The 105,416-nt window shown below is 41.0% G+C and overlaps 9 protein-coding genes across 12 annotated transcripts; 6 read left to right on the top strand and 3 right to left on the bottom strand.

The window, feature by feature from the left end:
* Positions 1-7,213: 7,213 nt before the first annotated feature.
* On the bottom strand, positions 7,214-9,393 carry smim10l3 (small integral membrane protein 10 like 3). Its single transcript, XM_083977032.1, has 2 exons — positions 9,036-9,393; positions 7,214-8,151 (listed from the first exon to the last, which is right to left on the bottom strand). The coding sequence occupies exons 1-2, from the start codon at positions 9,213-9,215 to the stop codon at positions 8,131-8,133; spliced, it is 201 nt and encodes a 66-aa protein (XP_083833158.1). The 5' UTR covers positions 9,216-9,393; the 3' UTR covers positions 7,214-8,130.
* A 3,010-nt stretch (positions 9,394-12,403) lies between these two features.
* rac1b (Rac family small GTPase 1b) lies at positions 12,404-19,998 on the top strand. Its single transcript, XM_083977962.1, has 6 exons — positions 12,404-12,754; positions 14,079-14,150; positions 15,067-15,184; positions 15,462-15,524; positions 18,034-18,193; positions 18,300-19,998. The coding sequence occupies exons 1-6, from the start codon at positions 12,720-12,722 to the stop codon at positions 18,428-18,430; spliced, it is 579 nt and encodes a 192-aa protein (XP_083834088.1). The 5' UTR covers positions 12,404-12,719; the 3' UTR covers positions 18,431-19,998.
* Positions 19,999-21,147: 1,149 nt separating this feature from the next.
* Positions 21,148-24,086, bottom strand: LOC310990046 (inactive serine/threonine-protein kinase 19-like). Of its 2 annotated transcripts, none has more exons than XM_083977269.1 (7): positions 24,076-24,086; positions 23,347-23,442; positions 23,109-23,251; positions 22,774-23,012; positions 22,344-22,441; positions 22,063-22,210; positions 21,148-21,402 (listed from the first exon to the last, which is right to left on the bottom strand). In XM_083977269.1, exons 2-7 carry the CDS (start codon positions 23,438-23,440, stop codon positions 21,357-21,359), a joined length of 768 nt encoding a protein of 255 aa, XP_083833395.1. In that variant the 5' UTR covers positions 23,441-23,442; positions 24,076-24,086; the 3' UTR covers positions 21,148-21,356. The 2 variants fall into 2 exon arrangements, with proteins under 2 accessions (XP_083833395.1, XP_083833394.1); XM_083977268.1 differs by lacking the exon at positions 24,076-24,086 and adding an exon at positions 23,817-24,052.
* Positions 24,087-24,476: 390 nt separating this feature from the next.
* On the top strand, positions 24,477-27,167 carry dxo (decapping exoribonuclease). Of its 2 annotated transcripts, none has more exons than XM_083977077.1 (7): positions 24,477-24,689; positions 25,111-25,601; positions 25,713-25,939; positions 26,135-26,354; positions 26,450-26,585; positions 26,800-26,894; positions 26,999-27,167. In XM_083977077.1, the coding sequence occupies exons 2-7, from the start codon at positions 25,117-25,119 to the stop codon at positions 27,126-27,128; spliced, it is 1,293 nt and encodes a 430-aa protein (XP_083833203.1). In that variant the 5' UTR covers positions 24,477-24,689; positions 25,111-25,116; the 3' UTR covers positions 27,129-27,167. The 2 variants fall into 2 exon arrangements, with proteins under 2 accessions (XP_083833203.1, XP_083833202.1); XM_083977076.1 differs by having other exon boundaries at positions 24,477-24,693; positions 25,115-25,601.
* A 183-nt stretch (positions 27,168-27,350) lies between these two features.
* On the bottom strand, positions 27,351-34,552 carry slc25a17l (solute carrier family 25 member 17-like). The gene is made up of 10 exons (XM_083977078.1): positions 34,252-34,552; positions 34,023-34,083; positions 33,158-33,224; positions 32,743-32,897; positions 32,007-32,123; positions 31,753-31,898; positions 30,608-30,703; positions 29,533-29,615; positions 28,969-29,425; positions 27,351-28,887 (listed from the first exon to the last, which is right to left on the bottom strand). The coding sequence occupies exons 1-9, from the start codon at positions 34,324-34,326 to the stop codon at positions 29,278-29,280; spliced, it is 948 nt and encodes a 315-aa protein (XP_083833204.1). The 5' UTR covers positions 34,327-34,552; the 3' UTR covers positions 27,351-28,887; positions 28,969-29,277.
* Positions 34,553-35,685: 1,133 nt separating this feature from the next.
* Positions 35,686-39,338, top strand: anks4b (ankyrin repeat and sterile alpha motif domain containing 4B). The gene is made up of 2 exons (XM_083976658.1): positions 35,686-35,916; positions 37,698-39,338. Exons 1-2 carry the CDS (start codon positions 35,756-35,758, stop codon positions 38,809-38,811), a joined length of 1,275 nt encoding a protein of 424 aa, XP_083832784.1. The 5' UTR covers positions 35,686-35,755; the 3' UTR covers positions 38,812-39,338.
* Positions 39,339-40,373: 1,035 nt separating this feature from the next.
* On the top strand, positions 40,374-48,183 carry LOC310989356 (kelch-like protein 24). Of its 2 annotated transcripts, XM_083976391.1 has the most exons (12): positions 40,374-40,426; positions 40,753-41,043; positions 42,126-42,260; positions 42,360-42,551; positions 43,214-43,357; positions 43,694-43,880; positions 44,455-44,601; positions 44,761-44,889; positions 45,985-46,161; positions 46,499-46,645; positions 46,759-46,924; positions 47,329-48,183. In XM_083976391.1, exons 2-12 carry the CDS (start codon positions 40,792-40,794, stop codon positions 47,480-47,482), a joined length of 1,830 nt encoding a protein of 609 aa, XP_083832517.1. In that variant the 5' UTR covers positions 40,374-40,426; positions 40,753-40,791; the 3' UTR covers positions 47,483-48,183. The 2 variants fall into 2 exon arrangements, with proteins under 2 accessions (XP_083832517.1, XP_083832518.1); XM_083976392.1 differs by having other exon boundaries at positions 40,392-41,043.
* Positions 48,184-49,217: 1,034 nt separating this feature from the next.
* uqcrc2a (ubiquinol-cytochrome c reductase core protein 2a) lies at positions 49,218-55,540 on the top strand. The gene is made up of 14 exons (XM_083977604.1): positions 49,218-49,313; positions 50,733-50,834; positions 50,927-51,076; positions 51,304-51,368; positions 51,454-51,510; positions 51,607-51,731; positions 52,064-52,161; positions 52,352-52,409; positions 53,624-53,719; positions 53,808-54,007; positions 54,088-54,168; positions 54,270-54,346; positions 54,464-54,617; positions 55,192-55,540. The coding sequence occupies exons 1-14, from the start codon at positions 49,281-49,283 to the stop codon at positions 55,273-55,275; spliced, it is 1,380 nt and encodes a 459-aa protein (XP_083833730.1). The 5' UTR covers positions 49,218-49,280; the 3' UTR covers positions 55,276-55,540.
* A 2,164-nt stretch (positions 55,541-57,704) lies between these two features.
* On the top strand, positions 57,705-80,755 carry mosmoa (modulator of smoothened a). The gene is made up of 3 exons (XM_083977261.1): positions 57,705-58,788; positions 70,514-70,726; positions 78,865-80,755. Exons 1-3 carry the CDS (start codon positions 58,683-58,685, stop codon positions 79,047-79,049), a joined length of 504 nt encoding a protein of 167 aa, XP_083833387.1. The 5' UTR covers positions 57,705-58,682; the 3' UTR covers positions 79,050-80,755.
* Positions 80,756-105,416: the final 24,661 nt, after the last annotated feature.

Genomic DNA, 105,416 nt, shown 5'->3' with positions numbered 1-105,416 from the left:
ATCCAGTCCGGCGCAGTCTGGTGCCGAATAACAAGCGCAAGATAAACTGGAGACCTGCAGCGAGGCCCTGAAGTTACACCTGGGTAAACGTGATGCCTGCACTGACCTAAAGTGGTGGTGGTGGTGGTGGTGGGGAGGAGGTAGGTGTGAATATATCAGGTGGGGAATTTGGGCACATGCATCCAGACAGTGTTTGTTTTCTCTGGACTCTAGGTTGAAGCGTCTGCTGTGACGACCTCACCATGTGTTTTAAAGGAAACTTAATTCCCAGAGACATTAAAAAAAAGTTCTCAGAGAGAGCGAAATAAATGTAAGCTTAATTTCTTATAATCTTATATCTTATAATATTGAATTTGTTGGTAAGAAAGAAAATAGAGAGAGAGGGAGTGTTAAGTGGTGGGGGTCTATAGGAAAAGCCACTGCATGCAGCTGGGAGGCCCAAAAAGAGCCTTTTTCACTTCAGTCACACCAGGCACAAGGATTTACATACTAGGTGGATTGATGCAAAGCAGTTAGCACACAGAGCAAACCCTAATTTGAATATTTTCTGTGCTACAAGTGGAAAATAGGTCAAATGCATTACGTTGGTGATCGCTTTCAGAATATGGTTAGACAAATGCAGTGTTACGGTCCATTTCTGCCAGTGGTGGACCTGGTCGAGCAGAGCATCCTGAAAGTCAGAGCAAGTTCCATTAAAAGCAATTAGATTCCTGAATCTATCTCTGACGCACGCACACACACACTGTGCTCTATCTATTCCACATAAATGTCATGGTAATGTGTTTGTGAGTCATACACACGAAACCGCTGAGTGTGGCCCAGATATCCTCAGTAATGAGAGAGAACACGAGCATGCAGATGCAGGTTTTAGAGCTTTGAAATCAATACATCATCAATCTGGTTCAGTCATTTTTAGCGTGTTAGTCGACTAAATGGACATCGCAATGAGTCCATCACTTCCGAACCACAGAACAAAGACCTCTAAGTCATCATAGAGGAAAGGCCCCGGCTGGAAGTGAACATGTGCAGGGTTTGGGGGGGGGGGGGGGCTGTCTGACTCTCTGTCTGTTGTGCTGCTGAGGGTGCGTACCCCCAGGGAGCCACACGTCTGGCAGATTAGGCCGACCATCATGGGAAACGTCTGTGGTGGTACTCCTGACCGACTTCACGTGACCTGATTGGGCAGTCATACCACTTCATATGCTCCACTCGCCACGGCGATGCCCAGAGGGCGATCACCTCCTCCATTTAAAACGGTTGACGTTCACCCTCCCCGACCCCCCCCCCCATCCCAAACCATACCCCCATAATTACACGTACACATACATAGATAAGCACAACCCCCCCACACCCACCCACCCACCCACTTTCCAAACCTTTGCTTCTCTACTCCACCTCCCAAAAAAGTCTCCATCTCTGTTGGGGTCACATTACATTACATTGAATAAACCCTCTCTAAGTATCTGGATCCTATTTCTCTGCGAATATCAAACAGGTTTGAGAAGCATTCCTGAGTTTAAAGCAATGCCACAGTGAATTTCACCGTATGAATACTCTGATTAAGTCATTTCAGCTCCTGTGTGTGAGTGGTATTTTACTGATTGGGACATGACCACACTCAGATATTTTAGGATTGCTATGAAATTAACCAGAGTTCAAAGAAATGTAATCCTTCCGACTCTGGTGACCTTGATTGACCCTGTAGGTCTGCTATCAGGTTAAAAGCTGACACAGAAATACCGTATTAAGTCACTTTCGTGTCACTCTGACGGTTGTTTAGACGATGGAAATTAATGCTGACTGGGAGGTGATTTCTTTTTTCCACTGATGCTGCTCTAATCTTTCTCTAATGTCTTTGTACCTGAAACCCTGAACCAGACTGTCCTGAACTGGTGGATGTGACAGGATTTTTTCACACCTCCTTCCTGTTGTGGAGGTTGTGGAGGTCAACCCTTTGGGTGACGGCGTGTGCGTGCGTGTGTGTGACAAAGGTCACGGGAAGCAGAGTGGAGCAGGATTTCCTCCTTCCTTCACTTTGGTTTAATATCCAACCCCGCATCTCGACCACCTCTTTCCTGCCACCATCTGATCGAAGGGCAAAGTTGAGCTGGTTTTCTGGATCCAAGGACACATATGAGTAGAGTCTTTATTTGGAGTCTTTTTGCTGCACACAAAGGCTGCAGTGTCTGCCGGAGAACCTGAACGTAAAGCTGTATGTGCATGTGTGCGTGTCTGTGTGTGTGTCGTTACGTCTACAGTGCAATCCTCCTGGACCTGCTGTGGTTACGTAACAGCCTGTAAAGGTTAGTCCTCTTACCACTGAGCATATAGTTCATTCTCAACCCTTACAAAACCTTTACCATCCTTTTCTCTCAGTTACGAAGTGAAACAACTCACTAATTGAAGCCGAGCACATCAGCTACCCAAGAAGCCATTCCAGTGATTATCAGTGGAGAGATTATTATGTGATCAGGATGCTGTGTAACAACACATACAGCAGTGCAACAGGGGGGTGCGACAATAACATGAGATAAAAGCAAGGAGCATCAATAGCTGAACTATGATCCCTTAATACCCCTCTGCATAATATCCCCCCCAAAATAAGCTGTTAAGTCAAATGCAGCTCACAGTTTATACAGAGAAACTGAATGTATGAATATACTTGATATACTGATGATGATGGAATGGAAAATAAAGCCAAATTAAGGTAATATTTACTTTTCCTGTCTTTTTCCAACACAAAAATGTTATTGATTTTTAAATGTCACATTAACACCCATTATATTGCAAGGTTAGGGTTAGCACATATTTGAATGCTCTTTTGCTTGTATGGCCTATTTCAGTCCAACAGTGTACAGCAAATAGAACACCAGATATCCCTCCTCCACCCCCTCTTCCTCCTCCTTCTCCTCCTCCTCCACATTTCTCTTCCTCTACCTCTCTCACTCCCTTTGGTTTCCTCCTCTTCTCCTCCCCCACCCCTTTGATTCAGTTTTGAGGTCAGCTCAAAAGCGCGTTTCAGCACCTGATCTGATCCTTTTTAACATTTTGCATATGCCTCTCATCCGCGGTCACAAGCATTTAAATCAAGTGTTAAACTCAGGCCCATTTTAATAACCACAAAGAGGACGTTATACAAAGTAACGCTCTCCAAAGCGCTCCCACCAAAACCTCAAACTGATGGTTTAAAGACTAATGCATCCAAGCTAAAATCGTGTGGATTAATGTTTGATTACATTTAGCATTAGTAATCCATTCTTTATGCACGTGGTGTATTAATCTGTAGCATTTATAAATGCCCTGGTTGTTAAACGAATAAAGAGTTGACACATTATGAGTCTGTTTGCAATAGATCAAGTGTTCAAAATCAAGTTTAACTGTTCAGCCATTTTAGTTTGTAGCGACTTCTGAACAACTAGCACAAGGTTAATGGCAAACACTGAAACCATTGGATATATCTAACAGTTATGTTAGTAAGGTTAAAATGCATAGATATATTACGGTATTATGATTAGTTCAACAAGTACTACACAAAGTAGAATAAAAAACAAATGGAAATCAAAGTCAGATTGGTCAAAATAGATATGAGAATAGATTTGTTTAGAAAAGAGACTGTGGGCTTTTCACAAAAGTGCAGTTAATACAGTTACAGTTTTAGCCTATAAACCATTTGAGTAGAAAAATACATTTTCCTATTGAGGTTTGTAAAGTTTGTTTTGACACTGTTTATGCAGGCATTGGCTGAGCGGACCACCAGACTCAATCTGCTCACCACACATTTTGAAGGAGAGGCAACAGCTCTCAGCTCACATGGAGTGCAAAAGACAACCCTAACAAAATAAGATTCTCAGCTGTGCATGGACAGAGTGGCAAAACACATGCAAATCTGGAATAAGGTGACTTAAATACTGAAATTCAAAACCTAAAGACAACAAATCTCAAGATCCCACAGAGATAAATTCTTTATGAGTAATGTGTATTGAATTGGGTTGTTCATCACTTACTGCATTGCAGCTTTAATTGAATCCCTGCCATTTCCATTTGCAGTATTATCACTGTTCCACACTCAGTCAAATAAAACACATGTGAGCTGCTGCAAATGCCAAAGGCTAAAACTCTATAATCTTTACTCCACAACCCCTTTTTTTTCTCAGGGTACAAATGGTGGTTGGCAAAAACAGGGTAAAGATAACCCGACTTATCTTCCATCTATAGATCTCTCTGGCTCTCTCTGCCAGTCCTCTATGATAACCTTATTAAAATATTTTCCTCTCGCAAATCCCTGAGAAATAAATCCTCTTTTTTTCCAGAAAAAAAGGGTGGGGGTGGGGGTGGGGGTGTGACTGTCACATTGAGAAATACAGTTGCCGTGGCAACCCCTGATGGTTTTACACTGCAGCCTGGCATAAGAGTGACTGGATAAGTTTGCTGGGGACATTTAATGCTGAGCGAGGGTGTCAAACGTTTGGAAATCTACCTGAAAGAAGTGCTATAAATGGGTTTCCTGGCTGAGGTTCATTCATAAGTCTTCACTCTAGAAACACAGAGATATGTCTGAGAGTATTTTGTAGATCAGGGACAGAAGAAGTATTATAGCCCTAGTTGAATGATGTTTTCTTTTAGGAGGTGGACTCATGATTGCTCCTTTTTTTAAGTTTGTAAAACTGATGTCACACAATTGAGCAGCAGCAGATATTCTGTATTTCTGACAGATATGTCTTGTTGTATTACAACTTCATTACCTGCGTATGTCTCCTATGTTTGTAAGCCAGTGTTTTCTTCAAAGAGGCTGACAGCTTATGATGTGTGTTTCCAGCAGATAAGGGAGGCGATCAAGCAGCATGATGAGCTGGTTCCCCCATGTGGACAGATCTGGTACTGCCATACAGTCATACTCAGGAACAGGAAGCAGGTCTGCAGTGTCTGGACTGCCTGACATCTGCCTGTCTGTTATGGAATATTTATGATACCTAAATAAATAAACGGATACCTGTTTATCTTTTTTCTTTACTAAGTGAATTGTTTTTTCCCCCCATTGGCCACACAAAAATCACAGATCACACAGAAAACATTTTCATGTCACGGTTGTTCGGCAGAGAGCAGTGTAAACCTATTGCTAAATGCACTGTCATTAGTTTTTATGAAAAAACAACAAAAACAAATCAGCTTTCCAATCACAGCCTGGGAGTGGGACCAGGGGTGAAGCTTGACCTGATCTGTTTTTATTAATGCATTTTAGACCTTCTGCAGTCTCTCACTGGCTGGATTGAATAATCTAATATTCAGTCCGGTTCGCCCAACTGCTTAAATCAACACACTAATTGATTAATTTAATATTTTACTGATAGAACAAGAGAGTGAGAGTTCACTTCACTTAGATTCATTTTTACAGAAACCTTAGAGCAATACTTAATGTTACAGAAATGAATTTGCAGGAACCTTGTGTTGGACAAAATATAATGTTGTGATGATATTTTGGGTATTTTGAATAGGATAAAATACCTCATGGTAGAAATTGAGTCCTGAACTAGATTGGAAAGCAATAGAAAATAGCAAATTACAGCTTAATTTTGCATCCTGAAATATGTGTATTTGTATCATTGGAAAAGTAATTTATACTATGAGAGGCGAAATAAAGAAAATCTGACATGAGGAAACTTCTCATGCATGAAGAACTGGGTCATGTTTAATTAAAATGGTAATGGTGTACTTTGCAAGAGGTGAAAGTATGCTTTTTATTTATTCATATCTTAATTTGGGTCTCCAGCACTACTTATTTTATTATGAGGACATAGCTGGACTGACAGACTGTTTGACAGAGTACACCAGCCTCTACGTGGACACCTCTGTCCCAGTCAAAACTGTCTTGTTTTCCAACATCAAGCCCTGGGTTACCAAAAACATAAAAGCACCCCTCAATGAGAGGAAGACAGTGTTTGGCTCAGGGGAGAGGGAGGTGATATCGAGGCTGCAGAGACAGCTGTCAGTGAGTATCAGAGAGGGAAAGAAGGCCTAAAGGAGATGGAAACATCGACATAGAGTCAGGATTAATACACTTTCTCAACTTATTAGTGCCACGGGGCTCATGCTCCGAGGCACTGCCTGGTATGAAATAGCTATAGAGACCAGTGCCTCGGGGAAGAACATTCATGAATTAGGGACTCCTCTGATATGTCTGCATTTCCCCCATACATTTATATGAAGTCTTTGTGAAATACAACCAGACACACACGTTGTAAGCCTGAGTTTGAGAGGGACATTTCAACTGACTGTCACTTAGTCAAGACTCACACAGACGCACACAAAAAGGTTGACAGCTCCTTCATGTCAGTGTGTGATCGTGTGTCTGTTTGATTAGCTCTGTCTGTGCAATGTGTGACACCTGGGCCCCGTTTTTAAATCTAAACTCTGGGTTGACTAACCCTGAACTGTCCAATTCAGAGTTTTTGGTTTCAGGAGATAACAGTTCAATCTAGTTCAATCCTCTCTGAGTCAGTGTGTGTTTACTGGATATGTTCAGGTTCGTCTCCATTATAACGTGACGGGTATGTGCGTGTAGTCTATTATGCATCAATCACACCTGGAAATAAATTGATAACTGCATCGAGTCTCTTCATACTACACGTATTATTGACAGACTGATAGCCACCTTATATGAAAAAAAATACAGTATATATATATATATATATATATATATATAGAGAGAGAGAGAGACAGAAAAAAGTGTGTGTCATGTGAGCAATGTGAGGGCTGTTCAGATAAACTGACGGTGCAGAAAAACGAGAACAAATATTGAGGATAAAATATCCAATAGAGATCTAATAATCCTCCTGACAAGAGTATACATGGCCTATCAGCCGCTGCTTTCAGTCTGCAGGCTTCAGATAAAGAGGAGACAAGATTCAGATTAGTTGGAGAAAACCTGAATCAACAGGACTGAATCAACTAACTCAGAGTTTTCACTAAACCTGCTTTCTGAAAATGGTGGCGATGATGGAGGACTGTCCACTTGGTTTTTCCTGTGGAGGCTTTAGTCTCTAAACATCTGTGGCACCTCACTGTGGATGCAGTTGTTTCAAGATAAAGTATGTCATAGAAAAACAATAAAAGACAATAAAATTAAGTATTTTACAAATTTAAATGAAGAATTACAAAAGAGGCTAAGAATAGTAATTTCATTAATTTATTACTTTTCAAATTCAAGCATCCTTATCCTCAATTCTCTGACCTCAAAACTCTGAATACACATTTATCACAGAAGAATGCAGCTACAAAAATAGTTTTGAAGGTAACACCTTTCACAAATGTCACCTTTCAAGTGCCACTGATACACAGAAACACAACAGTGAGTATGACAACCTGTGCACAGACAGAGAAGACATGCAGTGATTCCCTTTGATACTGCACTTACTGACAGACTGTAAATTCCCAACAGAACAGTTGTGGCAGCTGTTGCATTACGCTACAGCAAAACCCCTGTTGAAAGACCATGTACCGTTTATACAGCTAACCCCCTAACCTCCGATCAAGTGACTGAACAACAGAGGACAAAGTAAACATGCTTGTTTGTGTCATGCGGTGGAGATAATTACCTTTTAAATTAAAGTGAAATGGTTCCAGTTTTTTTCTGTGAGATGTTAACATTGATGCCTATAATAAACATACATGTCAGACAAGATAAAGAGAAGCTACAAAGTCCCACAGCAACAATCATCCGTTTTCACGTTCAAACCCACGCCACAGTCCTCGACATCCACAGACACGGCAGTGTCAAAGTCCACCCTTCATCCACAGACATGACGAGCGGCTCCTGAATCTCAGGTGGCAACTTTGAAAAGTGATCGTGCAGGAGCATCTTGTCCTTCCACCCTCGCACATCGCTGCTCACCTCAGCTCCTTTTTGCAGACATCACTGCCGCCCTTCCCCTGCAAAGGCACTGGGCTCATGTAACAAGGGCTGACCGCAACAACCGTTCCTGTCACATTGTTGGGTAGTTGTACCGGTCTGCAGGAGTAAACTGCCTCTCCAAGCTCTGCTGTGCAGCATCAGCCGGTTTTCTTTAGAGGACTGATACATGGCAGTGCTCACAGGTTATTGTTTTGAGTCCAAATGCAGGCATTGAAGATTGATCAGTGGATTTCAATGTGTACCTGTGAAGAGATGAGAGACCTGTCAGACAACATTCTACATACAAAATGAATGGATGAGACACTATTGAAGACAGTCCTAAAACCACCACTGACTTTGATTAGATTAGAATTTTAGTTAGTAGGTAAGAATTAATGATATTAGTGAAAAATTAGTTGACATGTTACTTTTTACAATGACTTTAGATGTTGTTTAATTGTCACCAGAATAGCTAGTTAAAGCCTGTTGCTTCAGATTTTTCCAGAAGGGTTCATACTAGCCACTAAGCTTCAACTTTTTCTGTACTGAAATACCAAATTGGGTTTTCGGTAATTCAGAAACTGTCACCAATTCATAACCTGCTCACTAGAGAGAGCACTGACAAGGCAATGTTTCCCTTGTCGAATAGGGTGTACATGTGGGATAGTGATGCAATACAATATTATTTATATATTGCACATAAATATCCAATTTGAAATACACAATTTGTTGTACGCACTACGCAGCATCAGAAACCCCTGTCAACTTCCTTGTGATTCAGCCACAGCCACCATAGTGAACATGAAGCAATATCAACACTTCACTGGAACAGTTTAAATAAAAGCTGAACACCAGATCATAAAAATGTTCATTGAGGTAAGTTACTGCAACACTGTGGTATTATACTGTATATTCAAGTAGCCTGGCTATGCCTGTAAACTAAAAAATCATCTAGCCTACTATCCATCTGCAAAGAACAAATAGTTACAAACAATATTTCTGCTGACATGCCCAACTCAGCATTAAAGGGCCTTTCCAATCAGCTGTTGGCTTATTGACATTAACCGGCTGGTACACTGGAAACCTAATTAGTAGCGCGACAGCCTGTGCCTTTCACTAAACAAAGGTAAAGAGTTAGGATAATTACCTGTAGCCTGACATTGAACATCATCGAAGCGACGAGGTAGATGTAGGGGAATCTGATTCGCAGTCGCCATGCGAGATCAAAAAATATCAACAAAGTCCTCGTCAAGCCTTTGGAAAACACTCCGTAAGACCGACCAGCGGAGCCCGAGAACCGGAGCACTAAATAAGTCAGACCCGCCATAAAGGCGAAGTCTGCCCCGGCGGTTATCTCCGGTGACTGGGCGAGCTAGAGCGGCGAGCAGGCGAGGAAAGTGGTGAGTGATGTGTGACAGTTCATATTTCTATCGCTGTCTCACTCCGAGCTCCATTTTTGTTTTTTAACACTGGCTGCTTGTGTTGGCAGAGCTGCTCCACCCCGAGAGCTTCTCCACCGATCCCTGTTATGGTCACCAGTCACCGGGAGGACCAGTGACGGTGTGACACACGGAAGTCTGAGTGTTCCTTTAATCAGAGCTACTTTATGCCCCGAGTTCAGACTGTCAGGCAGACTGACGCGCAAAGCCCACAGGTACTGCCAACTAAGGTAGGGCTTTGTGAAATGGTCAGCAGCACACATAATTAAGAAAAAACAAATAATACATTATGTGTTATGATGTTTAAAGCAGAAGTAAGCGGAATATTTGTGTTGATATACGTCTTATAATAATATAATATCTCCTGACAGCAATCACTTATATAGAGTGTTTGGTCTGAACCACGGGTCTGTCAGTCACTCTGCTCTGCTGTAAGCCGAGGAGAAAATGTTCCTTGTATCCTACAACCTTTATCCAATGAGGAACGGTCCTCTCTGTGTGTGCAGCCAAGGGATGCGCGTGAATGTGGTGACGTAGGGACGAGGGCGGGGACTGCTAACTCCATCGGCTGACAAGAAGTTAGCCAAAACGACCGGATCGCTTACTTCTGCTTTAACTCTGACAACAACCCTTTTGTTCAGTTTTTTTAATTGCAGTGCCAAATTCATATTCAAATACGGCACTTCTTGTAATAGTGTACAATAAAACCAAAATTGAACACAGAAATTAGTCCCATAAATGAAATTGACTTTAAATTAGGCTAAAGTCTTAACATTTATCACCATGTCCATATCATGTGTCATTGTAATTATTCATAGGCTAAACTGATGTCCAAACATATCACTATCAACGATAAGCTTGATGCTATTTCTTTTATAGTGAATTAATTTGAACATTTTCCATTCTTTTTATAAATCTCTCTTAAGAATACACATTTGCTTGAAGTATATTTGACAGACACAATCCACAATTTGTATCACATGGTTACTGACAATTTGTGTACCCATATTAACTCATATGGCAAAATGCAATTGTTATCTTGTGTAGGCTTTATTTATAACCAAAATGAGCTTTATTGGCCACGTTTGTTCACCAGGAATTTGCTCTGGATCAATTTACTTACATAGCTACAGGTCATACAGTCATGGGCATTGGGCAACATGTACAGATCAAACTTAGACTGGAAACAGGGATACAAATAGTGTGAGTGTTCATGGGACTGTAAGAAACAAGTATAGATATTGCATGCAAAGTTATTAGATGTACATATAAGACAATAGTTATTTAATTAGTACCCTCAGATATAGGGTGACATCAGGTAAATTGGGCCATCAGGTAAAATGAGCCAGTTAAGGTTTGAGCCTCCTAGCTTTTTAAGTTTTAACAGGCAATGGCTGTAAATGATTTCAAATTGTTGCTACAACTGTACTTGAAAAAAAACAATTGATTTGAGTGGTCTCTGGTTGCTGTTGTGGGTGGGACAATGCTTTATATCCAGCCTGCTGAGGAGAAGTGTGCGAAAAGTGGCCTGGCAAACAAATTTCACTTGAAACTGATAAGGTTGATAACTCCGTAAAAAAACAGATCTACAATAGAAAATGTGATTTATAATACACATTGTGATTCCCCCCATTGGATAGAATGCAAAATTCTTGCTAAGCTTACTTATTTTTAATTTAAATGCATTTTTTGTGGGTGGCTCAATTTACCTTAATGCATCATGGTAAATTGAGCCATGCATTTCAGCTAAAATGGGCCACATACAAAACACAGTCTTACACTGAAGTTACACAGAAATTGAGGGTGCAAAACATGTTCAAAGTTAGATATATATCCAAGGTTGGTCAGTGCCACTCATGGTGCCATTAGCACTGTGGGGGAAAAAATGGCATCTATAATGCCACACACACACATACACACACAGTAAAAGAGCTTATAACATAGTCAGTTAACAAAGAGCATAGCAACAACATGATCATGTAATTTTAAAATGCATTTTAAGATTAAAAAATGTCTTCAACCTCTTATGTATTCACTGTTAATGTTAAGTTTAGTGTTGTAGTTTAGTAGTAGTGTCAATTAATTATTATAATTTAAATGATTTCTGCTAAAATTACTGTGTTGTTCTCTCTTGGCCCAATTTAACTGAACGGGTGGCCCATTTTACCTGAACCTTCATCGTACCTCGAGAGGGAATATCCCGATACTTTAACTCTCATAATTCCAAAATAATTATACTTTTTAATTTTTTTTTCACACAGAAACATTTAAGAGACCTATGTCGATTTTTAAAAATATCAATGGATTTCATGCATAGCGTTTTTGATGGTGTTATTAATCGTTTACCAAAAAGTGGCCCATTTTACCTGACTTCACCCTACGTAGCCTATGTATACTGGAATGTATAATCTTGAAGATAATTTGTGGATGTATTAGATTGATTATGTTCATTTTGTCTTCTCGTGTATATTAGTTATTTTTTTCTTGTGTTCAGACAATGAAATCAAGAATGATGTTACCTGCTTGACAGTTTGGACTGTGACTCCAGTCTTCCCCACTTCTGGGGAAGACTGGAGTCACAGTCCAAACTGTTATGTTTTTGCAGGGCTTTTTTTTTTTTTTTTTTAAATAATGAAAATACAGAATGAGATCAGACTTATCCTTAAAGCCCTTGATTGTATGTTGCTAGGGGATGCTGGTTACTTGGCCTGTAAGGCAACTTTCAGGAAAAACTTCAACATAATCCTACTCCATCGAAATCAGAAGGCATGTCCTGTTGACGTCAGTTCCTCCCTCGGTGTCACACCCTCACTTGTCCGTCTTGTTCTTTATTTTCTATTATTTATTTTAACCAGTCGAGCCCAAATCCTGGTTTTAGCTACTTACCTCCCAATTTATTTTCTCCCAAGATTTTTTTTTTTTTAATATAGAGACAGCAATGGACTGTCAGCTGCCTGTTTTAAGGACGTTTTTTCAGTGGGCGTATCAACCCCTGCGCACAACCACACACCGGATGCAGCATCTGGTGGGTGGTGGCGGTGGCGGTGTCTAGCTTGATTTTTTTTTTTTTTTTTTCCTCCTCAGGGGTGGTGGCCGCTGTTTTGCTTCACACAGCTTCCCGATCAGCGCACGAAAGCATGGGAATGTCGAGAGGGAATTTCTGAGTTAAAACTTGTGTTAAAGTGTCGGATAAGTTGCTGTAAGTTCAAACACGGCCTCTTCCACATCCACCGGAGCTCCGCCGTGAAAACCGAAGGGCCCGTTAAAGGAGAGACGTTGGATTTTGGAACGTTTCGCCAGCGGAGCGAATCCCGGACAAAGGAAACGAGACGTGCGCTGCTAACGTTAGCTGGCTCCCCGGGCTAACTTAGCATTCCTCTAGCTGCGGCGCAATGCAGGCCATAAAGTGTGTCGTTGTCGGAGACGGGTAAGTTTTAACTTTTAACGAGTTAACCGTGGAACTACGATGGGCATCCTGCTTAGTATTTTAACTGAAGTGAGTGTGTGTATGTGACATTAGCTGAAACAATTGTCACCGGACTAGTAGTAACGTTAGCTAATGTTAAAGCCTTTTCCAGCTCCACAGATTTTTTTCTCCCCCAGACGAGTTAAAGTTAGCCACTTAAGCTTCAACTTTATCTGTTTATGTTTCACCAATATTAAAATGTAACCTCAAATCTCGGCTAATCCCACAAAGGTTATCTGATATAGCTAATTATTACATTACAAACAAAAAAAGAGCCAACATGCAAGTGGTTGGCTAATCTTTGACTGAAGTTGTCCCGGTTACATTGTTTTCTTCACACTTGGGTGAGTCAGACATCAGTGGGCAGTTCACCTATCCCTCCTCTAAGCTGCAGTTTAAATGTGCTCACAGTATGTGTCAGTGGAGAAGTATGAAGAGTTTTTAATCTGTCATTTCATTGGTGCGAGCTGCTGTGCAATGCACTGTTATGTTGTTAACTTACACATGTTGCGCATTTCTAGCCTTTGATAACGTAAAAAGAAAATAAAAAAAACCCGCGATTCTCTCCCGCGACAGTTAAAGACTGATGAAGGATTAAATACCAGCTGGAGTCATTTTCTGATGTGTAACAGTATGTGGGAGGTCAACACACTCATAAGTTATTGGTCAGGGTGTGGTGGATACCGCAGCAGCAAAGTCGCTGATGGGTCCATGACTGTGTTTAGTTTATTATTTTCGATTTTGACCAAGAGGAACCTTGGAATAGATTGGTTTCATACGAAATGGTACAACTCTTAAGTTTCATATTGACACTTATACCTCCAAGAGAAATGTTATAGAATAATTTTACTATCATCACATTCATTTTTGATTTGAAGGCTTCAAAAGAGTTATAACAATTCGTTAATTGATTGGCAGGTTAACAGAAAACTGTGCCAATTAGAAGAATTAATCAATAATGAAGGACAAATTTGCAGGCACAACTGCTAAAAGTTCACTGTTTGCAAATTTGCTAGTTTATTTGTGTTTTAAATTTGGGTCTCCGAGTTTTGAATTGTAGGTTGGACAAAATAAGGGCTTTTATTACGTCACCTTAGACTTGGGAAAACATAATGTTGTAAACCAGATGCTGACCTGCTTATTTGTTACTACCTAAAAGCCAAGGCCTGCTTTACATAATAGGAAATTACATTACACCTCCAGAAGGGCTTTTTGTGCTTCATCTCTTTTGGGGTAGAATCAGAAAAATCAAAGAGCTAATTTTCCCTATTTCTCTGTCCCCCAGAGCTGTGGGTAAGACCTGCCTGCTAATCAGCTACACCACCAATGCCTTTCCCGGAGAATACATCCCCACAGTGTGAGTATCTGAGAATGTAGCCCCATATGAATGTTTAATTTATTTATGTCGGACTAGGAGTAGGGATGCATCAATCCGATATTAAGATCGGATATTGGCCCAGATATTTATCTTAATAGCTAGATCGGATATCAAATAATGTGGCTGATCCATGGCGCCGATCGATTCACTTAAATTCCGTCTATGTCTGTGACACTACATGCTGCTACATCATGTGTCAGCAGCACGCACAGCATGTCAGTAGACAACAAAGTCAGAGCAACAACGGTTTACAAAGTTAGAAAAGTAATGCCTGACGCCTTTACTATTTTCTACATGTCAAGGTATACAGTTAGTTAATTCAGCAGTGGTATTGAATTGGTAACGGGTATCAGTTGATATGCTAAGCCCAGGTATCAGTAATTAGCATTGGGACTGAAAAAAACAGATTGGTGCATCCTAGGAGTACTAGTTCAACACTTATCACTTGTCTCCACCCGTGTTTCCTGTTCAGTCACAGCATGATGAAAGCGGCATCTTACTCTTCAGTTTCTTTTTTGTGATGGATATTTGGCTGCCTGCCGGACAGGTTGTATTCACTGCTGCTGACTGCAGCTGTAATTAAGAAGCTTTAATGTTACGGGAAGTTACGAGGAAACCCTGCAACTTATCTGATCCTAGACCAGCTGTGGAAACTCCGTTGACCTTTATCTGTCTGATCCGCCTGCATGGACCAACTCAGCAGGCAGTTAATAAACAACATTTTGTGTTTAGTATAGTCTGAAAGAATAGGTGAAGAACATTTTCAAAAAGCAGCTGATACACTTTAACATTTTAGTGTTGATTTCCTGTCATAAATTATTTCTGTATATTTTTTAAATCAGCTTATGTAAAGCATGATGTGCTCGGCTTGTACTCACATAATTGCTTCTGTCAGGTTTGACAACTACTCTGCCAATGTTATGGTGGATGGAAAGCCGGTGAACCTGGGCCTTTGGGATACAGCAGGACAAGAAGATTATGACAGACTCCGCCCACTTTCCTACCCACAGACGGTACAGAAAACATTTGACAATGCTGTATTATATTTCTATTATTATTATTATTATTATTATTCTCTTTCAAACATGGAATTTGCCTTGAAGTATATTTTGATGCTGGTGGTTCCCTTACGTAATCCATTTGAAAAATATGGGAGCTTAGAATGAATAAGGAAGTTAGAAGGAAAGAAAACACCACACCTTTGTTAGACAGGAGCACAGGAGATTTTTTTTTCTCTGCAGGAAGTGATTGTTACGGGCTCTGATTGCATTGTTTTCTTTCTCTTATCAGGATGTGTTTCTCATCTGCTTTTCGCTCGTGAGTCCGGCCTCGTTTGAAAACGTCCGTGCCAAGGTGAGTGGATGGAGGGCCTGTATGAGATAGAGTGGAGGTTGTAAAGCCCTTTGCATGGACCCTTTTACTGATTTTTGATAAGCCTTTTTTTTTCCTCACAAGGAGCAACTTGGTTATGATAAGATTTTTTTTTTCACCCTGGTTTCTGCTGAGAATCCAAATCAGTTTATTTGCAGTCAAATCATTTGGTAGCAAAAAAACAACATTTTTATTGCATTTAACTGTCTGGTGGAGTGTCATAAAATGCTACAAACACACTTACGTCCGCTGTTAAATGATTTGTTAAGTGGTGCTGATCCAGTCAGTTGATGCCAATGTGATATTAAAAAAATAACCAGTTAAAAAAAAAGAAATTACTGAAATAGTATCACTATAACTGGTGACTTTGTGAGGATAATGTTAGCAAACGTTTTTGGGGGACAAGTCAGGCTATCCGAGACTTCAAAGGTGACTTTTTTCCACTTGAGGTGACATGTTGAGCAGAAACACTGTGTAGACAAAGCGATATACAATGAGCACAACACGACATCTTTACTATTCAGTTTAATCACATTATTCTACATGAAAAGTATTGTTACCCCTTTGTGCACATTAGGTTTCAAGCAAAAACTTTGACCACACCCAGATGATGTGCACGGCAGCATATTAGATGCATTGTTATGTTTCCATTCCTGGCAGTGAATGGTTCAGCACCTTAAAGCGAATACCGGTATACAGTCCCCTGTTCTATTTTTAATGGACGGATGTTTAAGGTCTGAATCATCGATCAGAGCATCTCAGCATGGCATCCGGATAATTACAACCTTTTATAGATCCAGTGTCATGATGACTGTGCATGAGGAGTTTGCCAGCTGAGCAGTATCTGCATACTGCCCATTAGCTCCAAATAAATTATAAATAAACATTCTGGTCAGATTCAGCTTTTTTCAGAGTTTTTGTCAGCTATGGCGACAGAAAGAGCTGCACTCTGAACTGTTGTGAAGCAGCTGCTTATTGATATGTTTGTTGATTATGAAACAATGGGGAAAATGGGAAGCAGTCTAATTTTTATTAGAAAATGGGTAAAAACACTTAATGAGGCATGTATTTGTATAGTGGTTCACAGAATTATTTCTGTAGTGAATATTAGACTTGCATTGTGACCAGAAGAATCACTCCAAATGAATGATGTTGCTTGATATCTGATGCAGGGCCAGCTCTTGGCATAGGCGATATAGGCGGTCGCCTAGAGCGCCAACTGCTGGAGGGGCGCCCCAGTCAAGGGGGGGAAAAAAAAAATTATGATAATACTAATAATGATTTATGTCCGCTGGCGCCCCCTCACTTTTCTGTGTAGAAAAAAACCCCCAAAACAATAAATAAACAATGACAAACATGTTCCTAAATTGGCAGATACCTGTCTGCAGCAGGAATGCTCTCACGCCGTTTTCTTAAACGCACATTTTTACTGTAATTAGTACGCAGTAGAAATGCGGTTCAACTACCGTGATCGGGAAACTCTCCTCTTTCAAATACGCACGGCCGCACGCCCTTGATGACCTGTCAATCAAAACACCAACTGTGAAGCGCTTCGAAACAGCAGTCGTTCAGAGGGAGAGAGAGAGAGAGAGAGAGAGAAGCAGAGAGGATGATGACGGTGCTTCAGAGGCTGAAAGTTCTGACTAATTTGATGAGGAAGATTATGAAAAAAGAAGAGAGAGTTGAGACTTCAGCCTGCTCACACAGCAGGGCATATAGGGTATAGGCTAAATATTGTAAATTTTGTGTTTTTTGTCTATTTAGTTGATATTTGGAGAAATGTTCTCATTTAGGGCTACACACATCTCATGAAGTTTGAAATGTAACGTGAAGTCAATATTTAGCTTCTGTTATCCCACATTTGAGACATTTGGTGAGAATGACAGTTAGGACTAACATTTATGCTCAAAAAGCAATTTCACAAATCTTTTTCTACACTTATCGCCTTATATCATACAGTATATTCCACTGCTTTTGTGAAGCCCAGACTTTCGTATACCCATTTCAAGCACCACAACAGTTTGTTCTCATGATTGTGAAGAGACACATTTTTTCATGTCTTCACCCAGGATTTACTCAATGCAATTTTACTGATTGTATGTGCAAGTTGTGTATCTCAGGGTCAGAGAGGACATAGAGATACACTGCTATGTTATCGTTATGATCATTATGATCATTGTTGGGGGGGCGCCTGAGAGTAATCTCGCCTAGGGCACCAAAATGGCTAGAGCCGGCCCTGATCTGATGGGAGTGCAACGGCTTGTTAACAAGTTTACAAGCTCAACCTAAAAGCTGGTCATAACATGTGCAGTCTTTTTTTTTTTAGCTTGTCGTGTTGCCCACAGGTGGTTTAAGTGTACTCTCTGCTTATTACCAACCTTTACCGTGCTGGTGTTCCACTCACCACATTGATATCAGTGCATATCTGTAGTAAAGCTATACACAATAGGCTGTGTTCAAGATATCTAACGGTGTTGTGGTCTGTGCACAGTGGTACCCAGAGGTGAGACACCATTGTCCCAACACTCCTATTATCTTGGTGGGCACCAAGTTGGATCTGAGAGATGACAAGGACACTATGGAGAAGCTGAAGGAGAAGAAACTCTCTCCGATTACCTATCCCCAAGGACTGGCAATGGCCAAAGAGATTGGTAACGGCACATGTCAACTAAAACTTGTTTTATCTGCTGATTTTTGCTCAAATCTTTAAAGAAAATGAATATTGATCCAGAGGCTTTCTCTGTGCTGCTTCCCCAGGTTCCGTCAAGTACCTGGAGTGCTCAGCTCTGACTCAACGTGGCCTTAAAACGGTGTTTGACGAGGCCATCCGGGCCGTCCTCTGCCCTCCGCCTGTCAAGAAGAAGGGGAAGAAGTGCACTCTTCTCTAAGACTTCCTCCACTTGAATCGGTTACAGGGGAACATGACCGCTAGTGGTGAGGGTGGCTAAAAGACACAGGAGAAACACACCAGTATACACACAAAAAACAATGTACTTCAGTTTCTTTCCTTCCATAAGTGTAGCTACAGCAGTTATGCCAACCATTTCCATGAAAATTCTGACATAGGGTCATATTTAGGAGAAGGGGTTGATGATTAGAGACCCTAGTTCTTTCCTAACAACGTATACTGTATAGACGAGACTATGAAATTATAAAAATCTTGAGGCCTTCTGAAATGGATTGGATGTTTTGTAAAAATGGACCGTGGAATGTTTTCAATTTGTTCTTCCACTGGTTGTCCACCTTTTTTTGTTTACAGTCTTGGTTGTTCGTTTTGAGTGGAAGAAATATTGCCAAATACATTCTGCACACATACTGTATTTTAGCCGAAAAGACAACTTTTTGTTCTCTTGTCTCAAACCTTTAAACCTTCAAAATACAGCTGACAAGTTGCTGTTGTATGCTGCTGTTTGCTCAGCTACATGACGAATGGCATATTGTTAATTTCAGTTTCACTTTGCAAAAGGGCAGTCTTGTGTCATCGCACTGTCAAAAAAGAGCTTGATGCAAACATCTGTGAAGTTCTTTTTGCCTCAAATTAATGTTAGTGTACCATAATCTCTTAACCAGGAGTTACTTTTCGGCACCATTCATGTTCATTCTTATGGGTTGAATGGTGCTTGAGACGTACTGAAAACATCAGACTGGGGAAAGGTCTGCTGACACCAACAGTGCTATTATTAACCCCTGAAAAATCTAAAGGATCCAGTATTTAATGTGTTTGGCTCCAATTGGACCTGTCAATTTATGGTATTTTTCTTTCCTCTTTGCAATGTTTCCCTAGAATTGTCTCAACTGTACAGCTGCCCAGGAGTGCAAAGCTGAAAACTTAATTAGATATTGGATTAGAACTGTTTAGGTGTTTGGTGGTGGGGATCAAGAGCACCTTTAATGCTCTGTGGGCATTTATCAGAAACCTTTTGTGCAGCACATTTGATTTTTAACAGCATCACTACTGGCTAAGCAATGTCACTAAGAAGAGCATTTATGCCTGCTAATAACAGTAACAAAGCTACTGTCGGTTATGGTGTAGTATACAGTGTACTCATTTTTGTTATAATCATGTGATTGACTCTATTTTGTATCTTTCTTCACAGAAGTTACACTTCACTCACTGTATTGTCAAACTAACACTATGAATATCCTTTGTTTATTACCTCTACAGTTAACGCTACCTTAATCTCCCTACAAGCCTAGCTTTTTGTAATTAATGCTGATAGCATGTATGTGCAACATATACTGAAAACTAAGATTAGAATTGCTACAGTTATATTTTTTGCCTATTTACAAAATGTATTTGAACTACTAGATCAGGGGTTAAGTACATGTTGCTCATCTGTATTGTATTCCGACATCAAGCTGTGCTTTAATTCAAGCCAATGTTGTGACTCTTTAGTTTTATGGATAAAAGCTATTGTCACTTTTTGAAAAAGCCAATAAATTCCAGGAAAATGGACTCTACTCTGTGTCTTTGCTGGGCAACACAAGATGAATTTTCCTTTGATGCCACATTGGGAACAACAACAAAACTAGACCTGCAACAGTTTGTTGCTTAATCTGTCAACAGAAAATTAAGATGAAACTACATCATCTTTTTTGTGTTTCATGAATATCAAAACTTTCTGTGCTGAACATACCGGTAATTATGGAAAAAAACTAAATATCTTTGATTGGGTTTAAAACATTTTTAAATATACATATTTATGACTAAATGTTTAATTATGAGAGTAATCAGCAGACTAATTAATGTGGAAGTAATCACAACTGTACGCAACAATCGGTCTGAAGGTACAACTGGTGGATGTTTTGTTGAAGCCCAAACTACACCCAGACTATACTTAACTCAGACTATACCGGAACATGTTGATGCAAAGAGTGAACAGAGAGATTTCAGATTGTCATGGTCTGCGACGTGCCAGGAGTGATAAGATTTGAGCGGTCGTATTTCACCATTACTCGCCTGTATACCATGTGACTGAGCTGGAGTATCCCCATTGGCCATTGCTCTTTCAAACTAACAGTACAAACTGGTTGATTTACTGGATTGTATACAACCTGTTGACAACTCGGTGCATTTGTTGCTAGATAAAGAGACTACAGAAGTAAAACCAGAGGCTAGAGGCTTGGCCACCTAACAGTGAACATAGTACCATATAAACTTTACTAGGTAAAATCCTGTAAAATCTTATGGACTTCGATACAACTGCAATATATCTAAGTGTTCAGAGTGTTAAGCTTTGATCAACACTCTTAGAAAGGCATCTATTTAAATGTTGATGTAGTTTTCAGTGGTGCTTTAAAGCTAGAGGTATTTATGTTTCCCCACTTAAACTTAAAACAGTACAGCATTACCTCTAACTACAAGCTAAGTAATAATATATATTTTAAGTAACACATGGCATATGTCAACACATAATCCTTCTAAATGTTGAAAAGTATCTTATTATATACACAAAAGTATACAACAGGTATACATACCTAATGGACAGGTTAGTGGTTTTGACAAACCTGGCAATAAGTAGTTTCATGGTGTACATGCAGTAACGCTCACATGAGAAAGACACATGTCATATCATTTTTATTACAATATAAGTCAAAACCTGACTATACTGTGTCAACATAATTGACAATTCATAAACCCACAAGGTTTTTTACAATCGATATGGCACAGAACCGAAATCTGAAATCTTAAATGAATTCACATATCGTCCTCATACAAACACTTTTCACAAAGCTTTGTTCATCTTGTGCATTTTCACATCTTCAGTTACTCGTTGATTTAAACTCAATGTCCATCAGTCTTGTCGCAGTGTCTCAGGAATCCACAAATCGCAACAATGTCCCTGAAGTTGTAGGTATGCTAGAAAGAAAGAAAACAAAGTCTATTCAGTAAATTAGGATGTAACAATATAAAATTCTCCAAGTACCCCATACAAATGTGTCAAATTGGTCACCAGTAAATAGAAGTTAAAAATAGCCGATTAAAGCAATTGTAGGTGTGTTTTTTACTTGTCATAAATCATTTTCTGAGTGAGAGTATTGAGCTGGTTCTTTTTGAAGGTTTCAACAATAACCACATGGACATTATTTAAAGCGTTTTTGCCTCCATTTTGACAGCACATAGTGAGATAGACAGGAAAGGGGGAGGCAGAGAGAGGGGGAATGACATGCAGGAAAGGTCCGCCCGACGCGGGAATCGAACCGGGGACGCCTGCGCCGAGGACTGCAGCCTCCACATGGGGCGGCCGCCTCAACCACCGCGCCACACACACCGCCCCATGGACATTATTTAAAACCTGAGGGCTAGCACCTATCTCATGGGCTGCCCAAGCATGTAACAGAAAAACCCTTCAATTACTGAGCTGTGAAGATCATAAATCTGAGAGCAGCTGCACAAAGTACCTGGCCTTCTCATTTGACAGATGGGTTAACTATGACCTACTAGAAAACATCCAGTTGAAACTCAACACTTTTCAGAATTATTAGCATCCATCTGGTACAAACAAATAAACAAATATACCTTTCTACGAGCTCCGCACCAACAATGTCGTGGATGTGATACTTCATGTGGAATTTAACTTGTGAGTTTGTTCGCCGCTCCTCCAACTCTGACTTTAGGACTTCACTATATTTGGACTTCTTCACCATGCCAAGCACAGCTTTACGACCTAGCAGGGAAAACAGCAAGATGGTCAGAAACAAACACTCAAACAATTAGCACGGCACTGTTGAGAATCTTGTAAAAAGGAGAAGGTGACATCATTGGGGTTAAGTTTTGTTGACACTGTCTCAGACACCCACCCTGTATAAAGTACTTGGTGAATTTGCCAGAGTTGGGAATGGAGAGCCACCAGCTGCCTGCGTCCCTCACAGTCAGGACCCCTGACTTCACCAGTCCCCTGGGTGGTGAAAAAAAAAAGCATGTGCTGATCTTTGAAAATGGTTAAGACAAGTGTGAGGTCTCAGTCTCAGATTTTGGCACAAGTCACTTACAAAAGTTTTCTTTGTGCAAAGTTGCAGATACATAAACTTGAGTAACTTTATTCCCATTGCCCGAAGGGTAATAGATTAGATGTTGAAGGGAAATTTTCAAGTTAGAAAACATTTCAAATATTTGAATACATCTCAGAGTGAAATTCCTCACAAGATGAGTAATTGTTGAATGAATATTTTTTTGTAACCATGTCTGACAAGGATTGCATGAAAAGAAACAGAGAGGGATCTTCCGTACGTTATTTCCGAGTCTGTAAAGAGGAACTCCCGCAGCATTTTGTCTTTGCTGAAGCTCAGATCCGTGCAAGAGGAAGTCAAAACTTTCTCCAGGAACTTCTCCACTGTTGCCCGTGTCACTTTGCCCTCCTGTTCTGCCAGCACTTTGGCCTTGTAGTCTGAAGTGAAAATCAGCCCAAAGGCTTCGGCGTCAAACCCAAGCTGGAACATGAGCAGTTCTGCTTGTTCTCGAAGTTTATTCTGTGAACCACAAGGATGGAAGAAGCTGTGGGTGGTGGTGTTTTCATATTTTCATAGATAAACGTGACATTTACTCACACAAAAGAGCAAACTTACCACTTCCTTGTCCACTAAAGTCTTATCATTGTGTATACTGTAGAGCTGGTGCTTGAGCACAATTTGAGGCAAGGCATCATTGAAGAGCTTCCTGGGAAACAGCGTCATGAGGTACTCAAGGGTCGCTCTGATGTCAGCTGGCCCTTTGAGATGAGCATATGAATGGGAAGTTAGTAAAGGATATAAATACTCCTTAAATTGTGTATGAAACTGCAGCCCCATCGGCACCGCCACCTACCATTTTCATCTCGAACAGCTCCAAACTTCTCTGGGCCGCATCGTCGCTTCTTCACCTTGAATGTGTCCGAAATCAGAGCCCGTTTCCTGTTCATACCTGGGGGGGGGGGGGGGGAGAAATTATGTCACAGAAATCATTACTATCAATCAGCTGATCAAACTAACACCACACAGAATCCACGTTTTCCACAAACATAACAAATAGTTGTGTATAATACTACACTCCCTGTCCTGTCAACTTTTGATGAATTAAACGTGATATAGCGACACCAGTAATAAAACGGTAAACTAACGGCCACTCCTTGTCTAGAAAGACTCGTGGCCCGATTAAAATGTAACTTTAACACATTAACGTTAGTTCCCCACTAGTTCACGTTTCTAACGCAGATTATAGGTCTGATAATAATGCCAGTCTCTCATATTAACTTGGGAAACATATGTTGTCAGTGTAAACAACTCGACAGGACCCACCGGGCACTTTTGTCTTTTCTTGTTAGCCGAGCTCGTGCTGCTAACTGCTAAGTAACGCTCCGTTACTCGTTCACCAAACAACGAGCAGATACCGCAGCAGCGAAACTGGCTTAAAACTCTTGTCTGTTAGCTAAGTTACTAATAACACTAATGTTAGTATCCACATCGTTGTGTCTCAATTCAACGACACACAACGAGCACTGCCCGTCCGAACGAACAAATTTCAAAATTATATATCGCCTATATTTGTAGGAAGTACCTCTGCTACCACCGGGCGGACTGGATGTTAACCTGCACCCGGAAACAGTTTGATGTTTATAGTTGTGCTGCGTTCGCGACAACTCGGAACTGGAAATTTCCCCACCTCCTCCTTGAAAAAAGTGCAATGAACGCCACCTCAGGTCAGCGCTCCCACTCGGGAAAAATCTACCTCCACTTTTTGAATCAGTTGTCAGACGTCACACAATAATGTGCACCCGCGCAAAACCACACCATCAATTAAAAAACAAACAAACAAACAAACAAAAAAGACAAACACCGTCAATGGAAAAAAAAAAAAAAGAAGAAAAAAAAAGAAAAAAAAAAAAAAAGAAGAAGATCCCGAGTTCCGAGTGGTCTCGAACGCAGCATTAGTTTATGATGCTAGATAGCTAGCCAGCTAGTAGCCTACAACCTATCCATGCTACAACCATAGATTGTGCAGTATTTATGTGTTTTTCTCTCGCTCGCTGTCACTTTTTGTATTTATCAGAGAAGATGCTGAAAAATATCGTAGCCGTTTACACACGAAGTTCTGTTTATTATTTTAACTGACTTAGCATGCAGAGAAACTTTGCGTTAGCTTAGCTGTCTCTGTTGTGTATTCTGACCAAGGTACGTTTTCCTTGATTTACCTTTAGTTTTTAGACATAAAACATTTTATACATTAAAATACATGCACGTTAATAAAGCATGCATGTTTACTCTATGCGGGCACGCCATACAATACACACAAAAAATACACTATGTACTTGTAAACAGTCACATAAAACACTAATTGGAATGCAGCGATCGGTTTGATTACAATGGACTTGATTTGCGATGGATTTTAAGTTCAACTTTATTTAGCCTACCCAGGAAAATATAAGCAGCTAAATGCAGCACAACGACATAATCATAGTAAACAACACAAGTTACTAGACTGAACAATACTATAGTGTACTGTAAGCGCTAGATACTATAAAGCAAAACTGTCACTAACATTTGACAATTCAATACTATCATCAGTTTGTTTCATTGCTCTTCTCTCTATCAGGCAGCTATGGACCGCCACAGATCCCACAATCGCTTATCCAGCTCCCACAACCATCAGTCAGCATACAGAAGAGAAAGAGATGACAGTGAAAGAAATCAGTGTGAGACCAAACGCTCCAGACCAAGTCACCAGCAGCAGCAGCAGCAACAGCAGCAGCATCAATCTGAGTCAGCTCCCCGGCAAAACCCACTCAGCTCTCGGGGTTTGAGCACCAGAAGGGAACTCTATGAAAGAGACTTTCCTGTGTACAAACAGCCTGTTGAAGTAGGATGTTTCTCCCTTGACTCTGAGCGTAGGTTCTTCAATGACGGCAGGCAGATGAGATACTACGTAGAACCTGACAGAAGTCCTAATTTTGACCTGAGGGATGGATACAAGGATCGCTTTGTAAAGAGAGATGACGGTGTGAAGGAGAAGCTGGACCACATGCTGCGCTGGGTCGTAGCCAATAGAGCAAAGATTGACTCAAAGGAGGCCACGGCCTCATCACGGTGAGTGTACACAGAGACAATCAGATGCTACTGTGTGATCTATAGTCTTGTAATCACAGTTGTGGATACCTGTTGGAAGTATTTTGTCTGATCACCTGCTGCCCTCCTCAGTGCTATAGATGTCGACTTTGTGACATGGCGGGGTCATCTGACCAAGCTGCTCACCACTCCCTATGAGACACGCGAGGGCTGGTTGCTGGCAGTCACCAGGTTCAGAGGCACACTTTACATCAGTGAAGTGGAGACCGAAGCTGCTCGCAGAGATCGAGAGAACCGCACTGAGAAGCATGAAGAGATGATGTACTGGGGGTACAAGTTCGAGCAATACACATGCGCAGGTACTAAAGTTTATGTAGTAGAGAATAATTTATTTATTCATGATAGTTAGTCAGAATTAGACATTATCTCATAATTGTGACTTTCCATCTGATGTTTGACCAAGGTCATGTTTTTAACAATATCCAAAAATAAAAATTGCAGTGTTTTGGTAATGTGATTGATAACTAACACTTGGTCTTTATCCACCCTTGTAGATGACATCCACAGTGTACCTGACCCAAGCGGGGTTGTCAACACTAATGAGGCCTTTTGCACTGTGGTGCAGACTCGGCTTGCAGATCACAGACTTCTGTTCTCCGGAGAGGTGGACTGTCGGGATAAAGATGCTAGTGCTCCTGCTCCTCCAGCCTGCTACGTCGAGCTGAAGACCTCTGCAGAGATCTGTACGCCAAAACAGAGGAGCAACCTACACAGGTGGACGATGACACCCAGCATGTTGTCTGTTATCTAATTGATGTTAGATATACACTTTATTGCTATTTTTTAGTTTCATCATTGTGGTTCCACAGATTCAAACTGTTGAAGTGGTGGGCCCAGTCGTTCCTTCCTGGAGTCCCTCGCGTCGTAGCAGGTTTCCGGGATCATGAAGGAGTAGTTGTTTCTGTGGAGACTTTTCATATCTCGAAGATTTCACATCTCATAAAGGTATTGAGTAGTTCTTTTAAAAAATATATATATATAATCACACCACCACTTTGGTCCAGACAGAAATGTCAGTAAACGTTGGATTACCATGATTATTTTCTGTGCCCAGAAGATTAATTCTTCTCACTTTGGTGATTTAGCTTCGAGTACGACTGAGCTTACAGTCCTGTCGACCTGTAGTCTTCAAACTGTCTTCGATTTTCTCTCTGAACAGAATGAATACAACTGCTGGAAGCCAACAGTCTGTATGAACTTCTGCTGTGATTTCTTGTCCTTTGTGAAGCATGTGGCTACTGAAGACAACCCTAGGTGAGTAACCATCATACAGACAAGACCGAACTTCTTCAGTTACAAGTTGCTTGTGTTTTTTGTACTTTTTTGCTGTTAATACAACATTATTGTTTCCATTCCAGTGTGGTTTACCTGTTCTCCTGGGAGCCCCGCAGAGATGTGACCTTCTCCATCCACAGGGACTCCCAGTATTCATTCCTGCCACACTGGTTTGTCCAGGAGATGACCAGTAGTCCGGACTCGCACCGTTAGTCCTAATTTACAACAACTGATCAACTGCAGGTGTTGATATACTGTATGTGACCTCCAGTGGTGTGAGGACAACTCCATGACTCTATGGAGGGATTTAAAGTTTTTTATTTCTTCATTCATAGAAACTAAGTTATGTTTGTTTTAATGTGACATGTGGTTATTTTAAATAAATTACAGACGGCATTGCTGACATTGTGTCTCAAACTTTATTATTCTCCAGTTATGACAATAATTGAAATCCCCAAAACAGTGGTATTTTAATGTAAACACAATTAGAAAAGAACATTTAAAAAATGATGTAAATGAATGAATACTTCAAGTATGTATTGCATCAGCAGTTACAAAAAATGTCCATGTAAACTGTTAAGACAAAACATTTCAGTGACATGAAGTCCATTGTGATAGAAAACCAGATGCCACTAGAAAAACACAGGAAAGAATACAAAGAATACAGTAATTTATATCTGTGGTGTAGTTTAGTCACAATTGTACAAATGTGTCACCAGCTTTGCTTTTTTTTTTTTTTTACTCCACACTTTAACCAGATTTGGATTTCTTCATTATTAAAGCTCACGCATCATCCTGCCTCACCTAACCTAATGTCACTATGTTTACTCTGAGCTTTCTGCTATACTAACATTTAGCCATCATCTTTGTATCTTTTACATCAAAGCAGGAACCCTGATGACTAATCTTAGACTTGCAGTGTTCAAGTGCACCTCTGACTCAACAAAATGCCACATTTACTAACAGCAGGTTCATGAGTCAGCAATAAGGTATGAGACCAGGTTCAAGTTACGACTGAGCCGGCATGATGAAAAGCAAGCTCAAATCTGGTCAAAGTGCCATTTGTAGTTTTTGGTAAATTGATTGTGCAACTTGCAACTAGGCTACACCACTGGCAATCGGTGCACACCGACCAGTCAACATTATGTCATGACATTTCAAAACAGCAACATCAACAACAAACTCACAAGTAGAGCCTTGTGACACACAGTGTAAATTACTGCAAACCCCGACTACCCTTCACTACCAGAAGACACAGATAAACAGTGGAAGACACCTGCAGGACAAAATGTTAAGAGACTGTAGCTGGAGAGCTCAGTGTGTCATGGTTTGGTTAATTCATCACCAGTTATCACAGCACCTGCATGAGGTCATAGTTACAGTTACTCTGTGATATATTTCAGAGGCACTTACTGCAGTATTTTTACTCTTGTAACCGTTACTTCCAAACTCTCATCGAAGGCTAATTACCCATTCCTTTTTATATTAAATTCATCTTAATATATTATCATTTTAAAAATTAAAACCTGCCTAAGATGAAAACATGTGTGCAGAGATCTTACACACAAATCCATAAATATGAACCGGAGCTCTGCCGTTCATAACTGTTATTACTGCTCATTTACTTGTGATAATGCCATCTTGTGCATCTTCTGATAGGAAATTCAAAAACATTTCCATGTTGCATATCATCAATCTTAGTGAATCTCACTGTTACACATAAGACGGAGTGTGTGAGGAATGGTCCAGTGGCTTAAATCAAGGCAACACATGAGTGAGAGGCCTTAATGGTGTCAGTTGCAGCAAACACCTGATGTTACAGATAAGGTTTTGACGTTCTGGGAAATATGCATATTTGTTTTCATTGGCTTCATTTTAATTTCTCATAGGCGAGTGAATCTCTCTGAATAGTGATGACATTTGTCTTTGCAAATGAAAACACGCTCTAATTAGCTTTGCCATCGAGTGGTTCCTTTGATTAAGACCGGTGCCGCTTCAGCTCTGTTCAACAAGCAGCTTGTCTCAGAAGGGTCGGTGAACACAGCAGTCAGGCCAAATCAGGATGAATACATCCTTACATTCAAACTTATTTGCATTTTTCACCATTCATTTTCTTTGCCATGTCGAGAGAGATTCACTTTTACTGGTAGATAAGACAAAGGGTTAAAGGTTAAAGGTTAAAACAGAGCATCATTATCATTAAGTATTACATCAACTTCTCCATGTTTTGGGCCAGTGTGGGAATCTATGACCTTTAAGGCATCAATCCCATTGCTTGTTACATTTTATGTGACTAACTGTCTGGCAAAGCCTACCAACAACAGGTGTATTAATGCTGCGATGTACTGACGCAGTTGTGTGTTCACTGCTTCAGTTTCTTGTTCAGGCCCATGACTCTGAAGGTAGCGGCGGTGATCTTCTCGTACACGACAAACATGAGGGCAGCTGTCAGGACAGTCTGTAGCAGCTTGGCCTCCAGGCCCTTGTACAAACCCAACGCACCATTTTTTCTGTAAAAGAAAAAAGAAAGAAATAGAGCAAACATGTAAACATAAATGGCATATTTATGACCATCTATTTTAATACATTCACTGGTTATATTTGTAGCTGTTCTCACTTGATTCTGTCCATGAGCAGGGAGAAAATGTTCGAGAGGCTTCCAATGACGCCGCCCTTGCCGTCACCTTTGTACTGACCAAACTGATGAGAGAGCACATGACAGGTTATCGTATGTCAATGACACTTGATATGAATTTCTTTACTTATTGTGAATCCTGTTAAAGAACTGACGACTCTATCTAGGGATTCTTGCTCAGCTCCTTGGGGTTTGAACAAAACACCATGTTCTCACAATAATAAAAAAAAAAGGTTTAACTTTTATAAACATTGTATCTGCATACATGTATAGGTATGGGTATATTTGAGTATATATCTTATGATTTATGAGTTGTAACATTGACTTGTGTCTTTCTTTTTTTTAACACATATTCTATATTTTTACCTTTGACACTTATGACAATGTTTTATTTCTCCTCTTGCCAGATATGTTTTATATACATTATACTGTCAAAACAAATCTGGAAAATGGCTTTCTCATTTTGGTATTGTTAACAAATCCCATGAGACAACTATAACTAATGATGGCTCTCAAAACCAAATATCCTGGTATAAATCTTTAACAACAGGTCACAAATAAATGGTTTCATTTCCAAAAAGGGCTAAATACCTTCTTTAAACAGCTGAGTGCTGAAGAACTAAGCTTGGCATACCTTGGGGACTACTTTAATTGGAGATTAACACACATAATACATGATTGTATTAATAGGAAAGGAGAGGAATACAGTGCTGCATGTTCACAAATCACTAGGACCAGACCTGTTGCTTGGCAACTGAACCAGCTGAGTTTTTACTCTACAGTTTCTATACACATCATCATGTCACCCAAAACATCAGTGTGGCTCATTGATGTGTTGCTTTATTTTATTTTTTTTGACAGCTTTTGAACAACAAACAGCCATCTGTGGCATAGAGGTGTACGCTGTCCGGGTCTGTATTCACTGTTTGTGGTCTTTTATTTGATTTTTATGTATAAGAACGTAATATAACAGAACATCAGCAGCAGTGGCTACTATTTGAGACCTACTGGGAGAGTAAACAACCAAAAGTGGACTTTGATATGAGATAGTATTTACCCTCAGGATGGCCTGAACTGTCATAAGAGGATATGTCGCAGTGGTAGCAATGGCCTTTGCAATGGCTCCAATGAGAAAGATCTCTGCTGAGGATATCTGTGGTAGGAGACAAGGAGTTAATGAACACTGTTTTCAATAATCAGTTAAGTAGCTCTGTGCTGTTTGCTCCATGCAAGTTACAGCACAAATATGATATCAAAACATGAAATGGGTCATGACGAGGCAAATTAATTAATTTTTCACACTTGAAGTGGCAACATCCCTGAGCCATGATCACAGCTCTCAAGCTATGAAATTAAGATCCAATTTCTGCTTGAAGTGCACAACGTGACAACAGCAGAGTGCACTTTTCAGTGGACACTGTGTGCTGCTGGTATTTGTCCAAACACAAACAAAGAGTTTTTATATTGAAAAAGTAAAATAAAAATCACCCTGTACATAAGAACACGTGCTTCTTTTCTTTTTAACACATAGTGGCTTTTGTTTTAATATGCACTTTACCTGTATTGCCATCTTGTTTTTATCCTGAAGCACATTGAGTTTATGCTCGTCATATGAAATGTACCATAAACTGTTTTGGGAGTCACATTTCGCCTGTTTGCTTCCATCAGCATATTGAACATCTCTGCTGATAAACCCAGCATCGTGTTTTTCTGCTTTTATCTTCTACTTCATTACAAACAATGACAGAATTTACAGCCTGTTCCCCCTCAGCCAATTATAATGAATCAACACTGCCGCAGCGTTTTATCAGAAAACAAACTTTCCCATCAATCAGGTGCAAAATCTATGAGGTGTCAGTGAATTTCGGAGCAGGGAGGAACTTTTCCAAATCTGGGTCAGTGGGTTTACCATATGAAAAACAGCACGTGTAAGAAAAACAGACTGGATCAGCAAAATGTTGTTGAATTGTGTGCTATATAACATTGACATTATCTGCAAATTCAACTGTCCTCTACAATTAATAGTCAATGGAAATTGAAGATATGGGAAAAAAAACTTGTAAAAGTAGCCATGTTCAGTTAAATATTATATTAGACTCCCTGTGAAGCAGTCTTGTTAAAATGTTGAAATAAAAAGAGGATAGTTTAGATTAACTTTGATGAGTATTCAACCGACAACGCCTCGCTTCTGTGTCCTCTCACCTTCCTCCCGCCCTTGCCTGCCTTTCTCTTCATGGCCTCATAAAACATGAACTGAACAGCCGGGTTGAGGACGAGGATGAGAGAGGGCAGAGTGCCGTTCCACAGCGTTCCCACTCCCTCATTGGCTATGATCTGTGAGAAAGCATCTGAGAGGGAAAAGACACAAACAAACAGAGCAGGGTTTTACACTTACACAACGCAAGGAAGCAAAAACATTTAAACTATAATACAGGTACGCTGTGTATATCACACACCAAATATGCCCCTGTACCGGGTCTGCTGGATGTCTTCGTTCCTGAACTTTGCCCCCTGCAGCTTCAGGCGCGTGTTGACCACCCACATGGGAGTGGTCAGGACCACGTTCACCACACCTGCATGAACCAGAGATCGTCAGGTTTCTTGAATCATTCTTCAAAAAGCTGTTTTTGTCTTAAAGGGTGGGTCATCATTTGACAGCAATACACATTCCTGTCAATGGTTTCACAATAATCCCTAATCGGTGTACAGGTGCCACAAAGAAATGCAGCCACATAGACGTACATTCAAGTTGAAATGATTATTCCATTTGTCAAACACAATAAAAAGGTGATCAAAATAATTGATTGGTATTATTTATGAATTCCCTTTTTGACAGTAGTTTTCAATAAAATTCTCTGGCTGAAGCATATGTGATGTGAAGATTTATCTCTTTTCTTGGTTTCATATCTTTGCAGGAGGAGGAGCTTTGATTTTTGTGCACTTGAGTTTTTAAATAATTTATTTAACAAATGACTTATCACCCAAATTTTAAAAAAAATAATGGCCAAATTGATCACAAATTAGAAACTGTTATCTGCAGCCTCACAACATAAACAATGCTGCTGTGGGAACTTAGGGAATGCATTCAACTTTGCTCAGGCCTCAAGGAGAATGAAAACATGGGGAAACTTCCCAGTACTTATTTTCACAAAGTCATCAATGAATATTATTTTTTACTGCACAAGTGTTTACCTGCTACAACCCCCATGAGCAGGTCTTTGCCGGGTCTGGATTCGCCCGGACCAGATGCCGCCAGCCTCTTCAGTGTGTTGAAGGTGTAGAAGTAGACAAAGTTGGAGCAGCAGAGACTGGAGATGACTGGAAACCAGCCTCTGTACAGAGACAGACTGGGAGCAGCGGTGGAGAGTCACTCAAACAGTGAGCGTCTGATTATGTCTTATCATCAGCTTATTGATGAACCTGCTAATCGTTTTCCTGACTAATCCCCTTGTCTATAACCATGTCAAAAAAATACATTTGAAGAAGAGGAGCTGGAAACAGAATTTGATTAGTAGTAACAAAGCTTCTGCCAATTAATTGTTTATCATCTAAGTAATAGATAGACCAATAGACATGGTAGACGTGTGTGGCACACAACTCCACTTACAGGCCTTCTTCCTTTGCAATCTCAGCCAAGATGACGGGGGTGGAGCGCGACTTTCGCTTCTCATCCACTGAAAACAAAACAAAAACAAAAGTCAGTGAATGATTTTGTCTGAGTGTTTAAGGGTCACTCCACCAAAACAATACCACTCAGCTTCGATGTTTACTGAGGCACAGTCTAGAGTCTGATGAAATGCCATCGGGGTTATCCGAGCTAAGTTCAGCTAAGTTTACAACTGAAACTCCCAGTTAAAACCTGAGGTCAGGGAGTCTGATGCACATGGGTGTTAGCCAGGCAGGAGGGACTTGAGAAAGTGAAGTAACGAGTAAGACAACAGAAACGTCAGACATCATGGCTGCAATCTTACTGATATTTTCTCAATTGATACAGTTTGTCCTTGGTTAATTAAGTGTCACTTAAAAAGAAATTCTCACATCCCAAGGTGATGTCCTCAAATTTCTTGATTTGTGCAATAAACAATAAGGGGCAGGAAAACCATAACATATTCCATTTTGAGAATCTGAACCCAGGAAATGTTTAAAATAAAACAATTAATTGATTACCAGGACAGTAGTATATGAAATGCACATGGCCTTGTGTAGATGGGCGTGACCTGAGCTGCTTTATCTAATGTGGTTTGTTCTTATGTCCCAGCTTCAAACTGGGTTACTCATCTTTAAGAGAGTGCAATAATAAATTAGTGGACGACTCCTTTACACCTTTGAGCTGAAGTTACTGGTGACTTTATAATGTCTTGGTGCACATTCACACTGACTGAACTGATCAGTGATCCCTGTTTGGAGCTGCTGCTGCTGCTGCTGCTATCAGCTCACCTCTGTACAGGATGATAAGACCTCCTCCAACTCACCCTGCAGTCTGCTTTTGGCCGTGTCCAGAGGGAAGAAGACGCTCATAGCTGTCACACTCCCCTGGAGAAAGACAAAAGTTTGTTTGTTTGTTTTATTATTTTTGTTTGGGTCGACCAATAGGTTCAGCACCTCCATGTGTTTTCACAGTGCTAGCATTAAACTTCCTGGCACAGACAGACACATGTTTTAACATGAACTTAGCACATCTCCTCTTGTATCTCTGCTCACCAAAGCACCTGCCACAGCGTGAACCAGCGTCTCGTAAGACAGGAGGCCGACAGCCGAGCCGCCGTTGTCCGACATCTCTGCAGCCGCTCCCCGGTCCGGTCGGTGGGTAACACGGGCTGAACACCGGGGAAGTAACCGCGGAGGAAGAGACGGAGAGAGACAGAGAGACAGTCGGCGGTCTGTCCGGTTTTTCAAGCTGCGGTAAAACGCTGCGGGGTGAAGGAAGGAGGCTAAATATTCCCGGCTACTACAACCCTCTATGCTACTACAACCCCATGGTATTTACAACCCGACGGCGGACAGAAAGAGAAAACTGTCGGCTCCGGCGGTTCCTCCTCCCAGCGGCCAGTGATTGGTGGAGGAGGGCGGAGAGTTTCTTCCTCGTCGTCGGTTTGTGTTGAACAGGCCACAGAAACAACGACGGAACCGCCTGCTGGAGCGGAGGCTGGAGCAGGAAAATTGATCATGCTGGTAATCAATATTCAGCATTTGAGATTTTTGACTGTTGCTTAGACACTTCGAGTGATACAATGTAGCTACACATTAAAAGATAGCCCACAATGTAGAAACACTCTGTGGTATAAAATAAAAACATAATTTAATAATTTAATTTAAGGAATCATTTGGAAATAATCAGCCAAACTAAACACTGGGATATTTTTGGTCCTCTATATTGTTTAACATTTCCAACATATAGCCTAAAACACATTTCAATTCTGCCTTTCTTTGCCAATATGGGGTAGGCTATTTCTGTTTCACTAATTCATTAATTTAAAAAAAAAAAAGGGGGGGGGGGGGGGGGGGGGGGAGGAGATAATATTTCCCCATCTTATTATGGATTTGAAATCAGTGAAATATTGTACTTTTGTAGGATATTTCAATTGCTACTGCTATCTTCCTTCATCTCTGTGGGCTATTTCAATTGCTACTTATACACTGCCAAATGTTAGAGGGAAATATTGTACTTTTTACTCCAGCACATTTACTTCACAGATTTGGTTTCTTTGCAGACAAGAATTCATATTGTGTTATTCAAATTATTAAGAATGAACCACTCCAACAGTATGCACACTTTTTTTTTTTATCAGTTCCTCTTCCTGCTCACATGGTAGGCTAATGGATAAGAAAGAACAGCAAACCAAATATTTATTTGATATATTCAAATCTATGATAATTAAAGTTTATGTTTGATGTTCTTGAAGTAATACTGTGGTTGTCAAATAAATGTTGTTGAGTCTGTCAATAAAGTATAGAGTAAAGAAACAAATAAGAAGGTAAAGATTGTATAGTATTTGAATGTGCTTTTATTAATTTGATGCATGTGAGCCCAGGCAATAATGGTGCAGCTGACAGCAGCGAACTGGACTTTGCTTTTGTTTTATGGCTCTGAGCTGCTGATATGTTGCCGCCCAGTCATCACTTTGTTTGCCCGGGTCTGCAGTCGCTTCAGTCTGTGCATCTGACCGGAGGGAATTGGTTTGGATCTTTTGTGTTCTTTTAGGAGATGACTAGGTACCACAAAGCAGCGATCGATGGCTACTCGGACCTCCTTAAGGAGGCCACAAGGATGGACCTGAACAGTACGGATGAAGATGGCATGACTCCCACCTTATTGGCTGCTTTCCATGGACATGTCGAAGCTCTTCAGCTCATATGCAGCAGAGGGTAAGCAGGATACACTCCTATCTATCACCTGTGCTTTATCACACATAGTTTTCAAATAACCTGCAGTTTTTTCTTCATTAGCCTATTAGTACTTTAAAGTGCTGTAAATTATTTGGATGAATTGATGTCACAAAGAAGGTTTTATCAGATAACCAGCTATATTTTTTGACACATATATGTAAATACAAACATTTTAATCTGATTTCTAATACAATATTTTAATGTACTATTAGCCCTAATATGAAACTAAAGTCAGAACTACAATAGAACCATAAATGGTGTTCACTGAGCAAAGGTTAACACTATTTAATTGGCAATTTTACGGCTGGAAAACAATAGTTTTATGCTCCAACTGTGAATAAAAACTATATGTCTGTTCTTTCGGACTTCACCTAACAACACATGGTGTTCTTGGTTTCCACAACACCTTAATGAGCTAAAACTTCATTGCCCTCTTTAAACCAGTCTCTCCCATGAGCTGAGCCAAATGTTTAATCAGCCAAAGCCATCCTGGGAAACAAAAGAGCCCTGTTTCTATACCCGCCGACCCCCACCCCTATCCCTCGTTCAATAAAACAAAAGACAGGCTCAAACCTGGAACAACAACATTCTTTCTGAAAAATGAGGTTGAGAGAAAAAAAAAAATGTTTGGACGATATTATGTAGGGCGTAACACATCTCACCTACGTGGCCCGGATTATCTGAAGCATTTCCTCTTTGGTCATTGCCAGAATGAGCTGGGATTTATGACAAGGTGTTGAAGTATTACAGCAATCAGGACTTTTATGGCTGTGACAATGACGCACAGCAATGTAGGACTTTAAATCTTAATAGTTTACCAATTATCTTCAAAAATCTTTACTATCCAATTTTATTTCATGTGGGTATTTTGGCTATGTGAAAAACTTTATGTTTAGGCTATTGTCTCATGTTAAAGGTAATGGGTCGACATTTTGGGAATTCTTTTTACCTTGTTGCTCAGAATTAGATGAGGAGATTGATGAAATAGTTTGATCCCCTGTATTACTGCTAACTGCACCATGTCTGTGTACTGTACAGAGTGAGGAGACACAAGCTACTTGTTTCCCCCTGCTCCCAGTCTTTATTTTAAGATGAACAAGCTCCAGCGACATATTTATCAACAACCACAGGAACTTTCAGGACAGAAAGGGAGTAAGAGTCTTCCTCAAGATGCTGAACTTCAGCCTGCACACATGACTAAAAAAGCTAGAAAAGACATTTCTATTATTTGAACAACCGTTTGACCTGGTGAAATAATGAAGGCTACAAAATAAAACAAAAAATCCAGCAGAAGATCTCTCTCTAAATAATATTTTTTATCATTATTACCCAGTGTTGGGAGTAACAGATTAGTGGCATAACACATTACTGAAATTACAATTCTCATGTTAAAAAATGTGAAGGCTTGTTGAGGCTCCAATAAATATGTATATCAAGAGTTTTAAAACATGTGTTCACTGATAATGGGTAGAAATGATAGATAAACTTTGATAGTTGTCTCGTCCTGTGCCAGGAACAACAAAACAGCAGCCTGTGTGTACATTATTAGTAAGACAACTGAAGAAAAACATTAATACTATAATATGAAGCAGTCATTTGTAAAGTAATTCAATTACTTTTTAAGAAAATTAACTGGAACTAATTACTAATGTGCCCAATATCCTGCAAGACTATGATAAACTGACTGAATCAGTGGTAACAAAACAATGACAAAGTTTCAGATAATGAGTTTAAACCTTTTTTTTGTGTGTGTTACACAGAGGTGACCCCAACAAGAGTGACATCTGGGGAAATACACCCTTGCACCATGCTGCAGCTAATGGCCACATGCACATCCTCAGTTTTCTGGTCAACTTCGGTGCCAACCTTTTCTCACTGGACAATGAATTCCACACAGCTATGGATGTTGCTGCTTCTCGTGACCGCATGGACTGCGTGCGCTTCCTGGATGATGCTTCCTCAAGGCAGACTAACCAAAATCCCAAGAAGGTGGCCACTCTAAAGAAGGACGCCGTAAAAGAAGCAGAGAAACGTGTGAAGCTCTGCGAGAAGGTAAAGAAGAAACATCAGAACAAGATGGATAAAATGCACCGCGGCGCAGGTACTGGGTCTGTTTCAGAGGCCAGTGCAGCATCACTGTCAAACAGTGGCAGTGTGACTGGTGTCAGTGAACAGTTCTCCAAGCTTATTTCCGCTGATAAATCTGGCACTCTTACGTCCAGGTTTAAAGGCACCCTCCAGAGGTTCGGGAAGAAAGATAAAGGCACGCTGCAGAGAGGGGATGGGAATGTTATTTTCCTCAAACAGGAGAACGGAACATCTGAGAAGCCAGAGTTTGTGGATGTCTTCAGCGAGCAGGATGAAAATATGATGGATGAAGAGATGGGAGGCTTTGAGGATGAGAGTGGAGAGCCAGGGCAAGTAAAACAGTCCATCTTCAACCGTCCAGGGCTTGGAGGCCTGACTTTCATGAAGAAGATGGGGCTGGAGTCAGATGATGTCCCCATCGGAAATAATGAAAATCTCGGCTACCTCGTCCAGAACGATCTGTTTGAGGGAGATGAAGATGCTGATGGTTTCGAGGGAGCAGGTGATGCTGATCTGCCCTGGGATCAGGAAGATCTGGGCCTGGATGATGATGAAGATGAGGAAACCTCTCCTTTGGATGCATTCCTGTCAGCTATCTCCCTGCCAGAGTTTACCCTCGCATTCAACAGAGAGCACCTGGACCTGGAGGCGCTCATGCTTTGTTCTGATGAAGACCTGAAAGGCATTCGCATCCAGCTCGGACCCAGGAAGAAGATCCTGGAAGCTGCTGCTCGCAGAAAAAATGCACTGGAGAGTCCTGGCATCATCAAGGACAGCTGCTTGTGAGCGGATAAAACATGAACAGTGATTTTTTTTTTAATCCTGTTTGCAACTTGTGTATCTGTATCTTTCGCAAAGACAGACAGTAGGTTTGAGTTGTAACATAAAACAAAGATGATTGTGCAAACTGTTTCTCCATAATGTTATTCCCATATTAAATATAGGTATAGAATAAAATATGCAATACTGTATTCTTGTTGAGCCAATTTCAAACAGGAAGATGGGAGTTTTGGGACCTAGAATATCATTGGTACCCTCTAGAAATCTAGTTCAAAAACAGAAGAAAATCATTCTTGTATGTGATAAAAAAGAAAGAAAGAGAATAGCGACATGGCCAGACACTTTATTTTTGAATCAAAAAATATAACTGTGTAGATAAAAACAAGTGGTGTTTTGATACAGATTGATTATTTCTGTCAATTAATGAAATAACAGGTTTAGTAGTCTGCTTTGATCAACCTGTTGTGCCTTTATGTTTTGTAATTATTTTTGACTTTTGATAACATAATTGTCAAAAAAATTAAACTGTGCAAAAATCTCAAATGTAATGTTCATGATGTTCCCTGATTCCCTATGTTTATATGTTGTGCCCAGCTGTATTCATCACATGTGCAGGCATATGGCTGGTTTGTTCACATTATAAAACACTGGTCCAAACAAAGAAAACCAATCAAGATTTTGAGAATTAAATATTTATTAAATATAGTCGCCTGAAAAAGATCAAGCCATTAAAATTGACGAAACACAAAGAAATAATAAATTCCTCACTTTGACACCAACAGAATGTGCATGTTCACGATTTCCAGGTTCACTTAGAAAAATTTGATGGTTGCTTTTCTCATGGATTTCTTTGCTGGACAGCCAATGACACAACTCAGAATAATTTAAACTAATGTAAAATGCATTTTGCTTCTTCTAACGAAAGTTAGAGAAAAGAATCCAGCTGACATATGGGCTACTACACAACAGTTTATGAAAATTTCCAGTTTTGTGACAAAAGTATAAATAGGATGAGAAAGGTTTATAGAAAATCTGTAGCAGTGTGTGTTAAACATGAGGCTGGGATGGGTGGTGCGTGAGAATTTACCATTATCTATTTACCACAGAGCCAAAGTGAACAAGTTCAGATTAGTAGGGTTGCTCCCTGAAGCCTGCAGCATGGCCTACAACTAATTATTACTAACCCTGTTTAGTACAGGCTTTTATTTATTTAACTGTTGTGCAATGCGTTACACACATAACTTGTTTTTGAAAGGTGATATATAAATAAAGTTAGGCCTATTATTATTACCTTGGTAAGAGATTTAAGTTTTCTTTTGCAAACACATTTTAGTGTAGGTTTTTTCCCCCTGCAAAACCCAGTGTAACTTCACCAGTCATAGACTAGACCATAATTCTTCTCATCTTATATAGTATTGCATATTTCTTATGTGATCATGTTGTTGCTGTTTGCACGAAGCAGAGATGCAAAGGGGGGCGAACTATCTCGACTTGTGCAGCGGAGGTGGGCGGGGCTTCCGGTGGCTGCTGCCGCTCTTCACCGCAGCCTGACACTCCTCCACCGTGTGTGTGTATCGAGGAGTCTGTTTTGCACCGTAGTGGTCACGAACATGTCTAACAGGTAATGTGTATCGCTGTTAACATCTGTCTGTGCTCTGGGCGTCTCTTCCCAAAGAAAAAACGACTCTCTAGTCCGACTTGGTTGGGGGAAAAAAATCAGCTCGTCCGCTCCGCCGAGCCGAGCCGAGCCGAGCCGCTCCGTCCGCGCTAAGCCTCATTAGTGAGCTAATAGACAATCTCAGAGCGCCTCTCTCTCTCTCTCTTTCGCCTTGTTGCTTCTCCCGCTACTTTTTGCTGATGAAATCCCTACATTACTGTTACTTTACTGACAGTTACATGGCCGCCGGCGTGCGGACCTGTGTGTCTCTCTGTGTTTGTGACTCTCAGGTTTGCCTAGCAGAGTGAGTGAGAGTGAGAGAGAGAGACATGGCTGAAGCCGTCGCCTTAAACGCCACTTGGACGTCTCCCACTCACCTACCCGCTATGAACGTCACCTTATCGTTCCCGTGGCAGCAGGAGGACTACCTGTTTGTGGAGACCAGGCACCCCGGCACCGTGCTGCAGGGCCTGAACAGCCTGCGGCTCAACAACGCCTTCTGCGATGTGACTCTGTGCTGCGGAGGACAGGAGTTCCCCTGTCATCGCATTGTGCTGGCCTCCTTCAGCTCCTACTTCCAGGTAAAAACATGCCTTTTCCTTTCCTTTCCAGCCCTGTCATGTTTATCTGCTAACTAACTTAACAGTGCTTTACAGGGGGTGATAAATATCTTTTTTTTTATATAATGCTGATTTGATTAATCCTGATGAAGGCCTGTTTGCTTGGTTTTAATTTGTTTGGCCGGGGTCATCCCTATGTTCCCACAGCCCTATGTTCCCTCAGCCCTATGTTCCCTCATTTCTAACTTTTGTCGTCACTGAAAATTAGGCCCTATGTTCCCTCAGCCCTATGTTCCCTCATTTCTAACTTTTGTTGTCACTGAAAATTAGGCCCTATTCCCACAGCCCTTTGGTCCCACCATTGGTTGGGTTTAGGCAATGAAGAAAGGAGTTGGTTAAGTTTAGTAAAAAGACCAGGTAGAGGCTAGACAGGCCAGATAGATAGAGTCCAGATAGGTAGAGAGAGTCCAGAGGGAACATAGGGCTGAGGGAACATAGGCACGCTCCCGTTTGGCCATGCTGCAATACAGGCTTTTTAAATCACTCTCCTACTCTGAGTGCCTCAGTTCCCGCTACCACCTTTTTTTTTATATTGTTCTATTTTTTTATATTGTATTGTTATTATATTGTTTTATATGATATGGTTTTATATTGTTTTAACTTGTTCTTGGTAGCAGTTGGACATATGTTTAAAACTTTAACTGGTATACATGGTAGCAGTTGGACATATGTTTAAAACTTTAACTGGTATACAGCTTAAACTTAGAAAAAAGATATAATTCTCCTATATGATGTGAAAAGCCTTAAGTGCAAGGAAAAATGTTTGTTGAATCTTTTAATTTTATATGGGAAATACTACATTCACAAATGTAGGCTAAATGGTCCTCACAAAGACCAAGGATTCAAGAATTTAAAATAGAAATTCGCCACTACATTCAAACACTACATGGTATGGAAGACAGAAAAGCTATCAAAGCATTAGACATTTGCAAATCTTTAAAAACCTTTGTATGATTATTTGAATCGATAACCCCTATTTTTAAATTCAATAGTGTATTTTGTTTGGGTATTGGTTATGGTGCTTTACTGTGTCTCCACCTCAGGCCATGTTTTCCACTGACCTGATAGAGTCCAAACAGGAACGGGTTGCCATCAATGGAGTTGAACCCCAGATGATTGGCATGCTGGTCAGCTATGCCTACACATCAGAGGTCTACATCTCAAAAGCAAACGTGCAGGTAAAAGAATCCCCTCTCACACTTTTCCCCCTTACTCTTCTTCTTTAAAATGCCATGTTTGCTGCTGAACACACACTCGCTGCATTTGTGCGAACCCAGGCCCTGCTGGCAGCAGCCAACCTGCTGGACGTGATGGCCGTCAGAGAGGCCTGCTGTCGTTTCATGGAGCGTCAGATGGACGAGATGAACTGCGTGGGGATCCACTGCTTCGCCGAGGCCCATTCGTGCAAGGTGCTGGAGAAACGCAGCATGGACTACATCCTGGAGAACTTCAACAGAGTTTTCCAGCAGGTGAGACTCCATGTAGACCGACATGTTTCAGCAGAATCCAATTGCAATGTCAGATACACTCCCAACAACAGGCTACACATGGATTTACACCATTTCCCGCAATGACCTGAGGGTTTTTCACACGGTGTGTTTAGTGAATTTAAAGCAACACTTTGTAGGATTTGTGGTAGCTACCTACTCTGGTTGAGAAGATGAACTGTCTGCTACTGTGTTTTTCCCAGAGAAGCACAGTAGCCTATGTGAATTTGTTGCCAGAGCCGCCGCCGGTGCTGGTACTGGTGCCGAGCAAAAGGCTGGTCACCTCTTCTGCTTCAAAGACCAAGACTCCACAATTTCCTAGAACAGACACATTTTTATGTCACACATCTTCGTTAGCTCCTCGCTCGTTGTGATGGACCAGAGGAGCTGCTTGCTGTATGAATGTGAAGTCAGTCAGACGTATTGATCTGACCAGGGTAACTAAACCTGACAAGTGTTGTGAGTTTCATGTGTGACAGGGGTTTAACAGAGATAATCTACCTGCCTGTCAGCACTTGAACCAAGGCCTATGAGTGATTAACTTCTGTGTGTGTGTGTGTGTGTGTGTAGGAAGCAGGCTGAGCTTTAAGTTGTCACTTGGCCAGTATTAAATTTATCTCACTCTAATGCTTCCCCCCTTGCAGGAGGAGTTCCTGTCTCTGTGTGTGGACAAACTGACAGAGATCATTGCCAACGACCAACTCAACGTGCCCAAAGAGGAGATGGTGTTCGAAGCTGCCATGTTGTGGCTGAATAAATGCCCCACTCGCAAACAAAGCTTTGAAAAGGTCAGACTAACACAAGGCTTTTAACGCGAGCTCAGATGTTACAGGTGTACTTACCACAAGTCAGAGATACGTTGCATGAAAACACACACACAGTTCCCATCTCGGCTTGTTTTGTTTAGCTGTATCAGGAAAAATTAGAAAAAAAATATGATAGATTAGTTTTTATCTATTAATCTCTATATTGCGATGACTCGGATTGTGGAAATGTTATTGCACTTTTATTCAGGGGGCCTCACCCCAGACCTATGGATGCTATTTAGCAGTGGTACAGTGGCACAGACTAAGACGAGCTGTCTAAGTAATTCAGACTCGTCTCTTTACGTTTGTTTCTCCCAGGTCCTCGAGCATATCCGCCTGCCTCTGATCAGCCCGTACTACCTCCACGACGTCATCGAGGCTCAGGACGTGGTGAATGAGAACCAGGCCTGCCAGCGGCTCATCTCCGAGGCCAAGGACTACCTGCTGCTAAAGGACCGCCGCGGAGAGCTGTACTGCTCCAGAGCCAGGCCGCGCAGGTCCACAGGTAAACACACTCACACACGCAAACTCCCACGACCAATGGAGAGCCAATGCAACATGCATTTTAACTACAGATAGAGGCTGGGTTGCTGTCCACTCTTTCATTTTAGTGTTTTTTTCTTTTCTTTTTGTCTCTTTTGTCACACTTGTCCACACTCAGGGACTGTTTTGTATACAGCACTTATACTTTTATTAGCACTCATTTACAATAATTTGGCAGGTTTTAGACAGATCACACACCCAGTTTCTTAACCTCTTACAGTCTAGGTGTGTCATTGGTTAATTGATCATCATTTAATATAATTTCTTTAATGTCAGTATTTTTTTTTTTTCACATTTACATAATATTTATGATATAAAGTCATACAGCCCTTGGATTCTGGTCTCATTAGCATTTTTTTTGTTGACATTTTATAGAAGAAACAATTCGATCAATTGATGGACAAAAGAGTCGGCAGTTGAGTCGATAATGAAAGCAATCGTTTTAGTCTTCCACGCCACTACATTGCATCCTACAGGTTGAATGCCTCGGTTCACTCCATATCTGTTCCCCTCTCCCTCTGTTGCCATGGCAACAGGGACAGCTGAAGTGATAGTGACAGTCGGCGGGGAGGACGACAAAGTGGTGCTGCGCAGCGTGGAGGGCTTCGACCCTGTGACGAACCAGTGGAAGAACATGGCCTGCCTGCCCTTCGCCGTGAGCAAACACGGACTGGTGGTGTCGGGTGAGGAGCCGCCGTCAGTCCCTGTAGGAAAACCGTCGCCTCTCAGACAAGCAACGGAAGAGCGCAGATGTAGTGCACATGACGAGTGACGTGTTGCTGTCCATTCATCTCCACTTCTCCTCCTCCTCTTTCTATTTCTCTCTCTCTGTCTCTCTGTAGACTCCACCCTGTATTTAGCAGGAGGGGAGTTTCCCGACGGCTCGGCCAGCAGGGAGATGTGGCGCTATGACCCCTGCTTCGACTCCTGGATGGAGATGGCCCCCATGAACGTGGCTCGATCTGAATTAGGTAAGATGTTTTGACATTCAGCAAAGCACAATACACAATGCAATACAGATATTCAGCTGGCATGACAAGCTCTTCTTTGTAATTTTACTGTTGAATTCCTCATTTCTAGTTGCAAATGTTTGTAGTCTTTGACCCCCACTGACACTGACACAGGTGATATTGCCTAAAGGTTTTGCTGTTGCTTCAAAACCAGCGGATTAACAGCTGCTGATTCACTCGTCCGTTAGTTCAAACTAACTAAACAGTCTTGTTTTGCTTCTATCACTTCTTCATCTCTCCTGAAGTTAGTGTGCTAACCAGCGAACCCTGTACCTGTGGTTTAATCAGAGGATGGAGAAGTCGCCCTGATCACAGAAGGCTTTGTCTTGTAGACACAATCATGGCTGACGCTCTCAGCAAGCAACTAGCATTGCAGTTCCCGTCAAGAAACCACATTCAGCAGCAGAGAAAACTCTGGCCCCTTTTTTTTCTTTTAAAAACAATTTATGTCCTCTCTCCTCTTTTTTTTTTTAATTATCTGAAGGCAATTTCAAATAGTGGTGATTCATTTTTCTATAACCTTGTTTCATCTATTTCACACGTCCTTGAAGTGTTCAGTGTGTGTCATATCCTGGTTCCTGCCACACACTGAAGGGAAAGAAAACACGTAGCCAACTCCAGCTCCCTCTGAATGGCCTCTTCTCCTCCAAATACTAATGAGGGCCTGGACATCTTTGTCAGGCCAACAAGCCCTCTCCGTTATTATTCTTTGTTAAAGCACTCGTTGTCCTGGCTGATACAGATTCCGTAGAAATCGTTGTTAGTTTTGTTGTGATGCGGCGTCCCAACTCCTTGACTAATCCGGATCAGGAGCGCTGTCAACGAACTCTTAAGGTTCCTGGAACATTTATGTGAGTGGTGCCAGGGGCTTGTGCCCAAACTGGGCAAAACCAGAAGCAGAGCTGAAGACGATGGCTATTGGCTAAAGGCAATGCCGTGTTTTAATAAGTTCACGCTGTGCTGAAGGACGTTTAGAAGCTCTAAATGTGTTTGATGTTAATGGGAAGCGCTGTTGTCTTTGGTGGCTCATTAGTGAATTTCCCTCTCTCCGCTCAGGCCTGGTGATGCTGGACGGGTTCGTGTATGCGGTGGGAGGGTGGGAGGGGCGGTCCCGTCTGGACTCGGTGGAGTGCTACAACCCCCACACCAACTCCTGGCAGTTCACAGAGTCCGTAAAGATGGCCGTCACAAGTCCTGCTGTGGTGGCCCTGGACGGGCTCCTCTACGTCACTGGTATGCAATGCAGCTTATTCTTGAGCTTGTGTTTTTTATTTATTTTTAATCAGTACACATACATTGCACACATGCAATTTGTGTAGAGCCATACATTTTTTCCTGTCACTTAATCTACTTAAAGGTGATACAAAAACATAAAATAGCAGGTAACACAACTTTACATACATAGACACACCACCAGGACGACATACATATCCCAGGCCATGTCAGAGTCGTCTATGCCATATGTAACTTAATGAAGAACTTTGAAGCTCAGTCCAGAGAGATACACGTAACTATTTTCAATTCATCACTTTTTGTTTGTGTGTCCATTTGTCTCTCTGTGTCCTGACAGGTGGAGCAGTTTTAGAGGATGGAGACGGCACAGATCTCGCCCAGGTCTACAACCCTAAAACCTCAGTGTGGACAGAGGTCGCCCCGATGCAGATCGCTCGCTCTGGTTCAGCAGCCTGTACGCTCAAAGGAAAGATCTATGTAATAGGTATTGTTACACTTTTTTTTAAACACCAGAACTTTAACCTTTTCTTGATTCACAGTGCGTCACCAATCGAAACTTGTCTTGTCTGTTGTTAAACCTGTCATCCCTTCTTCCAGGCGGATGGCATGCTTCAACAGAAAACACAGATAAGGTGGAGTGTTACAATCCCAAGACGAACCAGTGGACCATGTGCGCCCCCATGAAAGAGCGGCGGTACCGGCCCGGTGCTGCTGTGGTGGATGGAAAGATCTACGTGCTGGGAGGAGAGGAAGGCTGGGACAGGTAACAGGCTCAGCCACAAGTATCCCTGATTGGATATCAGAGTTTTTTTTCATTTGCGGTCTCTCTCCATCTCTGTTCGTCCTCTTTTGTACCCATTCAAACATCAGTCATTCTAGTAACTCTGTGAATGCTGATGCAGAGTATAACACTAGGACTATTAACTACATATTGACTCCACTTGACAGTTGTTCTAATAACCTTTAATTACATTAATGTCATTTGTCTATATTTATTTCCGAACAAATTTAGCACCTCATTTCCAAGAATAACTTTTAAGTGAAAATACTGATTGTTGTCAGAGGATGAAGGGAAAGAAAGAGGCCTGGATACGAAGAGAAGAGGAAAAGCATATTTCAATATCTCTGTTTAGCTGTTGAGTTTAATGCTGATGATTTTACACGCAGATATCACGACACTATCGAGAGGTTCTGTGAGGAAACGGACACCTGGGAGATCGTCGGGGAGATGCCCACCAGTCGCAGCTGGCTCAGCTGTGTGTCTCTCCAGCTGAGGAAGGACATGCACATGAACATCTGTCCTGGGACGCCAAATGAATAACTGAAGCAGGACATCATGGAGGAGAGGTCTTTCCTGTTATCATCTGCACCCTGTTTCAGGGACAGTGCACTACAAAGCTCAGAGCTGTGGAGACCAGCGCGCTGACAAGTGACGCCCGGGTTTGCCACAGCACTGGGTTTTTTTGCCACTTGGCAGTGGCAAAAAGTAGTCGGGTGTTTTTTTATTTATTTCCTTAAATCCGTGACAACTTGTGGAATGACTCTCTCACTCACTTGGCGTTGAGACAAAAGAAACAATGAGATATGATCTCAAGTAACTGCAATGGACGACTCAGTCGGCAGTCTGAACTCACTTTCTGTGTGATGTGAACATGTGTGAGTGTTGTTTTTATGTCCGAGCACCTCGAATCTGTGAAGATTTACGCAGCCAACATAGTGTATTTTTGTATCATTATAATGTCAAGTATTTATTGGGGTGTGACTAACTGTGAGAATGGCCGTGGAAAAATAAAAAAGTGAACATTTTGCTCAAAAGACATGAAATATGAATATTTTGAATGATCACCTGTGAAAAAGATGTCTATATGTGAGCAGTGTTTTTTTTAATTAAACTTTGTAAGTTTGAATGACCGTCTTTACTACCTGTAACATGTTGGGTATATTTTTGTAATGTAGTGTGTGTCATGCATTTTAGTGAATTTAAATACAGTTGGGTTCTAATAAAAATGTTCAATTCTTTACTGTGAATTATGGTGTGTGCGTTTTCTATTTCACAGAAGAGCCAAAATAATGTACACAGTGACCAGAAAAGATGTATAATACTTTAAAAAACTTTTTTTGCAGACTACCTGTTTAGGTTGTGTTCAGTTCCAATTCCCCCAAACGTAATTATTGTAACGTTGATGCTGGTAAAAGTATGGCATCTTCTCGACTTGGTCATCCATCCATATGTCAAATTTGGAGCATGATTCAAGGATGAACTGATTACATTTTAGCTGTGACTGCAAAACACGTATTTAGCCATAACTGAAGAATTCACACAGTAGGTAATATAATAAATTATAATTATAATTTCACATAAATTGTTACTAAGTACGATACTTTAATAAAAAGAAATAGTTCTAAGTCTAAATTGTAGTGGGTACTATCAAATCCCAGGCTTACTCATTTTCTCACCTAGTCATTCTAATTGGTAGGCTTTTAAAAATATAACAATTTTGGACATGGTGTATCAGCAAACATAACAAACATAAATTAGTTCAGGATTTTCTTTTTAAAGTCATCTAAACGGTGTAATTTTGACTCGATCACATCAATGTGAAATAAAAAGTCATAGTTCTGTAACTTTTTGCACAATACCGTACAAAAGTCCTAAACTCTTCATTGTTCAAGGTTTACAGCAGAATCACTTAAAAATAAAAAATAATACACATTGTTTAGTATTATATTATCATTCCTGGTATGGATTGTCATTATCTGCATCATTAGTATGATTACTATTATTTGCATTTGGAGCAAAGCACTTTAAAAAGAGTTGTGTTCATTTGCCCAGTAAGTATAAGATAGGGGCTCCAGACAGTTTTTTTTTTTTAATTATTATTACTAGGAGTCTGGAGCCCATTCAGTCACACATAGTAAAGTCAGGATTATCAGGAAAATTATCCACATGTTGCTCTCTGTGAACCTCGCTCGCTGCAGCGGCGGAGAGTAGGCTGCTCATCTCTCCCTCCTAAACCATCTTTGATCTGCCCCACGGTGCAGTGCATTGTGGGAGAGACGTCAGTCCGCCCGCCGCCATATCTGTCTTTCTGTACCGGGCTGAAGGAGAGTCTGGAGTCATGAGGGGAATCCGGTCTCTGAACAGTCTCCCCGTGAGTCCCGTGTTTTCTCGGTTTGGTCTGAACTTGTGTCAGAAACCCAAACTTTTCTCGTTGTGGTTCTGCACCTGTTTGCAGAATGACCCCCGCGGAGTTGCCGTAGTTAGCGCGGTGGCTAGTTAGCGTGCTAGGTGTCTCGTTAATGCATGTTTATCTCACAGGTAGAGAGCTCGTAGGGGTCCACACAGCCGAGATTAAGTAACACTTTCTCCCTGAATCATCCGCATACACCGACAGTCAGGTAAAAATGTAGGTTGCATGTGCAGAAGAAGTACTTTGTTTTCGCTCTGGCTTAAGTTAGCCGCTGGTCGCAGCTGCTTGTGTCTCTGTTTAGTTTGAAGGTCACATCTCCAAACCCGTGGAGCCCTCACTCCTTCATCCAGGTGTCTCGGAGGGAAACAACACCCCGGGTTTGGTCATAGTTTGGTGAAACGCTGACATTTTTACAGACACGGCCGTCTCAGCAACCACTGGCTCTGTTGACAGGACACAGGCGGTGTGAGTGTGGCTTAGTGTCCTATATTTACACGGGTCGTTTTAGGTCACCCACCACCACTTTACTGTAAGACAGGCAGGGTGCCAGTGTCTGCTGTTGTGTTGGCATGTCATGGCAGGATTGAAATACACATGGTGCATAAACAGTGGGTAATTTGTCATTTAGCTGAGGCTTAAAAAAAAAGTAAAATAATGTTGATATAACAATAAAGAGAGACTTTAGAGAAACACAGAAAGTTGTCTGTGTTTGGCATGTGCCATTGTTTTTGACATTTTACTGACAATCGTAACTACTGAAGAATGAAAACATGGTTATAATACTGCATATTATATTATATAACAGCAAATTGTACCATGCTCAACTACTTGAAATGATTATATGACACTTTAATCTGGAGATTATTTTCTCAATTCACTGATTAGACTGTAAACTGTCTGTAGATAGCAAAAATGCCCCTCCTAGTTTCTCAGATTTAAATGTATGTGTTCACAGGATGTTCATGTTTTGTCTGACCTAGGTACTAGGTACTTGACATCTGCTGACGGTCAGCAGATGACCCCTCACTTACTTATAGACAGTTAGGTAGTTGGCAGGTGCTGTGAAACACGAGTAGGTGTTTTCATCTTTGTGGGATTTGTCCAATTGAACGTCAGCCTGATTTCTGTCAAACACTGCCACTTGAGTCTGAGAGAGAAAATATATCCGTCTCCAACTGGCTTTTTAAGTGGAGCCTTACGTTTGTGACACTTTGAAGCTATACCACATTTACACATTCACTCAGACGTCACGTCAGGGATAGTTGTTGTAGCTCTGCACTCTTGTTTTTTCGATGCCCATTGCCAACAAAGAGGCTGCTCTCGGAGGAAACACTGCGCAAGAAGTCACTGTTATTAATCTGGTGTCGCCTCTGACTGCAGAAACGTTGCTATGCTGCCGTCAGGAGGACTGAAGCTCTGACTGAACCCCTCGGAGGCCCGAAACCCTCCTCAGCTGCAGCTCCCCCTCCCCAAAATGTCCAGGTAGGTGCTGCTGTCATCTACCAATTCAAAACGCAGAATCAATAAAAAAATTCTGTAAGATTTCCAGTAACATTTTTCCTATTTTGCTTAAGGTGTCGAAGCTCCCAAACGGTTTGGTGATAGCATCACTGGAGAACTACTCCCCCCTGTCCAGCGTGGGCGTGTTTGTGAAAGCTGGGAGCCGCTATGAGACTGCGGAAAACCAGGGTGTCTCTCATGTGCTACGACTGGCAGCGAACCTGGTGACGTGAATGATTCTGTGAATGTGTAATACGGTTTCAGGGAAATCGTAAAACAATCCTGCAATTCTGTTCAGTCAGATTTATGGGTATACATAGTAAGGATGGCTTCATGACAAACTAGATCAAGTTGACACATTGTACTTCACAACAGATTTTTTTCTTTTTTGAATCAGCATCTCAACTCACAGTTTACTTTTCTTACATGCAGATTTTTTTCCTTTTCATAGACTACCAAGGGTGCATCTGCCTTCAAGATCTGTCGCGGTGTGGAAGCACTGGGAGGAAGCCTGAGGTGAGTGGTGGTTTACTCTCTGCACAGTCCCTGGTTATCCTGCTGCAGATAAATAGGGCAGTAACGGTGTTTTGTTTTCCTGCAGTGTGACATCATCGAGAGAGACCATGGTCTACACTGCAGAGTGCTTGAGAGATCACCTGTAAGTGCTCCCACTGTGGTTTACGTGCATTTTTCTTAAGGTCGCATTGATGCCACAGTGTGTCTTTACCACTCTCTGTTTCTGTGTTGTTTCCAGAGATTCGTTATTGGAGTATGTGGTCAGTGTGACCACGACTCAGGAGTTTCGGCCGTGGGAGGTAGAGGAACTCACGACCAGGGTGAAGACTGACATCGCTCTGGCTCAGCAGTGTCCTCAGATAGGTTCGTATCAGGAGTAATTGTTAAAGCTCCCAAATTGCCTGCGTTTTTCATTGTGGAAATTCGAATCACGCAGCAACATTGAACCGAGCTGACAAATGCAGGCAGTTAATCTCGTGTTAGCGCTCTCAAATAAAAAACAATTACCAGCAAGCTGCTCATAGCTGCAGTGCAGACGGTTCACTCTAATCAGGATCAGCATGTTTCATTTAGTTATTTGATCTTTTTTTTATTAACATTAATGCTTTATTTTGTTGAGTCCTGTGGATCTACCTCATGGATGCCCAGTTTTCCTTCGCTGAAGTTTGCGTCTCATTTTCCATCTTCTCCCACAGGTGTCATTGAGAACTTGCATGGAGCAGCATACAAAAACGCCTTGTCCAACTCACTCTACTGCCCTGGCTACATGGTCGGACATGTCTCCCCTAAACTTGTAAGCCTCTTTTTTTTTCTTTTCGTTCTGTTTTGTCCATATAGGAAAATAGTTAATTGTATAGTTTTCCATTCTGTTCTCTGCCATCTCAGGGAGAATGATAAGGCTTATGACGATCAAGACCGTAATTTGTTAGATTGTGCATAGCTCTCACCCACCTCTCCTCCTCTTCCTTATCCCTCCCCTGTAGCTGCACTCATTTGTTGAAGACAATTTCACCAGTGGCAGAATGGCTCTTGTAGGAGTAGGTGAGTGACTACTAGTGCTGTCTAGTCCGGCTCGGTCGCTTCTTTGCAGCAGCTTTCCTTTCACATCAGGCTAACTTCAGGCTTTGTTTATCAAGGCTACATTTTACTAACAGACGCTTGGATTTTCTGAGGTTGTGCCAGTCTGCTTCAATTATCTGTGTGTGTTTGTTGCACTGAATTGAGGTGTTAGATTTTTTTCTTTTACCTCAATTACGAATGGACAAATACTTTGACTGTCTTTTTCCTGGCCGTACATTCTTTATATTCAGGATGTGACTCCAGGTGATAAAACAAACTGGTGATGTTATGTTTGGTGTTGATCTTGCATTCATCACTGTCTGGTTGTTGTGACCGATAACTCCAGATCATGAGGCGTCGTTTTTGCTTGTCCAGACACACAGTCCTTCACAGTCCTGGAGTTATCAAACTAAAATGACTAAAACAACATTTATTTACTTTTAGAAATATGTTTATTGATTTTCAAGAAAGAAAGTAAGAGAGAGAGAGACAAAAAAAAATACATTAAAAAAAGAACACACAACATCCAGAACACAGCACATCTTGGATTACAGCAAAATGACATGGTCATAGTTAAGGGTACTATAAACAAAAACATCTAAGAGCAGAATCACATACTTGTTTACACTGTGAGGCTTTATACAATAGCCAGTGAGCTCTCATTTTTAAGGTATTTAGTACTGGGTAGCAACATTTCTTTATCTCAGTCTCAATCTCAGTTTTTGTGGCTTAAAACCTTTGGAGTAATGTGGACACCTGGCATAAACAACAAAAATTACGTTTTAAAACCAAATTGTATTTGTGTGGACAAGGCCTGAGCTTCAGTATTTATGCTCATGTCGGCACAATGTCTGCAGCTTTGCTTCGAAAGAACTAAACTAATGTTAGTTGAACCGGGTGGAGGCACGAGACTGAACATGAGGCACTTTTTGAAGGGTTCATGAACACACACAACGGGGAATGTATCTCCTAAATCAACCAACACGAGCAAGATTGAGAGTGTTTTGATACCTCCTCGTGTAATTCTTGGCACTAATGGTTATGTGTAAGCAAATGCTACAAGTGTTGGCATAGCTCAGTGACACTTTATATGGCTTCCTTCCTGGGATTGTGTGGTATTTTTCAGTTAATGAAAGTGTTCGATCTTCCACTTGAGTTGTATGTTAACGTTGGCACCGTCTGATTTATGCGTCCAGGTGTGAAGCACTCTGTCCTGAGGCAGGTGGGCGAGGGGCTCCTCAGCGCCCGCAGCGGGGCCGGCACACCTGTGGCGAAATCTGTCTACAGAGGAGGTGAGAGCCGGAGATAAAGTGACAATACTCGTCTTTTATGGCTGACGCAGCTTCGGTGCCATGACTGTGTGTTTATTTGTGTTTGTAGGTGAGCTGCGAGTGCAAAACAACGACGATCTGGTTCACGCACTCATTGCCAGTGAGGGTGGTGTGACAGGCAGCGCAGAGGCTAATGCCTTCTCTGTGCTGCAAAGGATCCTGGGAGCTGGTCCACATGTAAAGAGAGGCTCCAACATCACCAGTAAATTGAGTCAGGGTATTGCCAAAGCTACCACACAGCCCTTTGATGTAAGTTAAAGGAGTCAGAAGAACTTTAATTTGTTGTTTGACTCTTGATTTGCCTCAGATGACCTCTTGCTGTCTTTCAGGCCACAGCCTTCAACGCCTCGTACTCTGACTCCGGCCTGTTCGGCGTTTATACTATTGCACAAGCCAACTCTGCAGGAGAGGTGACTGACAGACACGCTCCTTCCAAGACACGTAACCTCGTCTTAAATATGCACAGACGCCAGAATGTGCCTCTCACTGAATTTTGTGCTCCTCTGCGCAGGTGATCAAAGCCGCCATCGCTCAAGTGAGAGGTGTAGCCGAGGGAAACGTGTCCGGGGCTGACATCACCAGAGCAAAGTGAGTCCAATGGGAAGAAGCAGTTGCATACCAAACACAGATGTCATTGGTGTGATTTCCTCTAAAATACGCTTAAAGTTTTGACGGATATATTGTATGTTTGACCTCTTTGCATAGAAACCAGGTGAAATCAGAGTACCTCATGTCCATGGAGAGCTCTGAGGGCCTGGTGGAGGAGATCGGTGCTCAGGCTCTGACCGCTGCAGCGTACCAGCCTCCTGCCGCTGTTCTCCAGACTATAGATGCTGTCACCCAGGACGACGTGGTCAAGGTGAGTGCTTTCAGTGTAGCTGTGCTTAATCATTTGACTTCAGATCTGTTGTTGTGCTAATGTTACGATGAGAAAGTTCCCCACTGAAAAGGCAGCAGGCAGTGTTGACTGCCTGTCAAATCGAAAATGTTATTTCATAAACAAAAACAGCAAACTCAGATGGCACCCAGGCATAAATCAGACTGACAGTACATTTTGCAAATGGCACCTGCTGGAATACATCAAATGGCATGTTGTACGGTATGGTCAGATCAATAGTGAAGATCTGTTTTTTTGTTTTGTTTTTTCATTTGAACTAGCAATTAATGAAGAATGATAAAATGCCAGCCAAAAAATAAATGATGATGATGATGCTTGCCTTCTAAATGTATATTTTATGTCCAAACTTTCACTGATGTTCTTTATGTTATGATTGCCAGTGGATTTGTGCACTGTTTAAATTGCAAATTGCTAAATGCCATAAAGGTAATCCCAAAGTAATGTGGTTTGTGAAACTGTATGCACTGACTGATAATGCTCAGCTAAGCAGTGAATCAAGACATCAAATGAAAATGACCTCTCTCCCTCCTTTCAGGCTGCGAAAAAATTTGTGAATGGCAAGAAGACCATGGCAGCTAGTGGACACCTCATTAATACACCATTTGTGGATGAAGTATGAAAACAAAAAAGAACAAGAACCGTTGATTTTAACTTGGGCAAACTGTGCCTAGCTGCTTCAAAAGGAAAAAGGACCCCAAAGCCACAGCCTCTTGCAACAATTCATTTGATGTCACTAATCATTTGTAGTCTGTCCTGCAGTATGTCAAAGTTCCAGCGTGGGGCTGGAGAATCAATGCAACTTTGTTTGGGGTTTTTGTCAATTTAACTGTATATCTATGTAAATTAAAGTTATCACAGTAATAAAAAGCTGTTTGGTACTTGAATTTGTATCGTGGAATGGATTCAGGCGTAATCTACAGTTTTGTATGAAGGTTTTTTGAAGCACCACTTTTAATAGAGAAATTGTGCCATCATCATCCAATAGAGGGACCCAAAGGGTAGGAAAGGTATGATCCCCTTGCAGGTTGCCTTGCAATTCCGATTAGCAACTTTTTCCTTGAACCTATCTTGAGCTGAATATTGTCTGCAAAGTGTAATGGCTACAGAATAATGTTATCTTCAGCATTAAGATCAGTCCCTCCTTTTCATATTGCTATGATATTCTTTCTGCCAGTGTACATGAGATTTAGCAAAGACTATTTATGCAACTAAGGAAGTGCATTGTCAGTGGAGAGTGACAGAAACAGAAAGTAGACTGAGCATTAACTAGAGAAAGCCATATTTACCTATTGCCACTTAAAATACAGTGTTAACCATCTGACATTTGTGTATTTTATATAGGTACAAGTGATAGTGATCGTCAACTTGCACAGAAGTTTTAACATTTAATTTTAACACTATCATGTTTCATCCATAGATCAGCAATTATAGCAGTTTTATTGCCTCTGCACTGTTTTGTAAGTCAATATTTTCCTCTGAAATGAAGTATAGTATAAGTACAAATAAATACTCAAGTGAAGTACGTTAGACAATTAAACATAAACACAGTGCTATGGTAAATGACCAGTTAATATTGAAATACTGTAACAAAGGTCCTAAAAGTACATTTTGACACATGGCCCCAACAAAAGACACATAGTCCATGGGCCAAAGGCCAAAATTTGACTTCTTGGTACCACTCAAGGTGACAAAATTTAGTAACATTTTTTGAAAAGGTACATGTCCATAGATGATATTTTGGTATGATAACCCATCCTAAGTGGTAGCTTTATGACAATTATCATCAGCACATAAAGTTATCCACCCCCTGCAATAAATAGGCTCTAAATGCAGGGGGCATGTGTGTCCTGTTTTGTGCTCATTTTCAGACCTTTACTTATGTCATAAGGGCATGTCTGGTAGCATTTTAAAGTGTACAATCCTAGCTTTCATTTAGACCTAGTTTTGGGGCTATCTAAAAAAAAATATATAAAGGTCACATGATCAAAGGTCAATCTGTCTCAACAACTATTTTTCCACTATTTTCGCCTAAATTGTAGTCTTTTTTATAGCACTGTGCAGTGTCGGCACAGCACTGACACTAACAAAAACTGAAATACTCACAGGGCTGTAACAATTCAGGAAATGTATAATCTTCCCATAATATCCTACTATGAGGGATGAATATGGGTCTTAAAGTGGAACATGGCCCCAGGCCAGAATTGTCAATAACAGCTAATTCTGTATTTCTCAAAGAGTTTTTTTTTTTTAGTTTTCTATTAGCTACCACTTAGGATGGGTTATGTTATAATGCCAAAATATCATCTATGGACATGTACCTTTTCAAAAAATGTTACTAGATTTTGCCACCTTGAGTGGTACCAAAATCTGGTCTGGCCCATGGACTATCAGCCTCAAAATGGGATTACAGTGTCATACGCACTGAATATTATGCAATATTCCCAAATTTTCCAAATTATTTGAATTCTCAAATCAAATGACTCAAAGTGAAGAGGGGACTTGTGGCTTGTAGAAAATTGAGTTGCATAAATATTGCAACTGGCACACGTTGTAGAAAACAAAACGTTTCAAACACACACACACACACACACACACACACACACACACACACACACACACACACACACACACACACACACACACACACACACACACAAAACCCCGAAAATCAATATAATTCCACAAAATATATGTTCTGTTTTTTATTGTGTTTTGTCAAGGTATTATTAAAAGTTATTTTGCTAATATGTTTCTTTCTCCCTGTTTTGTTATTGTATTTACTGAGATATTGTTGTGTTTGTTATTGATTTGGATGAAACTTTTATCTGTCTCTGGCTCTGGCTAATATAATACCGGTACATCCATGCTCTGGCTACATGAGCATTGCCCGTTTTTTTTCTCGCTTTACATAATATCGCGAGGAGTGAACCAGCGCCCTCTCGTGAACGTGAAGACGAGTTGTGTGTGTCCGTTGTGTGTGTGTGAGCGAGCGACGCTGCGTGGGGGTGTTCGCCTGATGTCATTTGGCAGAAAGGGAGGCTGAGCTAACGGTGGTGGACATACATACGGCTGGTGGAGAGCATAACAATACCGAGACCGTCCTACTTGCCACACCGGGACCCCTGCTGGGATTTAAACACGCACCTTGGTCCGGAGCAGAAGAAGCGGTGGAGGAAGAAGAGGAAGAAGGAGAAGAGGAGGTGAAGCTTCGCTGGCTAACGGACTGAAAGTACCAGATGCTACTCCAGCGGAGAGGAGGGGGGACGAATAAGCAAGAGAGGGTGATGGGTTCTCGTTTTCCTGACGGGTAACGTTAAAAGAAAAAGAAAAGAAAAAAACACGGATACGGCGAAGTGAGAGAGAGAGAGAAGAGGGGATTGAACCTGCTGCTGCTTTTGCTCCGTCCGCTGCTCCTCGATCCTCTGCTCGTGTGTGTGTGTGTGTGTGTGTGTGTGACATTGGGTCTGAAATGGTCGCGCAGTCCGTGGTCTCGGCCGTCGAGCAGCTCCTGGGCCGCAGCTCGGCGCTCCGAGCCCGGATCTGTGGAGTAGCTCAGCAGCTAGCTCGCTGCTAGCCGCCGCAGCTGTGTCCGATGCTGCTGCTGCTGCGGCTGCTGCTGCTGCTGCTACAGCCACCACCACCACCACCGCTACAACACAACGGAGCAAACGAAAGACGGAAGAACAACATATTAAAGCAGTTCAGGGACTTGTCGCCGCCGAGTGAGCTATTGTTTTTTCTTTTTTTATACCCAACGGGGACTACTGCTACTGCTACTACTACAACTACAACAAGGCATTTGAGATGTGATGCTTTTGTGCGTCGTGTTTGAGCCTTTTGTAGCTGGAGGCTAACGTTGCTGCAAAATGCACAGCGGAGCCACAACAGCAGGCTCCTGCTGAAGGGGGGCGAGGTTAGACCGATAACCCTGTGTTTTTTAACACTCCGGGGGGACACATTTGGACAACGACCCCACCACCCCCTCCTCTTCCTCTTCCTCCTCCTTCTTCATCATCAGCTGGCGAAATGGATAAACTAACGATCATTTCAGGGTGCCTGTTTCTGGCAGCAGATATCTTTGCAATAGCCAGCATTGCAAACCCAGACTGGATCAACACTGGTGAATCAGCAGGTAAATGAAGCAGCAGGCCACGAAATCTGCTCTGTTTTGGGGCTTTAGCGGGATTTCTTGCATCTATGTTTTTTTTTTTAAGAAAAAGAACAGAAAAGCAAAGCAAACGGTACCTGATCATCTCAGTGTGTGTCCCATTGTGTGAAGAGGGTTGTTTCATCTGCAGCAACATCTTTTGTCCTCCATAGCAGTGTGCTGTGTCCGTGTTTACGTTTGGTTTTGGTGGCCAGACCTTTAATCCCATGATCAAACATGCACTTCCATAAATTGAAACAGCACTATGGCACTGTTGATTGTTGATCACTGCAACCAATACTTATTTTTCACATATTTAGATGAATAGTTTGGTCTTAAAATGTCAGAAAACTGAAAAATGTCCAGAAATAACCTTTATTTTATTATCAGCTGCCCAACAATTAAACACGACTAATTTCCAACAATATAGAACAGAGGAAAGCAACAGCACTTCACACAAACTGATTCAAATGATTAGTATTTTTGACTAATGGTGTTGTTGAAGCGATTGATTGATTGATTGATTGATTGATTGATTGATTGATTGATTGATTGATTGATTGATTGATTGATTGGGACCAGTTTTGATGAGTAATCAGTAATTGAAATGATTAAACTCAAAACAGCAAAGTGGCTTGTACCAACTGCTGAGATGAGGGGTTGTTTCTTCTTTTGTTTGTTTTTAATTTGATTGTAGATTTAATAGTTTTGATCTCTTGGACAAATAATTCAACCTCTGTAAGAAATTAATTTCCCCCAATAGACATTTTAACACCAACCACCATCATACACCTTAATCTAAATCGCTAACACTCGCTAATCCATTATGGACATTGTTGTACATTGCACATCTCATTTTATCACCAAAGGTAACGTGAGTCCGTGTTATGTTGGCTACTTGACATTTGAAGTGACCTCCGTGCGATTAATCCGATCTGTGTGCACCCCCTCGAGAAATCAAAGCTAAAAGGCGTTTATTTGTGGCAGTCCCTGCTGATTTGGGAGAGGAGCACATGCGCTCCTCTGTTTTATTTGTGTCAGTACTGAAAACACACACACACACAGACACAGGCTATTGATAGACAGCTGCTGCTCTTTGTTCCCTCTGCAGGATGACAGCTTAGTAACTGGGTCAGGGAGGGTTCATCATCCACCAATACACATCCAGACTGTATTAGCTCAACATAAGTAATCTTTACAAAAGTAATAATAGGTTGCAAATAGAACGAGGGCTTTGAATACAGCACCTGGCAGGCACATGGTTGTTTTTGTGAATCCTGACTGAATTTTTTAGTTTTATTAGACAATTGGAAGACGAGGAGGGTCTGGACGCTGTGGCTCAGTTCATCTAAAATTAGCGCACCACAGCCACAAATGAGGTGCGTGGTAACTGCCCGCTGAGATTCACAGTTCTGTACCTGCATGTTCAGAAAGTTGAACCTTTGCTATATTTAAACTGCAGTGTTGCAGTGAGTGTGGGTGTTGTACAGCCACCAGCTTCCACCTCGCCGTCTCTGTTCCTGCCTCCCCTCACACTTTCACTCATCTGTTTGCCGGCTGTGATAAGACATGGATGGTCTTATGGGACAATGTGTGACATTACATCTCCTCCTTTTTCTGTTAGCATTTTGTCGGCATGTATTTTTTGAATATACGGTATAATATATGAAACTAATTCATATTTAAACGACTGGTCACTGTTTTGGTTGAGAAAGATAGAAGTTTTTAAAGCAGTTTCTCTAGATTATTTAGTCAGAAATGCAAAAAAGCCTGTCTGAATGACACTGAAACTAGTGTTGTCATTGTACAGTTAATGAACAGTTTGCTGTGATCAATTTGTAAACACAACTCATAAGAATGTATTGATGTATAATCTGCAACTTTCACTCAAGCCAGTCCTCTTATTCTTATGGCCATCTGTAAGCAGAGGCTGATATAGTATATACAAATGAACAACTACTATAAACACCTGTGTTATAGTGTGTTTGTTTGGTCATTATAAATGTTGATAATTCTACCATTTTTAGTCTCATGTTCATCTTGCAGTAACCAGAAGAACCTCCTATCCCTGAAATACATGCTGCACACCAACTTATTTCCAAGCTTTCATGGCATTTGCATCTTTTACGTTGGTGTTATTGTGCAGTTAAATAACTTTGTCTGCACTGACTCGTATAACATGGTTTGTTTCATATATATATATATATATATATATAGGCCAAAATAACGACACATGTTGAAGCATTGAACAAATCATTATTTCTTGCTCTGCTTTCAAGTTGTGTGATGTTTGCTTTCACATCATATCACAGTGTTTGCCAACTCCTTGGTGGCCTGAGTGTCTCTTTGTCTGTGCAGCTTGTCTGTTTTTCTCTTATGAAGATGGTCTAGGCATATTGAATACTTGGTTTTCTTCTAAGAGCGTCTTTTGTTCATTTGGACACTTGCATATCAAATTGCTGATTACTAGGCCTCTATTATAGCTGCCGAATGGGATTCAATCTAATAAGAGACACATTTCTTGCAGTGTTTTGTAATTGTGATGAAATTATTTCATTTACCCAGGGGTGATTACATTACTTTGTCTGCCCTGTTCCACAGACTAGTGTAATCATTTGAAGATATTATGAAGCAAGAGCCCCTCCACATTGTATTATCTCCGATCAGCTGACCACTTGTTCCCGGCTTGGTTGTGGTCTTATCAGAGGCGACCCGGTGCTTGACAACCTGCCCATGTAAAGAGCTCAGCATGACATTGTTGTTCTCAGAGCGTGGGGGTACAGACCTGTTCTCCGGGGCCGTTAGCATCGATAAAAGCTGACTTTGCTCAAGCAGCATGTGGGTTTTTTTTTTGTTTTCTTTTTTGGCTACTGCTTTAGTTGAGTTATTTGATCAAAGCTTCTTTTTGTGAACTCATCAAGAAAGCAAACAAACTGTGCAGTCATTTCACACTGGTGGTGGCTGCTGTCCCTTGTTATTATCCACGGCGATGTTAGAAGTAAACCTTTGGGCCAAGGTATGACACACACAAAAAGCCTGTAGATAACTGTATTCTCTTGAAAGTACAAGCAGCAGTGATGTCACTCTGTGTTGAAGTTACAGCATGGCGATCATGCGACACTGTCCTCACTTCGGTGTGATGTCGTCAGGCAATAACAGCTGAAGTTGATTTCCTGTGTGGGGGCTTCGAGACAAAGCCGTAGTTGCAGCAGTGTCAGATAGAAACTGTGATTCTTGGCAGCTCTGCCGATTACGGCCCATCCTGTAGTGTAGATACTTGTTACCACAGTTGACACCATTGTCTACAGCCTGAATACTCTCTGAAACAAGTCTGTATGCACACAAACACGCAAAATCACTTTGAGGTACAAGCCGGTTGTCATCTCGCATCATGTACCAGAGCAAACTATTACGATGTCATCAGCATCAGGTGGATTTCCTAAAGATAGAAACCATTCTCCGATTAATAATGAAGTACTAACTCACTAGTCTGTTATTGAGGAGTTTTTTATTACTTCAAGATAAGCCTCTGAATTAATCAAGAAGAAAATAATCTGTTGTTAAAGAGCTTGAAGTGAAAGCTGTGACAAGAAAATGCTATAGCGGTAGTTTCTCTTTTCAGGCAAGCAGTTTCCTAAGACATTTTAAAATGCATTACTTATTTATTTTCACAAGGGAGGATGTTTATTTCCCACATATCAGTCTTGAACTTTGCAAACTAAGTGTTGTCTTTTAAAATGACTGCGCCAAAAAACAAATTGTGCTGAAAGCTAGAGGTGAGTGACTGGAAACGGAGGGCAGCGTGACGTCAGACAGCAGGTCGGCAAGAGGCGATTTCATAACTGCACCGACCGTGAACGAGATGCCAACCCCTTCTCTCTCTCACTGCATGTTAATCTGATGCTTTCATAGCCCATAGGGCAAACGCAGACATTTAAAAACAAGGGAATGGGTACAAAATGAGAGTGCAGGAGTCTGTTGTGTGGTGACTGGATCGATGCTACTGCGGGAGAGAGAACTATATCCTCTATAATGCGTGTAATGTACAGAAAAGTGTGACTTATGGGTAGTAGTTTTTAGGCTGTGCTGGTTAAAAACAGTGGTGAAAAAGTGAAAAAATAATACAAATTCAAAACCACGAAAATGCCTGAGAAAAAGAAACTCACTGGATTTGCTACTGTTGTTATAATCTGAATTTGACCATGTTGAAAATGGATGAAGTGGAATATTAGATTGTGTTATTTTAGGTATCCTTTTTCAGAGCACAAGGACATGCTGTCATTGATACAAAGCAACTGAAACCAGGCCCAGTCTATCGCTACAGAGCCAGCAGCAGTTATGACCTCGGTCCAGTGCCACCAGCAGGACAGGAGAGAAACCACAACAAGGCCTGGGGCTACATTTTTAAAGAGGAGTATCAATACGCTCTGATGTTATCAGCTCTAATCTTGGTACTGGAGAAATGAGGAATATTGATTTCCTTTTTATTTTTTGCTACATAAAAAAAAATCACCTGCATATTTTAGCTCACTAACTCTGTGTCTGACTAAGACGTTTGTCAATGCCACACTAGAGAGATCTCATGGGCAGCTCTGTGTGGGCACACTGGAGTCCTTTGCAGCACACAAACACATGGACACCCTGCTCTGAGTGACAAAAGCAGAGAGAAGCAAATAAATGCTCAAAAGAAAATATTCTATTTTTCTTCCTTCTGTGGAGAAATCACATGGCGGTGCATCATTTCAGTGTGATTCAGCCTTACTCCAGCAATGACAGAGAAGTGAGCCCACCCTTTGTAACCATGCACATCAAATAACAGACGCCCCTTAGGCCCTGTTTACAACAACTACAACGCTCGCTGGTGAAAATGACAAAATATTTTATCGGATGTGCCTTTTTGTTTTGACGGCGATGACGTTTTTGGTGCTTAAAAACGCAAAAAAGTGAAACCACCCTCCAGAGTGGAAATCTTAAAAACGCAAACACAAAAGTCTGCTCCGATCTGCTCATGTTGCGTACGTGTTTACGTCACAGGCATGTGCCAGTACAGGAACATAACAACAAACATGATGTCGGATTCATTCCACAAACTTTTGCGTCACCATATGCACGCAGATTTCCCCCAAAAAACGCTTGGCTAAACGCGGAATAAAAAGTGAGAACACAACGCCACTTTTCTTGGGCAGCTTTTCCTGTTCAGATCGTTTCCGTGTAAACATAGCCATAGACGCTCCACCTTCTGATGCAGCAGCCCACCTGGATCTGTCCTCATATACACAATAGCCCCTGTCCACGTGTTGTCACATATCTCCTTGTTCTTTGCAGAGTCAGTAATTGCCAGTGTGGTGACAACCATTTTGCATTAGTGAAAAATGTATTTTCATGTGTTTTGCATTTGGAGTACATGCAGCAGAAATGTGTGATAGCAAAATGTCATCATTTTTGCCTGATTGACAGTCAAGATGCAGAAATGAGGCACCAAATGTGAATAATACATCAATACTCAGTCCACTATAAAGAGGAAGCGCGTAGCAATAAAATCCTACCCAAGGTTTTCTGTTACTTTACATAGTCGAGGATGGACTTAGGTTTGCCAGAGTTAAACGCTGGTATTCAGTTTATATTTGTTTTAACTGTAAGCCTTGGTGGAAGCTTTGTAAGAAATGTTGAGTCTGTTCATTCTCACTTTTGGGCACAGGGGAGCGGAGGTTGTTTTCTTACGTCAGCGGTTATAGCTTATTCCGCATGTCCACCATGTTTTGCATGCGATTTCAGAGCCGTACACAGCGGCGCTTCAGTAGGACGGCGCTGTAAAAGCCTCCAGCAGCAGCAGCAGCAGAAGAAGAAGAAGCAGCTGTTGGCCGCTGTAGCTGTTGCCTACTTGCCGCCCACCAAAGTTCAGAGGCCTGTTTGAGTCATCCCCCCGGAGCTCACAAACAGCAGCAGCCCCTGTGCTCCACTAATGATGGCATCATCATGCTGAAGATGAGCAGACGTGGCCCTTATTTCCTCTCATTTACACCAAGACCTGGTGAGAGAGGAGTATTTCCATCATAGTTAAGTGCGAGAGCGGACGGCAGCGTAACAGCATGACGTGGGTGTGAAAGTGAGCCGGGCCTCCGAATGCGGAGTCGGCCCCTTTTCATTTTTGTAAATGAGAGATGGAGAAACCATGCAAGACTTGTTTACAAACAAACATAATTTTTTGGTGGTTTCTGTTATGTAGGTACGGATACGGATACACTCACTCACTCGCTCTCGCTCCCTAATGCTCGTATGACTGACTCATCCAAGCGTTGCCTGTGCTGTTTCACTGTAATCTCCAGCTGCACGTCGACTCCACTCACACGTCAGAGAGTTCACCTTTGTTCAGCTTTGGCCAAGGATGTGTGCTGCTCTAATTTAACACGCGGATGCTCTGTATTTGGAAATGAAAGTCATTATTCTAGCAATGTGCCATCGCCTTGTTAGGTGCAATATTGCTCTACCACAATGACGCTCCGACTGTGGGCTCTCTGCTCGGTAATGGAAATCTTATTTTCATCGTGACGGTGCTATGAACATTTGGAGTAATCACAGGGCAACAGACTGGAACACAATGAATTAGAAAATCATGTATGTATTTACTTTTGTGACATGATGCACAGTCACACAAGGTTTTTATGGTGCAGCCAAAAACTACCACGTTTGTTATAAAGCTGCACCCTCTTTTTCTCTCTCTCACACACAGCAAATTCACCCATTTTTATTTATTGTCGACAACTGAATAGTAACATTGCATCAGTTTGCAGGGCTGAGTGATGCACACTTTCCTTGAACAAAAGTTCAGTTACATTTTTACTTCATTCAGTACAAGGTGCTCCCCTCACGCCTCACTCTGACCTTTTCCTCGTCCACCTGCCACAGGGTCATTCATGTAGACGTACAGTTAAAGCAGAAGTGAGTGATCCGGTCGTTTTCGCTAATGCTGCGTTCCAGGCAGGCTTTTGAAATCGTAAATTACAGCTTCAAGTCACAACTTACGACTTTGTAGCGTTCCAGGCAACCCACTCGTGTTTTTCCGACCTGTTTTACCGGTGAAAGTCACTATAACGGCCACTCGTAACTTCCGACCGGTGAACTCGTACCAGATCGAACTGGTACCACTTCACGGTCGGAAAAATACGAGTTTCCTTGAACGCACCATAACAGTCCTCGTCGCTACGTCACCACATTCACGGCGTTCCTTGGCTGCACACACAGCCCTGCATGCCGTTCTCTCTCCTCATTGGATAAAAACTGTAGGATACGATAAATGTTTTCTCTTCGGCTCAGAGCAGAGCAGAGGGACTGACAGACCCGTGTTTCAGTCCAAACACTGTGATTGCTGTCGGAAGATATAACTATTTAAGACTTATATTAACACAAATATATCACTCACTTCTGCTTTAAGTTTCTGTTCAATAGAGACTTTTTGCTTTCTGGTGAGATGCAGAATAAGAGGATTCACAACACTGTCCCAACTGTCAAGGACAAAAACTGAAAACAGGAAAACACCAACCAGCATGACCCTGTCCAACCAGCAGCACCTCTAAAGCTCACCATTTAACTGTTTTTTGTTTTTTCTCTGTTTGTTTGTTTAATACCATCGGAAAAGACAAAGGCAAAAAAATGAAAATAGTATTGGGGATTATACTGTAGCTGATGAGGAGTCATCTAGTGGAGATTTCAGATAGTTACTGGTTCCACTCACAAAGTAATCCAGCACATATCCCTATTGAATAATCATGTTGTTGTTTTTACAATTTGTCTTTTCTACAGCAGTGGTTCCCAACCTTTTCCAAATCAGGGCCCACTTGAAAAGGTCTAAAATGCTCACGGCCCACCTCCAACCTCATAAACAATGCGGAGGCCAGATAATTTCGTTCTCAGAGCACTTTTTTTATTTTAATGATGGGGAAAACAAAACAATTTAAACATTTTTAATATTTTTTTAAAGCAAGTTTGTTTTAACATTTAAAACATTATTCATATTTATTTTTAGATAACTGCATATATTTCCCACAGGTTGGGAATGATTGTTCTACAGGTTAAACAAATGACATGTGAAGTGTTGACTATACTAAACTTTAGAGGTGCTTGTACCATTTGGACAGAGTTGTTTGTGCTTTGTTCAATTAGCTGACTGTTGTCATTTTTAATGGTCTGATACGAGTAGCATTCAGTCTCTCTGGAAAAACTAAACCAACCACCCGAAAAGCCAAACTATCCCGTTACTTTATTGTTCTTGTACAGTCAGTCAAAGTTTGTAGGACTGCATAAGTATATGAACTCGTGTCTCCTATGTTAGAATGAAGCATACGTGTCATAATCACGCTGCTGCTGTTGTTGTTGTTGTTGTTGTTAGACTCGGTGTCTGTGCGCCTGCTTGTTGATTGCTAGTTGTTTACCTGTACTCATGTTCCGTAGCGTGCCTGTCTGCTGTAGGCCAGGAATTTATTCCACGGAGAACCAGTGAAACAGCAGGAGGCCAGAGGATCCAGGGGGAACGGTCATAAACCAGTGCCATTAGCCGCAGCTATCAAACGTTTTGCCTCATGTTCTCCCGTTCCCAGCACCAGTCCCTACTACTTTCTTTGCCTCGATCACCTTCTGTTCTTTAATTTGTTCAAGGTTACATGGTAGTGTTGCTTTGAATGCAGGAACAGGCTCTTGATTAAGCCTTTGAGCTATTCAGGTGCCATTTTTGTCATGAGCCGTGACCTTTTCTTTTTTCCTTTTCAGTGTAATTGCATAAGTGTCCTGCACAGAAATAGATGAGTTGTCAGACCGTAAGTTAAAGCTGTACAGGGAAAAAAAACACATCCTTTTTAGATGTTCCTTGAATATGATTAAACATTTGCTCAAATGACAGTAAGTCTGTGTGCGAGGTCGCCTCCAAAACCCACAGCTCCACATGTAGCTTGCCTTTAACATTGGTAGACTCCCAAGGCGTTCCTCGTGAACCACTGGCATTGTTTGTGTGGGTTGTGAAGGCTTGAGTTTGTGTTTGGTTGTTACTGTTAAAGCTCTGTTTTCACTGGGTGTTACAAAAGGGACAGGATTTCCTTTAGACAACCTGCGCAGCCCACCACGTCCCCGGGGCAACAGTAACACTGTTCACACATGCTATGGTTTTTGAAGCGGTGCAGACTCAGTGGGGCTGTCAACAGCAGCAGCATCATGTATTCGTTATGTAAATATGCAAATGTTTGGGTACCAGACAGACCAAGTAACACGCAGCTCCACCCACTGAAATTCCAGCTTGCATGCTTGTCTCATGCACACGTCCGCCCACCTGCTGAGCCACGGTTGAACTTTCATGATGGCACCCACACACACTTGCCTTTTAGTGAATGGGTTATTATTGTTTTGTGGTCAGTGAACTGAGTGTTTACCACTTGTTAACTTTTCCTTTTCCAAGATTATATCTCAAACTTGTCGACGGAATCAGTGTCTTTGTCTTCTCCCGAGAACAAGTCCTTAAAAACTAAAGTCAACATTTCCGTAGGCCAGTGCAGAGAAGGGTGTTATGGTTAAGTCCATAGAGGAGCTGATGTGCACAACAATGTGCTGAACGGGCCTACATGACCTGCCTGCAGTTTGGGATGTAAATGGTGATGAACGACAGATGTAGACATTTAAAAGAAACCTGTACATAAGTTAAAAACCGTTAATATTCGACTGATCGACAGGTGCCGGTGATGCACAAAGTTAAGCTGCAAAGCTGCTGCAAACAACGCTGGGATTCAAAACACTTGTTTTATGAGGAATTATCTTTGGTCAAGGAAACAGACCATAATATTTGGTAAATATATTGTGTGTAAAACATGCCCCATTTATTATTAACGATTTAGATCCCTGTAGGCACCTTTAAACAGAAGTTTGCCTGTTTTGCAAGTGCTGTTTTCACCACCTGTGACCGTATGTCGTTTCTGTTGGTTTCTGCACTAATAGAGCCTTCAGACTGAAAACCTTCTCTGCAACTGTCAGAGAGCGTTGCTTCAGGTGTCTGTACTGCAATAAAGTGCAATCTGAGTGTGTTCGATTTAAAAACATTAAAAGGCTGCAACACCAGAACACTGTGCAGACGTTTGTGTCCTTTGCCGTTACTTTACAAAGGACACAAACATCTATTTTTACAGCAAGAGTTGTCAAAGGGACAACTTTTTCGGTTGGGACCATTTATAGCTAAACTACAGAAATACCTTGACCACAAAGCAACTTAATTTCCCAGAAATGTGTGCTTGCACAGGACTGGGAAGTGTGTTGCCGGATGACATTACATATAAGACGTTCCATGAAAAGAAAAGGCCTGGTTCAATGATCTTCTTCTTTTTTTTGCTTGACAGATCTGCTGTTCTTTCCAAGAGCCTTTGAACCGGCTTATTGCCTGGGTTTAAGTGGGTTTAGTCTGTTTAGTCTCAATAAAGCCTAACTGTGTCCCATTATCTGTCAGTGCATGGACAGTTTCAAAACACAGGGGCCACTGTATGACAGCCCTCTCCTCTCTTTGGCCTCTGAGCCACTGAGATCACCCAGCTGTTCACTAATGGAGATCATCACCCCCTCTAATTTTCCAAATGAAGACCTCTTATCTTATACAGTCTATTGCTTCTAGTCCACCGTTCTTTGCGAGAGACCTTTGATCAGCAGAGTCCTGAGTGATGCGACGCTGTTCTGCTTACTCAGGTAGAAATTCCCCTTGAGGATGTGCTCTAATTGAATGGCTGCACCAGCGGAGCATTATCCTGCTTCCTGAGTGCTGGCCTTCACACTCGGGCTCTGCCCATGACTCAGTGATGGATAGGTACAGAAGAACATTAACTCATGTCAGGTGTCATGAAAGCAGATATGCAAATGTGTACATGTAAAGAAACTCAACTCTCAGAGGACTCAAGACAAAGTAAAACTTTAGCATACGGTATATTTACAAAAACAACAATTGAGCCTTTAAAGCTGTGGCATATTTGACCGAAATCACTGCAATTTCTTACCCACTTTTGATTTTATTGAATGTCATGCTTGTGTGAGATGGATTCAGGTAGTCAGTGGGGTGGATTAAGTCGCTCACCTTCTCCTCTTGAGTGTGGAAGTGCAAGACAAAGTGTTGGCCGCTGGCATAATTGAGGACACCAGTGTGAAGAAAGCAAGTCCCCAGCTCCGAGCAAGCGCTGAATTAGTGACAAATTAAAGGAGCCTGCTCTTCTTTCATTCTGCTGTAGATGAGCTGCTACACTTCGGTCTAATATATATCTATATCTCTATCTATATTCTAATATATAACTAATTTACTGTTCGTCTGTAGTATTTTTGCTCCTCATAGTTTTCCCCACCTTGTCATTTCTCTCCTTACTCTCAAAGATGTATTCTGTAAGCTCTGCAGGCTGTTTTAGCAGTAATTACCCTGAACTTAATGTGGTTTGATCTCTGCAGTTGCTTGTACCCTGCACAGCTAACGACATGCAATTTATGTAAGTGTTGGTCAGTTCCTTCAGGAAATGTAGGGGGGGGGATAAAAGAGCATAATGAGTGTTTGTCACCTCTTTGGCTGCTCCTCAACATCAAAGTTGAAATGCAGTGCAAAAAAGGTTTCAACCTCCTTTTTATAAATCAACTGTTAACCCCAATATACCGTGTTTTTATGTGCTAAATGAGTTCTGCAGCTCATCCCAACGTCCTCTCTCCACAGGTGCCCTTACGGTCGGTCTAGTCCGGCAATGTCAGACCATCCACGGACGAGACCGGACCTGTATCCCGCCACGGCTGCCCCCAGAGTGGGTCACCACGCTCTTCTTCATCATCATGGGCATCATCTCCCTCACGGTCACCTGTGGACTGCTGGTGGCATCGCACTGGCGCAGAGAAGCCACCAAATACGCCCGCTGGATTGCCTTCACTGGCAGTAAGTGAACGAGACAATGACACCGTGGATTAAACCGTTTTGCGTTACTAGACTTGCCCTCAGCACATCCCCCCCCTCCCCAGAACATTTCTCACTTTCTCCTCTGTCTTGCTGCGTCTGTCATGACATAACCTTTAGAAAAGCACTTATGCTACATTATTAGATTCATGCACATAGACTGTTTAGAACAGGAGTTAATGAAAGAAGAAGAGCTGAGGTTGAATCGTTGTAAAGAATTGGTTTTGTTCTAGTTATGCACCGCTAATTTGCAAATGTAGATGTGTGACATCAAAAACATCTGAGGCTTTGCACAACGGGACCACAGCATTTGTGTTTCTGAGAGTGATGTGAGGACCCGTGTGTGTGTGTTTGCACATTTATAGATGTTTGATTTTTTTTTTTTGCCTATTTCCCGACTCCACAGCTCTCTGAAACTGATATATTGAGTAATGCTGCTCATCTGCCACCCGAGTGGGTGGCTTATGTGCCACAGCGTTTCTCTAATGTTTTCTCTCCCTCTTTGCCTCGAATATTGCTGCTAGTTCCTTTTTTTTCTTTTTTCAAACACGATTGCTGTATAGATGCACTTCCAGGACTCCATAATAACTTGGCAACCATCTCGTGTGGCTGTGTTGGTTTCGTAAAGCTGCGTGGGAGGGTGGGGTCTGATTGGTTAGTTAAGGGAGTAGATGGCCTTGAGCACACTCGCAGAGATGCAACAGTGGCACATGAAGCCACAATGCTCCGTTCAGTTTTATTGTTAAAAGGCGGGATGACACTGTGACTACTTTGTTTTACATACAACTCATGCAAGCCCATTGATTTGAACGAGCACCCAATTTTTTTTTTTGCCTGCCATATCAAATGCACATTCATAATTAGGTTTTGTAAATCTTCTTAATCACTTGCAAATAAGCAGTGAATCACCACCTCACTGAGTCCCAACCGGCTTCGCTAACTGTCTGTCCAGTAAGCTCAAATCTGTGTCATCAGTTAAATTAGAAAGGCATTGAGTCACTGTTTAACAATCACACTCAAGGAAAAGTAAGGAGGTTTCCATGGCAACTGTGAGCAGTTGTCACCCTTGTCTCCCTTTTAAGCTCCTATTGGCCACATTAGACAAGAGGTATTAATAGTACAGCTTTTTTCTTCCCTTTTAAACTGGTTTAAAGCATAATGATGATTTAAATAAGGAAATGAGACTCTAGGGTAAAGGAAAAAAGACTTGTGACAGATACAGCGGCTTCAGAAAGTTTTCAGTCCCCTTCACTTTTTACATACTGTGTGATGTGTGTTTATTTTAAAATTGCAAAGAGACGTTTCATTTACATTTATTTTTACCTAAAGATACTGAACTCATGTGCCAGCTGATACCAAATACCAATCAATAATAGTAGCTAATATGTTTAATTTGAACTGCTTCGCGCTGCTAACGCTGCTGCTGATTTACTATGTCATTGTTGTATGTCGTGACTGTGGATTAAACCTTGTAAAACATGAGGAAATACATAAATTGCTACAATATCCTCCTTTTGCAGTGGAAACCACTCACAGTGATCAGTTTAAGTGATCAACTGCTTGGATGAAAAACATCTTGGTTGACAAAATCCTTCCTCCATTTGCTGTATGTAGCTATTCAAGTAGGTCTCTTACAGTGTTTATCATACTTGACAAATGTAAAAAGAGCTGTTGACTGCAAGCTGTGAAATGCTGAGGCTCTCCAACACCCCTCTCTGACTGCCTTTCATCACTGTGATTAACTGAGTAGTATCTCATCTCCAGTGCTGTAAAGGCCAGAAGAGCTCCGCCAGTTAAAACAGAAACACCCTGTCAATATCCAATGATTATCAAGTATTTATGGGTTAAACTGCCCGGTCCAGATGGGACAGCATCTGGGTTTGGATCCAGACCTCAGTCCGCCTATTAGTGAACTGCCAGCGGCTAATGTTCGCCTGTTTACCACAGATTGGTTCCTCTTTGCCACTGTATAACAGTAGCTGCCAGTGTGCCTGTGTAGCCTGTGTAGGGTGCTGATTTAGAGAAGCGAAAAAGAATTGACTTCCTCTGCTGTTGTAAAGTGTATTAGTGTGGTTTATTATGTGGTGTGGCGTTGGTGCGTAGCCTTTCTGACCCAGTATTTGAGGCATACACCTTTTTGTCATGCTAATTAGTTCTCTATGTAATCTATATAGAAAGGGATGACAACTTTGTCTACAAGGTCTTACAATTCACACATCATGAAGTCCAACCAGATCTCTGTAGTCCTCTTAAACGCAACACAGACAAAGAATTGATCAGGGCACACGGTACTTTACAACCATTTCTAAAGCTTTTAGTGTCCCCAGACGCACAGTGGCCTCAATTACTGTCAAATGGAAGAAGTTCTGAACCACAAGCAGCACTATTCCTGGAGTTGCTCAAGTGCCTGCTCAGATTGATAGCAGGAGAGTTGGTCAGGCCGGTCTTGGTCTCTCCGACCAAACTTCACATGTGAGAAGCTGTCGGAAGGACGACATCCCTCAGCAGCAATCCGTAAATCAGGCCTTCACGGCTGAGAGGAGGACGGAAGCTGCTTTGAGTAAAAGGTATAAAACAGCCTGCTGTGCTTGGAGTTTGCCAAACAGCATTTAAAGGACTCTCTGAAAGCACGAGTTCTCTAAATCATGTGTCCCGTCCGATCTGACAGAGCTTGAGAGGATCTGTCAGGGAGGACTTCTTCAATCCAGGTGTGCAAAGCTTGTTTTGGCCAAAGTGCAATACTCAGATTAAAATGCAGAATGCAGTTAAAAATAAATAAAAAAAGGGGGTATAGAACATGATAAAAAACAAATAAAACGTTTCACTACATGAGCTGGCATGGTAGTGACTGACAGTTTTCCTTGCATCCTCTTTTATCTCAAGAGCTTGTTTCAAGTGGAGGAGCAGGACGAAAAGGCAAAAAAAAAAAAAAAGGACATAGCTGAGGCTTTTTTTTTATCCCTCTGATGTTGCTGAATTTAAGCTGTGATGGCGAAACACTTCTCTGCTTGTGTATGGGGGAGAGGTGAGAGGTTAAGTGAGGACGGCGAAGAAGTGTTGAGCAAAGGAGAGGAGCTGAGTGAAGAACCATGTCTGTAGAGGCCAATAGCTGCTGAGGGTGTCGGTGAGAAGTGGATGCCGATGTAGAGACACAAATAGCAGGGGAGAGAGGATGACTAAAGTGAAGCTGCAGGGGAGAAGACGGGGCACGGTTCAGTCGGGGCAAACAGGTGACGGAGGGTTGAGGGGAGGTGGGTAGTCTGTAGTGTAACTGGCTCGAGGCCACTGGCACCTGAATGGACAGCTTTGTATGACCAGCACAGGCACGGCTCTGTGTCTGTTTATATATATTTATATATACCGGCGGCAGTGCTCCCCCAAGGTGTGACGCTCCACTGTGGGGCTAAGACTAAAGCAATAAATAAAATGCATTGACAATAGAATCACAGGATATGCAGCAGATAAATGTTGCAGCTGTTCACCCCTCTGGGTGTTGTTGATGAGATTTTTTTTTTTTTTTTTTTTTTTTAAACAAACATTTTTCAAGCCCAAAGTTACATCTATTTAGACCTTGTTTTGAAATTAAGTCAAAGTCAAAAGTGTTTATTGTCATTTGTACAGTGGAAAGGTGAGTTTCCCTGACAATGAAATTCTTTGCTGTCCACATCACAAAAAAAATAGACATTTAAAAAGCAACAGTAATATAACAACAACGACAGCAACAATAGTAATAAAGAGATAAAAGAAAAGAGAAGGAGGTATGATGTGTGTGTGTGTGTGTGTAATATGTATAATAAATAGTAAATAACAATGAATAGTGTGCAAATTGAGCATGTGCAAACAAGATGCTAACATGCTAATTACTAACCCACATGCAAACATCTTCAGTTTACCTTCACATAAAAATAAAGAACAGCAGCAAATATATTCTCTCTTGCAAAGTACATGAATAAAAATATCTGAATCTGAGTCTGAAAATCCTCAACGTTGAGAAGCTGAAACTAGACATCAACACCAACAGAGTCATTTTGTGTCAATATTGTCGTAGCTCCGTTGTTTAAACACAAAGGGAAGTTACTGAACTGAATTTAAAAAGTAACTGTGTTTAGCAGCGAGGTTTCTCAGTGTAGTTTCACTGGCTGCAGCTGAGCACGGCGCCATGTGTCATCAATTTAGGGACTTAAGACGAGCAGTGGACCATGAGGTGCACTTCAATTAACTTACCGGTTGAAGCTTGCAAGAATAATGCTGAGCAATGGATTTCTGGCTCCACCTTAGTTTATCTTTCACCACATCCTCTCTCAGAAAACACATGGCCGGCGCAATGAGCAGGCACGACGACAGAAATGTTTAGCTTGTGTCTGTGCCTTGGTGATGTAGGTTTTACCAGAGAGCGTTCATTTATACTGGCTTGACAGGAGGAGACGTTAGAATCAGGATGTTTCTGATTTTGCCTCAATGAATATGAAATATAAATAAATCACTTTGATTTGTGAGGAATTACAGCTGATGGTTAAAAAAAACAAACCCAAATACGTCAGTTCTACCATACCAACAGTTTCTCAGCATGATATTGGATTGGACTTCAACCATCTCCTGCACCCTTCCATGAAATATTAAATCCCTGCTCTGAAATGTGGATATTGATTACCAGGAGTAGAGAGCTACAAGATACAGAGAAAAAAATATGTTTTTATGCCCTCTATTGCCCCGAGTGCTGTAATACTGCAGATTCCTGAAGCTGTTATAACAAAGTTGTTTACAGCATCAGCCCACAGGTACAGCTCAAACAGCTCAGCAAATTGGCTCTTGACTGAAAGCTTGAATGGAAGCTAAAAATGCCTTGATCAGCCGTCAGCAAATGGATGGCACTCAGTTGAGGGAACCAAAATAGTTCAACACACCCTCAGTTAACATGATAGAGCTGTCATACTTTATGTTAGAGTTGCTGTGAATCAATGGCATTTTGAGTTTATGTAGTACACACCAGCGACATAACGTCTCAGTCCTGACTTCTCCCCATCTGCACCGTGTCCCCTGCTGCAGACGAGCAGCACCAGGACACAGCGCTGCTGCTGCTCAAGCAGAATAAACACATTGTGTTCTCTGATCAAAGAACAAGAGCTATTTTTAATTAGGTGAAGCTATTCCACAAATTAAGCACAGTCATTGATCTCTGATTCACAAAAGTCCCTCAGTTTGCTTTGCAGCCGAACGTCACCGAGCGTTACATAAGTGGACGCAGAGCTCACATAAAGCCGTCAGAAATCACATCTTCAAAGGAGACAGAACAGAGCCGCTTTTAATTAGTGACAACTTTGTTATCCAATCAGAATTCGTAATGACGTCCCTCTTGACCTCCGCAGCTGCTAACAAACCTGATGCACTTTATTTTTTTCAGAGGCCTGTCTATTATGACGGTAATGATTCTCAGCATGTGGTCAGCACAACAAGCTAAATGATCCCACTGAGTTTGATACAGATTTCTCACAGTCAGTACTTCATTCACAGTTTACACAAACAGTAATACTGTAGTGCTATATTTACTCATACATGAACAATGGTCCCTGCTGTGTTCAGGAACAATATCTTTCTTATTTCAAGTATATAGTGTTATAAAACACTGCCTCCTCCTGACATGTTTTGTGTGTGTATACAGTATCTGAAAGCACTGTAATAACAGCCATGGTTAAGTTACTGACGACTTACTAACCCTTTTTCTCACATTGCATATTTCACAAATAGTCAGTTCTTAGTTAGGAAAATTTGAGTTATTTATACTTCTACAGGCTACTTTTTGTTTTTGTAGTAGTTTGACTTTTAGTGGCATATTTTTCCATACATGGATGCCCTTTCATCGTGTTACCCTGCTGTTACAACAATACAAAAAAATCTGGTTAAGCAAATCCATGGACAAGAAATTCATTTTTGTCCCCTATCTAGCAGGGTAAATCAGTTTTTTTTATACTCTACTCCAGGATGACATCAAAGTCTGATCACAGGTTTTGGTGAGTACAAGAGCGTATGTGAAAAAAGTTGCGAGCAATCTTTGGCGGCACTCGGGGCTGAAGAGTACAGGTCTAAAAATGGAGCTAATCTGGGTGTGTGACGTTAGAAAGATGTGATCTAACCAGACCCCTGGAGCCCACTCCTCGTCTCTGCTTGAGGCTAGCAACTACATTAGGCTAACATGCTAGACAGCAACAGTTGAGGTGTATTGTGGGTAATGTAGGCACCAGGTTTGTAATGTATCGTGCTCTGCTGTCCATCATGAGGCCGATTTTCTTTTCCCATACCCTGATAAGGGTACAAGTTCCAGTAAATGCCTGGGATGTTGTTACTGGAAATGTTGCGGATGAAGAAGTTATGATACAATCTGTGACTTGAATGCAGTGATTCCATTAGTGCCAGTGTTTGTTGACACCAGTGCAGACGGCATCTGAATTTTGTGTGGAATTTCGCTTCGCTTTCATGATGCTTTTTCCTCAGTTTTATCGTAAGAACTGCTGAACAAATCTCTTTCTCTTGTTGAATAAGCACCCGAGGTTTGTTGTAACACTTCTGTTTCATGGCGTCAATGTGCTATCAATAAGTTAGGTGTCGTCTAGTGGCAGTCGTACAAAACCCCGGTGCTTGCATAGAAGGCTTTAAACCTGAATATTGTTTTGAGCTTTTAAGCTAAAACATGAACTTTGTTTTACAAATTTCAGAGGTTAAATTGAATCTACTGCCTGTTGATGTCGTTAAAAAGAAGTGACAAAAACATTTGACTGTGGAGGAATACTAAGTAAAGTGCTGCAGGTGAACTTAATTCAGTCAGAAAAAAAGTAAACAGAATGAGAGGCTCAAGAGCCACTACATTAGCAGGTTCATAGCTTTCAACAGTGGGCAGTTTGTTGCTGTTCATATGTTTTCTCTAAGTCTTATTATCGCTAACTAACGTCTGAGCTCTGTGTCATCTCGTGTGGAAACACAACTGTCTCAAACACATGTGAAAAAGTCAAAATATCTCATCTCCCACTGATATTTCCATTTTCATCTGACACACAAACCACCTTCTGGTGATATGTGGCACACATAACGTTCATTAGCTACAGACTATTAAATCTGCTATTGATAGCAAAAAGTCACACTTCCAGCTCCGTTAGCAGACCTCGATGTGAGATGTTGGCCCTCCCTAATTTCTACCTCCTGTGTGTTGATTTTAAAATAAAAGTTATCTAATGAGAGTATCCACACATCCACGATGATTGGGGTAATAGTTGTTTTTTAATCTCCTCTAAATGACCTCTGAGCTGGTTATATCTGCACTTAGCCCGTTTTTACTTTAGTGCTTTAGCCGTGCATTTCTAAGAATAATGTATAATCTCTGATATATAAACAATTTAAATTAATTTTCAGATAGTTATATAAATGTCATTTAACAGAAGAACACTCAATGCATCAGACTGATTCTCTCTCTCTCATCTTTCTCAATAACATGCGGCATAGTCACGCTGATCTCAGTGCATGCCATGAGTCTGCTTTGTGTAATTGCCCCTTCAAAGCCGTTTGAAAGGCACTATTGTATCTCGCTAATGAAGTTGCTAAAATTGAATTCAATTTGAGCAGCCTCTGCTTCCTGCTCAGGCTGAGTGAGTGTGTGCTTAATTTTCTGCATCTCGGGTGGAGAATAAAGACTAAAGCAAAGGCTGAGGTCAGACTTTCTGTGTGATCTTTACAGAAATTTCTTCTTCTTTTTTTTTGCATTGAATAGCACCACATAAACATTTAATAACTAGTCTGTAGATGAAAGTTAATTTATTGTAAATGTATGCACTCTGTGATGTATATTTTATATTATATTACAGTTGTGTTTTGTATAATGTGTTCACTTTATGTTGTGCACAACTATAATGATACAAATATTCTGTTCACAACTACATTATTGTGTATTGCAAACATTTTAAACTATAAATGCTAAGATGAGGGGAACATTTCAAATAGCTGACCTTTTAATCCCTTTGATGCTGTAAACACAGCATTTATATTCATATAAATATCAGGAGAGTAACACTTACAGATTCATCTTTATGTGTGAACAGTAAACTAACATTTTCTCTCTTGCTCCTTCTTTCTAGTGATCCTCTTCTGCATGGCGGCACTCATCTTCCCCATAGGCTTCTATATCAACGAGGTGGGAGGTCAGCCATACAAGCTTCCCAACAACACGGTGGTCGGCTCCTCGTACGTGCTGTTTGTCCTCTCCATCTTCTTCACCATAGTGGGACTGCTGTTTGCGGGCAAAGTTTGCCTCCCAGGCTGAGGACTCGACCGCGCTGCCTCTGGACTGACACGAAGAGGCTGAATTTTATGGGATTTACTAAAACACACAAAGACTGAAAATTAAAAAACAACAAACTCTGGCCGGAAGCCCGAAAACAGAGAAGCCTCAGCTTATGTGTCGAGGGACCGCAACACCATGGAGTACCTAACTACTAAAAGATGAAAACGAATAAATGAACAAAACACTAAAGGGGGGGGGAGACATGGGCACAAAGGGTTGTAGGAGTGTGAGAGAGGGCAGCTGAGGCTGTCGCAGCACCCTGCCACTGTTGATTTAAAATATGGCCGTCTCTCTGTTGTTCTGTTGGAAAGGGTGCTTAATGTGCCGCTGTCATGGCAACTGTGGCCGCAACGCGGGCGCACATTTCTTGAGGACCACTACAGCCGCTCCTCGACTTGACCCCAGCCTCCCGCCCCCCGCCGCCCTCAGCACACATCTGCACCATCACGACCGCCCCTGTTGCTATTTTTGGCTTCTCTTAGCTATTTCAGGTGTGTGTTTCTGTTGTTGTACATTTTGTGTTTGTATGTTTTTCTTTTTTTTCTTCTTTTTTCTTGTTTTTTTTCTTGCACCCTCCTCCCCCGCTGCCTTTCCACTGAAGTAGTTTGAGTGTAATTGAGGTTCACTGAACTAAAACCCTTGAAGGATATGGGTGGAGGTGGGGGGGGGGGGGAGGGCGGTTGGCTTTTGAGTAGGGTTTATTCTCGCCTGGCGCATCACACAGCCTCAGGTGTGTGTTTGGGTGAGAGCAGCTGTGATCGCAGCTGTCTGCGCCAACACACAGGCTACTGTTGACAAGAGGCTGGTGCAGGTGTGCCTGTGCCACCTCTTTGTCTCCAACCGGCTCCAGCTCAGGAGCAGGTAGCGATGAGGGGTGACCTTGCTCGGACGGACAACAGAACAGGAAAGTTGGGTACCATAAAGGAGAATGCCACTCAATGTAAGACCTTGCATAATGTTATTTATGTAGACAGCAATAACGTATCAAGTGTAGACAGCTGATTTGCTAAGATAAAAACCCAGGACACTGCTGCACATCTTTTTGCCAATAACTAGAAGACTGTGAATTTAGAGAACGATCATCTGAACATAAACGCACCTCTTGTATTTGTAGTAATAATCTTAATCCTGTTTAGAGCAGCCACAAACATAGTGACTGACTATAAAGTATTTTTAAAAGATGTACATCACCGCAGTGTTACATTGCTGAAGGGTTAAAATGAACTCATCTCGTTAATTACAGTAGACAGTATTGACTTTTATGAATAGATGATGAAGTTGTGTGTGGTGTGAAAATTGATGGTATTCTCCTTTAATGTTGGACAAGAAAGAAAATGAGCCAGGAGCATTTTTTTTGTTTGTTTTTGGTCTTGTTTTGTACAACAGTGAAGGCACTGGGACTGCAGGTCAGGTCCATGCATGGGGCTGGGCCTCAGTGTGCTGCTTTCTGAGTGCCTGTGAACTCAACACACACAAACACACATTTGAGCGCACACAGCCATCACACAGTCTGCACTCTGTAGATCCACACATTAGGACTGCAGCACACACTGTATTTCTCATTTAGTTTCCCAATGTTGAAATGTCCCACAGCACGATGTGATCAATCCAGATCTTCAGTGCAGATAGAAGAAAAGCCTAAAATTCTCATATTTGTAAACTGGAATCTGGAGTTTTATTATTTGCTTAAAGCAGAAGTAAGTGATATATTTGTGTTAATATAAGTCTTAAATAGTTATATCTTCCGACAGCAATCACTTACATAGAGTGTTTGGTCTGAAACACGGGTCTCTCAGTCCCTCTGCTCTGCTCTGAGCCGAGGAGAAAACATTTATCGTATCCTACAGTTTTTATCCAATGAGGAGAGAGAACGGCATGCAGGGCTGTGTGTGCAGCCAAGGGACGCCGTGAATGTGGCGACGTAGCGACGAGGACTGTTATGGTGCGTTCAAGGAAACTCGTATTTTTCCGACCGTGAAGTGGTACCAGTTCGATCTGGTACGAGTTCACCGGTCGGAAGTTACGAGTGGCCGTTATAGTGACTTTCACCGGTAAAACAGGTCGGAAAAACACGAGTGGGTTGCCTGAAACGCTACAAAGTCGTAAATTGTGACTTGAAGCTGTAATTTACGATTTCAAAAGCCTGCCTGGAACGCAGCATTAGCGAAAACGACCGGACCACTCACTTCTGCTTTAAAATGTAAAGTTAATTCTCGTTACTGTTGGAGATTCATTTATTTATTTTCTGCTCTAACAAATGTTTCAAAAAGAATGGCCGATTACATATAAAACCCAAGGTGATGTCCTCAAATTTCAGATGTTTTCCAGTTTCCCAACTTTCTAAGACCACGTTAAATTTCAGAACACACACAGTGAGGTGCAGACCAATGTGAGGAAAATTCAAACATGTAATTCTTCTCCAGTGCAGCAGGCTTGCCTCCATCAGACTGCTGTCTGGTTTCCATATTCCTTAAGACAGTGTTATCATCTTCCTGTGAATCATTTTAATTGACTTATGTATAATCCTATTTTTAGACAATAAATAACAATCACTAATAGATTTTCAAGGGAAATTGAAATGACCAGAAATATAATACATAATACTACAACTACCACTTTAGAGTACTGTAGCACAGATTTCAAAATCTTTTTTTGGATGTAAACAGGAAATATAATGTTTACAGGCCGTTTACATTTGACACAGTGGTGCCCTTGAAGAGTTTGCCAATGTGTGTTGAAACAGCCATCACTGGAGTATTTTGATGCTGATGAAAACCTAAACATTTCATTAACCTCCTGTCTGGTGTTGTACGGACTTTATTGGAATAGTGTTCTCCGTATATATTCAAAGACCATGTACTACTGACCTTAATGCAGCCAAGTTGTTACAAGTAAAGCTGCAACTAGTCTTTATTTTCATCACTATCTATCTATCTACAAATGTTAATATCTTCAGATGCTTTGTCTTGTTTGACCAAGAATCCAAATATATTCAGTTTAGTGTCATGTACAACATAGACATGCATCAAATGCTCTGTGCATGTTGCAGCTCTAGATACCAGACCTGTTCATACAACTAAATGTACAACTTAGCCAGTCAGTGTTTGTCACTTCTGCTTGAAAAATAATCAATCGATGATCAGAATAGTTGACGATCAGTTTTCTTATCCTAGGTTGTTTCGGCTCTTCAGCTCATTTACAGAACAAATCTCACAATTAGGCTCATTCTGTACACATTTACACTCTACTGACACTCAGATCCCTCCTGGAAAGTGCGTGTGTGTGTTTGTGTGTGTTGAGTCAGTCACAGAGCTCGGTCACCAAGTCTTAGCCTTTTGTTTTGTATTCCTGCTCAGCTTTTCTTACTCTCGGTCTGATGATGTATACTGCTAAACTATACACTCTGCAGTGCCCTGTCTTGGGTGGTTCAGTATTGTGCCATGACCTGTTTTTGTTTAATAATGTACAGACACAGAAGGCAGGATTTCTGTATTAGGAAGCACTGTGCATTCAACAGTATAGGTAACAGAAATAGAAGCACCACAAATGTATAAAAAAAAGAGAACTTCTTACCTCATTGTTTTTGTTTCTGCTATTATTTTCTAATGGTGGCAATGTGTGCCCTCTAATTTGTCTCTTGGCTTGATCGGATGTCTACACATAAAGCCTATGATCATAAGAAATTATTTATCACTGAATAAAAAGAGAAAAAATGGGTGTGCGTGACTCTGACACAGTGGGAATGGTTTATTGTGCTTATTTATTGGGATGTGACATTTCTAACCTGCAGCTGAGAGGATGAACAGAACAGAGACGATCGTTTGATGAGAGAAATTCTCCTAAAGGCATTTAACCTTTGAAATCAGCATTTCACTTCACTTCATTAAGTCTGAACAAAAACAGACGCCCGCTGTGATCCAAGGACAGCCAAGGATGTGTCGGTGTTTTCAGAGTGCATCTGCTAAAAGCTTGTTGAAAAGTGTTGATGAGCAATTAAGACAGAATTTCCATTTGGATGTGTGTTTTTCTCTCTCTCTCTCTCTCCGTCAAATCGTCTATTAGTGACCTTGCAATCTATTTTTAGACCGGGTTAAGTGGACTAATTAATGCAGTAATATTAGGCCTTTAATTTGCACACTAAACATTGTCTTTCAGAATAATACTTATGCTTGGGTTCAAAGACAACCGTTAACATGCAGCACTCGCATGGACGAGAGAAGTTGAACTCTCATTTTGTGACTTTGTGAGCTAAAACCTTGCCCAGAGCACATGCAGTGTTTTATACTGACCTTGCTACATTTCCTAAGCAATATGATTTGTTATTTGGGAAAAAGCATCTATGGACATCTATGGTGACATTGCTTGTGGAAGCTTCTAGCATTGTTTTCCAGCACCCAAACTTGACCTTTAAAAGGTCAGCTTTTTCAGGAGCTTAATGGGTGTCCTTCCTTCCCACAGAGGTTTTGAATGTCTTTTAAACAAATCGTTCAATATATTGGGAATACATTCATTAATTCATACACAATATTTGTTAGGTATCCAGTATAGGACCCTTAACAGGGTTTGATTTGAATGTTGAATTTTAAATACAGTTGCTTTATTGAAAAATGTGGTGACAGAATCTGCATTTTCTTTTTGTCACCATGAGAGAGTAATAGTCAGGAATGCAGCCTCTTCTAAAAAAAGACAATGTGCAATTTTTACACTATTTGTATAAATCAAATGAGATAAAACATGTTAGTTTTAAAAGTGTTGGTAGACAAAGCCATGCAGGCTAGTATTTTTCCCTGTTTCCAGTCTTTCTGCTAAACTAAGCTAAGCTAAGCTAAGCTAACAAGGTGTAATGTACAGCTTTATATTGACCAAATAACTGTGCATTTCCAAACATGTTAAACTGTTCATTTATGGCGTGGTGCGACCAAGAGAAAACATTAACGTGTGCAGCCGTCCGTAGTTGTTTTGCTGCAGAAGTTTTATACAAGCAAGCACAGAGATCCAAGGACAGAGTTCAATTTTTAGTACAAATCCACCACAAAAATGTCTTTTTTATTTTTTATCATTAATTTACTCATGTATTCAGTTGGACGAGTCAGTTTCATTTATTTGTCATTTTCTCTGTGTGCAGCTGAAGATAAGACAGCACTACTCCTCTCGGGATGACGCCTCCATTAACCTCACAGCGACCTGCAGTGTGGACTTGAGCATGACTGGTGTTTCCATTTAGGATTTCAGAGGGTCACAGTATTTCAGCTCACATCAGTCCAGCCAGCACTCTGCTGTCTGAAAACGGCTGTAGGACTTAAGCAGAACTACAAGAAAAAACGCCTGGGTGAATATTTGAATTTAACTATCACACAACCTGACAGCCTTTACAGTCTGACTTGTATTATTTTATTCTCTAATACTATATTTTATCATATAATATAACTTGCAATGCAATAATATAACAGACATCCCACACATCTATTCTCCAGCAGAACTGCGGTTGGTTAGAACTGGTTGCCTGTGCTGGTGCCCCAGTGTGAGCATTTGGATTCTCTAATGGCATTTTGAGATTAGTCTAAGTGGTCCCCAGAATATGTTTTTTAATATTTATACTGATTTGGTTCAGTGGACAAGAGATTGGTGTTTTTCTCTTGTGTTCATCATGAACAAACATGAATCACTAAAAGCTGTAAATGCACATTCCAATTACTGCAGACTGTCTTGGGGTTGGGAGCGAGTAAAGCTCCAGTTTGACTGTAGGAGTTTTCCCCAGGAACCAGGAAGCTTTTGAGGAACTATGTGCATTTTGAGCACAAGAACAAAGGTGTGGATTTAGTTTCCAGGTATTTTATCTACCCACTTAAAAAAAAAGCTCCTGGTCAGGGGGTGGTACTTTACAAAGGTTCAGGGACCTCGAAGGGTGCGGTCTGCAGTGTTTTGCATTTCTGATTACCTGCATTTTAATTCACCCAGCATGTTTAAAAATGCACAGCTGCATGTTGACTTTTTTTCATTGATCTGAGATGCAGTCCCAGAAGGAAGTGTACAACAGAAGATGATATCCCGCACGAATTGGAATCGGTTGCCAACAAAAAGGTCTGATCCAAAATATCATTGTCAATGGCCTGATTTGCTAGCCTAGAAATCTAGACGCACCCTAGCGGCAGCAAATATATTTGCTCTGTAGTCTGGCTTGTCAGGCTACTGATTTGCGTTACGTTCACAAGATCTAAGGTCTCTTTTTGTTCCCGAGAAAAAAAAAAGAACTTTGGGTTGAAATGCATGTAAAATTAACACATGAAGAACATGAAATATCAAGAAGACAACATTTCCAGTCCTCAAACTTCCATTTATTTTATTAAACCTTTTTTCTGTAAATTCTACTGTATACATTTGTTTTACCTGTTCAGCCAAAGCTTCACTAATTCTAAAGAGAAAATCACTCCTATATTGAACGTTCACACACACACAACTCTGTTTTTAATCAGAGCTTTCAAGTAGACAAGGCTTAAGAGGTATTAAGGTATTACAGAATACATTAAAAGGTTTCAAGAGACTAAGGTTGGAAACTGCTGCTTACTGTATGACAAATGACAAAATGTTTCAAAATGCATCTTTATAAATAACTGCAGACTGTGAATTTTACATTAATCTCTACTTATGCAGAGCAAAGGCACACACGATGTCTCACTGTGTGTGTGTGTGTGTGTGTGTGTGCATGCGTGTGTGTACAGTGGAAGCATACTGAGGGAATGAATGATAAGGTTATCTAGCAGGACCCACAGACGAGACTGCTAGACCTGATTTAGGCAGGTTGGCAGATGCTTAATAGAGAGTTATTGGAGCAGAGATGAACACTGACAGATCCCATACAGTCCTCTCAGTCCAGATGGAGGTGAGAGACTTTGGCTCAAGTTGCTCAGGTATCCATATGGAAGGAAAAAAAGTAGAAGTAAAATCAAGTGATTGTCCTTCGGGGACAATAAAGACTTAAAGTTACAATTAGCTGTGCCTCTTCAAACTTTTATAGTATAAAGTTGTCATATCTCATACTTTTATTTCTCATGAATAATTGCTGGATGGTGATAAACTTAACAATGACACACTTTTGGATGGACTTTAAATCACTATCCAGACTTCAATTGTGATTAATTAACAGTTTTATGAGATCAGTTTTACTGCTCAGCCGTAGCTGTTGGCAGTCGAGTGCATATTGACAAACTGTATAATAATGCCTGATAGGATTAGCTGATTTGTCTTGTGAAAATGTTACACGTAACTGCTGGCAGTTTGAAATGTTTAATTGGATGTCACCAGTCAATGATCCCTTTCTAATTTTGCGGAAATGTCTGTCATTTAACGAGAGTACACCCGCCATCTGCCAAAGCAAAGCCCTGCTGGTGTTTCGTGGTCGATTAAAACCATACCTCTTTCACATTTAATGCATTTTTTATGACACACAAAAGTCGCAGAGTAAAATGAGGAACATTTTGCACTGGTGAATATAATACAACAGCAGAGACGATACAACAGCTTCCTCAGAGGAGGATTCAAGAGTCCAAGAATTCATCCCTGTCCTGTGTGCAGCACACGCTGACAGCTGCTGTAACATGATGTACTGTGATGGTGGGAGTAGTGGCGAGGAAATTATCAGTTGATAAGTATATATTTATATATTTTATTTTCCACATTTGCACATGTGCACAGCGCTCCCAACCTTGTGTGAATAGTGTGGCGTCCTTCTGCTCACTAAGATAGATTATTGTGTCAGCGCACTGCCAAGCACACTTAGATGGAAATATGGCTACCATCTGTTCATGAGGGGCTGCTCCATCTTTGTGCGCCCCCACCTGAGGAGAAGATTGACCTGATGATGATCATGTCAGCGATCGATCTATCATTCTTAAGTTATTAAAACAAAACATGATGTGTACTTTCAATAGCTCTGTGTTATCAAACTATTGATTGCCCTCCACCTGGCTGCTGTTGTAATGGAAATAAATCAGTCTGTATTTATCCATCCAAACATGATTTTTCTTTTAATGTTATGAAAAGATTCTCACTTATTTTAGATCAGTTATGACCTGTTCCCAGAACTTGCTTGGACTGTTTTATTTTTTAAATAACATGTGTGTTCACTTACTTCCTGCTTTTGTCCAGTTTTCCCTTCTTTGTGATTGTCGGCCCCGCCCTCATGTGTTTCACAGGTGTTTGTTTCCCCTCGGTTTGCTTCTGCTGGGTTTCTCCATTATCTTTTCACGCTCCCGTTTTGTTCCTTAGTTTTCCTCTGGTTTGGACCACTCAAAGTTGCACCTTTTCTTTTGTGTTTTTCTTTTTGTTAGAGTACTTTGATGCAACTGAGTAGCTACACTTTTTTGAATTAAGAGTAAGGTTTCCACATCTAAAAGTGCCATCCTGATTTTGACCCAGAGCTGGCATTCTTCAGGTGGAAGTTCTGCTTCAACCCCGATCCAGGTCCTGTTGGTCCTGAGCCTGTCCAGTCTATCAACCAGACTAGTCTTCAGCCATAATCCAGCTAGCATTGGACCTGCTAGCTCCCTGTTTCCCAACCTGTCTCTTGTCTCTTGCCTCCAGTCCTCACCCCAGTCAGCTGACTCCCGACCATCTTAGATGATGACGATCCTTCACCTGCAGCCGGCTACAAAAGCCACAGCCTGTAGACCTAGGGTCCACTGAGAGTAGCAAAGTTCTTGCAGATGTTGAGCAGGGGCTTCTGTTGACAGTGTCACTGATTTCTGGTGGACCCCAGGATGACATCACCTCCTGGTTTCTGGTCTTGCAGTTGGGCTGGCATCAGCCATCAGGTCCTGATCCCCAGTCAGTAGTCTGGACAACTCCTGTTCCAAGTCTTGCATCCCTGCTGAACTACAACCAGCAGAATATTCTGGTGCTGCAGTCATTGTGCCAGACCTCCAGCCATGTCACCGGTGTCCAGGTCATCCCCCAGTGTTGCTGTACCTGTTGGATTGTTTTTTTTTCTGCTCCTGTCTGATCTCCATTTTGACACCCTTCAAGTAAATCTTTGGTCTTTTTCTTTTGTTGAAAACTCTTAACTCAACCAGCTTTTATGGCAGCATTTGCACCCAGAAACTTCATGACAACATTTATGACTGATTAAAAATAATAAATAAATAAATCCAAAGAGATCCAAATCCAAATGTCTGCTGTGAAAAGGCCTATATAAAAGGTAGTAAAGGTGTTGTTTAGATGCTGTGTTAAAAGTGAGGGAACACATGCTGGTCTGATTCACTGAGATGTTTTTTTTTTTTTTTTTGTATTGTTGTTGCTATCTTTAGCTGCCTTCAGTATTGATCGGTCAGTAGGTGGAAAATGGAGGCCCAGCAGAGGATGCAGTGATGTTTCCTTCTAGACGGATGTCTGTCTGGTGCTCGTCAGCAGACCTGCTGGTGAAGCATGAAAAAATAACAAACAAGGACGAGGGAGCTGCAGGGTCAGAGCTGCGTCACTGAAAATGATCACAATATAAACAGAAAAGAAAAGGCAGGATCTGCTGCATGTGTAGTGAACATCAGTGCTCAGCTGGTCGTCTTACTGTCAGTCAAGTGCACTTTCACCCCTTATTGTGAACTTTTTTTGAAAGCTCCAACTGTGTGTGTATCGGTGCATGAGTGCCAGGTTTGACATACTACTGTAACCCACTTTTCAGTGACTTAACTAATTTATTCAATAATATCTTAGTGATTATTTTTGATCTACTTAAAGCAGAAGTAAGTGATATATTTGTGTTAATATAAGTCTTAAATAGTTATATCTTCCGACAGCAATCACTTACATAGAGTGTTTGGACCGAAACACGGGTCTGTCAGTCACTCTGCTCTGCTCTGAGTCGAGGAGAAAACATTTATCGTATCCTACAGTTTTTATCCAATGAGGAGAGAGAACGGCATGCAGGGCTGTGTGTGCAGCCAAGGGACGCCGTGAATGTGGTGACGTAGGGACGAGGACTGTTATGGTGCGTTCAAGGAAACTCGTAACTCGTGTTTTTCCGACCTGTGAAGTCATACCAGTTCGATCTGGTACGAGTTCACGGGTCGGAAGTTACGAGTGGCCGTTATAGTGCACTTTCACAGGTAAAACAGGTCGGAAAAACACGAGTGGGTTGCCTGGAACGCTACAAAGTCGTAAATTGTGACTTGAAGCTGTAATTTACGGTTTCAAAAGCCTGCCTGGAACGCAGCATTAGCCAAAATGACCGGATCGCTTACTTCTGCTTTAACTCTGAAATAAGGTGTACTTTTTGTCTTCATTTAAACAAAAAAATGTTGTACATATTTCTTTTGATGAACCACGTGACGTTTATCATCAAACAACTATGTGTTAAAGGGTCTGTGTGAGACAATTAACATCCAACTTTCAGTTTCCTTTCAGCTCCACAACATTTTATTATCGTTTTGGTTTTACAGGCCATAATACATTCTTATTGCTATTAACTCATTTAATTTCCAACAGTGCTACTTTTGCACTGCCCCCAAGTAGCCAAAAAAAGAGAGACTTTTGCTGCTTTAATTTTAAACGTTATAGCCTTTGGCTGATGTTTAAAAGTTAAAATTGTCTCCTCTCCAAACTCATGTTGAGCCAATAAAATGAGGGATTGATTAAATAGAAATGTGGAACTGAGCAAAGGGTCAGAAACAAAAATATTCAGACATTTCCTGGCATGGGCATTTTTGACATTCTATACAATTTAAGATGACAATTCATTTTTAATGCATCCTGCAACAGGAGAAGATAAAATTAAACATTTATGTTGGCCCACAGCGTCATATTTTACTTAAGTGTAAAAGTTTATTCTGCTTGTTCTTCTTGAATACTGCTAACAGGACTGATTAAAAAACATTTATGGCTAGTGTTATTGACTTAAGTCAATCAGACAAGTTCTGGACTGTGTTACGAACATAAAACAGGTGCTGTATTGTTTCTGCAGTTATGTAGTTCTGATGTGATTAAATGCTGCTGCAGCAAGGTGAAAGTATTTTCTCCTTTCCTTTTGTAAAGGATGGTAAACTTTATTATACTGTATGTACAAGGAGATAAGATAGGGAGCACTGCGGCTCCTTTGCTTATTAATTAGAGAATTCAAGCAGCTCTTATAATGGCTGCTGCAGACACTCGGATACTTCCAGCACATTTCACTTAAACAAAGAGACTTTTCAACCACAGCCCAGGTTACAGCTTTGGCGTTAAATCTGCAGCAGCTTCATGTTGCTGTCATGTTGGGGACACTCAGGGGGCGACAGCTGGACTTTCAGCTCTGTCACCATGTATTTCTGACAATAACAGAAGGCTGCAGGAATAAACACAAACACATGTTACCACTGCATGATCAACTGTGGAATGCAAAGGACATCTGCTGTCACTTAGGTGTACCCGAGTATACTAACAGATGCTGCTGAACATGCACACGCACACACACACACACAAGTACGTCTGCTGTCATGTGCAACTTACACAGCTGCCACAGTGACTGGTGCATTTGCTGCAGTGTCATGTTTTCTGACATCACATTGTGACTGTAATATGTAACATGACAGACACAAGCAACAGAGCCACTATGAATATATTTATAGTCTAATCTATTATACGGTGTTTAAAATTATTACACATCATGTCTTATTGCTGCTCTGAACCCAGGCTGTGTCAGGAAGGGCATCTGGCATCAGAGATACCATAGTTGATACTGAAATGAGTATGAGAAGCATTAATATTCTGGGCAAAGTAGATATTTATATCCAAGATCATTAAGTCAATTATCAGCTACCAGGTTATAAGTAGAAGTAATGTGAGAAGATAAAATGTCAGCCTGTCTAAATTCTGATTACAAGTTGCCGGCTGATCACGAGGCCATTTCTGCAGAGTCTCTCATTAGCACACTGACTCTGCCAAGCTGTTATGTAGTTTTCTTAGTTTGTGTCCATGCCAGGAAAACAAGAAAAATGAATCACAAACAACAGCTCATCATGTTATGTCATGGTTTGAAAGGTGGTAAATTCAACAGAGCCAAGAAAAAAAAGACAATATGACTCTAGACATGAGTCAGACTTTACATTACAGAACAAATGAATAGGCTATTGTACAGTATGTTTATATTGAACATCTGGACATTAACCGCACACATCTGGTTTTCTACGCTGATATCAGTGTTATTCAAATTAAGACTTAATAAGGATTGTAAAAACTTACCAAATGTTTTGTAATTTTTTGAATACCGGTATTAATATGTTAAAATCTACATGTTATGTGTTCAGTATAAGCATGAAAGTTTGGAAATGTGCTTCTTGTTGGATCTCCATCAGCCCTAATAATTTGCGGAATGATTATCTTGTGGGTTATTCTGATGATTTGTCATGCCACCTTGCTGCCTGGTTCAGAGGCACAAATTACTTCAGCCTTCACGTCCTCAAGCTCTAAAACAGTTTTTTCAAAGACCTGCCACTCAGTCATCAGTGTTCACCGTGCACCAGACAGAAATTATCAATAATCACCCAATAATGGAAAAGCACTGATGTTACTGTCCGGATGTTTTTGCCCATTTGTTGTCACATTTTGTCAGTGACTAAATTTTACCCTGGGATCCTTGCTTCAGATCATTTCATTGGCTGTGAATGTAAGCTATGCAGAATGTGCAGTGTGTGTGTGTGTGTGTGTGTTTTCTTTTCCCAGAGACTCATCATCTGTCAGGTGAGAGCTTGAAAAGCAACTGAGGACTTTACCACTGGAAAGTTACGGACAGCTGCTGGTGGTTTTGGATTCCTGCCAGACGACCATGGTCTGTTAGTCATACTTATTTCTTTTTTTAAATCTTCCTTCGGTTCTTCAGTGTCAACACATCTAGGTGTCTCATGCTTCCACCAATGAAGTCAGAAGTTGTTTTCAGAGGTCAGTGTGTTTTTATCAAGTGACCTAAAGGTGGTGCTACTTTGCAAGTATGAATATGCAGTCATCTGAAAAAAAAAAGCCTAAAATCTATTATATAGTAGGCTATATATAAACTTGTCTCTGTCACTCCCTGCAAAGTATGTGACACCGCAGACTTCTGTGACCTATTATAGTCAAAACCAAACTTCCCAAAAAGTGTGTTCTCTCAATATTCTGTCTGTGCAGTGGAAGATAACCCCTGTTGAATACACCTTTCTTTCTTTCTTTCTTTCTTTCTTTCTTTCTTTCTTTCTTTCTTTCTATGTATCACTTTTACCTCAGATGAGTCCAATCAGACAAATCTCCACCAAAGCCCACCAGGCCTCTGTCAGTCATCCTGCCCCAGATATTGCCGCTGAAATATACTATAGCTGCAGTGAAAGTGCCCAGCCATTATTCATCAGACTACCTTGTGTTATCCCGAAGAGTCGGTCACACACACTTGCATGTGGATGTGTTTGGTATGTTGTTGTAGCTGTAGGAGCTGGAGGAGAGGCTGCAGTCTCACGGCCCACAGACCGAGCCCCCTGACCAGTGTTTATTTCTGCTGAGCCCCACTGTTTATTTTCATGAGGGTATTAATGTGTCTTTTGATATGGCTCTTGTGTTATTTTAGATGAGTCATTGGGGAATGCGTGGGCACATGTGAGAACAGTTTGTGCCTTTGCGAGGTCAGTGAGACGCATACATGAGAGGATTGTGTTTGTTTGTGTGTGTGTGTGTGTGTGTGTGTGTGTGTTTATTGTGTATTTGTTCAGTCAGAAATGCACACTGGTATGATAATGAAGGCTTGTTTGTGTTTCTGGAGTCAACAACATCACCAAAAGATGAGAATAAATTGTGAAAGGACAATGTACTGAAATTCAAACATTATGTAATATTTCAGTTTCAATTATAATTCATGCCTGAAACAAAGTAAACCTCACGCTCAGAGTTCATTGACGTATTTGCCTGACTGTCCTCTCTTTGTCCCCCAGACTGTGGACTGTGGTGTCACGATGGGAGTTGGGGAGTCAGACCAGGAGGAAGAGTGACCTCCTGGCAAGAGGCCTCGAGCAGACCTGCTGTTATCATCTTCTGTCACCGTGCTGAAGAGCCCCAAAGAAGCAAATAGCAGGAAACAACCCAGCATTTGAATACCTTACATGATGGGAAGATTTAGTAGCCTACAATATGACCAAAACTCTGAAACAACTTTTGCTTACATATAAAGACTACATTATCTTGATGTCTAATTAATGGACAAGTGATTAGTAGTTTTGCTAAATGGTCAACATTTCGGGGAATGTATAGGGTTAGTTAGTTAGTTAGTTAAAATGGAGATGGCCATGGCTAGCTCAGCTTGATCCAAATTGTTGCTTTTACATTTCTGTTTGTGTAATTATAAAACAAATGGGACATAAAATGCTAACTGGGGAGTTCTAGAGGTGTCAATAGTTTTGGGAAGACCAGACTATTGTTACCCTCTGTTTCCAGTGTTTGAAGCTAATCACTCCCTGACTTTACTATAATACAGTACGTGGATGTAGCTATATGCAAGATACCAGAAACCAGAAAATCGCATTTTTTCACAGTCAGTCACACTTAAATTTTGAGACTATATGAGCAAAAAAGCCTGTGAAAGACACATTTAAACCCAAAAAAGAAAGAAAGAAAGAAAGAAAGAAAGAAAGAAAGAAAGAAAGAAAGAAAGAAAGAAAGAAATAAGAAAAGACCTCAGCCATGCTCATGAATGAACTCATTTACTTTACTTTATTTCTTCCATACTGCTGTTGCTGCTGCTAGTGTTACTACTGCTGCTATTGATACTGATGCTGCGCCTCTAGACATGAATGTTCTCCTAAAATATATATATTTTTAAAGTACAGTGTATGTATCATATACTTGGTGTGTGTGTGCAGCCTGCTAGTGTGTGTGAGCAGGCCGAGGGTGTGTGTGTGCAGCCTGCTAGTGTGTGTGAGCAGGCTGATGGTGTGTGTGTGCAGCCTGCTAGTGTGTGTGAGCAGGCTGAGGGTGTGTGTGTGCAGCCTGCTAGTGTGTGTGAGCAGGCTGATGGTGTGTGTGCAGGAGCATCAGGCTGGAGGCCAGTGGTGTCTCGTAGGAACAGTAAACGTAAAATCACGGCGCAGGGGGAGGGAGGAGCGCACCTCGCCCTCTCACAGACGCACACAGTCACTGGTAGTCAGGCGAAAGAACTTTACACATCTCAGATGGGTTAAGAGTTTTCTGCAGTGAACAAAAGGTGTTAAAAACCGCAACTTTGATCAACATTTCCCTGACAAGTTTACCTTTTTCTGTGCTGTTGCCGACTGTAGACAGGTGCATGCTGGGAATGCAGCAACAGCTATCATGAATAGACCTCGATATCAGAAACAATGACTGCTGAATACAGACAGATTGAATGATTGAGATGACCCTGGTTTGAATAGAGCTTCACTTCAAAGTGCAGAGAAGCTCAAACCAGAGAAGCTGTGAGTTGTGAGTATGAGTGTGGCAGATAACAGTGTGTTATGGAGGGAGATCAGAGCTGTGACAGAGCGATGGCCCTCTGTCAGGGGCGACTGAAGGACGTCGCTCTCATTGTGATGATATCAGAGATGCCTGTAATCTTTTTATGTCCGCTCTCTGACTTTCTTTCTTTCTTTCTTTCTTTCTTTCTTTCTTTCTTTCTTTCTTTCTTTCTTTCTTTCTTTCTTTCTTTCTCCCTTTGCAATCACACAACAACTGCAGAGACATGCACAAAATAAGAAGCTGTTCTTCTTGCACTTCTCTCCTCTTGCCGTCCTTTGCTTGGAGCCATCAGGTGCATCAGGACAGCTGCTCAGCTGATTGGGCTCCCGAACGATGGATTGAAAGGTAACTTGCCAGATATCGATTGGCTGTGAGGCTCTGACCTTAATGGGAGCAGGCTTAGAGTAAAGCTGTTTGTCAAATTCTGCACTGCTGTTCAGCTTTCTGTTGGGGTTTTTGTAAAATATTGACTCTGGGTTATTAAGACAGCAAAGTATCATGACAAAACATCACACAGAATGCCAGGAAGGGAAGAAGCTGAAATAATAAACTGTAGATAAAATTAGTTGGGCCTTGTTGGTTTTGGAGGATAAATTACATTTATTCACCTAATGAACGTTCTCATCTTTCTCACAAAGTGTCCATCATTTTTTTCTGTTAAAAAGCCATTAGGGTATATGTTTTTCTCCTTCAGTCTAGTCCTGACCTGCTCCTGACAAAACACTTCTCCCTCTCATTTTATCTGTCCTTGAAGGAGCAGCACTGCCATCATTTTTGTCCCAAGCCTCCAATTTCACTCTCGGAGGAATTATGTGCTTGTCTGTCACTTACTCAATTTCTTTCCTCTTTATCTTTTAGCGAGACATGAAGCAAGCAAGCTTCATTTGCCAGCTAAATCAGCTGATAGGTTCCAAGAACTCATATGTTGCCGGTATGGTTTTTTTTAATGTGCTTCTGCGGAATTTCACAAAAGGAAAATTAGCTGAGAATGAGTCAAAATAGATGTGTCGGATCAGCCAGAGAGAAAGAAAAAAAACACACACACACATCTGTGAGGTGCCCAGTGTGCAGGGTCAGTGGTCTACGATACAAACAAACCACACTAACTGCAACATCTTTGGTCAGCGGGGGATTTCCCTGCATGTCATTCGCCCCTCTCTCCCATAGTTTTCCTATCTTATGTCTCATACTAAAATAGTAAATACATTGTTTAAGAAACAGTTTATAGTCAGAATTGAACTTGAACATTCATTCTATCAAACCAAATCCTCATAATTGATTTGCAATGGGATAAGCAACAGGTTCACATGAATGCACAAAATGGCCAAGAATCTTTGTTGTTGTGGTAACGTAAGGTAAGATAACGTAAGGTAACGTAACGTAACATGATAATGTTATAATATGTCACATCAAAAAATCTCCATTAATGATACAGATTTTTGCAAGAATGTAAAAAAATCGGTGTCATCAATTTGTATTAGGAGCTGTGCTTGCCAATAGCATAATCATAGTCAAATAAAGCCTTGTATTTATAATGTACTGAGTATACTTATACGCACGTTAGGTAAAGGGGAGTTTGGTAATAGTGATATAATAAAATTCTGACTCATACTAAAGCCACAAGAGATTTTATTCATTTTCTTTTCAAATGGTATTCAGTAGTACTACCCAATACATTTAAACAGACTTTGATATGTGGATATGTTTTTTTAGACTACACCTGAAGAGGCGTCTCTTTAATGCAACTCTGCTGTGCTATTTCTGAAAACACAAAAGGTAATTTGTTGAGTGCTGTGAATACACTCAGAGTATTTTTTTTTATATCTAATTGTAATTTCTGGCTGGCTGCCTGTCACCCACGGTGAAATAATTTGTGTCTGTTCTGTGTGCTCTCTCTTGGGTCATTTCTCTGTGACAGACCTTGTGCTGCACTTTTTATTGGTTTTAATTATTACATTTGTAGGTCAGGTTGGAGAGCAGAACACCAAAGCTTTTTTGAAAATGGTTTTAAATCACTTATTTCAGTGAATCAATTCCCTACATCAATAGGCTACATCCCCCTCACTTTCTCTTCCGGTAAAGTTATAGTCACTACTGACATTTTTATTTCCTGCAAGTCATAGTTCTTTTTTTCTGCCTTAGCTTTATCTACGTGCACTTGTGGAGAGAGCAGCTTATGCTTGAGCAGCGGCAATAGTTAACGGAGTATACAACGCAAACACTCCCACAGCTTCTCCCACATCAGTCTAGTCCTGCACATGTTACATTTTACTATTAAACCTCTACAAAAAAAAACTAACAACACTCCCATCAGCTTTGTGCAAGAAAATAAACATAATGAGATGGTCAACATGGTGAGCATGACCTAACATTGCATTGTCACCATGTGCATATATGCTGCAATTACCACGCTGTCTAAATGTACATGTTTCTAAACACCTTAGGCAGAATTGAATTACAATGTAACAATAAGTTGCTGAGGAATAGATTGTACCACCTCTCGTCTATTCTCTCTGTGCAGCTTCCTTTTTCTCTCTGTGTGCCACTTTAACACACAAGTGATTTGGGGATGTTGCACATTAAGCCAAACTAATTGATTAGCTTGAAATGCTCTCAGTGCACTGGCTCATCAGTCTGCCTTTCTTCAGAGCACTCCTGAAATAACTAATGGCTAATGACCACTTCATTTTGACAATAAAATATCTCAGCATCACTTCTTTTCTTCTTTTTTTTGCATTTACTTTCATTGGATGATGATACAAGCGGGGATGTTGGTGACACTGTTCTGTAACTCAATGTGTTTTTATGCACTTAACAAAGACACTAGTATTTGTGGCATCCTTCATAACATTGCGCTGTAGACCATTTATTTTTAATTTGTAAAGTCAATTTGTCACATTTCTCTGCATATCCTCCTGGCATTGCCTTTTCTTTACATTTTTCACTTCTTTTGTCTCTTTGGTATTATAGTTGTCACTCACAGGCTGGTGCAGTATACATTACTTTGCACTCTTTTCTCTTCCTCTGACAGGTCGGATTTCAGCATGACACTGTGTGAAAAAAGATGTCTCCTTTACCTCTGTAAACTTTCCACCCACCTGGGAACGGGGCTCTGTCATCCACTGTGCATGTACGTTTTTGGCATGCAAAATGTTTTATGGGTTTTTGTGACAGCTCTTCATTGCAGTTTCCCCTTCACTGTATTTCCTCCAGAGCTCCATCAACTGCTCCTTGCTGTCACAGTCCTACTTTCCTCTTCCACAAATAAGTTCATTACTCCACCTATTTTCAATTCCATTGGCAATCCCCACTGTAGGTTTGTCAGTGTAAGTCTGTCTTATTTTCCAAGTGTAAGAACAGGAAAATTGATCAGTAGCCTATCAATTAAAAGCATAGTAGCTATGACAATTCAATGTTATTTCACTTCCCACAAGCCCGTGGGAGGTGTCTATATTTTGTCAAAACTGTTCAGAAACACCTTAAACACAAGCAGGCACATGATCAGAGGAAACTGATCCAGGATCAGATCTTCACCTTATCAGGGTATGTTAACTCTAAGCTCATTGGCTCATTCAGAAATGCATTGTAATAGAACAAAATCTTAGCTCTTTAACATAGTGAAGTGTGTTGGGGGCTCACGTATTTACCATAAATGTAGTTGACTGGCGCCCCCTGCTGCTTTAAAGGGGCCATACTCCAAGAGCACTTCGTATAAGGGTCATACTGATTTTCATTTCAGCCTGCCAATCAGCTATGCCTGGTCAATTTAAATAAGTAGTAGAATTGTGTAAATTATGCTGAAGCTGAGCCATTAATGGCCCCCAAACTAATTTGCACAATCACTCTTCAACCATTTACTAATGTGAAAACAACCTTCTAACCTTTAAATTACAAACTTGTATCACTCAAATCAAATGACTATGAGCCTCGGGGATATTATCTGATTTAATGCTTCTTCTTTATTCTTATTCATCTTTACTTGCCTATTTCCCATCCTCTGTGTCTCAAGTATCTCTCCAGCAGCTCCCGTTGACCTCAACACTTTGCTGGGACTTTGGGAGTTGCTAACCATCCTATTTCCAGTCCTCAGGGGAGGGCCTGACAAGGTCGTAGACAAGGGAGGTCTGCTTCTACCAAAGTAGTCCTTCCCCTCCCTGCTGCAGCAGGTCAGACGAGGTGACAGCTCTCTGCTGAAAGTGATTCATGGCTGCGCTGGGCAGCATTTAATCAGAGAGTAACTCAACACTTTTATCACGGTGAGTGGTGAAATAAAGAATAAGCGTTAGAGGAAAGAGTGGCTTATCACCGATCTGGTTACTGTTCACTTTCTAACACTGCATGGGTAAATGTGCGTGTTGCTATTTTAGGATGTGTATTGTGCAGACACAGTGACTTCTCACAGATCAATAAAAGTAAACAAACACTCAGACTGCACTGTCACCCTGGAGGTCACATGCACATGAAGTGTGAAAAAAATATGAATGTGATGTGTTTTTCAAGAAATTAGTTTTGATATTAGTTTCAGCTTTGTAGAGAGAAGAGGAGTGGTTTTAGCAACCCTCTTGTTTTGCTTTTATTTCTCTCACTTCTTCATTTCTTCCTCTGAAGGTACTCAGCTATCCAGCTAGCTACTATTCAGCTAGCCGTCACTTTGGACGTACCGTCACTTTAGCATCCTGCTCTGAAGGTTTATTAGCCTAACCTTTTGTATTGTGAAACAGCTGCTAATGCTAATTCTAGCCAAATTTACAACTAGCAAACTAGTAATGAGTTTAGGTGGAGCCAGAGCCAGTGTTGCTCCACCTTTAGGCGACTAATTGGTTGATAATAACACCTTGAGGCGTTTTAATGTCTACGGTGCTGTCCTTCATCACAGATTTGACTAAACATAATGTTCTGTCAGGTTAATATCTGATTGTCTGATTGATTTCATTTTAATCTTATTAAAGGTCATACTACACATCAAGATTATCCATTAATCCACAAAAAAGTTTGTTATATGAAATCAGTGAGAGGAGGAGGCCTCAAGGACTGTGATGGTGGCAGCACCTGAAACTCTGAGGAGGAGGTTGACAATGGAGAGATGAAGAGGAAGGATGATTGGCCATATAAGGGGATTTTCCATCCAGGCTGATGGAGAAATCGACCTGTGAAACAGCTAAAGGGTGTTGGCTGATTCGCCCAGATAAAAGGCAAGTCGGCAAGGGTGTGGGTGGAGTGGGATCAGGACCGGGCATGAGAACATCGTTGGACAGACCACCCGTCTGCGAGGACCCCAAGAATTGGCAGCAAGAGAAGAATCCAACTGAAAAATTCTTGCTGCCAGTGATTGGGTCTTGGGGGATCCCCACACTCCCTGCCACTGGGATTGGCTGAGCCATGGTGAACATCATCTTTCTGAGCCCGGTGCTGAATCTACCCCTTTGAGGTTTTCTCGGCCTAGTGAAGATCAAGCTACTAAGTCCAGAGCGAGTCATTCCTCTCTGAGGAATCCTCAGCCTGGTGCAGAGAAGCCCTAAGAGCTGCAATTACCCTTCTGCGACAGTTAGTCCAGCCTGGTGAAGACAGGGTTGCTAAGGGCCAGAGCCGAATATTCCTTGTTGGGTTTTTTCAGCCCATCAAAATTGGTTTCCCGAAGACTAGGGCAAAAAGGCACCAAGCCCCTCAGCCAGAACAACGCCCCCGGCAGAAGGATCTCAGGAAGTTCATGACTGGCCAGCCAAAGCCTGTATCCCACCCTAAAAATGGTAAATAATGATTATCATTCATAGAGTCAGGGTTAAATTGATATGCTGTGTGATTTATGAGACGTAATTGGGTTCATATGCTCTAATGCTGCGTTTCCATTGCTAAATTCCTGCAATAAAAATTAAACCTAAAGACAAGAGAAGTGTTATCCTCATAATAATTTGAGTCTGTAGATTTAATTTGATTGACACTGTAAAGCTGTTCATGATAGTAGGCTAAAAGCTCAGCACTGGTGTGCACAACATTCTCTAGGATCTAGTTTTGTGTCCACTTGAGAGAGTTCCCTAGGGTTATTTTCCAAACCCTTAAATTTGACATAGCAAATAACAAGAGTCAAGATCATAAGAGGAAAGCTGCAGGCGTGTCAGGTGACTGTTCCTGGGTGGGTGGGCTGCTCTACCATGAGTAGTGGATAGGCGAGTTTCCTTAAACATTCTCTCGAATTTCTACTCAGGTCAGAACCTGTTAGAGATAAAGAGCGGACCCTTTAAACGGAGAGCTGGTCCAATAAGAAGCCTTAGTAAGGAGCTAATTATTGGGGATCTAACAATCTTTAAACCCCTGTGATGTTTGCTCTGATATAAATAGGAGACTCACAGATAAAAAAAATTTTTATTAACCTTTATTTATACAGGTAAAATCTCATTGAGCAGGGTCTCATTTACAAGAGAGACCTGCTGACATCATAATGACACATGTATTAACAAAAGGCTGTGCCAGGCCTGTTTCATTTTTGGGGCACTTTAATTTACTTTCAGAACATGATGTGTACTAAGTGAATGGATTTTCCTTTGAGACAGCACATTTGTAAGTCAATTTAATGCATTTCCAGAGAGATGGAGGTAGAATTAAATCAACACATTGTGTACTTTTTCATGAAAAGAGGTAAGTACATATTTAAAAAGTACAGTTTTATTGCAGTTTATCTCCAAATTGCTTTCACAGTTCAGTCATTTGGTAGCCACTTAAGAGCCCCGCACCCCCCTCCCTCCCACCCCCGCCCTCTCTGTCTTTAATTACGTGCCATGCATTTAAGTGTCAGCTCAGGTTTGGCAGTCTGTCTGTTGTCTGCTAAATAAAACATGAAGCGTCTATTTCTGTCTTCTCCAAAAGCACTGTGCTCAGGAAGTGACTGCTGCTGCTGTTGCTGTTTACCAGGCCTATGGTCATGTCACAGATACATCTGTTAACATCATCTGAGGCTTGAGCTTTGAGTCATAACGCTTTTTTCTTGTACGAAATCATATGGCGACAGATTTTTGTTCAAGAGAAATTCTCAAATAAATAACATGGTTTGGAGAACTGTGGAGCTGATGATTATTATTCAATGATTAGACTGGGATATTGGTTGAATGAGCTCAGCCTGTGAAAAACTGTAAGCAGTGAAAATCCCTTAATTTTGCTCCTTGTGTTTGGGGATTTAAAAAACAACAACAAAAAAACATATAGGCTACTTAATTATTTTATCAGATTTGATGAAGTGTGTCCCTGCAGCCACACTATATTTTTTACAAAAATGGCTGAAATCAGCAAACCTTCCCTTTAATGACGGTCACATAGGAAGATAGGAAGGTATAGGATAGGATATAAATGTCATTTGTAAACATTTAAATCTTGTAGACTACAGCTGTAAGCCTTGTGTGTGTATTTTCAGGATCCATTGAGCCCGAATTGTAACATGCATTGATGGAAAGCCACTGAGTGACGGCACTTGTCCATGATAGTTTATCATGGAGAGATGGATGTGTCATTGGCAATGAGCATTGGCGATTCATCAGGTTTAAAATGTCACCTACACAAGTCAGCTGTGGAAAACATTCTCATTTTTGGAGACATTCATTTTGAAAGTGAAGACTTCAGCTACCAGAATAGCTGTGCAGAGGGAGAGAGAGAGAGAGAGACAGAGCATGGGAGAAAGATGGAGACAGGGAGAGAGACAGACAAACAGAGACAGAGAGAGATAGAGGGAGACAAAGGAAGAGAGAAAATTATTATATTAGAAAATTATTTTTTAATAAATCTGTGAAATATCTATGAAATATCCAAATCTATGAAATATGCAATTTCTATGAAATATCTAGCCTATTTGTCTAAATCTATTAAATAAAAAGAAAGGTCAACAACTATGTTCTTGTACTTGCTTTTCACCCATAAATGCATAATGCTGAAAAAAACAAATAAACATTTATTTTGGATAAATTACTGAAGAACCATTTAAAAGGGGTTCTCAGACCTTCTTAAAAAGGTTCCATAAATAACCTATATTTTGTTGGTTCATTGGAGAACCTATTCATGGTGCCTCAACGAACTGTTTTTCGATGGTTCTTTGATGCACCTTTGTAGATTCTTTACAGAACCGTTTGCTGAAACTTCTTGCCAAATGGTTCTTTGTTGAACCATAAAAGGTTCTTCTGCGTCACTCCATTGGTTCCAGTCCAGATATCACCTAATCATCACCAAAATAAACAACAACCAAGGGTCAACTTACTTAATGGTTAACAATTAATTGCTTAAATGTATATAGGCTAGCTTTACAATTTTACAGTTTTATAAGCCATTGATACATTTCCTTTGGCTGCTTAGAGGCTTTTCCCTTCTGATCTGGACCAACGTCTTACAACATTATCAAGCGCAAACGTGATGGAATAGAAACCTTCATGAAAAACGTAGCAACAAGTAACTTCAGACTTGAAAGCGTATTAGAACCAGCATCCGCCTAAAGGCATTGGTTTATGTTGATCCAAGATAAACTCTGAGTAGGCCTTTCTGCAGCCAGGTAGCCTAAGATGAAAATCAACATGTCACCTCGTGCATAATATGATTTTATGGCTTGATCTGTCTGGACAGACTGTAGGTCGACGATGTCGTGACACTTTGGTAATTTGCCTGTAGCTATTAGATCCTAATTAGAGAAACATCAACTTCATTAAATGGGTAATTTGGCGGCGGGGCGCGCTGCCTCCAGACATTACGGTAGGAGAGAGAGTCCCCATGCAGGTAAAGCTGGAGGTGATTGACAGGTGAGAGAGAGGTGGAGCGTCTGGAGACACCGTGAGCGCATAGAAAGGGGTTACCTGTTGTCTGGATTATTTCACGAGCCAACCGGCACGGGTATGGATGTGAGAGGCCGACAGGAACATTAAGGTAAGTCCATGCGTATGAGTTCAAGTTAAAGTTCGTGAATGGAGAACTGCAGGACCAGTGATGGAGAATAGAAACTCGCATAGTTTATTCATCACTGTGGCTGAATGTCCTTAGCTCGTCTGTTTCATAGAAAAATACAGTTTAGCGATTTTTTGTTTTATCTTATTGATTACAACCTGTTGGGTAGGCCTACAACTATTGAAACCTTTCATGGAAAAATAAATGGTCTAGTATGCAACGGAGTGACAGGTTACATCTGTTTTAGCTTAGGTTAATTCCTTACATTGATTCATTCTCATATTATTCATGAAAATTCAGATTCAGATTCAGAATGCTTTATTTGTCTCTGAAGGGCAATTCAGTTCTTACAGTCAAGACAAACATGGAACCTACAGTATGCGGCAATAGGGAATAAAAAAATAAATAAAAATAAACTATAAAAAAACAACTTAGAAAATTAAAAACCGCCAGGTAAATAAGTAAAGTGCCTTATTGCACAAGTTTGCTGCTCTTAAAGGCATATGGAGAATGCTTATTAAAAGCTACTTTTTCAAAAAATAATATATGCACGGGGCGTTTAGAGGGGTGCAGAATAAAATTATTACTTTTCCATAAAAGAATATATTTAGTCTAATTAAATTAATTTAAGAAATTTTGACAGGTTTGTGAGGAATATTATATCATTCAAAACGGTGTAGCCTACTTGAAAACAGGGTTTTGTATGTGTAACATAGTTTTGTAAACTTGTACATTTATGTTTGTATGTTAGTTGTTGAATTGTGTATTTGATGAGTTTGATGAGGGAAACCAAGAAATTCCATTAGCCTCCGTAAAGTAGCTCTGAGCAGCTCACGGCTCTGCTTCCTGTTCTAAAAATAGCTTGCACTGACGATTAAAGGTAACAAACCTACTCCTAAAACTATAGGGATTACGGGCCAATTTGACAAAAAGTTGAACTATCCCTTTAAGTTTAAGTTTAAAGGGATAGTTCACCCAAAATTCAAATTTCACTCATTATCTACTCACCCTCAGAGTCCTCCGTTCCTTCACTGAGTTACGGGGGTGGGGGGTGGGGGGGGTCCGCGCAGCAGTATTTGTCCATATAAGGATTGTCAATGGATACCAACTTTCTTCGTCCAAAAAGACACACCAAAAAACATCCAAATACCTCTATAGTGCTCGTCTGTAACGACCCTCTTGTATTGAAGCCCCGACATGAGAAATTGTTCCGAAACAAATTGAGTAAGTCTTTATTTTAAGCTTGTTTGTAGCGGAAGCTCCCAGTGTCTCAGTTCACTGCTCTTCCTGTGTCCGGCGGAACAATTTCTCATTACATTCTCAAAATGTAAATAATATCTTATGGTTGTGTGAAAAGTCTTCTAAAGATTGTACACAACACTTATTCATTAGTTTAATTAATATAATAATTAGCCTACTAAATAGCTGTTCTGGCATTCTTTCAAGTTCAGTCCCAATTTACTTTTTTAAAGCCCATTAACAAGCGGTGGTCAGTTATTATAAACTCATGATGCAGATGAAGTCCAGAACCTTAAGGTTCAGATATTCATGTGTTAGCTGATCTGAACACCCTTATTGTAATACTTTAATTATTGTTAAAGTATTTTTTTTATTATTATGAATGTTTGTATGGTTTTATTTGATTATACTTTATTTATCCCAGAGGGGAAATTAGTTCATGACAGCAGCCTTAAAAAGAAGAAAGGAAAGCATGACAAATTATACAAAGAATAAAATACACAATTCATAAAAATACTTTAAAAGATGAAGATGCTACTGTGCTCTCTGTCTGCTGGTATTTCTTGGCACTTTTACATTTTTGTTGTGCTTTCCGACCCTTTCATGTGAGCGTTGTTGTTTCTTGTATCTAGGACCTTTATCCTCTGCTCTGCTTTATTGGTTTTTTAAAGTATATTTTGGGGCTTTTTATGCCTTTATTGGATAGTACAGACAAGAAATGGGGAGGCAGAGAGAGGGGATATG

The sequence above is a fragment of the Trachurus trachurus genome (genome assembly GCF_905171665.1).
Source record: "Trachurus trachurus genome assembly, chromosome: 8".
NCBI lineage: Eukaryota > Metazoa > Chordata > Actinopteri > Carangiformes > Carangidae > Trachurus > Trachurus trachurus.
The sequence above is the reverse complement of the archived record's forward strand: the minus strand, read 5'-3'. Positions and strand labels throughout refer to the sequence as shown.

What these genes read in the sequence shown, in the direction of transcription:
- smim10l3 (XM_083977032.1), bottom strand. Translation starts at nt 9,215, where the DNA reads ATGGCGGGTCTGACTTATTTAGTGCTCCGGTTCTCGGGCTCCGCTGGT. An exon ending in TGTTCAATGTCAGGCTACAG is followed by an intron (nt 8,152 to 9,035) that starts GTAATTATCCTA and finishes ATCTCTTCACAG; the next exon opens with GTACACATTGAAATCCACTG.
- rac1b (XM_083977962.1), top strand. Translation starts at nt 12,720, where the DNA reads ATGCAGGCCATAAAGTGTGTCGTTGTCGGAGACGG. An exon ending in GGAGAATACATCCCCACAGT is followed by an intron (nt 14,151 to 15,066) that starts GTGAGTATCTGA and finishes TGCTTCTGTCAG; the next exon opens with GTTTGACAACTACTCTGCCA. An exon ending in TTGAAAACGTCCGTGCCAAG is followed by an intron (nt 15,525 to 18,033) that starts GTGAGTGGATGG and finishes GTCTGTGCACAG; the next exon opens with TGGTACCCAGAGGTGAGACA.
- LOC310990046 (XM_083977269.1), bottom strand. Translation starts at nt 23,440, where the DNA reads ATGAACAGGAAACGGGCTCTGATTTCGGACACATTCAAGGTGAAGAAG. An exon ending in AGCTGTTCGAGATGAAAATG is followed by an intron (nt 23,252 to 23,346) that starts GTAGGTGGCGGT and finishes CTCATCTCAAAG; the next exon opens with GGCCAGCTGACATCAGAGCG. An exon ending in CTTTAGTGGACAAGGAAGTG is followed by an intron (nt 23,013 to 23,108) that starts GTAAGTTTGCTC and finishes TGTGGTTCACAG; the next exon opens with AATAAACTTCGAGAACAAGC.
- dxo (XM_083977077.1), top strand. Translation starts at nt 25,117, where the DNA reads ATGGACCGCCACAGATCCCACAATCGCTTATCCAGCTCCCACAACCAT. An exon ending in CAGAGGAGCAACCTACACAG is followed by an intron (nt 26,355 to 26,449) that starts GTGGACGATGAC and finishes GTGGTTCCACAG; the next exon opens with ATTCAAACTGTTGAAGTGGT. An exon ending in GCTACTGAAGACAACCCTAG is followed by an intron (nt 26,895 to 26,998) that starts GTGAGTAACCAT and finishes TTTCCATTCCAG; the next exon opens with TGTGGTTTACCTGTTCTCCT.
- slc25a17l (XM_083977078.1), bottom strand. Translation starts at nt 34,326, where the DNA reads ATGTCGGACAACGGCGGCTCGGCTGTCGGCCTCCTGTCTTACGAGACG. An exon ending in GGCCAAAAGCAGACTGCAGG is followed by an intron (nt 33,225 to 34,022) that starts GTGAGTTGGAGG and finishes TTTTGTTTTCAG; the next exon opens with TGGATGAGAAGCGAAAGTCG. An exon ending in GCTCATGGGGGTTGTAGCAG is followed by an intron (nt 32,124 to 32,742) that starts GTAAACACTTGT and finishes TGGTTCATGCAG; the next exon opens with GTGTGGTGAACGTGGTCCTG.
- anks4b (XM_083976658.1), top strand. Translation starts at nt 35,756, where the DNA reads ATGACTAGGTACCACAAAGCAGCGATCGATGGCTACTCGGACCTCCTT. An exon ending in CAGCTCATATGCAGCAGAGG is followed by an intron (nt 35,917 to 37,697) that starts GTAAGCAGGATA and finishes TGTGTTACACAG; the next exon opens with AGGTGACCCCAACAAGAGTG.
- LOC310989356 (XM_083976391.1), top strand. Translation starts at nt 40,792, where the DNA reads ATGGCTGAAGCCGTCGCCTTAAACGCCACTTGGACGTCTCCCACTCAC. An exon ending in AGGAAAGATCTATGTAATAG is followed by an intron (nt 46,646 to 46,758) that starts GTATTGTTACAC and finishes CCCTTCTTCCAG; the next exon opens with GCGGATGGCATGCTTCAACA. An exon ending in GGAGAGGAAGGCTGGGACAG is followed by an intron (nt 46,925 to 47,328) that starts GTAACAGGCTCA and finishes TTTTACACGCAG; the next exon opens with ATATCACGACACTATCGAGA.
- uqcrc2a (XM_083977604.1), top strand. Translation starts at nt 49,281, where the DNA reads ATGAGGGGAATCCGGTCTCTGAACAGTCTCCCC. An exon ending in CCCCTCCCCAAAATGTCCAG is followed by an intron (nt 50,835 to 50,926) that starts GTAGGTGCTGCT and finishes ATTTTGCTTAAG; the next exon opens with GTGTCGAAGCTCCCAAACGG. An exon ending in GCACTGGGAGGAAGCCTGAG is followed by an intron (nt 51,369 to 51,453) that starts GTGAGTGGTGGT and finishes GTTTTCCTGCAG; the next exon opens with TGTGACATCATCGAGAGAGA.
- mosmoa (XM_083977261.1), top strand. Translation starts at nt 58,683, where the DNA reads ATGGATAAACTAACGATCATTTCAGGGTGCCTGTTTCTGGCAGCAGAT. An exon ending in CAACACTGGTGAATCAGCAG is followed by an intron (nt 58,789 to 70,513) that starts GTAAATGAAGCA and finishes CTCTCTCCACAG; the next exon opens with GTGCCCTTACGGTCGGTCTA. An exon ending in CTGGATTGCCTTCACTGGCA is followed by an intron (nt 70,727 to 78,864) that starts GTAAGTGAACGA and finishes CCTTCTTTCTAG; the next exon opens with TGATCCTCTTCTGCATGGCG.